A 129434-nucleotide genomic window follows, 5' to 3' on the forward strand; every position below is an offset into this window, starting at 1 on the left:
TGGTGACGAGGCTATTCAAAAAGCCGCTTATAACCGCTGCCATCGCATCCTTCCAAGAGTGCCGCAGCCTCTTCTCTCTCCCGGTGACCCTCACGTACCTGTCCACCTGCCTGGACAGCCAGCCGGCCTTGCTTCCGGTCTACAGTGCACCACTGACACTCACCTCCTGTTATTTTGGAGCAAGCCCCAGCATCATATTACTTACCTGCAAACATTTCAGGGTACATTTTTAAAGATGACTTTTTAAACACAGTGACATAGATTTGTTGCATTTAAATTTTTTCTTAATATTATCAAAAAGCAATTGAATGCCTAGATTTCCCTGCTTGGTGTAATTTTTTTTTTTTTTTGCGTTCTTACAGTTTTTGTTTATTTGATTCAAGATCCAGGAGAGTGGCACACTTTGAAGTTAATTGATGCTTTGTAAGTCTTTTTCAATTTGTAAATTTCTCTGACATTTCTCTTTTATTTCTGTCAATGTATTTCTTGGACAAACTAGGTCTTTTGTCTGGTAGCACTTCTCACGATCCAGACTGTGGTGTTAAGACACTAATATACACAGTTTCATTTTATTTTACAAGATTTGTAAATAGCATTTTCTTTATTGTATTTCTGTGTTTTCATTAGGTGAAGTTTCTTCATGCTATGTAAAATCTGTAGAACAGAGTATTTCAAGAAATCCAACTTCTATCCCTGCCCTGTCTACCCAGTTTTCTCCCTCCCCCAAAGCTAACCATTTTAAAAGGTTGTAGTTTATTCTTCTATTTTTTAAAAAAATTTGAGAAAATATATTGACCCTTGAACGACATGAGGGTTAGGAGCAACGACTGCCCAGCAGTGTGATGTGTAAGGTCCCTTCCTCCCCTCTGTTCAGCATCTGCTTATTCAACCAACCACAGGTCATGCAGTACAGTTCATACTTACTGAAAAAAAAAATCCACATGTAAGTGGACAGACAGCTCAAAGCCACGTTGTTCAAGGGTCAACACCCTTTCTTAGCTACACTGTAACCTAGTATACACACGCCTCTCCACCTCTTCCACATAAACATATACTCTAGAAATCACAGAGATGGTTTCATCCCTCTTTTCACAGTGGCCTATGACTTCGGTGTTTAGATGTACTGCAGTATATTCAACCAGTCATTTAATGATGGACACTCAGGTTTTTTGTAAAAAGAGGTAAGAACAAGAAGCATAGATTAGGGTTGGACAAGTAGAAAAATAGGAAGAAGGTGGACTGATACCCAAATACATCTATAATTACATGTGGTATAAATGGAAAAAATACTTCAAGTCAAAGACAAAGATTGTCAAACTGGGTTTTTGAAAAATTATTCTGTTTAAAAGAGATGAAGTTTAAGGACACAAAAAAGTAGAAAGTAAGAGTATGGAAAAAAGTTACACAGTGTAAACACTAATCAAAAGAAAGTTGGTGGCTTGATATTAATATCAAGAGATTTTAAGCCAGGAAGCATCACTAGAATTGAAGAGCAAAATTCATAATGACTGAAGGGTTAATCAACCAGAAAGATAAAAATTCTGACGTTGAAATTCACTTAATAATATAACTCAAAATACATAAAGCAACAACTGTCAAAACTGAGAAAAGAAAAGCTCAATCATAATGTGATGATATAACATATGTCTGTCAGTCACTGGTAAAATAAGCAGATAAAGACCAGGAATTATATTAGCAATTTAAAGAATATGATTTTCCTGCTCCAACAATTGCATGATTTGTTTTCCTTTAAATCCTGCTAAGCTGTTTGAATTTTTTAGTGCCATGGAAATATATTTCTTTTATAAAAACAAAAGGTGAACATAATTCATGTGAATTACTCTCGTATCAGAGGTAAAAATTATTAATGTTTAAAGTATCCTTTGGGTGAAATAAGGAGTTAAGGATTCCCCCCCACCTCTGAACTTTTCACTCCGTTCAGCTTTTTCAGACTTTACTTTCTAACCTAGCCTTCCCTGACACACATACATCTTTTATAGTCCCTTTTGCATTAGGGTTTCCCTGGTGGCTCAGACAGTAAAGAATCTGCCTGAACTGCAGGAGACCTTGGTTTGTTCCCTATCTCAGGAAGATTCCCTGGAGAAGGGAAAGGCAACCCACTCCAGCATTCTTGCCTGAAGAATTCCATGGACAGACGAGCCTGGTGGGCTACAGTCCACTGGGTTGCAAAAACTTGAACACAACTGAAGGAGTAACACTTTGCATTATTTTAATTAAAAACCTCTATTGAAAACTATAGTGAAGAATGTAACCAATGCCAGTGTTTACTCTGTCTTGTCCATTCTTAACCCTCCAGATTTGCCTGATTTCTAATTTTTTTGTTAAGAAATAAGGCATTAGAGAATTCCCTGGCAGTTCAGTGGTTAAGACACTACAATTCCACTGCAGGGGGCATGAATTCAATCCCTGGTTGGGGAGTGAAGATCCCACATGCCGTGCAGTGCAGCAAAAAAACAATAAATTAAATTAAAAAAAAAACATTAGAAGTAGGTTCTCTCAGGACTTCCCTGGTGGTCCTGTAGTTGAGACTTCACCTTTCAATGCACGGAGTATGGGTTTGATCTCTGGTTGGGGAGCTAAGATCCCACATACCTTGAAGTAGAAAAACCAAAACTTGAAACAGAAGCAATGTTGTAACAAAGTCAATAAAGACTTTTAAAATGGTCCAGATCAAAAATTCTTTAAAAAAAAAAAAAAAAAGGAATTCTGCTCTCCTTGCCCACTGATTTCTAGGCTGGCAGCCTGACTTCTCTTAAAATTGTAAATTGCGGGGGTACCAGTGAAGCCCAAGACAAGAAAACTTAAGGCAATGAGATTGCCCAGTTGTCACCAACCCTCCCGAGTCTGGCCCAAAAAGGGTCCTTTGAGCTAATAAGAAACCCATCTCAGTTCAGAACCAAAGGAGGATTTTTTTGCTCGGGTCAGAGGGTGGAGAGGACAAGATTTTCTGACATGCTGGTCAGGTGATGGTGGGGCTGCTTCATAGTGTCTCCAGGGTGGGGAGGGGGCAAGGTTCTCTGCTTACCACCCAGGTCTGCAGTGCCCAGCACAGCAACTCTGCACACAACCCACTGCCGCCATCTTGGATTGAGTGCTGTGTGCAGAGTCTCTGCACACAGCTCACTGCCACCATGTTGGATTGAGTGTCCAGGCGGGCTTCTGTTTACTGGCTGGAGCTGAGGTGCCAGGGCAGCCATGCCCCACGGGGAGCTCTGGGCCAAAGACATGGGTGTGAGGCCTCTGCGTGCAGCCCCCAGTGAGCTGGAGTGACCAGACTCAGTATAGAGGAAAAGCAAGGTAAGACTTTATTACCCAGATTCTATTTTTATTTCTCCAAAACTGTTTATGGGCTTTGCTGGTGACACAAAGCCTTGAAGGTGATTGAAGCATAAGCCTTGTCAGTGCAAATAGGTAATAAACAGTCTATAATAGGAATACAGAAGGGTTTTATTTGAGAGAGCTGAGAGCTGTGACCCAGGAGAAGGCCTCTGAGTGGCTCTGAGGACCTGCTCTGGAGAAGCAGGGTTTTCAGCACAGTTTTGTGTCTTGTCAGAACAACGGTCAAATCTGACAGGGGTACGTTCCATCAGGGTTTCCAAAAAAACAGTTAAGTATCTGGGACTTCTCAGCAGTCCAGTGATTATGACTCCGCACTTTCACCATGGAGGCCTGGGTTCAATCCCTGGTCAGGAAACTAAGACACCAGAAGCCAAGAGGGAAAAAAGAAAAAGTAAACAACAACTAAAACAGACCAGCACCTACTCAGAGGATCAGTATGGCCTTGGGAACCGGGGAGTCTGGTCATGGAAGGAGTCCCAGCATTGCCATCCAAGTAAGGGGAGGCATTTCATTCTTATTTTTAACATAGACATTCTTTGCTTCTGGTCAGTGCACCTTTTCTTTCTTTATTTTTATGATTTTTTAAATATTTATTTATTTGGCTGTGATGGGTCTTGGGCTTCCCCAAGTGACTCAGCAGTAAAGAATCCGCCTGCAATGCAGGAGACAAGTTTTGATCCCTGCGTCAAGAAGATCCTATATTCTTACCTAGAGAATCCTATGGACAGAGGGGCCTGGCAGGCTACAGTCCATGGGGTCCCAAAGAGTCGGACATGACTGAAGTGACTGAGCATGCACACCGAGTCTTGGTTGCAGCATGTGGGATCTTCTAATTTTGGAGTGTGGGATCTTCCCTTTAGTTTCGGCATGGGGAATCTTTGGCTATGGCATGTGAACTCTTAGTTGTGGCATGTGGGCTCTAGCTCCCTGACCAGGGATTGAAGCCATGCCCCCCTGCATTGGGAGAATGGAGTCTTAGCAACTGGACCACCAGGGAAGTCCTTGCACCCTTTAATGGTTAAAGCAGGTGTATGATGCAGGCTGTTTTAGCTAAAGTTCAAGTTGACTCATATATAACCAGACTGACTTCTCTGAACCTCAGTATGTAAAAGCTTTCCTCTCCTTCTCACCAAAGAAGAGTGGGATCAGGAATAGCTGTTCCTTTAAGGATGATGATGAACTTCTAAGCAGGATATTGGTTGCAGTTAAGATGAAAGGAATGGCCTGGGGCCATAGACAGTGGCTATTTGCCTCTGACTCACAGTGTTGGAAAGAATCATCTAGAGAACCTCCTTCTAGCAGCTGCAGGACAGGCAGCCTGTAAATCAGTGGAGTCGGGTCAGAAATGTGAAGCCAGTCCTTACAGCTGGGGAGCAGCTTCCCGTCCCCACACTGATGGGAGCAGGACTGAAGAAGGTGGGTGTCCACAGGTGACAGGCGTTCTCTGCAGTGTCACCTGGCTAATCCTGGTTCCCTCTCATCCTTCTTATCTGCCTGTACCATGACAGTCCCTTGCCCCCAGCACCAGCCCCACTAGCCCCACCACCACCCACACTCAGCAAGGATAGAATTAACTGTGCATTTGCAGTTCCTACAGATTTCAGTCCAACGTGCCAACCAGATACTTTACAAATACTAAAAAAAAAAACAAAAAACCTACACTGACACCTCTTTAAGTGAGCAGAGACCCTCCTCCCACCACCGCAGCCAGCTTGATTCCAGGGAGGGAGGCTGGTCGCTCCGAAGCACTCCAGGCTGTCTGCAGTCCCACTCCTCTGGACTTCTTTGCGTCCACCTCTCACTTGTGTGTCTTTCAGTCTTTTCAGTTCAGTCACTCAGTCGAGTCCAGCTCTTTGTGACCCCATGGACTGCAGCACGCCAGGCTTCCCTGTCCATCACCAACTCCCGGAGCTTACTCCAACTCACGTCCATTGAGTTGGTGATGCCATCCAACCATCTCATCCTCTGTCATCCCCTTCTCCTCCTGCCTTCAATCTTTCCCAGCGTTAGGATCTTTTCAAATAGGTCAGTTCTTTGCATCAGGTGGCCAAAATATTGGAGCTTCAGCTTCAGCATCAGTCTTTCCAATGAATATTCAGGACTAATTTCCTTTAGGATTGACTGGTTGGATCTCCTTGCAGTCCAAGGGGCTCTCAAGAGTCTTCTCCAACACCACAGTTCAAAAGCTTAGAAGTGTCATTTTTAAAGTTTCTTCTGCTTTTCTCCATGCTGTCGTGGTGGCGCTGGTCAGTTGCAACCTTGTACTTCAGACCAGAAGCTCTGCAAGAACCATTATTATGTGAAAAGGTGAGTCCTGCTAGCAGAGGACTGGAGAATGGGGCAGGCTGCCAACCATAGGGAAATGGCCGTTTTTACGGGTGTGCTGGCTTGAGTCTTTTGATCAGGAATTTGAAATAAGCAGTTGTTTGAATGTTGGCCTGTAGAAGGAGGCCCCCTGAGCTCATCTAAAATGTGGGTTTTATGTGAGATGATGGGTATTCACTAAACTTTCTGTGATAGTCATTTCATAACGTATGTTAGTCATATTATTTGGCAAAGTAAAGTGTTTGCATCTTTACAAACCTATGGACTGTAGGCCACCAGGCTCCTCTGTCCATGGGATTTCCCAGGCAAGAATACTGGAGTGGGTTGCCATTTCCTCCCCCAGGAGATCTTCCCAACCCAGGGAGCAAACTCAGGTCTCCTGCGTTACAGGCAAATTCTTTACTGTCTGAGCCACCAGGGAATTATTATACTATACACCTTAAATTTACACAGTACTGTCTGTCAACTATATTAATATAGCAATAAAACTTAAAGAAAGAAATGTGGATTTTGTGAGGCAGTTGTGGGCATTTCAGGGAAGTAAGTGTCCTGAGGAACCAGGTGACCAACTTGTTGCGGGGGGGCATGGTATCCATGTCTGGAGGTCTCCCAGAGGTAGAAGGGCCTGAGCATCTCAAGTTCTTTTGAGCTGATGTGGGAAGAGAATGGGCTTCTGACATGGATGTTCCAGAAGGAGCAGGTTTCTGGTAGTGGAGGAGCCAGCGGGTGCAGACTCAGCATGAAGGCTAAGGTGGGTGGCCAGAAGATACTGAAACAGCGTGTGTCTGGGTGGGAGTCAGTCATCCTGTGGACCCCGACCTCGCAGAGCAGGAAGCTGAGACTTGGGGTGGAGAGGGAGTTCATGAGCAAAAGTCTCCAGTAAATGAGGTGGGAGGAGGGAGGCCAGCAGCTTTGCAGGAAAGGAAAACACAGCAAGTGTGAAGCTGTCCCCTGGGTGCCCATGAGGTGTAAAGGAAAATAAAGCAAGTAATTGAAATCTGGTTAAGCCTCCTAACCATGCCATCCTATCCTCTGTATTTTTCTCCTGAGGACCAGAGAAATGGAGAGTCTGAGGAGTCACAGTGTACTTCTGACATACATTGAATGTAGATGTTCGCCATTTCTCACATATCAGAGACCTTAAGCTTGTAAGAAAATGGAGACAATGTTTAAAATGTAAATTTTTGTACTGTGAAAATGGTTATATCCTGGAGAATCACAGTGCAGTGGACAGACTTCACTGGCGGTCCAGTGGTTAAGAATCTGCCTTCCAGTGCAAGGGACACAGGTTCTACTCTTGATCGGAGAGCTAAGATCCCACGTGCCATGCAGCAACTAAACCCACTCACTGCAACTAAGACCAAAATTAAATAAAATAAATATTTTTAAAAATCCAAATGGTTTTCTAAAAAATGAAGTGAAATCACTGTTTCACCAGCTGCTTCTCATCTAAGAGAAAAGTTTACCTGTATGTCTGTAGGAATCTTTTTACCAAGGCATTCTGGAACACTGTCTCTGACAACTTTGAAAAAGTAAAAAAACATAAAAATCAGTGGTAATCAAAGGAGTGACTTTGCTAAAGTTTTTTACACTGAGTGGGTAAAGATCCCACAGCTCCAATGGCACTGCTGCTAAATTGTTAAAGACAGTGGGGTATACAGATAATTTTATTATTGATTTAGAAATTAACTTCACCTCATTTCCAGGGTTTGTGAGTTTTGTCACTGAACAGAATTTGTGTCTGCTCACTTGCCACATGGCAAAGCCAACTTACTGGCCCTGGACTGTGGTGAAGGGAAGGCCAGGGCTTATTTGCAGGGCATCAAATAAGAAGTACAGACAGCTCATCCTCAAAAGACCCAAACTCCCAGGCAGCTCTCTGGGAAGGGTTTTTAAAGACAACATGTAGGGTGAGGGCTGCAGGGTGCATGACTTTCTTCTGATTGGCTGGAGGTGAGGTAACCAGGTGGTATTTCAGGAATCTTAATTATCAACCTTCTGGTTCCAACCAGCCTGGGGTCTACCAGCTGTGGTCAGCATCCAACTTGGGGTGGTGGATGGTCTCAGTTCCTAGAGAAAACTCTAGGATATGTATCTGATTGCTATGTACATCCCTTGGGAAGAACTAGGCCTCTGTTTTACTATTGACCTATTGTCATTACTTTTCTTCAGTTCAGTTCAGTTCAGTCACTCAATCGTGTCCAACTCTTTGTGACCCCATGGACTGCGGCATGCCAGGCTTCCCTGTCCATCACCAATTCCCCGAGCTTGCTCAAACTCAAGTCCATCAAGTCGGTGATGCCATCCAACCTTCTCATCCTCTACCGTCCCCTTCTCCTCCTGCCTTCAATCTTTCCCAGCATCAGGGTCTCTTCCAATGAGTCAGTTCTCCCCATCAGGTGCCTAAAGTATTGGAGCTTCAGTTTCAGCATCAGTCCTTCCAGTGAATATTTGGGACTGATTTCCTTTAGGATTGACTGGTTTGATCTCCTTGCTGTCCAAGGGACTCTCAAGAGTCTTCTCCAGCAGCACAGTTCAGAAGCATTCATTCTTCCTCATCAGTTACTTTTCTTGCTTAACTGCTTTTCCTTTGTGTCTGCATTCCCTCACTTTCCTAATTAGTAACTGCTTGTGCCTATTCTTTGGAGCTCAGGGGAGGCCTGGGAGACTAAAGTCTTTTTCTATGAACAAGAAACAGGGGACACAGAGGGGTTTTGTACCCTTTAGGGCCCCAAAGGATCCTGCTCAGTCTCAGTATCACCCTTCCAGTGGGAGAGTCCAGCCTCAAACAGAGCAGCTTCCAGTGCTATAGGAATGGGCCCCGTGTCAGCAGCAGTGGTGTTGCTTTGGCTGGGCTGTTGGCCAGATGCAACCATACAAATTTAACTACAGTTTTAACTGTGATGTCGGAATGTAGTAAGAAATACACATTTGGGGCTTCATCGTAAGGTCCTGGCCAGAGCTCCCAACACCGCTATAATTTCCTAAGTGATAAAAGAAATAGCATCATTCGCTACAATGTTTGGGTTCTGTGAGTGATAAACATGAAAAAAGCATCCTTTGTTATTCATAACAACACCTGCGTTTATATGAATAGGGTGAATTTTGGAAAGCCCCTAAGAATGGGGGCTGGTTGCCAGGGAAACCAGCCATGTGATTAGATGGTTGGAATGTCAGCCCAAAGGGAACTTGAGCCCTGAGATGCTGGAAGGTGATGTGCCCAGAGTGGGTGTGGAAGCTCCGCACCTGTGGGGATGGGGGTGCTTTGCCCCATGCAACTTCTCCATTCCACTCTTCCTGGGTTGTATCCTTTATAATAAACTGGTGAACATAAGTGGATATTTCCCTGTGAGCCATTCCAGCAAACTATCAAATCCTATCATTGTAATGAATATGGGAAATACTTGTACTCATATTTTATTCAACATCAGAAAATCCACTCTGCAGAGACATCTTTTCAATGCAAAATGTGCAGAAGTATTTCAAGCAGAATACACATCTTATTCTGCACCACAGAGCTCAGATGGGCAGGGAACCCTTTGAATGTAAGGGATGAGGGAATGCTTTCATCCATAGCTCATCTCTCAAGCATCATCAGAAAATTCATACTGGAAGGAATACATGATTCCCAAGCACGTGCTAAGAATTACACGAATGCCTCAGTCCCAGCTTATCTCTTCCACTGACTCTGAAATGATACAGAGAGAGGCTACCTATGTACTGAATGTCTAGTGTCTAGAAAAAGGTCACCTCTTACTTCCCATCACAGTATTCAAACTTGGGAAAATCACTGAATATCGTGAATAGAGTAGGGTAACTTCTTCCATGATTACAAAATCCTTTTTGAACATTAGATTTATAGTGGAGAAAACCTTATGGGTTTCCCCGGTGGCTCAGATGGTAAAGAATCTGCCTGCAATGCGGGATACCTGGGTTTGATCCCTGGGTCAGAAAGATCCCCTGGAGAAGGGAATGGCACCCCACTCCAGTATTCTTGCCTGGAGAATCCCATGGACAGAGGAACCTGGTGGGCTACAGTCTATGGGGTTGCAAATGACTGAGCGACTAACACTTACTTACTTATGTATGTGTGAGCAAGTCTTCACTGAAAAGGTGGATTTTATTCTCCTCCTCACACTAGAGAGGGACTCATAAGTGTAATAACCATGAAAAGTCTTGAATCATAGTTCATCCCTTATTGTCAACTGAGGACTCCTATTACCAGAAGGGGGCACCCTCTAAATATCCCCAATGTGACATAGTTCTCAAACAGAGTAGATATCTTATTAAAGATCAGATCTGAAAAAATCTCACTAGAAAAAGATCTTACCACTGTAGAAACTGTGAGGAAATCTCTTCACCAAAATACACACCTTCCTGAATAGTAGGAAATTCATAGTAAATAAATACCTCCTTTTTTTTTCTTTTTGGCTGCTCAGCTTATGGGATCTTAGGTCTCTGACCAGGGACTGAATCTTTTGGTTCCTAATTAACGTACAAACACTGACAGATCATTCAGCCCACTTTGACCTTAGAAGATTTTCACTGGGAGAAATCTAATGAAGTAGGAGCAAAGCCTTCAGCCATGGGGCATACCTCACTGTGTTTCCTTCATTGCCTGGATACCATCATATTTAGATGATGGAAGGAAATTTTTAAGTGGTGTTGAATGTGAGAAATCCTAAGATTTCCCTCCCCTACAGTCTGTCCTCAGATCATCGTGAAGTTGAACACATCAGAGGAAAGGGGGGCTGTTTTGTAATGTATAGTCACAAAAATCCAGACTTTCATAAAAACAGAAATACATTTGCTAAAGCTAAAATTACAACATTTAGTTTAACAAATAAACTTAAAAATAACCTTTTAGTTCAAAAAAGTATATATCCATTAACCTATAGATGTGTTTCTAACGTTGTATTATCTTCCCAATCTAATTACTAAATCTGTTTATTCCAATGAATAAATAATAGTTTTTAATCTCATGGTAAATTTTAAAGTTTTGTTTGGCCCCAAAATATAGTAATCAATCTGTTCTTGTCTAGTTCTCTTCATTCACCAACATCGAGGTGGTTATCAATTTTTTTAATATTTATTTATTTGGCTGTACTGGATCTTAGTTGCAGGATCTTCAGCCTTCCTTGCAGCATACAAACTCTTAGTTTTGGCATGCGGGATCTAGTTCCCTAACCAGGGATCAGACCCAGTCCCCCTGCATTGGGAGCAGAGTCTTAGCCACTGGACCACCAGAGAAGTTCTTCAGTTTGTTGCTTTTTAACATCACCGGTTCTGATGATTGCTTTTATTTTTTTAGTTTCTCGTTCTTTTTTAAAATGGAAATCATCCCTTTCTCTATCACTCTGAGCATGCCACATACACTTATTTTGAAGTCTTTATCAATCTATTCCAAAGTATAAATTTGGAGTGAATTCACATTCTCATTTTTTATTTTCTTGGAAAGCTTTCATTTTATTCTTTCCCTGTTACTCTGGCCTCACACTTCTCTGCCTAGCATTCTACACTTATTTGTACCTGACCCTTAGCCCAGCTAAAGTCCTGTAAACAAGACTTCAGGCCTCCCCTGCCCCATGCTAGACTCACAGTCACACAGAACCAGGAAATGGGCCAACTGAAGGCTTGGCTGTGAGGCTCATCCGTGTGTTCCTGCCTCCCCAGTCTCACGGATTCGGAAATGCCACCTCCCCAGGTGGCAGTCAGCAGTAGTTGTTTATTTTTTCCAGCTTCCTTTCAGGACCTGTTCTGCCTCTCACTTCCAGCAGTGAGCCTTGTGTGGAACATCTTTAGTTCTCTTTATCCCATAGGATTCAAACTCCCAGTCAGTTCTCCTGACTTCCGGACCAGAGCACAGCACATCCCAGGCTGCAGTCTGCTCTGCTTTGCATTTCTGCAGAGTGTATTTATCTCTTTTCTGCTTGATCTTTTCAATCTTCAGCTATTCATCTTATCCTTGGGTTTATCTAGGAATATTGGGTTTTCTATTTCATTATTTTTTCTGTCACTGCTGTATGTTTGGAGCAGAGAAGGTACATCAAGCATGAATTCTTTCTCATCCCTGGCCATTCTTCTCTGCCCAACCAAGTCTTTATATCCAATGGCTACTAAGCAAGGGAAGTTTTATGTCTGTTGATCCAGTGGTGTATCTGGGTATGTGCTGACTACCATTTACCACATAATCAGGTGCCAGGTCTTTGATGAGACAGATGGGGAAAGTTTACCACAGGTTGATTAGTTCTGAATGACAGCAGATTATGAACCACTTCTCTCCTTCATGTCTAAACCACTAAGAGAGAGGTTGGATTACAAAACCTGAGAGATCTGTTCCAGATTTTAATGACCTCCAATCTGTTTTAAGTCATCACTTCAGAGGCTATACAGAGCACACAGGTTGTTTTTCAGAGTTGACTCAGTGAATTTGTAATTACTACCAAACTTGAGCATGAGCTTGTTAGCTGGTCTCATCCTAGGATGTATACCACAGAGCACATTAGGGCCTCACTACAGAATATCCAGGCCTGTGAAGGACTAGGGAAAAGCTGAATGTATCTAACCTCTAAAGCCGGACCACTTACAAGCAAGATGCCTCTTATTTAAGAAGGCCCTTTCGGGACTTCCCTGGGGGCCCAGTGGTTAAGACTTCACCTTCCAATGCTGGGGGTGCATTAGTGTTTGAAGGAGCACACATGCTTTTCCAGGCTAGCGCTTTACTCACGCTAGTTCACCAGTTCAGCCCTGGTTGGGGTGCTAATATCCCACATGTCTCATGGTCAAAACCCCAAAACACATAAAAAAAAAAGAAGCAATATTGTAATAAATTCAATAAAGACTTTGAAAAATTGCCCACATTAAGATCTTTAAAAAAAAAAAAAAAAGAAGGTCCTTTCCCCCAATTCAAGGCAGGCCCTTCACCCACCAGAGTGAGGGAGCGCCCACCCTCAACCCTGCTTCTGGAAGAAAACAGATGCAGCACAGGGCTCAAAAGCATGGGTTTTGGAATCTAAATGTGAGCCTCAGTCCCAGCTCACCGGCTGATTGACTATGAAATTGACAAGTTAACTTCCTCTGCCTTCATTTCCTTATCTGTCCAGAAAGAAATGAAAGTGTCAGTTGCTCAGTCAAGTCTGACTCTTTGTGACCCCATAGGCTGTAGCCCTCCAGGGTCCTCTGTCCATGGAATTATCCAGGCAAGAATACTGGAGTGGGCAGCCATTCCCTTCTCCAAGGGATCTTCCCAACCCAGGCATCAAACCTGAGTCTCCCACACTGTAGGCAGATTCTTTACTTTCTGAGCCACCAGAGAAGTCCCATGAGAAAGGACTAATAGTAGTCTTCCCTGATAGAACTCTTATGAGCACTAAGTGACCTGGTATGTGTAAACCACTAGCCTGGAAGAGCATGTATGTTCCTCCAAACATCAGAAAACCCAGAATCACCATATGATCCAGCAACCTGGGTACACATTCAAAAGTATTGAAAGCAGGGACTCGAATAGGCACTTGTACTTCCACATTCACAGCAGCATTATTCACTGTAGCCAAGAGGTAGAACCAACCCAGGTGTCTATCAATAGATGAATAAATAAACAAAATGTGGTCTATCCATAAAGTGCAATATTATTCAGTCTTAAACAGGCAGGAAATTCTGACACAGGCTGCAGCATGGATGAGCCTTTAGGATATTGTGCTCAGTGAAATAAGCCAGACACAAAAGCACAAATAGTGTACAATTTCACTTACGTGCTGTGTGCTTAGTCGCTCAGTTGTGTGTGACTCTTTGCAACCCCATGGACTGTAACCCATCAGGCTCCTCTGTCTGTGAGGATTCTCCAGGCAAGGATACTAGAGTGGGTTGCCACGATTTTCTCCAGGGAGTCTTCTCAACCCAGGGATTGAACCCAGGTCTCCTGCATTGCAGGTGAATTCTTTATCGTGTGAGCCACCAGGGAAGCCTAAGAATACTGGAGTGGGTAGCCTATCCCTTCTCTACCAGATCTTCCCAACCCAGGAATTGAACCGGAGTCTCCTGCTTTGCAGTCGGATTCTTTACCGGCTGAGCTACCTAGAATGTTTGACCTCTCTATCAAATTCATAGAGACAGGGAGTCGAAGGGCGGGTGCCAGGGCTGAGGGAATAGGGGACAGGGAGTTAGTGTTTAATGGGTAGACTTTCAGTTTGAGAAGATGGAGAAACTCTGGGCACACATGATATTGACAGTTGCACAAGACTGTGAACATACCGAACACCACGCAACTATACAATTAAAAGTGGTGAAGGTGGTAAATGTTATGTTCTGTGTATCTTGCTGCTGCTAAGTCACTTCAGTCGTGTCCGACTCTGTGTGACCCCATAGACGGAAGCCCACCAGGCTCCCCCGTCCCTGGGATTCTCCAGGCAAGAACACTGGAGTGGGTTGCCATTTCCTTCTCCAACGTGTGAAAGCAAGGAGAATCACATGACAGCATAACATTTGCTACAAAATGACTCTTTATTTCTTTGATTGCTTGTGCTGATCAAATCTTCTCCAGATCCTATGCTGGGACTGCTGCTCCCAAGAGGAATGAGACTCAGGCCCTGCCCTCAGAGCTTGTGGTCCAGCAGGGGTGAGGCATCTACACAGTGTATCCTGGGTGATAAAAGCCAGTCAGCGACTTGAGGGGCACCGGGGACAACTGGCCAGCTCTTCTTGAGAGACCAGTGAAAGTCAAAAAGCCTTTGTGGATAGCGTCGCGTGTGACCTGAATCCTGAAACTTGACAACATGGTCATCAAGCTCTGGGCTTTGGGCTGGGAGGTGGAGAGAAATCTGGGCACTGCGGGGCCTGGTGCACGGGTGGCCATGTGCTTGGTTCTCCTGGGCTCGAGGTGTCCGAGGAGGCAAGACCACGCCAGCAGACAAGGCTCAAGAATGAGGCAAAGACCAGACCACAGAGGGCTCTGTGCTCTGGAGAACCACCCCTCAGCAAAGCCAGACTTGTCACTTGGTTTTTCATTGTTATTTCTCCTGCATTGTAGATTCTATACCATCTGAGCCACCAGGGAAACCCTCCAGACTAAATAGCAACTGGTAAAAAGCTGAAAAGTCTAGTGTTTTCAAGCCTGCTCAGAGAGAATGATCTGCATGGGTTTGTGAGACATCAAACACTTATTCAGACCCAAATTGCTCATCCTCAGGAGTACTGAGCTATTTGCACACAAACCTCAGTCTAACATAAACTTATTACTTTGTGCAGCTCCAGGGGCAGAGAAAATGTTTCTCTCTTCCTTTTTCTCTGGCAGTGTTTCAAACTGAGCTTTATTGATTATGACTTGTATTCATTTCAAGTAGCTTTCAAATAAAAGACTTACATAACTAGCTTTACTTAATGTTCAAGAGGGTGCATGTTCCCAGTGAATCAAGAAACTAATATTTTTATGCTGGAAGCTACACACAAATCTAGACCTCCTTGTTTGGGACTACAACCCCAAGTTCTCCATGGGATATGAAGGAATCCCCATCAGCTACAGTCAGGAAATATTTCCTGTGAAGTCAGAGCAGTACTGTTGGGTTTCTAAGAGATAAAGCAGACTGTTGGCAGCCTAATGCTTTGCTGGATGGTAGTACTTCTGGTAGAAAACAAGCTGCTAGAAATCCTCCCTGCAGCCCACTTCCTGCAAACAAATACGTTCTAGGGGTCTGCCCAGTCCTAGTTCACCTAGCCCATTCAGAACAACTCACTAGGTGCTTACAAATTTGCCTCATGTTAGGAAAGGTATCAAACAAATTTTATTTCTCCCAGAGATCTTAGGGAATCGGCACCAAATAATTCAGAAAATCTGTTGCAAACAAGTCAGTGCCCTTTGGGTTTTGAATTGGCGTGAAAGCCGTAGAGCATCTCTTGTGCAGGCTACCCTGGTTATACACAAGGCACCTGCATGTTCTAACGTTGTTCCCATCATGCACTTGAGAGTCTGAGAGTTGGGGTCCATATCACTTTGTTCTCTCTGAAACTTCAAGTCAGCACCTCAGCTAATCTGTCAATCTCATGAGCAAAAACTAGCATCCACACCACGAGCTTCCCAAATGACAAGTGAAGAAAGTGACAGTGTTAGTCACTCAGTCATATCCAACTCTTTGGGACTTCAAGGATTGTAGCCTGCCTGGTTCCTCTGTCCATGGGATTCTCCAGGCAAGAGTACTGGAGTAGGTTGCCCACTCCATCAGGGGATCTTCCCGACCCAAGGATCAAACTCGTGTCTCCTGCATTACAGCAGATTCTTTACTGTCTGAGCCACCAGAGAATCTCCAAGTGACAAGTGAGAGGAGAGCAGGTAATTTTGCTGCCTTTCATCCCTGGTTGACAAACACTCTGACATTGCTCTTGGTGTCTGGAGAGTGATTCTCAACTAGGGGTGACTTTGTGCCCCAGGGACTGATGGCAATGTCTCGAGACATTTTGATGTCATGACTAGGAGTGGGTGGAGGGATGCTACTAAATATTCTACAATGCACAGGGAGCCTCCCTCCCACCCTCAAAGAAGTGTCCAGTTAAAATGTCAATATTGTCAAGATTAAAAACACTTGAGTGCCTCCCATTTGGTCCTCTCAGAAAGTCAAACTTTTCTGCCCACCAAAATCATTCTCCTCTTTGGTAGCAATGGGAGTTATAGCAAGGTACAAGACTGGACTACATTTCCCAGCCTCCTTTGCAATTCAGTGTGGTCATGTGATTGGTTCTTACCTATAGAACATCATCTGAAGTGCTATCCCTCCCCCTTCTGCTGGCAAGATGTAAATGACAGCCAAGCTATGCTGGAGCCTCAGTTTGGATCCTGGATCCCTGAATCACTATATGGGAGAGAGCCTTTGTCGCTAAAAGCACACACTGGAGTCTGTTATGTGAATGAGACGTTTCTGTTGTGTTTGAGCCAATAAGCATCTTTAGGTCTGTTTGTCGCAGCAGCTGAGCTCATCCTAGCTAAAAGCAGACATTCCCCTGAAAGTCCATTTTGGCCATAGGAGCCTTAGGGAGCAGAGACCTCTGAATGTGGTAGGAATCTTTGCCCTGGGGTTAGCGTGGGTACACCCCCCAATGGGGGAGGGGGGGCAGCATCTGTCAAAGCCCACTGCTGGGGCTCCTGCCTTGCTCAGCACAGCCTCAACTCCAAAATATGTGGGCATTTGATCCCAGCTCTCTGTGATTCAGCTCCATCATAACAGTTGGGGCACTTGAGTTGACAATGGCAGAACTTCAACTGGGACCAGCTTAGGCAACAGAAGGAAGAGGCGGCTCAGGTAACCAAACCTCAAGAAAAGCAGCAAGTGGACCTGCCCCTGGGACACCTGGAGCAGTGGGACTCACCTCCTCCACCTCCTGCCTCCACTGTTCTAGGGAGTTGGCTTGGTTTTGGATTTCTGCAGTCAAGCCTCTTCACACAGGATGGAAAAGGCTTATTCATCCTCGAACTCATACACACATTTTGAAAAACTCCAGGAGGGTCTTGGGTTGAACGTTCATGCTATGGCTGGAGCTGGGATGTGTTTGGGAAGCAGTGAGAAATGGGGCTGTCACCACATAAACAATCCCATACAAGCATTCTAGTCAGTGGAGATCCACTCACCTTCCCAGTGACCCATCTTTGTCCCCACCCCTGATGCTCAGCCAGGGATCAGGGTGCAGGCACGGGGAACATATCACAGAATTATTTTCCTCACAACTTCAGCCCCCACCCCTACCATTGCCAGTGACGGTTGTCTGAAATGCAACAGGAGACGATTAGAACAGTGCAAGATGTGATCGATCATAAAATATGATGGCACGTGAAGTCTGCTATGTGACTAAAGCTGGAAATTTTTCAGCAAGATAAACTGACTACCATCTGTCTCAAGCAATCCTCTCCTGTTTCTACTGGCTCATCCTAGTTTATTTCATTCATAGCATTTATCCTACTCTGGTTACTTGGTTTATCTGTTTACTTGTTTATTGTCCATCCCTCCTACTAGAATGCAAGCCTCTGGGGGCCGGGATCTTGTCTGTCTTGGTTCCTGCGGTGTCCTCACCCAGCCAGGTGCCAGACGTGACGTGTGCAAGACAGCATTGCTTCTGCCAAAGCTCGGGCGTGTGGGGCTTTGCTGAGGGCCATTCCACTTATCCTCTGTGTGTGATGACTGAACTGTCTGCAGGCACTTCTTGGAATCTGCTCCTGTTTGCATCATCCCTTGTAGAGAAGTTCCTTGAAGTCTGTTTTCAAGTGTAATTTCCCATGTTTTTGTAGTTCTGTTTTATTTCTTTCACTGGTCACCTAGAAGATGGAGATTTCTGGTACAAACAGAAGAGTCAAAATTAGAAAGTTGTGAATCCATATAACAGTGATTGCCCTTTGGAGATGGTGTTCAGAGTCTCATCTCCCAAGTTTTTTCCATTCATCCCATACATTTTTATTTCTTGGCAGGGGCTCAATTCACTCTCTTGAAATCAAACTTTCAAGTCCTTCCAGTGACCTGTTCTTCAGCATTTGTCACCACTGACTGCTCTTTCTGGAACTTTCTCCGTCCTTGACTTCCACAGCAGCCATCCAAGACCCTGTTTCTTCCTCCTTTGCTGTCTTCCTCTGATATCTTCTCTGAGTTCTCTTCAAAGTGTCCCCCCCTCCTCCAGTGTGTTAAAGGATGCAGTGCCCACTGGTCTGCTTGTCCTCGCCCTCATCCCCAGACTCACTTGGGTTCATTTACTGCTCAGTGTGGGGTTCTCGAACTCACGCTCTAGCTAGGTCTTGTGCTGTGCCAACATGCGTCTCGGACTCAGCATGTGCAGGACAGAAGTCATTTCCTCCCCCATGTTCTTGCTCCTCTAGCTGCTTCTCTTCCCCTCGGCATCTTCCTTCCCCTCTTCCAATTTGTGACCAACCCTGTCCATTCTGCGTCCTCAGCGTCCCTCTCTGGCCTGCCTCTCCTGGCCCTGTTGCATCCTGCATCCCTGTTTGCATCTGTGAGCCCAGCCTCCTCTCTTCACCCCCAGTTCTGCACCCACTGGCTCCCCCAACACGTTCTCCAGAATAATCACCCCACGCAGCTTAGCCCTGTCACAGTTCCCTCTCCGCCCTGAACTTTTTAACACTCCAATACCCTTAATGCAGGATTAAGCCCCATGTCCGGGTCACCTAAGGCCATTTGTGGCCAAACCCCTGCCACCCTTCCCAGCCTCTGCTCTATCCCGGGCACCCTGTATCCCAACTCTGTAGAACCGTTGGCAGGTGCCCCATGTGCCAAGCTACAGCTGCTTCCTCTCTACAGAATGCCTCCCCTTAGTCAGTTGCCTTTAATAACCAGTTTATGGGGACGCGTCCTGGGGGCCCTCTTCCCCCTTATGACTCACTGTCCCCACCCTGTGTTTATCGCCATCACAAGCCCTATTACACTTCACTGCATTTATCTGATTACAAGTCTGTCTTCCCTGATGGACTATAAATTTCATGACACATGGTAGGCTTTCAGTATGCATTCCATAGATGGCTATCACATGGTAGGCTTTCAATATGCATTCCATGGATGGATATCGCATGGTAGGCTTTCAGTATGCATTCCATGGATGGATCTCACACACATAAACTCCGCAAAAGGGCCGCTTTTGTTGTTTTGTCACGGCTGTATGCTCAGCCTGCTTTGTAGCAGATAGTCAACATATTTGTTGATTCTGTGAGTGAGTACAAATAAAAATACTCCAAGAGTATATAATAGGCACATATCCTAGAGGCTGACTTTCTGGGAGTCTATGAATCAATTTAGTTTTTCCTTCAAAGCTCAAGGAGACCTCAACCACTCCTCCTGTCTGTCCCTCGAGAGCCAGAAACCAACCGAGCAACTGTGGCTTCCTCCCGGGCCTCCAGATGACTCACAGGACGCCTTTTCTTGGGGAGGAGTGGGAGGAGATGATGGTTAACAAAAATAACCACAGACACAGGAGATCATCAAGCCTCTGTCTGTGGAGTGAACAATGGGGGGGGTGCACATCCAAGGTCTCTCCCAGGCAGGGCAAAGCAGGTGTCTGTCCTTCCAGCAGTAGTGAGATTCAAACATGTACATGGTCCAAGAGTCAGCCAGCCTTCCGGTAGAGAAAATAAAACTGCCACGACTCCCAAGGCACCCGGGCTGGTGTTACATGTGAGCATTCTTTGTAAATTGTGAACGAAACACACACTGGCAATTATTAAAGTTAAGTTGATTTTTCCCTCTTTGCATCTTTTTTATTTTTACAAAGGGTTTTATTTCATTTGATAATGACATCAACCAGGAGAAAAGAGCAATTTTTTAAAAACTTAAAAAATTTTTTTAATTTCTGTAAAACTTTTTATTTTGTACTGGAATATAGACGATTAACAATGTTGTGATAGTTTCAGATGCCCAGCAAAGGGACTCAGCCACAGATACCACATGTATCCACTCTCCCCCTAAACTCCCCTCTCATCCAGGCTGCCACGTAACATTGAGCAGAGTTCCTTGAGCTATGGTTATCCATTTTAAATATAGCAGACTATGAAGATGTCCATCCTGGGGAGGGAAGCAAGGAGGGCAGTTAGCGGTTTCTGTGAATACTGGGGGTCACCTGATGAAGCGCCCACCCAGGACTTGGTCCCCAGGGAGAAGCACATCAATGAATTAAGTGCAGTTTCCACAGATGGGGGAGGGGAAGGAAGCTGGTTCCAGAGGAGAAGAGTGCAGTGGGGGAGACTTTCACTAGGACTGGGGAAGGACAGCTCTTTGGTTATTCTTATTCTTATTAATGGTTAAAAACAACATCTTCTCAACAAAAACTTTTGTGTACAGTACAGCGATGTTACTACACATACATTGCTTTTCTTAACTGGAAGACAGTTGCTTTACAATGTTGTGCTGGTTTCTGCCACACATCAACATGAATCAGCCACAGGTAGGTATACATGTGTCCCCTTCCTCCTGAGCCTCCCTCCCACTCCCACTCCATCATATCCCTCTAGGTTGTCACAGAGCACTGAGTTGAGCTCCCTGTGTCACACAACAAATTCCCATTTGCCATTTTACACATAGCAATATGTATGTTTCCATGATATTCTCTCAATTCGTCCCATCCTCTCCTTCCAGCACTGTGTCCACAAGTCTGTTTTCTATGTCTGCATCTCCATTGCTACCCTGCACATGGGTTCATCAGTACCACATTTCTAGATTCCATATATATGTATTAATATACAATATTTCTCTTTCTCACCACTCTGTATAATGGACTGTAGGCTCATCCACCTCATTAGGACTGACTCAAATGTGTTCTTTTTTATGGCTGAGTAATATTCCATTGTATATATGTACCACAACTTCTGTATCCATTCATCTGTTGGTGGACACCTAGATTGCTTCCATGTCCTAGCTATTGTAAAAAGTGTGATAACAGACATTGGGGTACATATACATACATTGCTGTACAGCAAATCTCTAGCACATTTTATCTTGCAGGAGTGAAACTAATGCTGTCAAACAACAACTCCTCCCCTCCCCCTCCCCCAGCCCCCGGCAGCCACCGTCTACCTCCTGTTTCTATGACCCTGACCACTCCAGGTACCTCATATATCTAGAATCATATAGTACTTGTCTTTCTGTGGCAGGTTCATTTCGCTCACAGAATATCCTCAAGATTCATTTAACATTGAAGACATGACAGGATTTCTTTCATTTTTAAGGCTGAATAATATTCTACTGTATGTATAGATTACATTTACCTTATCAATTCAACCATTCATGGACATTCAGGATGTTTCCACCTCTTTGCTCTTGTGAATAATGATGCTATTAACAAGCGAGCACAAATATTTGAGATCTTATCTTCAAGACTTTTGGATAAATACCCTTCAATGAAATTGCTGGATCATATGGTAGTTCTTTTTTTTTTTTAATAAGTTTTGTTTATTTATTTATTTGTTTGTTTATTTTTGGCTGTGATGGGTCTCCATTGCTGTGTGGGCTTCTCTCTAATTGCTGTGAGGGGGAGCTACGCTATAGCTGTTGTGCATAGGCTTCTCATTGTGGTGACTTCTCTTGTTGCAGAGCATAGGTTCTAGGGCCCATGGGCTCAATAATTGTGGCACATGGGCTTAGTTGGTCTGTGGTATGTGGGATCTTCCCAGATCAGCAATTGAACCCATGTCTCCTATATTAGCAGTGGACTCTCTACCATTGAACCACCAGGGAAGCCCATGGTAGTTCTATTTTTAATTTTTCAAAAGCTTATCTCCTAGGGTGGGTTTTGTTGTCTTTTTTTAATTTTATTTTATTTTTTTGGACAAAATTCAATTACATTTTATTTTAAATCCCACAAATTCTAAAAGTAGAAAAAATGTTATTCAACAGTCATTACTTTCCACTAGACATTAAGTTAATGTCCATTTTTGTTTGTTGTCTTTTTTTTATGATGACCATGCTAACAGGTTGAGGTGGTATCCCATGGCTTTGGTTTGTATTTCTCTAATGATTAGTGGTGTTGAACATCTTTACATACACCTGTTGGTCATTTGTGTCTTTGGAGAAAACTCTATTCAAGGCTTCTGAAGGGACCACTCTTTTTTAGAAAGGAGTTTTGCAAGAGGTAGAAACCCATTGGTGTCCCAGTTACATGAAGTGCTCTAAATGGGGGACAGCTAGTGGTTGCCCAAAATGGGAAGGACCAGGTGACACTACCCTAGTGCTCAAACTTGAAGGAGTATAAGAGGTGGCTCTCTCCTTCATGGGGACCACACAGGCCACGTCAGTCAGAGCGGCAGCTGAGATGCTGTGGTCCTTACTGCATATTCTAGATGTATAAATCCCTAGATTCCAGAACAATCTTAAGGAAGGTATGGCCCTGAATTTTACTGTAACTGTCTGCTTTTGTTTAAATTGTAATAAAATTCACATAACATAAAATTTACCATCTTGGCCATTTTAAAAAATTATTTATTTGGCTGCATTGGGTCTCAGTTGCAGCACATGGGATCTTCCTTCTTCGTTGCATCATTGGGATCTTTACTTTGGGCATGGGAACACTTAGTTGCAACATAGGTGATCTAGTTCCCTGACCAGGGATCAAACTTGGGCCCCTTGAATTGGGAGCACAGAGTCTTAGCCATTGGACTACCAGAGAAGTCCCAAGATATTCTTTGATGCAATTAAAAACAACCAAAATTTAAAAAAGATACCCTTTAGGAGCGCATACTTCCCTGGTGGCTCAGATGGTAAAGAATCCGCCTGTAATGCAGGAGACCCTGGTTTGATCCCTAGGTCAGGAATATAGAATTCCCTGGAGAAGAGAATGGTTACTCACTCCAGTATTCTTGCCTGGAGAATTCCGTGGACAGAGGAATTCTAGCAGGCTACAGTCCATGGGGTCACAAAGAGTCAACCATGACCAAGTGACTAACACTTTATCGCTTTTATAAATGCAATGGTGGTGTTGGTGGTGGTTTAGTCGCTAAGTCGTGTCCAACTTTTGCGACCCCATGGACTTGCCGGGCTCCTCTGTCCATGGGATTCTCCAGGCAAGAATACTGGAGTGGGTTGCCATTTCCTTCTCCAATAAATGCAATACAACTACCTAAAGTACGTGGAAACAGAGAAAATAGGTAAAACATGAATGGGCATGTTTTGAGAAGTTAAAGAAGGACAAGGAGGACATGTGAACTCACTAGTCTCTCTAGCTTTGGATGTATTTGATTTCTCCATTATGTAGAGAAACATTAAAATAATAAAAAGAGAAAGGGGATCAGGCGATGGCATACAGGGATGAAAGGTCGCTTATTGCCATGGGTCTGGTTTGGCTTTGTTTTGTTTTGGATGGTGAGCTCGTGGGCGCTTGTTACATAACTAAATAACCAAATTAAAGCAAGCCATGCATGGAGAAATGGAGAAACAATTAGGGAAGTAGAAGGAAAGTGTGCAGTCATCCTTGTGCATGGTTCTCAGAGGCCCTGAGTGGATGGATTCCAGGACGTGTTCTCCTGCAGCTCTGTCTGCAAGGCAAGTGCTGGAACTTGTGGAGCCCTAGGTGCTCGTTCTCCTGATGCAGCCAGCCCTTCACCCTCCTAGGTCATTTCTCTCACTTGCCTTGCTGACAATCTGAGAGTGTTCTTGCCAGCAAAGGCCTGGGTCAGTTATCCTGGGACTTCGAGCTTCCTAATGAGAGCTGGTCCCATGCTGGGTATGTCACCGGTGGCTGCTTGCAATTGGGGATTGAAACACAGGGGTTCACATTCGCCCCCAGCAGACAGCAACATTCAGGGGCCCTGAAGACCTCAGCATGTGTGGGAACAGCTGCTGACAGACAAGTGGGCTGGCGGCATTCTGCACAGGGGAAGGGTCTTCCTTTAAGAGAAAAGTGGACTAAGAGATAGGGCCCCTACATTGTGCGTGCATCTGCCTTCCTTGTTCTCTCGGGGCCAGCTCTTCAGGGACACCCTCAACTCCTCTGAGCACAGGAGTGGTCTGGCCCCTTGGCAACCTTATCAAGACCTTAGGAGAGAAAAACTCCTGATTGCTTCCTCCCCACACCGAGCTCTTCTGGCTCTTCGCAAAGTGCAGTCCCTATGCAGAGCCACCTGGCAACATGGGATCCCTGGAAATTCATTACAAAGGCGTCTGGTCCCAGTTTCTTTACTGAGTCAGAAACTCTGAGGGTGGTACTTGGCGGTCTGTCCCTTGACAAACCCTCCTGGGGACTCTGATGCCTGCTCCAGTTTGAGAACCGCTGGAGGATGTACATTGTGTCCCATCCCTGGGTCCTGGCATCACCTCTGTCCCTGACAATATTCCACGGGTTTTTGCTTCCAGGATCTACAGTCGCCCGGTTTGCCCCCAAGGAACCCCAGCACCAGCAGATCTAATCCCTCACTTCCGGGCCCTGATTCTTGAGCTGCTGGAGCAAAACCTCATGGAAGCAGGATGCTGCACCAAGCTCCTGTCTTCCACCTGCAGAGGGCTCTGGTCATGCCTGTCCTGCCTGGGCTCCCTTCCAGCTGCCCAGAGAGCTCCCTTTCCTTCCCCCTAGTGGTGGTCCTACTGCCTCTCTCTCCACAAGCCCCTGCCCCGCCTTCCAGGCATTTTAGCAGGTAGTTACCTCCCCAGCTTTTCTTCCATCTGCAAACTATTTATGTCTTTCCTCCTCCTATCCCAAATCTGTGCCAGAGACTCCCTGAGGCCGGTCTGAGACTCATCCCTCCAGCGACATCCTAGGCCACCTCCCTCCACAGGGTGGCACTTGGCTTAGGTGTGCTTCCTCTCCTGTGCTCTTCCTGGCCAACTCCTCTCCTTACATTCAAGGACAAACAGCGCCAGCGTAACATTTTCAAATAAAAATTTTGAATTATATTGACCATCTATATTCTCTAAGGAGAAGAAGGCGATAGAGGATGAGATGGTTGGAAGGTACCACCGATTCAATGGACATGAACTTGGGGGAACTCCAGGAGATGGTGAGGGACAGGGAGGCCTGGCGCGCGGCAGTCCATGGGGTCACAAAGAGTTAGACTGAACAACATGTTCTCTAAGGCAATGCATACCTGGGTTTGAGTTCTAACTATCAAGGAAGCACAAGCCAAACTCTGGGTTTTTTTTAAAACATCAGTTTCTTCTGCTCTAAAAAGGACTATCAAAATATTTTTGCATGATTATTAGGAAAAGGCTTCAATATTATCAGTGTAAAATGAATTGCAGCAATAAGAGCTTGACATTGTGGATAAAAATATTTAGTATTTGATCCATGAATTAGATGTCTTTAGTTAAACATTTATATAATCTGAAAGATCTTAAATTTTAACTTCTAATCTTACAACAGAAGAAACTGAAGTGAATGTTCAAAGAAAAATCATGATGAGAATTTTGTAATTCCTGGTTTGATGGTGAGAAAAGTCCAATGCGTCTCAAGTTACCAAAATTAGATGCTTAAATAAAAGAGACAACCACAAGGACAGATTCCCAGGTTCCCTCTAAATAAATGCTCCATCTCACTCGGGACAAAATGCCACCAAGAAGGAACTGTCCCAAGTCAACCAGCCACCAGCCAACTCACAACCAAGTCTCTTGAAAGAAGGAGCTACATCAGCACTCCCAACTTTCTTACCTCTATTCGCTGCAGACTGATTTCCTGAAGGTCACCTGTAGCTTCCATGTTAACATGCCCCACTGGCATCTTAGTGCTCTGGTTCCTGAGCGCCCGCCATGCACTGGGGTCCACACAGTTTTCATTCAGAAAATTTATGCTGAGCTCCTCCACTGGCCACCAGTGGACAACCAGCCCTTGAGGAGATCCCAGGCCAGAACAGCAGCATCGGGCTCAGGTAGTCAGACTAGGAGAAATACAAGATGGACACCTGTCCAGCTGGTGGGAGGCAAGGGAAGAAGAGGAGCTGAGCAATGAAGGGAAGGGGGTGGTGCTCCAGGCAGAAAAGCACCTGCCAGAGTAGCTTTACGGCGGTGCGGCGGCAACGGCGGCGCGCGTCTTCCTCTTCTACCGCGGCGCGCGTCTTCCTCTTCTACCGCGGGGCTAGAGTCCCTGAGGGAGTCCAGCTGTGCTTAAGTCTGGCCGGCGCGACCTGTCTCTGCAATGCCCCCCAAGAAACAGGCTCAGGCCGGGGGCAGCAAAAAGGCGGAGCAGAAAAAGAAGGAGAAGATTATCGAAGACAAAACTTTTGGTCTGAAGAATAAGAAAGAAGCAAAGCAACAGAAGTTTATCAAGGCTGTCACTCATCAAGTTAAATTTGGTCAACAGAATCCACGTCAGGTAGCACAAAGTGAAGCTGAAAAGAAGTTGAAGAAAGATGACAAGAAGAAAGAATTGCAAGAGCTAAATGAGTTGTTCAAACCTGTAGTTGCTGCTCAAAAAATAAGTAAAGGTGCAGATCCCAAATCCGTAGTATGTGCATTCTTCAAGCAAGGACAGTGTACTAAAGGAGATAAGTGTAAGTTCTCTCATGACTTGACTCTGGAGAGAAAATGTGAAAAGCGAAGCGTTTACATTGATGCAAGAGATGAAGAACTTGAAAAAGATACTATGGATAATTGGGATGAGAAAAAACTGGAAGAAGTTGTGAACAAGAAGCACGGTGAGGCGGAAAAGAAAAAACCAAAACCTCAAATAGTGTGCAAGCATTTCCTTGAAGCTATTGAAAACAACAAATACGGCTGGTTTTGGGTATGTCCTGGAGGGGGTGATATTTGCATGTATCGTCATGCACTTCCTCCTGGATTTGTCTTGAAAAAAGATAAAAAGAAAGAAGAGAAAGAAGATGAAATTTCATTAGAAGATCTAATTGAAAGAGAGCGTTCTGCCCTAGGTCCAAATGTTACCAAAATCACTCTAGAATCTTTTCTTGCATGGAAGAAAAGAAAAAGACAAGAAAAGATTGATAAACTTGAGCAAGATATAGAAAGAAGGAAAGCAGACTTCAAAGCTGGGAAAGCATTAGTGATCAGTGGTCGTGAGGTGTTTGAATTTTGTGAACTGGTTGACGATGATGATGAGGAAGCGGATGATACCTGTTACACCCAGGGAACAGGTGGTGATGAGGTTGATGATTCAGTGAGCGTAAATGTCATAGATTTAAGCCTGTACATCCCAAGAGATGTAGATGAGATAGGTATTACTGTAGCCAGTCTTGAAAGATTCAGCACATATACTTCAGAAAAGGATGAAAACAAATTAAGTGAAGCTTCCGGAGGTAGGGCTGAAAACGGTGAGAGAAGTGATTTGGAAGAGGACACTGAAGGGGAAGGACAGGAAAATGGAGCCATCGATGCTGTTCCTGTTGATGAAAATCTGTTTACTGGGGAAGATTTGGATGAACTAGAAGAAGAATTAAACACACTTGATTTAGAAGAATGACACCAAACAAGTCAATGAAAATATTGAGCCAGCTCAGCAGGAGTTGAAATTGACTACATTAATTTTTTTCCACCTAAAACTCTTCAACAGGATGTTTGTTTCCCATGCTGATTCTGGAGGGCTTACTTCCTCCAAAAAAGGAATATTCTCCCTACATCTTGTTTTCTGACTTTGGCTACATCTCATAGTAAGTTCAGAGTAGTTCATGATAAATTAAAGATAAATGGTCATTGCAGAAAATGATTGATTGTTGTAATTGTCCACTCAAGTAGGAAGTGTAAACTGCTTTTCCAGCTTTTGATTTTCATTGGGCATGTGTTGTTACAAGGACAACATAAATTTAAATTACCCTTCATTTAATGCAATTTTTAATGAGTGATTCTATTTCCTTTGTATTTATATGTTTAAAAGACTGCCTAAGATATGAGCCTGTACTTCATCAGGGAAACTGCATATGCAGATTCAGTATTGTATATCTTTGGACAATTAGATGGACATTTAAAATGAAACTTCGTTAATCTGACAGGATCAACTGCAATGCCCTGTGTTAAACTGTTTGAAACTACTCCCTTTTCTTTTTTGCCAATAAAGTTGTAAATAAAAACAGTGATACAATAAATTCCAAATACAGAAAAAAAAAAGAAAAGCACCTGCCAACAAACAGTACAAACGAGATACACGGTCGTAGCCACAGGGTATTGCAGTCACATGGAGGATAGCCCGGGAGGCGTTTAGGGAAGGCTTCCTGAGGGAGGGCACACCTAAACCAAGTCTTAAGGGATACTCGTTATCTGTTAAGGAGGTGAAGGAAGATACTGCAGTGTGTGCAAAGGCACAGGGGATAGCATCTCGGGACGGGACTAAGTAACACAGGATGATGACAGCGTCGCATGTGGGGGCAGCAATGCATGTTGCGTAGTTTTTTGTCTTGTTTTAATTTTTTTAATTAAATTTAAACTGGGTCTCTGTTGCTGCATGAGGGCTTTCTGATTGCAACGAGTGAGGGCTACTCTTCATCTCGGTGCATGGGTTTCTCAGTGTGGTGAATTCTCTTGTTACAGCGTGGGTTCAGTAGCTGTGGTGCACCCGCTTAGTTGCTTTGCAGCATGTGGCATCTTCCCAGACCAGGATCGAACCCACGTCCTTCGCATTGGCAGGTGGATTCTTATCCACTGCACCACCTGGGAAGCTCCATGTTGAGTATTTTGGATGGAAAGGGATATAAGTCACTGAATCCTCTGTGTGTGAGTGTATGTGTGTGGTGTGTAACTGTTTCCCCTTTAGTTAGAAAGAAGTTAAAAAGAAGGCTGTTGTGATGTAATGACTGGGGTGAAAACGACAACAATGTGTGTCCAGCAAGGATCCATGTTTCAAGTCACATTCAGATTGGGCTTTCAGGTCAGACAGACCTGAGTGTGAATCCCTGCCTGACCCATCACTAACATGTCCCAGAGTCCATAGGCTCAGCTGTGAACTCAGGGCAGAAGTGAGACTGACCTCACAGCTGTTTAAAAGGATGAAAGCGCACCATACCAGACACAGTCCGAGATGGAGTCCACAGCGAACACGCACAAACGAGCGCCACCCTCTGGGCATCTTCACCAGGACTCGCCAGACACAGGTGCTCCGAGACCAGAGCGCACAGCGGCTCCTGGGTTTCTGGCTGCTCACGGAAGCAGAGCCCGCGGAGGGCAAGTTGGGGAGGAGGCCTGGAAGAGAGATGAGTGTGTGGAGTATGAAGCGCCCGTTGACGGAAGAGAGACTCCTTCTTCAGGAGTGAGGGCCTGCCTCACTCCTTCCCATCTCGCCCTGTGTGCCAAGAAGGCAGAACGCCCGGCCACCTTACACCCGGATCACTTCTCAGCGCTGTGTTTGTTCCCTCCAGGCTTGTTCACTGTTTCCGGTATAACCGGTAGATTGCCCAGCCGGGTGTCCTCCACCCTTGGTGATGTAAACCCACGACAGGTACAGCATCCCCGCAGGACTCGGAGGCCAGGGGAGCCGATGCAGATATGCTGATGTTCACACTACGCGTGCCTGAGTAGAAAGCCGTACATCTCTGATCCAGGAGTGTCACATCTTCCATCGGCATCCGAGAATCAGTGATAGGTTAACTTATCAGCTTGTGAATTGGAAAGCAAGACTTAGAGTCATCAGTGTGTGCATGTCCTGTGAACCCATGAGGATAAATAACATTGCCAAGGCAGAGGTCTGTGCCTTCACCCAGGTGGCAGCGACAAGGAAAGGACTCAGCTAACACAGGAAGCCCCCAGAGGGCGTCCCTGGAGGAGAGCAGTATCCCCATAGGCCAAGGGAGTGCAGTTTTCCTTGAAACAGAGTAGGGAAGGTGATCAAATGCTGCTTAAGAGTCAAGGAAGACTGAAAGTGGCCACTGAATTTAGCAACTGGGTCACTGGCAAGAGACAGTGTGTGAGGAATGAATGGACGTAAATACTAGGCATTTCCAAGAAACTTGGCTCAAAAGGAAAGAAGAGAGATGGGGCCTTGGTAACGGAGAGATGGGAGCAAATACAAGTTTCCTTTCTAAGCAGATGGAAGAGGGCTTCCTTGGTGGCTCAGTGGTAAAGAATCCACCTGCCAGTGCAGGAGACACGGTTCCATCCCTGAGCTGGGAAGATCCCACATACCGCGGAGCAACCAAGCCCATGCAGGAGCACGAGTACCACAACTAGAGAGTAGACCCCACTCTCAGGATCGCCTGGGTTGCCTTCCACCAAGATGGTATTTTCCCAGCCCCACACCCTCCGGCCAGTCAACATGCCAACTCCGGCTGCAGTGTGCCTCCAGGTGGGGGGAGATCACCATCCCTGGGAAGGGGCCAGGTCAGCAGGTTTCCCGGTGGCCACCTTGCCTGTGATCCTGCAGGTTTGAGATGCAAGGCACCGAAGTGTCTCCCAGCCGGGATCCTCTGGAGAGGCTGACATACAAAGGGTGGGGATGAATTTGGAAGATGTCACCCAGCCCTGCAAAGCCAGCCTTCAGGAAGACTGAGTGCTCTCTGCTAGCAGAGCTGGGCATTCGGGAGCCGGACGTCAAAAGGGAAGAGCAAGCCAGTGAGGGGTACACAGGGCCATCCTCCAGGGACTGGGGATTGACCCAGCAGTCACTCACAGAGTGGAAGAAGGAACATCCTCTGTGGGACACGTGTATCCTCTCGGAGTTTCTGACACTGCCACCCCCCCCCCCACAATCTTAACTCTCCCAATTCGCGGCACAGTGTTCTAATCCCACACGGAAGAGACCTGCCAGATGCTCAGGACACAGCAGACTCCAGCTCTCCTGCCCCACAGCCCACGCTATCCCAAAGTAGCACCCAGGCCCTGGGTCAGAGGCAAGAGACATGACTGCTGCTCTTCCTACAGCCCCAACCTGGGACCAGAGCAGTCACCCCAGCCCTCCGGTGGTCTGTGGTCCGACTGGGGAAGGTCCCCGGGTGCCTGGGCCTTCTCTCTGGCAGGGCTGCCCTGGGCGTTCCAAGCACCGTCTGAGCCAGGGGGTGATCTGATGCACTAAGGACAGGAGGATTGGTCTGGCCAGGTGGGGGGTGGGGTGGGAAGTAAATGGGGACAGTAGGGACATGCAGTCGGGCCTACTTGCAGGCATGCTCCTGCTGCTTTGCATGGGGTATACCCCCAGGACCCTTCTCCGGAGGTGTGCCAGCAAAAACAAGAAAAAACGACTCTTCTTTGCCCCTGGATGGTCCAGCTCGTTTGAGACTGGACTGATGCAGGCTACAGACTCTGCCTAACACAGCCTTGCACCTGGTTTCTGCACCACCACCGGCCCTCACTGGCCAAGTCTCAAAGGAGTGTCCATCAGAATCAGCCAAGAGGCTAAAAATGCAGATCGCCAGGCCCCACGGCGGAGATTCTCACTGAGCGGGTCTGGGGTGAGACCAGGAGTCGGCGTTCTCAACAAGCCCTCAGACGACTTGGGCGCGGATGCTCCGCGGCGCCCACTTTGAGAAACCCGACTCTGAGGCTGAGACCCCAGCCCCGCTCCGCCTCGATTCTCCAAACTTTCAGCATGTCGCCGGGCGCATGCCCCCACCCCGTTCCGTGGGTCTCATCCACGCGCGATCGTGTAGCATCTGGGGAACGTGGTGAGGACCGGGAGGGGGCGCAGGGCGGGCGAGCGGAGCCCAGGGGCGGGGAGGCGAGGAGGGGGCGCGCCGGGCCCGGCGGCGCGCGTTGGCGGGGCCGGGGGCGGGGCGGCCGGGCCGGGGCGGGGCCGGCGGGCGGCGAGCGCCGGGGGAGCGCGCCCGGGGAGCGCGGAGGAGGAGCGCGGCCGGCGCCCCCGCCCGCCCTCCCGCCCGCGCGCAACAGTTCCCCCAAAGTTGCGCCCGGGAGGCGCGCGCCGGGGCGGCGAGGGGCGGGCGGGCGGCGGCGGGGACGCGGAGAGCGCGGCGGCGGCGGCGGCGGCGGCGGCATGGGCACCCGGCAGACCAAGGGCAGCCTGGCGGAGCGAGCCGGCCCCGGCGCGGCGCCCGGCCCGCGGCGCGAGCGGCCCGACTTCTGGGCGTCGCTGCTGCTGCGCGCCGGGGACAAGGCGGGGCGCGCGGGCGCGGGCGCGGGGCTGCCCCCCTACCACCGGCGCGTCGGCATGGTCCAGGAGCTGCTGCGGATGGTGCGCCAGGGCCGGCGGGAGGAGGCGGGGACGCTGCTGCAGCACCTGCGCCAGGTGAGCGCCGGGAGGGGCCGCGGGGGCGCCCCGCCCCTGCCGAGGAGGCCCCGGGGCGCCAGGGGCACCGCCCGGGCCCCTCCTCGCGGGGACCGGGCCCGGTCTAGCCGCAGGTGCCTCGGCGCTGCCCCTGAATTTGAGGCCTCAGGGCAGGGCGGAGGAAGGCGGCCCGGAGAGGCCCGGGCGAGGGGGACCTGTTGGAATAATGTCCCCGCTTCTGTCCTCCGCAGGCAGAGGAGGAGGCTGGCGCGGGCGGTGGGCGGGAGGGGACGCCTGTCTGCGCCAAGGTGCTTCTCTTTCCCCCTACCCACTGGCAGTCTCGCCCATCAAGGGTCCTCAAGGAATGCGCAGTTGTCAGCTTCCCCAGGGGGAGTCCAAGGGCACAGCTCTGGGACTGGTGAGATTCCGGCCCCTGGGAGGCACCCTGGATGAGAGGGGGTTCAGGTGGGAGACAGGTCTTCTTTCCCCTGACTAACTTTGACCGGCGGGCGCTCAGCCTGGAGCCGAGCGGTGGGGCGGGGGAGCTGGCCCGGTTCCCGTGGGACCGGCTGGCCGCAGGGCCTTCCAAGGCTGCCTGCGCCCTGTCCTCAGCCTGATCCCCCTGGTTAGGGACTGCCCTGGCACCTCTGGCGGGTCCCCTCTGCTTTGGGTCTCTCCGGGGCCGTTGCTGTCCACTTCTCTTGGGCTTGTTTTCCTTCTTTACTTTTTCATCCTTTCCGTGGATTCTGTCCAGTGGGAGAGAGACAGGAAGGTGCCCCTCCTGCATCCCTAGGGGTTGTCTTGGCCGAGCTTTGCAGGGGAGCTGAGTCCAAGTCCGATATTCTGGCTCAGGGGTGGAGTCCAGTGGGGATGGGGAAGGGGCTCTGAGGTGACCTGTCTGAAGTTCTCCCATCACTGCTGAAAGAGCCTGTCAGACAGCCTTCCTGGGGAGAGCTTCAGAAATCAGTCAGACCCTCATCCCTCCTGGAGTCTGTAGCACCCCCGTAGCCCCCTATGTATCTGGTGTGTGGTCACCCTAGAGTGTGTGTTCCCAAGGTGTGTGTGCACAGGGAGAGGGAGGTAGAGGCCTGGGGGCTTGGGAAGCCTGGGGTTTCTGCTGACCCCTCCGCTTTCCCAAACAGCATCCAGAAGGCTACCTGAGACGTCACTGTTTCCCCAGGTGCCATCTCTGAACTGAATCTTCAGAGAAAGATGACATTCCACACTTAGTAACTTTTTAGTTGTGTGTGTTTCTTTGTCTTTCAAGAACTGAAAGCCAGGGTATGGCCTCTGTGGTAACTGTTTTGCTTTCTATCAGAATAATGGGTTTTCCAGACCATCATATCCATTTGCAACCAGACGGTGAGATGCTTTCTCTGATCGTATGCTATCTCCCGGCACTGGGGTGGTTGCTGCAGAGTGTACAGGACCGTGGAGGGGCTGACGTTGGGGGTCGAGGCAAGCCCTCCTGGGGCTGAAAAAGCAGAGTGCAGCCCGTGTTCTCGAGGGCCAGTTAGGGCCAGTCGTTTGGGTGGGGCCTGCAGGACGAGTGTGATTCCACATCCTGGAGTACCCGAGCTTTCCCCTGGTTTTTGGAAAGTAGACACATCCCTGTGTCCCCCACAGGCTTCCCTGGTGGCTCAGACAGTAAAGAATCCGCCTGCAATGCGGGAGACCTGGGTTCCATCCCTGGGTCGGAAAGATCCCCTGGAGAAGGGAATGGCTACCCACTCCAATATTCTTGCCTGGAGAATTCCATGGACGGAGGCCTCAGTCCATGGAGTCACAGAGACAGACACGACTGAGCGACTAATACCGTCTGTGTCACCCACAGCGCCCCTGAGACAGGGAACATTTCCTGACAGATGGTGTCTCGTTGGTGTCCTGACACTCTTCTGTCCTGATACAGTGGCATGGCTGATGGGGGTCGGAGGAGGTCAGCCAGGCTTCCCCTTTGCTGCAAAAACAGCAGAATAACTTGCCCTCCTGCTCCAGGCATATCCTGGGCTTTCGTGACCTCTGGTTGAGGCCTGTGGGCTCTGCAGAGCCGGCAGCGGGCCTGCCTAAGGTGCAGATCAGGGCCCTCCAGGGAGTGGCTGGGAGCCCTGGGCAGCACCAGTGTCCAAATGTCCATGGGTAACAAGAGGTAGTTTTCTAGGACCCTGAGGCTGTTTGGAGGGATGAGGAGCTGCATCTGTGCTGTGCACAGAAGTGGCTCTTTCCCCCAAATCTTGTTTTCCTTTCCAGTTTCCTCCTCTAGGCCGGGGGTGGTGATGTTCAGAAAGCAAATGAGCAGTCACTGAGAGACAGGAAACACCCAGGGCTCCCTAGGGTCGGACCAGCAGGGGCGCATCAGTAACAGGAGGTGGAGGTGGGTGTGCAGAGCTCAGGGCTCGGTCGTGCTGGGACACTGTTCCTGCCCCACAGAGCACAAGGGTGGGCATTGGTGAACAGGTGAACAGGCAGAGGGAGCGGGAGCCCAGACGGTCACGGCCACGGTCATCCTCACCTTCTCCTGTGTTTGTCCATGTGTGTGGCTGCCCAGACCCCCTTGGGAGGGGGCTGGAGGTTGTCCTGGTCTCTGTGGGCTGTGAGCTCTTTGTGGCCCTGAACGATCTCTCCATACTCTTCTCAGAACAATGTGCCAACATTCACAGTCCTGCAAGAATGTTGGAGGGTTCACAGACCCCAGGTTCAGAATACACCCCCGTCTGGGACCTCCCCTTCCCCGGACCTGTGTGACTTGCTCCAGGCTCAGGATGTGGAAACAGGGGCCTGCGGACCACGTGTGACAGTCGCAGTGGGGTGAAGGATTGTGGCTGCCAGTGCCTCTGCTTCTGAATCTAGGAGTCTCTCTGGTCTTAGATTTGGGGGAGTTTCCTGACTGGAGACTCTCCAGCCTGTCCCTGTGTGTCCCTTGCCCGAGCAGTATGGGGAGGCCTCCTTGGTATTTAGGATGCTGAGCTGTGCAGTGGGGAGGGAAGCAGGCTCCCAGGAAGCTGCCTGCTGAGGAAAGGAGCCAAGGGGAGTCCCCTTCCCTTGAGGAGCTGTGCCATCTCGAGAAGAGCCTGGGGCCAAGGGTCACCTCGGGCAGCTTGCGTTCCGGTCCTCAGTCTGCTCCCACTTGGGACCCAGCCGATAACCTGTGAGTTGTGTTCCTCGTTTCCCTGAGGGTATCTGAGGTACTGAGCAGAGCAGATGCTACAAACTGAGAATGCGTCGGCTCTGCAAACCTAAACTCGTTCTCACGGCAACAACGACAAGGAACAAGAGAATCTGCTTGGGGTCTGGCCGCCCTGCCGGCAGGGTCTCGGTCCCCATTCTCAGGCTGGGCGCAGGAGGTTTTAGCTTCCATCTGCCTGACTAGGGCTCAGTCCTGGCCAGAACTCACTGAAAGTTCAGAAGCAGTGTGGGGCAGTGCTCAGGGAGTGCGGGGTGAAAGAAGCAACTGTGGATGAAAGAGGCTGCTCCGCTCCCCTCCCCCAGACCTCCCCCTTCTCCAGGTGTCGCTTCCTAAATCTTCGGCTCACACTTGCAGTCTTCAGGGTGCCCTGGGAAGAAAGACCCATTAGTCGTGGAGAGAGGGCGAGTGCAAGCCCATGTAGGAGGCGGGGGTCATCTCTTGGCTACAGGGGCCGCTCTGAGTCCCAGGTCCCAGACTCGGTCATCTCCCAGCCTCATGGAGCACCAGTGTAGGGGCTCAGTTCCCCCAGCACACACCAGGCTGGAGTGGCCCATCTCCCAGCTTTTCCGTAAAGAGGATCTCATTGGGTTGGTTTATACAGCGCAGGCTTGTTGGGCAGGGCGGTTCTAGGGTCAGCCTGATGGTGTGGCTCAGGTCACGTGACCAGGGTGACTGGGCGGGCCCACGCTTCACCTGGGAACACAAGCCACCCCTGCAGTGCAGAAAAGAGCCCCCAGGAACCTAGGGCGCTGGCTGCCCCAGGGGTCTGGATAAGTCTCCCTGGGGACCCAGAGGCTCGGCAGAAAGATGAGCAAGAGGTTGCCTTTTTCATCTGACAACCCCCAGAACAAGCAGGGAGTTCCCCACCCTTAGCCTTGATCTTGTTCTTCTCCACCTGGGATGCACATCTGCATTTCCATAGAATGCTCCTTACATTTCCAAGGCCATCCTTCTGGGCCATGTCAGCCCATGGACTCTGAGATTCAGCTGCCGATTAGGCTGTGTGGATTTAATCGTCCGTATGTACATCATTTTTCCCGTTGTCCATTTTTTTAGACTAAGTACCACACTTTCTGAGAGTGGACACCCCGACCACCACCTCTGTCTCTGGCAGGCAGTTGAGACCCGCAGGTTGTGGCGGGCTGCAGTAAGTTGTGCGCCAGGGACACACTGTCTTGGTGTGTTCCCAGCAAGCCCTTGGGTCTGGGCTGCGCACCCCGGGGCTTATTTGCCAGGCCCACGGGTGCGGTCGAGAGATCTGGCGAGTTTGCTTTCGTTTGGTTGGATTCCCAGGAACCCTGTCCACAGGGCTTGGCTGTTCCTGGCAGCCCGCCAGGCAGTGGTGTTCTTGGAGAGAGGAGTGGCATGGTGCCCAGCCTCCATGGGCACCGCGGGGACCCCATGGCAGGTGCCGTCTGGGGCCTCCGCTGAGGTGGCAGCAGGGAGCGGAGCCTGGCGGGAGGGCCCGGCCTCCACACTCCTTGTGCTGAATCATGTTGATTCCATCCGCAGAGAGAAAACTTCCTCCCTCTCTAAGCCCTGCTGCTCTCTGGCCAGGCTGGGCATTTCCAGTGATGCCGAGGCAGGGGGAGCCTCAGGCCAGGGCCTGCTCTGCTGGTTTCCAAGGCCAGGGATGCAGACATCTCTGTGTGGCCAGGAGTGACGCCAGGGCCTGAGGCTGAGCCAGCTGTCCTGACTGCAGGTCTGGTGGGGAGAGAACTCCTTCGGGCTCCCACTGCACCCCCCAACCCTCCCCACCTCCTGCAGGCAGAAGCTACCTGCAAGAGAGTTGTCCAGTTGACTCAGGTCTTGGTCTGGCTTCTCCATCAGGATGCTCGAGGGGTGGGGTCCACATCCGAGGAGATCCCCTCCCCAAAGTGGGGGTCTCAGCCTGCCGTCCGCCTCCCTCCCCTGGCCTGCCAGGTGTGTCCTATCCATTCTCATTAGGAGAAACAGGTTGGGGTGGGGGCAGTGGTCAAAAATGGCAGGCTCCATCGCTGCCCCTGGAAGAGGTGGCTGTCCTAATGAGCACAGTGACCTTGGCCGGCCAGGCAGGGGTGGGGGCTGGCCTTCACAGTGCCTGGCTCTCCTCCCCACCCCACTCGCTGGCCCAAGCGGCGCCCACGTGGCTCTCTGGGAGCATTTCCCAGCCTTCTTCTTTTTTTTTTTTTCAACTTTTATTAGCTCAGACTCCTGGCTGCTGCAGCCATATGGAGTTCTGCCGACGGCTGCTGTTCAGGCGATGTGGCATTTCGATGTTTCTAACTTCATCTTCACCAGTAGAGACAAGGAGTCAGGCAGGAGTGGAGAAGGGCAGTGTTCACCTGCAGGATGGCCTCACGTCGGGCCTGAGGGTCGTGCCCCCAGCCACGGCTGCCCCCGCCCACTCTGTCCTCTGCGTCCCAGCTTTTCTCAGCCTCTCCCGCTCCCCCTCCCACTGTCTCCTCTCTGTGTCTCTCCCTTTCCCTGGGTGAGAAGCAGACTTTGCATCTCTGTTGTTCAGCTCATCTTGGTCAGCTTCCCAGGGCTGCCCCCACCCCCTAGCCTTCATGGCAGGAAGGCAGCCAGGGACCGTGAGAACAGGAAGGAGTGGGGGTCATTTCGTTGTCTAGTCTGGTAGGGGCCAGCGCCTTGAGTGGGGGAAGCTCTAGGGACATCCCTCCTGCCTGTGCCCTGCTTCCCAGTCCATAAAGCATTTTCTCCTGTTTATTTAGCTCTTTAAATAGTCCTATGAGATCGACAGGATCTCACTTAAAGTAAGAAATGGTAGGTTTTCTTTTTACAAAAAAACAGTGCATCATCATTGTTTTGAACAATGCTGCTTTTGAACTGTGGGGCTGGAGAAGACTCTTGAGAGTCCCTTGGACTGCAAGGAGATCCAACCAGTCAATCCTATAGGACATCAACCCTGAATATTCATTGGAAGGACTGATGCTGAAGCTGAAACTCCAATACTTTGGCCACCTGATGTGAAGAGCCAACCCTTTGGAAAAGACCCTGATGCTGGGGAAGATTGAAGACAGGAAGAAAAGGGGACGACAGAGGATGAGATGGTTGGATGGCATCATCGACTCAATGGACATGAATTAGAGCGAACTCTGGGAGTTGGTGAAGGACAGAGAAGCCTGGAGTGCTGCAGTCCATGGGGTCACAAAGTCGGACACAACTGAACAACTGAACAAGACACAACAATTGTTCAAAAATGAGAAAATACAGATGAGCCAAAATAAGACCTCGAAGAGATTCATCTGTTGTACAGTCTGGTGTCCGCCCTTCCAGGCACTGCTCTAGGTCCCGGGAGGCAGGAGAAACAGGAGTAAAATTGTTCCCCCACCTCATGGACAGATTATGAGGATCAGGAAGCCAGCATGTGCTCAGTGGGGCCTCGAGAAAGGGCTCCAAGTTGTGGCGGCCTTCTCAGGGGACCGGGGGCCCTTGGCCCTGGTCCCAGCACAGACCCTTTCCCTTCTCTGGCCTCAGTTTGCCCACCAGCAGAGTGAGAGGCTATGTGGCTGAGGCAACCACTGAGGTTCCCGACCACCTCACAGCTTCTCCCAGGCTCCTGTAGCAATCAGGATGGACCTGTTCATTCACACGTGAGCCAGAGTCCCTGTCATGCTCTGATGTCACTCCCTTGTCCCCAGTTTGTGCAAGAGTTAGGACTGATCCCCATACACGGGCACAAACCTCTCCTCCCTCAGGGCTCCCAATGGACCAGCTCCGAGGTGGGGCTCTGTCTCACCCGCCCTGACAGCCCCTCCCAGTAGCCCTCGTACGCAGGCCTGAGCCTCTCCTGCCTACACCCGCTTCTCATGCCCTTGGCCCCCATCTGTCCCCCAGCACGTTCTCCAAGTGACACTTTTATTTGTTCATATTTGACTACCCTGGGTCTTTGTTGCTGCATGGACTTTTCTCTCGTTATGGAGAATGGGGACTACTCTCTAGTTGCAGAGCTTGGGCTTCTCATTGCAGTGGCTACTTTTGTTGCAGAGCACGGGCTCTAGGGCATGTGGGCTTCAGTAGTTGCAGCTCCCGGGCTCTAGAGCACAGGCTCAGGAGTTGTGGTGCACGGGCTTAGCTGCTCTGTGACATGTGGGATCTTCCCAAATCAGGGATCAAACCCACATCTCCTGCATTGGCAGGTGGATTCTTTACCACTGAGCCACCAGGGAAGACCTAACTGGTACTTTTTTCAGTGGCTTATTTGTTAAAATAAGATGTTGAGATGGTGGTGGCCAAGATGAATTAATACTGGAGGAAGAGGAGAGCAGAACCCAGCCTGAAGAGAGAGTGGTCCCTGAACGGGACATGTTTCATGAGCTCGCTGCCCCACCATGGAGCGTGGCCACACCCCTGCTCCTGGCAGCCAAGGACTGGAGGTGTGAAGGCCATTCAGTGAGGAGTGCAGAGGGCCCAAGGATGCCTCATCCCCTCAGTTGCCTCCAGGGAGATGTAAGGCCACTCCAGGCCCACACAGTGCCTTTGTGAGAAGTAGGAGACCCCTGTCTGGTTGGCTGAGACACAGTCAAAGCTCGGCAAGTTCAACCCCACCCAGACACCCTTGTGCAGTGCACACCCTGTACTGCTGTACTTAGCTGCCTTGGTGAAGGCATGCAGAAGTTCAGTCTTTATCAGCTGAAGCCAGGCAGGAGGCTCAGCCCTTCTCCCACGTGGCCCCTCGGGCACAGTCTTCCCATGTCACCTGAAGCAGGCAGCAGTGCAATGCCAGCCAGAATGGGATGATTTCTGCCTCTGAGCCAGACGATTGTCCCCTTCCTCCTCAGTTGGGAAGCTGAAGCAATTGGGCACCTTCTTCCAGCCCAACACTCCCACCTCTCCCAGCGGTGTTGAACAGAGTCAAAGACACCTTCAGTGAGTCTGGAGTCAGGCCCATAGAACTTAGGAGTGCAGGGACCTTCAAAACACCTTCCTTGCTAAGCTCCCATCATCTCCAATCCCCACCCATGTTCTGGGGACCCAGGAATTCCCCTCCAGCTTCCCAGAGTGTTTATATCCCTGTCTCTGTGGAAAAGGAAATGGCAACCTACTCCAGTATTCTTGTCTGGAGAATCCCCTGGACAGAGGAGCCTGGAGGGCTCATAAAGAGTCAGACACAACTGAAGTGACTTAGCATGCACACATTCTGGATGCTCCCCGTTTGCTGTAATTAACCTCTATCCACCTCTCCAGATAAAAGAACTCCTTTCAGTTGAGTTTTCCTGGAATGAGCCTGTCTTCTGGACTTCCTGTCATTCTCAGTTGCAGACCTCATCCCCATTTTCTCCTGGAGTTGTGGAGTTTTGGGGTAAACACTCGCACGGGGTTTCCAAGCAGCTGCCAGCCTAGGGACCATCGGGAGGGGAAGGTTCTCGGGGATGGAAACAGACACAGAAGGTTCCAAGTTACCCGTTGTGAGAATTCTCAACGTCTCCAGAAATCGCCTGCTGGCTGAGAATCGGACCGGTCAGGCACGGGGAGCTTGATAAAGGTATTTGTGCTGTGACGTGTCTCAGTGGGAGGATGGTCCATGAGCTAGGGCTCAGACATGAGGGCACTCTGAGGGGCTCTGGGAGGTGGGGGAAGGCCTGGAATAGGAGAGGGGATAGTGGGGTGGAATTAGAGAAACAGCTTCTGGAAAACTGGTGACAGCTGGCCAGGAAACCCAGAGGAGCAGGGGCAGCTGGCTGGGGACATGAGAACAGGTGTGTCACACGCGGGCCCTGCTCTGGAGGGAGTTTGGCCACTGAGGAGAACCTGTGGGCAGAACCCAGGGACACTGGGATGGGAGAGAACCTGAAGCCCTGGCAGGAAGCGCTGGGCCTTCCTGGGCCTGTTGCTTGGGCCCTTTCACTCCGCCCACCTCCACCTGCACCGCCTCCCTCCCAGAGTCTCCATGACTCCCGGAGACGGACAGAGCCCCTCCCTCCCCAGGGACGCTGCCCTCGCCCTGCAGTCTCTGGGGCTCACCGATACCTCTGGTGCTGCTGGTTGTGGCCCCAGGTTCTTCCACATGCAGGGCAGTGAGGCCCCAAGGAGGAGTGGGGTGGGGAAGAGCCCGCCAGCCAGAGCTCCTTCCCTGGTCCACCCTGTTCTCCCCACTGCCCAGAGAAAAGGCCTTGGGGAAATGGGCAGGGCTCACCCTCAGCCAGGAGCCTGGAGGGCCTTTTCCTCCTCTCCCTGCCCTTCCCCCCAAGCCCCGCACCTGTGTGTGAGCTGGATTCAGGCTGGACTTCCCGTCCCGTGTGACTCGTCTCTGCTCACCCGGGTTCTTGGAGGCTGTGCCCGAGGCCTCGCCTCTGACCTAGAGATTAAAAGTGGTAAAGATCCTTTGGGTTCCCTGGTTGCCTAGTGGTTAGGATTTGGGGCCTTCACTGTGAAGACCTGGGTTCAACCCCTGGTTGGGGAACTGTCTCACATGCCAAAAGAAAAAAAGAAAAAAAAAGTAAAGTGGTAAAGACTCTCAGTGTGCGGGGATGGTTGATTTTATGTGCCTTCTTGGTGAGGTCATGCTACCCAGTTTCTGGTGAAATGTGAGTCTAGATGTTACTGCAAAGGTATTTTTTAGATGATTTTAGCATTAAATCGGGCTTTCCTGGTGGCTCAGATGGCAGAGAATCTGCCTGCAGTTTAGGAGACCCAGGTTGGATCCCTGGGTCAGGAAGATCCCCTGGAGAAGGGAATGGCTCCCCACTCCAGTATTCTTGTCTGGAGAATCCTGTGCACAGAGGCACCTGGTGGGCTACAGTCCGTGGGGTCACAAAGAGTCAGACACAACTGAGTGACTAACACACACACAGCAGCAGCATTAAATCAGTCAACCTTGAGTAAAGCAGGTGACCTTCCACAGTGTGGGTGGGCCTTGTCCAAGCAGTTGAAGACCTTGAGGGGAAAGACTGGGGCAGGGGTGCTGGTTTTAGACTGGGGGAGGTGGCAGCAGCAGTTCTTCCTGGGGTCACAGCCTGCCATCCAGGTTTCAGATTTGCCGGACCGCACGGTCACTATTCCTTACACCCGCCTCCCTCCCCTCCCTCTCACCCACTCACACCCTATCACTTCTGTTTTCTGGACAACCTTGACTTACATTTGCTCTCCAAGGGCTGGCAGCTGTGCGAGGTGGAGTAAGAAATTCAAGGACCCACCTGACCCCTGTCTCTGCCACTCGCTCACAACCCTCAGGTCCTTGACCTCTCACCCTGAGAAACAGGCTGTTCCCATGAGGTCTGTCCTGCTTGGAAAACAGGTTGTCGGGGAGCCAGACAGAAGGAGCCTGGAAGTCACCCCCCCACCTCTTTGTCACCTACATTTCCCTCCACAATGGACCAAACCTTTCATTTAAAATGGACAACATGAACCACAAAAGAGACAAATGGGCTTAAGTGTGCTTCAGAAGGCTTCAGCAACAGATTGTTTCCTAAGTAGAGATCTGGAGGATGCAGGATGGATGACAGAGTGCTGAGAATCCGTGGAGTGTAGGAGACGGTAGACTCAGGGACCCGCTGGCCCCAGTCTTCCTGTAGAATCCCAGACCCACTAGATGTGGGGCTGGTTGGGACTGGAAAGGAAGATTGGGGAGTATAATAGTGGGAATGCCATCAACCTTTCAGAGTCATAAAGCACAGTAGCTGAAGGGTCCGATGAGGGGAATGCAGTGCTATTTGCTGAATTTCTTCTTTGGGTTCCAAACCCTGGTGATCCAGGCCTCTTCTGCTGGTCTCTCCCACTTTCTGGGAAGAAAGAGCTGGTGACAAGCTCACTTGTAGGTGGGGTTGCTGTCGTGCAGCAGGACAGGAGGGTGCCCAGGGCCACACTGACCTAGGGGCTAACTCAAGCCTGAGCCTGGGGGCTCCTATCGTGCCCCAGCAGAGCCTGGGTGGACCCATGACCACAGAGAGCAGAGCAGACCCCCTCAGGCCTACTGGGCCTCCAGCTGATTTTATGATTTTTCTGAAGAGAAAGCATCCTTTTGTTATTTATTTGTTGCTACTGCTGCTTCTTGGATTTTAATTGAATTACACTTGTCAGCGGTCAGACATGTGTTGCCAGAGGCCTGCTTTGTGCAAAGGGTGTCTATTTTAAAGACTTCAAAGTTAAAACACAAACAGCACGCAGCCATGAAGTCGCCCTGCTGCATCCTGGCGGGGAGAGCAGACCCGCAGGCACTTGTCACGGTTGAGGAAGGGCGCCTGCCCACCTTCAGACCCCGCAGGGCCAGTGGTCATGGGAGCGCAGGAATCACCAGCCACCCCTGGGGGATGAGAACAGGCTCTGCGATGGGACCAGAGCCCGTCCTTGCCCCTCAGCCAGGTGGGCCAGCAGGCAGGGGGCAGTGGTGACTGAGGCCTGCGGGGGGCCTCCCACCCATGCCTGCGGGTATCTCCTGGGCTCCACTCCTCCCCTGCACCTGGCAGGAGTGGCCTCGCCAGCAAGCAGGCCAACACTGGTGCGTTTCCTTCAAGGAGAGGCCAGGGCAGAGGTTGCTTTTATGACTTTTGCTTTGCTGTTTGGTGTTTCCAGAGTCTTGAGTGTGTAGGCGTGGGCGTGGGCACTCAATGCCTCTTTCCCCAGGGACACAAGGACACAAGGATAGCTGTCTGCCAACGGACTTCGGCCTCGTTGTGTCCCTGCGAGGTTTACAGTGTCCTTGGGGCCTTTTTGTGCAGACACCACACGCTCCACACACACACACACACATTAATATATACACACATAAAACTGCACACACATACACAAACACCCCATTTACATATACACACCCATCCATACACACATACACATGTACATATACACTTGCCCTACACACATATATGTATACACACATATATACACACACACACACACAGTGCTCATGGGTGCTTGATTTTCTCAGTTACGATTCAATTGAACTGAAAAACGTAAAAGTCTACCATTTCCCTAACTTTTTAAGTTTAACCTAGAAATGCTATTATTCTGTTTATGAACTAGTAGATTTCAACGGTCACATTTAAGGGTAGGAGACTTATAACTTCGTTAACTAAATTTATTTAGATATCTTAGTGATCTTACAAATTTAATACGTCCAGTTTTCCTAAGTTTGTAAATAGCCATCTTAAAAAGCAGGACTTTCCCAAGCTCCTAAGCGGTTCTTAAAATGTAACATATTAAGCTTATAAATAGGGTAGATACGAAGTTCTGTTGGTAAGAGCAAAGGAAAACTGTCACAGACCCGGCCAAATCCCCCCTCGGCGGGCTGCTTAAAATCATAAGCCCAAGCTCAGTTACTCACTCAGCCCTTTCAAATTGGAACTGCAGGTCTCATTTGTTAGGTTCTCTGACTTACCTGATTCTCTGTGTGTGGGCGCTAAGTCCCTTCGGTTGTGTCTCTGCGATCCCATGGACTGTAGCCCACCAGGCTCCTCTGTCCATGGGGTTCTCCAGGCAAGAATACTGGAGTGGGTTGCCGTGCCCTCCCTGGGGGGATCTTCCCAACCCAGGGATCGAACCCGAGTCTCAAATCTCCTGCTTTGGCAGGCAGTTTCTTTGGGAAGCCCACTTGATCCTTTAAAAGGGTACAAATGTGTGAGATGCCGGATTTACACGTTTCTGAGTGTATCTGAGCTGCTTCACTCCCGTATGTCCTGGTTGATTCAACCCCGGCTGCGTTAAGGACACTGTCAAGGGAGCAGGGGAGCCACAGGCCAAGTGCCACCTCCAGGGGTGGTCTCCAGGGTCCTCCAGTTTCCTCTTTCTGCAGTCCTCCGCCTCCACCTCCCACCCCCACACTCTTCCTCCTCCAACTGCCCCATCAGGGTGGCTTCCTCTCTGGATTGTGTTCTGTCTGTTGTTGCTCCTCTCATGGTCCTTCCCAGAGCTTTCCTCCCTCAAGGCCCCACCTCTTCAGCTTCCTCCTGGATGTCCTCCTGGATGGCGCACACTGCACGCCCTTGGCTCCAGGATCTTGCATCCAAGGCCACGCTAACAACGACTCCCAGGGAGCCAGAAGGGAGAGAGAGTCCTTAGAGAGTCCTTTCCTTCTGGTACAGAAATCCTGCCACCACTGAGCTAAGAGATCTCTCTGCTTCTTACATACCTCCAGGGCCTATGAACTCACCACTTGCTTTTTTTTTAATTGTTGAGAAGCATCGATGACATAAAACTTTCTTTAACCAATGTAGAGGTGTACAGTTCAGTGACATTAAGCACATCCACATTGTCGTGCAACCATCCACCTCCAGAACTCTTCGTTTTCCCAAACTACAACTCTGTCCACATTAAACATCAACTCCCCACCGCCTCCCCCAGCCCCTGGAAGCCTCCATCCTACTTCCTGTTTCTATGGATTCAGCTCTTCTAGGGACCTCATATGAGTGGAATAATACAGTCTGAGCCCTTCTGTGATTGGCTTATTTCATTTAGCATAATGTCCTCAAGGTTCATTCTGTTGGAGCATGTGTCAGAATTTTTTTTCCTAATAACTTTATTTAATTATTTTTGGCTATGCTGGGTCTTTGTTGCTGCACGTGGGCTTATCTGTAGTCGCGAAGAGCAGGGACTACTCTATAGTTGCAGTGCTTTGGCTTCTTATTGCAGCTGCTTCTCTTGTTGCAGAGCACGGGCTCTGTAGTTACGGCTCCCGGGCTCTGGAGCACAGACTCAATAGCTGTGGGGCTCTGGCTTAGTTGCTCCACAGCATGTGGAATCTTCCCAGACCAGGGATCAAACCCAAGTCTCCCACACTGGTGGGCAGGTTCTTTACCACGGAGGCACCAGGGATGCCCATTGATTTCTTTTACGACTTGTTTTTAAATATTCTTTCTCATATTGGGCTTGGAGCCATCTCAGGGAGCATCTCTGACCAGCCCAGTCTCGCCTCTGGGAGCAGACAGCAAGGGAGAGTGTGTCGGGGTACACTCATCCAGAGAGGACCCAGGACTGGTGAAAACAGCAAGGGCGTTTCTGCCGGTGATGCTCCTGGGTGCCCGCAGCTGTGCTCCTGGCTGAGGTCAGCAGCGGTCAGAGGAGAAAAGGGCTCCAGCCCACTCGGCCTGACCTTTTCTTTTCACCCCGGTGCATCATTGAGAAACACGTCACTTCCATTCCCATCCGTTGTTTCCCAGGACCGCTCATTTGATGACTTGTTATTGTCTAGTTGCATCTGACTCTTTGCAACCCCTTGGACTGTAGCCCGCCAGGCTCCTCTGTCCATGGGATTATCGCCGGATGAATACTGGAGTAGGTTGCCATTTCCTACTCCAGGGTATCTTGCTGACCCAGGGATCAAACCCATGTCTTCCTGAATTGGCATGTGGGTTCTTTACCACTGAGCCATCAAGGGAAACCCTTTGGTGACTTAGAACAACAGAAATTTGTTCTCTCACAGTTCTGGAGACCAGAAATCTCAAGGCAAGCCCAGTCTCCCTTGAGGCTGATGGTTGTGACTGCATCACGTCAGTCTCTGCCTCCATCTTCCTGTCCCCTTCTCCTCTGTATCTGTCTCTTATCAGATACCTATTGTTGGGGTCAGGGCCCACCTGGATAAGCCAGGATGATCTCATCTTGAGAACCTTAAGGTAATCAATCTGCAAAGACCCTTTTTCCAAATGAGACATCACTCCCACATTCCAGGGACTAAAAGTGTGGACTTGTCTTTCAGGGGCTACCATTTATCCAGTGCATCCGGTTAGGTTTCTCGCATTCTGTGTGTGCTTGGCCCCAGGCGTCTCCTCCATCCCCATTGGCATTTTAAGACTCTGCCCACCTTCCCTTTGTATTGTTCTCGTGGCAAGAATACTGGAGTGGTTTGCCACTCCTCCTCCGGTACTTTGGCCACTGCTGTGAAGAGCCGACTCATTGGAAAAGACCCTGATGCAGGGAAAGATTGAGGACAGGAGGAGAAGGGGGCGACAGAGGACGGTTGGATGGCATCACCAACCCTATGGACATGAATTGAGCAAACTCCGGGAGATAGTGAAGGACAGGGAAGCCTGGCGTGCTGCAGTCCACGGGGTCACAAAGAGTCAGACATGACTGAGCGACTGGACAACAACAGCCACCTTCCTTGGAGGCCGTTGTCTTCATTCAGCGAGCAGCTGCCTGGTGTCTGCGCGGGGTCCCTGCCCGTGGAGATCCTCTAGCTTCTTCCCCTGCTGGGGACCCGACAGTTCCAGTCCCTCCCCTGGGAATCCTCAAGGCGTCCAGAATGTCAGAGGGGAGGGGACATGGAGCCGGCCACCCAGGCGAGGCCAGTACTCAGTCTGTGTCCTCCCCCAGAGGAGCGACCTCTGCTGATGCACTGGACCCAGGAGGAGACCGGCAGCCTGCCGGCTCCCTGCTTGCCCTCTGGACTGATTACTCTCCTCAGGAGGACCCTATTTGCTCACAGCCTTATTACCCACCCCGAGCACGGCGGCCGCAGCGCCAGCTGTCCACCTTTGCTGGTTAATATGCGGACCCGGTGGCCCACTCCCTCTCCAGACTGTGTTATTGCGGAAGCCGCAGCTTCATGCCTGGAAGAGAGAGACAGAGGCAAGCTCGCTTCCTGCAGGGCCTCCCTCCTGGGAACGGGCTTGAAACCTGGAACTTAAAAGGGAAGGGGGTGGTTGTGGTTTAAAATAGCGTGTGCGTGGCAGCCTCCTGTGTGGCTTCCCCCAGCTTTCCCCTAAAATACCTGAGGAGACACGCCAAAAAAAGATGAAAATTCCTGAAAACAGAGACAGGTGGGCAGCCTGGGAGGATCTCCCTCTTGCTCTGTTGAGACAGACGGAGCCACCCGGCTCCCCCAGGAAGCCGAGGCCTCCCGGGGGGAAAGGGAGCCCTTCTCCCCAATCTGAGGAAGTCAGGCAGCCACCCTTCCCCTTGAGAGTGACGGTTTGGGGGTCAACACAGCACTGCTGGAGTCCTCCCCTGCCTGCACCCTCCCCATGCTTCTCTGTGTTTATTCAGAGAAAGCAGCCCTCAGGCGCCACTTCCACCAGGCAGGCAGAAGAGGGAAACCCGAGAGCCGTGGCCACTGAAAGTCCACTGTAGCCCCTGGGCTCAGCCAGGGTCAGGGAGGTCCTGGGATAATGACCACATAGTGGCTTTCCGCGGACCTCATTTTTGAAGTATGGGAGACCCAGTCCATGGTGATGGGCAAAGACACCCCTCCCCAAGGTCAGAGTTGCATTAGCTCAGTGTCCCGAATGTGGCCTCCCGCCAAGCTGGCCTTACAAACCAAAACCTGAGAGGTGGACTCGGCTCTTCCCCCAGGAAGGCAGCGGTGGGACAGGGTCAGAAGTTCGGCTTGCGGGTGTGGTTCTCACCACAACAAACAGTTACCCCACACAGGTTGGGTGTCCTACAGTTCAACTCAGTTCGGACACTCGCCCAGCGAGAGTGTCCAACCCACAGGACAGCCCCCACTGCAGACTCTAGTCACAGGTCCAGGTGGTCAGCTGTGCTGCTGACCACCCAGCTCTCGGCTGTTGGTTCCCACGACCCTCTCCTCAGGTCAGATGAATTCGCTTCAGTGGTTCACAGAGCTCAGGAAAACATTCTACTCACTAGTTTAACATACTGGGGTGTAACTCAGGAGCCGCTCGATGGGAGAGAGGCACAGACCCAGGTGTGGGGAGGGACAGGACCTTCCATACCCGCCCTGGTGTCCATTCTCCACATCTCCCATGCTCACAGACCCAGAAACTCTCTGGACCCTGCACTGTGGAGATTTTCCAGAGGCTTCATCTCATCAGCATGACTGATGACCTCGCTGGCCACTGGTGACTGACTCTCTTCATCCCCTGTACCCTCCCTGGAGGTCAGGGGCTGGACTGAAATTCCCAACCTCTAATGACAAGAGCTTCCCTCGTGGCTCAGATGGTAAAAGCATCTGCTTGCAATGCGGGAGACCCGGGTTCAATCCCTGGGTCTGGAAGATCCCCTGGAGTAGGAAATGACAACCCACTCCAGTACTCTTGCCTGGAACATTCCATGGATGGAGAAGCCTTGTAGGCTACAGTCCATGGGGTTGCAAAGAGTCGGACTCAACTGAGTGACTTCACTTTCATTAACGACAAGGTTGGTTCCCCTGGCTACCAGCCCCATTCCCAGATGACCAAGCAACTTTCCAAAAGTCACCTCACTAACAAAAAACATTTAAAAATGTCATCTCATAATAAAAGGCACCTTTGTCTCTCTCATCATTTAGGAAATTCTGAGGGTTTAGGAGCTCTGTGCCAGAAAGTCCAAGTATGTATGTATTGTAAATCACAGCATCACACTAGACTTGATAGGTGGGGGGAATCTCACTAGATCGCCCCTCCTCCAAGGATGAACAAGTGGGGAAAAAATCCTGTGCATCAGGGAAACGTGTGGAGGCTGGACCCTGACTCCGTAATGATCTATGGCAGGTTCCGGAGGAAATAAACTTTGTGAGAAAAGCACAGAATGTCATGAAAAGAAGCCAAGCTGAGATGGAAAGAAAACAAGGGAGATTAATGAGGAAAATAAGAATTGCAAGGATTCAGAATGCTAGCCAGCACACAGTCCCAACTAGGAGCAGTGGGAATGGGGTTGACGCTGCAGGACAAGAGGTCAGTGACTGAGGCAAACCTGGGCACTCCATGGGAATGCACTGTGGGTAGAACACAGGAAGAGAGAAAGTCAAGAGACACTCAGAGCGTGGCTTTCCTGATGAGACAGGCTCTGAAAAGTCCATGTTTGTAGATGGAAAGACCCCGACATGGAAGGAAAATTTAAAGAAAATACCTACAGCTAGAAATACCCACGGTGGGAAAAATTATAATAACCAGGTGGGACAGGCAGGAAAAATAATTGCCACATAAACATGCCCCCTTCTATTCCCTCCTTTCCCAGGAAGGTGTCTGTGTTTGCCCCCCTGCATCTTAGGACCTTTTTTAAAAAGTTGTTGTCATTGCTGTTTAGTCACCCAGTCTTGCCCGACTCTTTGCAACCCCATGAACTTAGCCCACCAGGTTCCTCAGTCCATGGGATTTCCCAGGCAAGAATACTGGAGTGGGTTGCCATTTCCTTCTTCAGAGGATCTTCCTGACCCAGGGATCAAACCAGTCTCCTGCGCTGGCAGGCAGATTCTTTACCGCTGAGCCACCAGGGAAGCCCATTAAAAAAGAAAAAAGAACTGTTGCAAAATGCACATCACATAAAATTTACCATCTTAACCATTTTTATGCTTCAGTATCATTAAGCTCATTCACATCGTTGTACAACCATCACACTATTGTTTCCAGAACTCTTCATCTTGCAAACTGAAACTCAGTCCCCTGAAACAGCAACTCCCCCGAAGCCCCTGGCCCCCACCATTCTACTCTGCGTCTGTGAATATGACTGCTTCATATGTGTGGAACCATCCTTTTGTGACTGATTTCTTTTAGCATAAAGTTCTCAAGGATCAGCCACGGTGTAGCGTATGTCATATTTTTTCCTTTGTATGTCTGAATAACATTCCATCGCAGACATATCCCACATTTTTATGCATGTACCTATGGAAGTTGATGGATGCTTGGGTTGTTTTCACCCTTTGACCATGGTGAATCGTACTGTCTCCTAGGGTACCCCCTGCTTCCATCCCTGCAGTTCTACAAGTGTTTTTGGTATTAAGAGCCCTCTTTATACTTTCTCTTTTTTAAATTGAGCTTTAGCTGACATATAACAATTTTAAGGCACATACTGGCGTGATCTGATACTTTTCATACTGCAATATGGTTCCCATTGTAGCATTAGCCAACACCCCTGTTTTTGTCAAATAACATTTCTTCTAGTGTTGGTAACAGTTAAGGTCTTATCTCTTAGCAAGCTTGATGTTTCTAACACTTCTATTGTCTTTCATGGCTGACCTGTGTGCATTTCTTTAACAGTGTTCATTTCAGTTCAGTTCAGTTCAGTCACTCAGTCGTGTCTGACTCTCCACGACCCCGTGAATCACAGCACGTCAGGCCTCCCTGTCCATCACCAACTCCCGGAGTTCACTCAAACTCATGCCCACAGAGTCGGTGATGCCATCTAGCCATCTCATTCTCGGTCGTCCCCTTCTCCTCCTGCCCCCAACCTTTCCTAGCATATTTATCGTCTTGTTGCAAGTACGAACCTTAGACACCATCTCCCATTCCCCCACCCCCAGCCCCAATGCACTGTGTTTTTCAGAGTTCAGTTCTTTTTAGATTCCACATTTAAGTGCAATCATACAGTGTTTGTCTTTGCCTTTGCCTTATCTCATTGAGCATGATGTTCTCAAGGTCCATCCACATTGTTGCAAATGGCAGGATTTCCTTCTTTCTTGTGGATGAATAGTATTCCATTGTATATATAGACCACATCTGCTGTATCCAGTCATCCATTGATGGGCATTTAGGTTGTTTCTGACTTGGCTGTTGTGAGTAACTCCTCGGTGAACATAGGCATGCAGACATCTCCTTGGTAGTATGTTTTCATCTCCTTCAGACATACACCCAGAAGTGTGATTGCTGGGTTGTATGGTAGTTCTGTTTTTAATGTTTTTTTGGGCTCCAAAATCACTGCAGATGCTGATTGCAGCCATGAAATTAAAAGACGCTTTCTCCTTGGAAGGAAAGTTATGACCAACCTTGATAGTATATTAAAAAGCAGAGACATTACTTTGCCAACCAAGGTCCGTCTAGTCAAGGCAATGGTTTTTCCCGTGGTCATGTATGGATGTGAGAGTTGGACTGTGAAGAAGGCTGATCGCCGAAGAATCGATGCTTTTGAACTGTGGTGTTGGAGAAGACTCTTGAGAGTCCCTTGGACTGCAAGGAGATCCAACCAGTTCATTCTAAAGGAGATCAGTCCTGGGTGTTCATTGGAAGGACTGATGCTAAAGCTGAAACTCCAATACTTTGGCCACCTCATGCGAAGAGTTGACTCACTGGAAAAGACTCTGATGCTGGGAAAGATTGGGGGCGGGAGGAGAAGGGGATGACAGAGAGTGAGATGGCTGGATGGCATCACCGGCTCGATGGACATGAGTTTGAGTGAACTCCAGGAGTTGGTGATGGACAGGGAGGCCTGGTGTGCTGTGATTCATGGGGTTGCAAAGAGTCGGACATGACTGAGCAACTGAACTGAACTGATTTATTTATTTCTGGCCACACCATGTGGCTTACAGGATCTTAGTTCCCTGACCAGCAATTGAACCTGAGCCCACAGCAGTGAAAGCACTGAGTCCTAACCAGTGGACTCCCGGGAATTCTCTACTTTTAATTTCTTGAGGAATCTTTACACTTTTAAAATTATGGAGGGCCTCAAAGAGGTTTTTTGTGTATGGGTCATATCTAATAAAGTCTGTCTACCTAAAAGAAATCAAAACAAACATTTTAAATATTTATTCACTCATTTAAAATTAATGAGCTCGGGACTTCCCTGGTGGTCCAGTGGTTAGGACTTCTCTTCCAGTGCAGGGGCTGTGGGTTCCACCTCCTCTGGTCGGGGCGCTGGGATCCCACGTGCCTCATGGCCAGGAAACCAAAACCCAAAACAGATGAAATATTGTAATAAATTCAATAAAGACTTTAAAAATGGTCCACATTAAAAAAAAAATCTTAAAAATAAAAGACTTTGATGTTTCTAAGCCCAGAATAAATTCTTTTTTAAAAAATAAAGTTATAAGCTTGCATGTGAAAGAAGTAAATTTTTGTAAAAATATATTTTCCAAAAGAAAAAATACAGTGAAGAGAGCCACATTGTTTCATAGTTTTGTGACTCTCTTTCGTGTGTGGCTGGCTTGGAAGACAGCTGAATCCTCATACCTGCTACTCTGTGTTTGGTCTCTTGCAGTAGATTGTTTTGGTTGAAGTCGACAGAGAAAATCATGCTGATTTGGAAAAGAGGACCTCACAGAACCCCTGAAAGGGTCTTAAGGGTCGCCCCTCATGCTTTGAGAAACACTGTGTGAATCTCTGCTCGCTGTTTGGAAGGCCATACCCCTCACCTTTCCCGCTGGAGTGAGTCCCCAAACCTGGTTCTTCAAGCTCAGGTGGGGCCCCAGTTCTTCGAGATGGCACATGCTGGCCATTGACCCGCTTGGTCCCAGGCCAGGGACACTCCGTGCCAAGCTGCCCACAGTGGTGACTCCGGGGTACCTGCTGATGTGCCCAGGTTTCCTGATGAGGAACCTTACATGCCCAGGTCCTAGAGATGGCACCACTTAGATCCATAATGAGGAAGCCAGGATTCTCCTCACTGCCTGGTATTTGCAAGGCAGACCAGCCCCTCCCAGGCGAAAGCTATGCCCAGGGCAGCCTGGAGGAGCCGCATGTGGATGTGATTTTTCCACCCCCCATCCCCCCACCCCCACATGCAGCCAGAGCAGAGCGTCAAGGTTCCTGGTGGGCAGGGTCAGTAGGACTGTCAGTGCAGTCATGACACGTTAGTCTCCAGTACACTGGCTTGGTGGGGGACATGGAGAGGACACCAGGGATGCCAGAAGTGGCCCAAGGTCCTCGGGATGTGTGAGGTGCTCTGAAGTAGCATAAGCACCCCACGGACCTAGGTGGGGTTGAAAGTGTAGTGTTAGTCTCTCAGTCATGTTGGACTCTTTGCGACCCATGGACTGTGTAGCCCACCAGGCTCCTCTGTCCATGGAGTTCTGCAGGCAAGAATATTGGAGTCGGTGGCTATTTCCTCCTCCAGGAAGTGGGGTCAAAGTAAAGAAATAAAGCAATAAAAGTGCAGCAGCCTCTCTCCGGCCCCGTCTGGTTTTTCCCTGTTGCAGCCTCTCATAACCCAGCGCCCTGGGACCTCGGGAGCCCCACCCCAGCTGGAATTTACAGGGCGGGGTGGCCGTGACTCACTTACCCAGAGCGCGTGATCGGGGCCACGTCTGCCTTCCTGGGGAGACCCCCTCCCCACCCCCTTCCTTCCTTCCACCCTCGGCCCCCTCCCCAGCGACAGTTTCATGGCTGCAGATAAGAACTGCCCGGAGAGATGGAGCCACGGTCAGCAGGCTGGGAGGGGTATCCAGACTGACAGCGAGGATGGGGACGTGGCCCTGGGCGCGGGGGGGCCTCTGGGAAAGGACAACTTACATTCTCCCACACCTGCCCCGGCGTCCTGGGTTAGCAGGTCGGGTTTTCTTGGTCCTTCCAGGATGGGATGACTTCTACTGGCCTGGAGAGGATGGGGGTGGGAAGATAGGGCAAGGCTGGTAGGAACCCAAGAAACCTAAGCAGCCATCCGGTCCAGGTTTTTCAGACTTTGGCAATAGAACTGCATTAAAAAAAAAAAAAAAAAAACTGAAGGACAGCGAGCAGAGCAGCTCTTTTGAGAGCTGGGCCCAAAGACTTGTTGACCCTTGGCCTCCCTCTTGTCTTATCAGCCCCGAGACCTTGGAACACGGTTTGGTAACTGCTGGCATGGTCCATCTACCCATTTCACAGATGGGGACATAGACCCCAAGAGGGAAGAGGTCTCTCATCCACATATGGACAGTCTGAATTCCAATTCCGACCTTCCCAGCCTCGCCTGCCACACAGAGTGAAAACTTGCTCAGTTGTGTCTCTTTGCAACCCCAGGAACTGAAACCCACCTCCATGGGCTGCCCCTGGTGTGCTGGGTGGGGCTCCAGGGCAGAGCAGGGGTGCATCGCTGATCTCTGGCCATCCTCCCCTCTTGCAGGACCTGGGCATGGAGTCGACCTCGCTGGACGATGTCCTGTACCGCTACGCCAGCTTCAGGAACCTGGTGGACCCCATCACACACGACCTCATCATCAGCCTGGCCCGCTACATCCACTGCCCCAAGCCGGTAGGGCAGCCATGGTCTGAGCCAGCCAGGTCTGGGGTGTGAGGCAAGCGCCTTCCTGGGCAGAACAGCCCGGAGCCCGGGGTGGGGGGCTGGTCAATGCTGCCCAGGCCCCTCATGCAGGCACCTGAGGCCCAGGATCCATGGTAAAGGCTACACACCTGCACCCTCAGTACTGGCTTTGTTCAGCCCACCAGGTCCATCAAATCTGGATTCATTGCCAATGTTTAAAAGTATTTCACACAATCCCCATATTGGCTGCCCTTGGAAAATGGGGAAACTCCGCATTTCTAAGGCCTGGAGATGAGTAGCCGCCCCTGTTGTCTGGGGCCAGGGCTGCTGTGTACAGTTGCATAGTTTGCATCCTGCACAAAGACACAGAGGGGGTGGGGCGGGAGGATACAGCTCAGTCCAAGCCCTCTCTCTGCCCACCAGCCATGGGCACAGGGGCAGGACTGTGTCCACCGAGAGGTGAGCTCTGTCTAGTTTGCACGAAGGTGCTGTGTGAGGGTAGCCACGGCCCTGCCTGCTGTTCAGTTCACCACACTCCCCACTACATCCACTGGTCTTCCTCTCTGGACCGAGTGTCATTTTACACCCACCCGCTTCACTCAGGTCCACTTCCTGCCTGGCTCCACAGCTCTCCAGGTTCCGTGGGCGCGGCCCAGCCCCTCGGGGTGGGAGATCCATTCCCCTTCCCGCTGGCTCCACAGTCCAGGCCGGGACCCGGGCAGGGAGGGGACGGCCACAGCAGGGCAGCTGCCCACTTGGGCTTTCCTCTCTGTTTTGGTTTCTTCTCTCCCATCCCTCAATTTCCAGCAGTTTCTAAAAGACATGCTTCCTTGTAGCAGGAGGAAGGAGCAGGAAGCCAGGGCAGGGCAGAGGAGTCCTGGGGTGGCCTCCACTTTAGAGTGGAACCAAGATCAGAGCAAGAGTTGGTTCCCAGGTCCACCCTGCACCTGGCCTGGGCGCCCAGGGGCTGAAACTTGCTTCGGGGCGGCACCCCCATCCGGAGGTCTGTCTAGGGCCTTCTCTCTGGCTTCCAGAGTGTCTGGTGCCAAGACTCCTAGGTGGAGGGCTAGATGAGGAGGGCTGGGGGTCCACTGGGGCAGATGTGGGGTGGGTTGGTAGAGGGCGGCCTCCGCAAAGCCAGCAGGTGCTGGTTGTCCAGGCAGGGGCACAGCAGAGAAGGGTCAGGCACAAAGTCGGGAAGAGTGGACCCTGGGCGATTTGGATGGGGCACCCATGTTGTCCACCGGTCAGCACGTCCCAGCAGTCCTAGTTCTCTAATGTGTCGGGGCCATGTCCAAGGCCCTCCTCCTCAGGCTGCTGGAAGAGCCTCCAGCTGGACTCTGGGCTCTGCTCCTGCCTCCGTGCCCTCTCTGCAGAGGTAAAGCGCGTCACCAGGTACCTCCTGAAAAGCCTTCTGTGTGGTGCTCTGGTTTAAGGAACTCGCGGACCCCTCCTCTTGCCCCACCCGAATCTCCCCTCCCATCGTTCCCACTCCGCTCCAGCCCCCATGCTCCTCTCTCCCTGCGGCATCCAGATTCTCTCCAATTCGGGACTCTGCTGCCTCCTGCCCCAGCTCTCCTCTCCTCCTTTCAGACTCAGCATAAGCATTGCCTCTCAGAGGCCTTCTTGGCCCAGCCTCCCTTCAGTAGGTCTCTGATCAGCCTCTACCTCACGCCCCGTTTATTTTCTCATTCCGCTCACTGGCTTCTGAAATTATCTTGGCCTCAATTATTTGTTGGCTTAGTGTCTGCTCTGCCCACTAGAATATAAACTTCGGAGGGGCAAGAGAGGACGTCCGCCTGTTCACAGTCATCCTGCTCCTGGCACAAGCAGGTGACACATTCCACTGTGCATTAGAGGATGAGACAGTTGGATGGCATCATCGACTCAATGGCCATGAGTTTGAGCAAGCTCCAGGAGATGGTGAAGGACTGGGAAGCCTGGCGTGCTGCAGTCCATGGGGTCGCAAAGAGGGATTTGACTTAGCGACTTAGCAACAATAAGGAACTATTTCCAGGGTTATGGGCAGGAAGAAGGGAATGGACCATGGACCGGGGCCACTGAGATACCGGAGACCAGCAGCAGGAAGTCGTTACCGAGGAAGGGCCGTGGGCAGAGCTGTATTGCCAGAGCCGGGAGGAGAACGCCTCTCCCAAAACCGCCCTCTATCTTCCTTTTTTTCTTTCTTTGTTTCTTTTTTTATACTTTATTGTGTTTTCTGTTGCTGCATAACAAATCACCCTAAAACGTGGTGGCTTAAAACAATGGACTTACATCGTTTTACCATCTCTACAGGCGGGGGATTCAGGAACAGCGGCAGCTCAGGGTCTAGCTGAGGGCTTGGGACACTGGCCAAGGCTGCAAGTATCTGGAGGCTGGAAGGGGACTGACAGGATGGCGCACCCCCCATGGCTAATGGCAGGAGGCCTCAGCTTTCTGCCTGCAGCCCGTCCACTGCTTGAGCTCCCTCATATCAGGGCAGCTGGCTTATCCCAGAGTGGGTGATACCCGAGAGCAAGGGAGAACCACAGTGTCTTCTGAGCCAGTCTCAGACGTCACATGCCGTCACTGCTGTAGTGGATTGCCCAGTCAGCCCTGATGCGGGTGGAAGGAGGCTGTACATGCCCAGGAGTCCGGCATCTGTGGGGCCATCTTGGAGGCTGACTGAAGCAGGGCAGGAACAAGAAGAGTTAATCCCAGGCCTTTTTCTCCTGCCCTCTGACCTCCCTCCCATTAGCTGATCACACTGGCAGTCAGCAGCAAGAGGGCCAGTGATTCGGTCTGTCCGTAAGAGCTCAGCATGTCCAGCACAGAGAACAGAGAGTGGATGGGGGGAGGAGTAGACTGAAAGCCCAGCACAGTCTCGGGGTCTGGAGCAGTGTCCAGCACACGGTAGGCAGGGCAGCCGTGTTTGATGAATGAATGAGGAAGCCTTGGGTACAGAGTGGTGGAGGGCTCTGCTTGTTTTGCCCTGGAGTTGGGGGTGAAGACAGTAGATGGCATCGGAAGGGGCCTGACCCTGCCTGGAGGGGCCTGCAGGTCTGCTGTGGGCCTCTCCCTAGACGGGTCAGTGAACCCCTCAAGCAGGGTCTTCTCTGGGGCCTCCGGCCAGCAGCACTGGGCAGGTGCCCAGTCACCCCAACTTGTGCCACACCCCTCTCCTTCCTTCCTTTTCCACGGGTGGGAGGAAAGGCTAGAGAGCAGATTCCGCAACCTGCCTTGGCACCTCTGCTGTGGGTTAAGACTCTGTTGCAAGTAACAGAAACCCATGCGGGCTGCCTCAAGCCAGGAAGAGGGCTTCTCCTTCCCATACTGAGGGGGCTCGTGGGGCCCAGCGGCAGCTAAGCTGGACAGAGGCCCTGGCACCCCAACTAGCGCAGACACCTGCCCCCACCTCTGCTCCTGCCCCCCTCCCCACCCCCTCTCCCCATGTCTCAGGGCTGCCCGGGGCTCCCGAGTTCGGCCCCCCAGGAGTCTTGTCTAAAGTCAGGATTCCAGGACCCCTTTCTGGACCGTCAGCGGTGGCTTGGGAGTGGGGTCTGGTCCCACAGAGGGGCTGCTGAGCCTCATGGCTTTCAGAGTAAGAGGAGATGGGCCAGCATCCTCCTTCTTCCTCGCCTTCCCGCTTCCTTCCTCCTCCACCGCCGGGCCAGTCCTGCTTAGCTGTTCCTGCAGGCAGAGGCCTGAAGTGGGAAAACTTAAGTGAGCTTGCTTGGGGCTTTCCTAGTTGCAAAGGATAGAAGCACCTTGGACTCACTTTGGAGAAAGATCCATCACTTGAGGGCAGAGCAGAGCCCAGCCTCAGAGCGACTGCGGGGTTTGCGTCCTGATGTCAGCCTTCACGTCGCCTGGCCTGCCGTCCCCTCGGCTTCTTGTTTCCACCTTTGTCAAGCGGGATTACAGGGGCGCCCATCTCATGCGATGACTGTGATTACAGGATTGGGACGTAGGCGAAGCCAGAGGCAGTGCCCAGTGTCTAGCAGATAATATAAGTCACTGAATCTTAGTCCAGACAAGCGGAGGCGCTCTCACCCCGGACTACTCCGGCTCACGTTTGGCCTCAGGCCCCGTGCAAATTGACCACGTCTCCGGTCCCTGTTTGGTAAACAAGAGCACAGGCACAGCTTGGCGGCCTCGCCCTGTGCGCGGCTGCCCTCTGGTGGCGATGCCGGCGCACTGCGGCGGCTCCTTTGCCGCCTCTTTGTTTCTTTGCTGACAAAGGTCTGTCTAGTCAAAGCTACGGTTTTTCCAGTAGTCATGTATGGATGTGAGAGTTGCGCTATAAAGAAAGCTGAGCGCCAAAGAATTGATGCTTTTGAACTGTGGTGTCGGAGAAGACTCTTGAGAGTCCCTTCTACTGGAAGGAGATCAAACCAGTCAATCCTAAAGGAAATCAGTACTGAATATTCATTGGAAGGACTGATGCTGAAGCTGAAACTCCAATACTTTGGTCACATGTTGCGAAGAACTGATTTGTTGGAAAAGACCCTGATGTTAGGAAAGATTGAGGGCAGGAGGAGAAGGGGACGACAGGATGAGATGGTTGGATGGCATCACCGATTCAATGGACATGAGTTTGAGCAAGCTCCGGGAGTTGGTGATGGTCAGGGCAGCCTGGCATGCTGCAGTTCATGGGATTGCAAAAAGTCAGACAAGACTGAGGGACAGAACTGAACTTTCTGTTTCTTCCTTCTGGTCAAGAAGTTTGAGGGACAGTCTGTGGCTCCCAATTTGGAACCCCTGAGAAGTGGTCAGAGGTTAAGGTTAGGGCTAGGAGCTCGTTTCTCAGTTTTGGAATAGCCTGGGTGGTCCCGGGGTGATAGTGGGCAGACTACTACATCCCACCCCACTGGTCCACCTGGCAGCACAGGGGAATCTCGGCTGAGGTTGGGGGGAGGTGTTAAAAGTCCCAGTGCCCACCCATCGCTGGCAGCTGTGTTCCCTAAAGCTCTGGGTGATCCTGGTGTGCGAGGGTCCTAGGGACAGGGAACTTCCCTGGTGATCCAGTGGCTAAGACTCCGTGCTCCCAATGCAGGGGGCCTAGGTTTGATCCTGATCAAGGAACTAGATCCCGCATGCCACAACTAAAGATCCCACATGCTGCATCAAAAGTCGAAAATCCCATATGCTGTAGCTAAGACCCAGAGAAGCCAAACAAATAAATAATTGTGAAAGGATCCCACATGCAGACCCTTGGCTTAGATGTGCCACCCTTCCTTCTCCCTTTGGCCTAGAAGTTGTCCTTCACCCCGGCCAGCACCATGAACACCATCCCTGAGCCTGTGCTGGCCAGCACCTCCTCACTGGAGTCTCCAGTGGGGTGTTTGAGCCCACCAGCCCCCTTGTCCTTGGTGTCCAGGGCTCTGCTTACTCCTGCTTCTCTAGCTGAGCCTTCTCCATAATTTCATGTCCCCTGGGCCCTCCCTCTGCCCCTTTGCTATTTGACTGAGCCCCCTGTCTGCCTGCTCTGCTCATTCCTTGGCCAGGGGTTTAATCAGATGCTGGTGATTGTGTCCAGGCCAGACCTGTCCTCACCCCCAGCCCATAAATCCAATCACATCCCCCATTTGGAGGCCTCATAGGCCCCTCCCAACTCCATATGGCCCCGTGTGAGCTGGGTGCTTCTCCATCCTGCTTAACCCTTTACAGACGAGGATCAGAGGCACAGAGAGGTCAAGTGATGTGCCCAAGGTCACACAGGAGGTGACAATGCAAGGATTTGAATCCACACAGTTTGGATCAAGTCTATACTCTTAACTACTCAATACGGTAGATCCCATGTTATCCTCAGGGAATATGTTCCAAGACCTTCATGTGTGCGTGCTAAGTCGCTTCAGTTGTGTCCAACTCTGCAACCCTATGGACTGTAGCCCACCAGGGTCCTCTGTCCTGGGATTCCCTAGGCAAGAATACTGGAGAGGGTTACCATGCCCTCCTCCAGGGGCTCTTCCCAACCCATGGCTCCAACCTGAGTCTCTTACAATCTCTCACATTGCAGGCAGATTCTTTTCCACTGGTGCCACCTGGAAGCACTCCAAGACCTTCAGGGGATGCCTGCAACAGATGGTACCAAACTGTATAAAACTGTACTAACGATAATATATACAGTGTGGGTTACACCACACAAAGGAATGATTTATGTCCCCAGCAGGACGGAACGGGGCAACATGAGAGTTCATCACGTTCCTCAGGACGGTGCAGTTTTAAACTTATGAGTTATTTCAGGAATTTTTCACTTAATATTTTCAGACCAAGGTTGACCACTATTAACGAAAACCTTGGAAAGCCAAACATCAGATGAGGGGGAAGAGCTGTGTGCTGCCTCTTGCTAGCAGAGTAATGATGACAGTGGTAATAATCAAGCTGGTCTTCACCGAGCACCCACTTCAGGTGCCCCAATGGGCACTGGCCACTGTAATGTTTGACCCACCTGATCGCCTTGCCATCTGCAAGTGGGTTTGCATCCACACCTGGCACTTCGTGGCCTTGGTCCTTGGCCCTGGACCATCTGGTGAGCGCACAGGCTGTGGGCTACTGTCTCTCAGGCTGGAGACTCTCTGTTGAACTGACTTCCCTTGGACAGAGCAGGAGTCTCTAAAATCTGCCCTTTGCATCCTCTGATCTAGCGTATTTGTTTGCTGGGGCTACCGTGACAAAAATACCACTTAAACAGCCCAGATGTGTTTCCTCACAGACCTGGAGGCTGGAAGTCCAAGATCAGGACATTAACAGGGTTGGTCTCTTCTGAAGCTGCCCCCCTTGGCATGCGGACGGCCGTCTTCTCCTTGTGTGCTCACATGGTCTCTCCTCTGGACACAGCTGTGTTCTGGTCTCTTCTCATGAGGACACCGGTCATAGAGGATTAGGGCCCATCTCGATGAACTCATTTTATCTTAATTACTCTTTCAAGGCCCTGTCTCTGAATACAGCCACGTTCTGAGGTGCTGGGGATTAGGACTTCAGTTTAAGAATTTGGGGGGACACAGTTCAGGCCATAACACCCAGGGTCTCGAGCTCAAATGCTGGTGGGCCAGACAGGAAATGAAGGGGGATGAACTGGGTTGGGGAAGACTTGGCCCTGCATTCCTTTATTTTCCCAGCACTGATGTGGGCAGAAGAGACGTGGTAAAGGGTGTCACTGTCTTCTGTGCCGTGTGAAATACAAGGGCAATACCAACCCTTGCTCCCAGCATCCAGAGCAAGTGTCCAGCACCTGGGAGGGGCCCAGCGGGCATTTGTGAGGATAGCCAGTGAGCAGGAAAGCCCTGGGCATCAGGAAGCGGCAGGGACCGTGGTGACCCTGGCTAAGGGGTCACCTGTCACATCACCTGAAATCAGGCTCTTATAGAAATCTCAGGTTTATTCTGGAGAAGGCAGTGGCAACCCACTCCAGTACTCTTGCCTGGAAAATCCCATGGACGGAGGAGCCTGATAGGCTGCCATCTATGGGGTCGCACAGAGTCGGACACGACTGAAGCGACTTAACAGCAGCAGCAGCAACTGCAGGTTTATTCACGACAGAAACTAATTCACAGAAACTGAAACCAGTGTGCAGATGAGTCTGCAACCTCTGCCCTCTGCTCCGGGCAGCCACCCGGGGCCAGTGCAGCAGGTCTCCATACTGAGCTCAGCCCGGGGTGGGGTGGCCGTGCTAGTCCCGTAGAGGCGGGAGGCGGGGGGAGAGGCCTGGCTCCCCATCTGCTCCAGCGACTCAGGGACCTGTGGTTGGTCTGCAGGAGGGCGATGCACTGGGCGCCATGGAGAAGCTGTGCCGGCAGCTGACGTACCACCTCAGCCCCCACTCCCAGTGGAGGCGCCACCGCGGGCTGGTGAAGAGGAAGCCCCAGGCCTGGTGAGTCCCGCCCCCACCTAGCCTCCTCCTACAAGGGCAGCTCCCAGTCAGCTGTGCCGGGCTTGGCCTGGGGGGTGCAGCACCCCCTCCCATGGCAGTGAGAAGAGAACACAAGCTGCTTGCTGGAGAAGAAGAATTGATGGGGGTCAGGGGGCATTCCAGGTGGGCTTGAGCCCTGAGAGGCACTGGCATCCAGGCCCTGATCTATGCAATGGGGGCTGAATGTGGGCACTCCTCCCACCCATCACCAGCCCTCCTGATGTCTCCCAGGGTCCCAGACCCCAGCCACGTCCCTGGCTCATGCAGCTGTGAGGCCCCTCAGAGGTTGTGTGGCTGCCTGCACCCTGAGGGCAGAGGGGACACTGGGACACAGAACCAGGGCCAGGACAGCGTCACAGGAGGAAGCGGAGGGGAACATACTCTGGATGAATCAAGGGGCAGAATGGCTGGGGTCCTGGTAGTATGGCAGGCTCCTCTCCAACTCCTGCAGAGGGGATGGGAGGGGAAGCACAAAGAGCTCTGGTCCCCCTTCTCTTCCGTACACGGCCCCCCCTCTCAAGCCAGGGGAAGACTCCTCAGGGCTCCGCCCAGGGGGAGGACATAGACACAGGGGGCTCCAGCTGGGCCAAGGTGAGGCCAAGTGTGGGGAGAGTGCAGGACAGGACCCGTGGAACTCAGGCCAGGAGATTTGTGAGCTGGTTGCAGAAGAAGCTGGGCTGTGAGCTGTGCTGGGACCCAGGGCCTTCTGTCTCCCTAGGGCTTGGGCATGCTCCGTCCACTCTCCATTCAGAAGCAAGCCTCACTCCCGCTGGGGGCTCCCCGTCCTGCTGACTCACACCCACTGAACCCCCAGTGCAGGTCTGTTTCCCCCAGGCTGGCCTTCCTGCTGGCTCACAGACATGCTGAGTTTCAACAGCCTCGGGGCCTTTTCACTTGTGGTCCCTCTGCTGGAACTCCTAGCGAGTTCTTACCTCGGCCTGGTTCTTTCTCCAATGAGGCCAACAGGAAGTCCAAGCTGCAATCTGGGGCCCCTCCACCTCCCTGTCCTTCCCAGCCTTGGGTTTACCTGGGTACCTGGAGACCAGGAGATCTGGGTCCGGAGCAAGAAGAGCAAGAGGCAGGGCAGAAGAGCAAGGGGTGGCAGAGGTGGGGAGTGGAAGCGGGTAGAGAGCAGTCCCCACCAGGCTCCGGGCCCCTGCACCCACCCCCAACCCCTGCCTGCTGTCCTGAGGGCTCTTGCTAAGGATCCTCCTTCTGGCCAGAAGGTGGTCTTGAAGAAGGGACATCCGAGATCTTATTTTGCTCTAGGGTGGAGTAGGGAACTCACCCATTCACCACCTCCTCTAAAGGGCACTGTCCTGAATGCATTCCTAATTCACATGACAACCTGTGATACCTAGTTGGCTCCATTTTTCAGCTAAATAACTGAGGCACAGAGGTTAAGGATCTAAAGGTCACATGAGTAGGAAGAAAGGAATCCAGGGCAGACCCAGACATTTGGCTGCTGAAATGTACCCTTAGCCACTGGGGCCTCCCTTGGGGTCCCCCAGCCTCTGCCTGCTGGGCTGCCAGGTTGAGAGGTGGGGCAGTGCAAGGGGCCTGGGGTCCCTGGCCTCTTGAAGTCACAAGGATAAGTGGAGGCTGGCTCCTGGAGGTGACCCACCTCAGCCTCCTGAGAAAAGCCTGCCGCTCTCGCTCGAACCCTGCTGTCCCATCTCCCCTTCAGCCTCAAGGCAGTCCTGGCTGGGAGCCCTCCGGACAACACTGTGGACCTGTCGGGCATCCCGCTGACCTCCCGTGACCTGGAGCGGGTGACCAGCTACCTGCAGCGCTGCGGGGAGCAAGTGGACAGTGTGGAGCTGGGCTTCACGGGCCTCACAGATGATATGGTTCTGCAGCTGCTGCCGGCGCTCAGCACACTGCCCCGGATGACCACACTGGCCCTCAATGGCAACCGGCTGACGCGGGCCCTGCTGCGCGACCTCACTGACGCTCTCAGAGACCCCAGGAAGTTCCCCAGTGTCACGTGGATCGACCTGGGCAACAACGTGGACATCTTCTCACTGCCCCAGCCCTTCCTGCTTAGCCTACGCAAGCGCTCCCCCAAGCAAGGCCACCTGCCCACCATCCTGGAGCTGGGCGAGGGCCCGGGTGGTGGGCACGAGACCCAGGATGAGGCCCTGGGCCCAGAGGATCCCGGAGGGGGCCCCGAAACCCCCACCAGAGACCAGGAGGGCAGGGAAACTGTAGGTGCAACCCAGACGTGACAGGGGAGTGTGGGCCAAAGTCATTCCCTCTGGGATAGAATGGCTGAGACACGCTGGGGCTCCTGGGGGGCGCTCCACAGTGGGCCTGGGCAGCACCTCCCCCGACCCCCATGGGAAGCCGGATGGAACCATCTGGGAAAGGAGCACTGTAACTCCTCTTAGGTCCTTTCCATCTCCCCTGTCCACCCACATCTGCCTCTGGCTCCTGAGAAGTCATCCCTGACTTGAAAGGAATCTACCTTTAGCCTCCCTAGACCTGTGGTTGCAGCAGGTTGGGGGTGCTGGAAGCCTGAGCTACTGTGAATCCGGAGAGCTCTCCCCAGGAGTGTAGCCCTCCATCTAACCCAGGACTTTCCAATCCTGAATTACAGATATTCAGGCCAGCAAACCCCAGCCGGATGCTGACTGTACCCCAGGTCAAGGGCTGGGGGAGGGGACTGGCTCCTAGAGACCCCAGGAATCCCCTCCCCATCTACAAGGTCCATCTTTCAGCCTGTGATATGATCCCAGGGCCTCCCCCAGGGGACCAGCTATTCCCCAAACCCACCAGTATTTACGGCAGCCTGCCTAGCAAGCCTGGGGCAGACCAGCGCATGCACAAAATATGACCCACTCAGAAAACAAACCCCATCCTCTATGCGGATTACCAGACCTTCCCACGGGTGATTGTTGCTATGGTACAGGCCACAGTGAGCCTTGCTTCCTTTTAAAAGGACCATTTCTCATGAAACTCCTTTCCATGGGGTCCCCAATATTTGAGCACATTCCCAAAACCCCAGGACCACAAAGATGAGGTGCCTATGAGCAACCACAGCTGGGAGGAGGGGAAAAAAGCAAGTTTCCACCCCACCTTCCCTACACCCAAGGCCTACCCATTCAGGCCCAATCAAAAAGCCCAGCTGATGGCTGAATTGGAGTACCCATGATGTTGGTGAACCAGGGCCCCTCAGGTAAACAGTGGGTTAGGGAAGCTTTCTAATCTGATGCCTTTACAGACTGTGGCTTCAAATGCTTACTGTCTGGGTGGGAATGGGGGTGGGGCTTCAGGAGAGAGGAAGCTCATGCCAGTGGACAGAGCCCAGAGGAACAGGACTGTGTACAGATGCCTTAAATGCTTTGGGATTTTTGCCCTAAGTTTAAGGGAACACCTTAAACTGTCTATAAGCGAAGGTTACAAGGAATTAATTGGACCACTAATATCGACAGGACTTACAGACCTAACAATATTTGTCAGCAGTGATCAGACTTGACTTTTTCTTCAAAAATACACATTTCTAAGAACTTAATACCAAAGAGCATCCTTTTATTACATCTATGGTTAACTGCATGAAGATACAAATTTCAGCAAGTTTCTCTCACCCAGTATAACAAATGCACGCATTATTTAAAAGTACAAAAAAGTTACTTTTGCTTAAGGTACAATATTAGGAAACTATGAATTTAATGACTTCATTGTCCTAGAAAAAGGCTTCCAAATCCATTTTTCTTGGCTCTTTCACATAAGAATGTCCCCTTTGATACTCAGCACGAAACAAAACGTTGAAGCCTACATTTCCTGAGTCCAAGTTGATGGCTGCCACTGGTCCTTCCAACTTCTGCCTGCAAGGAAACTAAGTATCAGTGAATCTTACTTTATCCTCCCCGAACAGTCATTCACAGCATAAAGATATCCTCAGAAAACCGTAGGTTCACCACTACACAATCTGCCGGTAATTCCAGCTTCTTTTGGGTGATTTCATCACTGATATCCTTTTCTGCAAAACCATTTTAACAAAACTACCTGCCCATCCATTCCACCATGCAGACGGTCATTGTTGAGATCAGGTCTTACCTTGTCTTGGGCTGGGGTGCTCCTGCCATTGCTGCCGGCTCTAAAACTCTGCTGGTCACCACTTCAGAGCTTAGACCCTGGAGGGATGAATAAGGCACCTGTGGACAGACAGCTAAGGGCAACTGGAAGCAGTTCCCACTGTGCTGACAGCCACTACTATACAAATGCACATCCATCCCCTCAACAGTCCTTAGGGACTGAGTCTTAACTGCCATCTTTAGATGTTTCTTTAGATGTTTCAACTTCCATTCAGTCACATTATTTTAAACATTACATAGCTAAGGCTTTCGATTTTCAGAGCATCTCAGAGCAGAAAGTTTGCTCAGGACTCTACAGACATGACATAAAAAGGAACTCCTGGGCTCACTCTGCAATCTAGTCCACACAGGAACCAAAATCATTCTCAGATACTCTGTCGATAAAGGTCAAGTACTAGGTCAGCCAGACGAAACTGCCAACATATGGTCCAATAGCAGCTTCATGATTCAACACCTCGGCCTCCTCAACTATAGTCCAAAGTTTACTCACCTTGGTCCAGGCTCCCATACTCGGTGGCTAGTGATCACGCGCTGGCAATGCCTCACTAGCTGACAACCTGGGTGAATATAGAAATTACGGGTCACAGTCCAGACCACCCAACTCCTGGGCACCAGCAACTGGTGAGGATGCCTTGACTGCAGTCAGTCGGAAAACTTTATCGTCAGTTATCGCTTCTGACGGCACTTCCTATTAGTGATCTCATCAGAGCAGCCAGGCACCTCACCACTTCTAGTACCGCCCCAGGGACCTGGGCTTTGACTAAACCTGCCTGAAGGCATCTGTTTCTGAACACAGACGCGGTTTAGACAAAACTCGTTTCAGGCTAGGGGCCGCAACCTAACCGTCCCAAACACGCCAAGAGGTTTTTGCAGTTCAGTTCAGTCGCTCAGTCGTGTCCGACTCTTTGCGACCCCATGAATCACAGCACGCCAGGCCTCCCTGTCCATCACCAGCTCCCGGAGTTCACTCAAACTCATGTCCACCGAGTTGGTGATGCCGTGCATAATTATATAAAATGAAAGTGACAACGGCAAGTCATCAGACAATATCCGAGCATTTAAGGGTGGAAGAACCTTAGACACAGCTAAGTTAACGTTATTAAGTCCACAGAGACTGGTTCTTACCTCGAGGAAGGCTGCTGCTCTTCTGCAAAACCGAGTGGGCCGCCATCTGAAACAAGGATCAGGACGTGCATTTAGGGCAGACTCTGGCAGCTACGGGCACCTAAATCGTCAGGTGTCAGCGACCGCATCAGATAAGCGTAAAGTCGTCAGTTATCGCTTCTGACGGCACTTCCTACGGGATCATCAGGACAGCCGAGCAAGCCTCCCTCGCGACCCCCCTACGACCCTCGGGTGCAGGCAGCTCCGCTTACCCAGTCCTCTTGGGGTCACTCACTCCCGGCCGCGAGCCCGGGGGGAGGGGTTCCCAGACCGCAGAGGCCCTGCCGGACAAAGATGCAGGCGCTCCTCTAGCCTCGGTCCCTAGATACGAGCACAGGGCCAATGCGCCCCGCCTGGCCGCAGCCGCCCGCGGCGCTCCAGTTACGCTTCCCGGAAACATCGGTCCAGAAACCAGACAAGTTCTGGCGCCCTCGTGGCCCGCAGACAGGGGCCAAGCGATCACCCAAACCAGCTCGCGACACCGGCAGTGGAAAGGCTAGAGAGCCTGTGTCCCAGCCCTTTAAGGAGTCGGAACATTCCACTCCTCAGAGATGGGAGAGGAACCCTGGCAAAGACTCACGGGAACTTCCGGTCCGTTTAACGGCACAGACGCTGCCGCGCCGGCCGGACTCCCCTTCCTTTGGAGCTCATGGTCTCTTCCGAAGCCAAAGAATTCTGGGTCACAGGCATGCGGCTAGCCCCAGAGCGCTTGCGCGGAGCCAGAGCTCGCTGTGGTTGGGGAGTGTTCCGCCTCGCCGCCCCTGGGTGGTCGGGAGTAGAGATTTGGCCATGGCGAGCTTCCGGTTGCTTCTCTGGAAGGTGGAGAGGCGGAGGCTACAGACCGTAGTTGTTCGCGTTACATGCGATCACTCCCTCGAAACCCTACAGAGGCTGGCGCGCGCCGGGCGTGCACACACTGTGACCGCTCCTCGTCCTGGAGGCCGGGGCCGTCTGCCCTCCCCGCACCAGCCCTTCCAGCCGCTGCGCCCCGACCGCCCCCCTCACTCCCCTTCCTCCGCCCCCCACCCCTTCGGGACTCTTCCAACCGCGCCAGCGTCTCACCAGCGGTGAAGCCTTCCTCCCTCCCACAGCGTGGGAACAGGCTCGGGTCTGGCCACTTAACATTCAGCCCGTCCACGCACGTCCTGTGAACAAACACACAGGACCCCAAGGGAAAATGCCGGAAACGTGGTGATGACCCATCAGTTACTGAGCGGGTCTTAGAAATAGGCGTGGAGTTTTAATGTAGGGAGGGGGTCTTCTAGAGGGATCCATTCCTAGGGGTCAGACACCCACGAGGTCCAGCGTCTTGCGCGAAGGATTTAGTGTAAATGCCAAGGAGACCAGGAGGCGTTCGTAAATGCTTGGGGATGCCGGCTAGGGACCCCGAGAGCGCCCGGAGCCTCGCAAGCCTTCAGAGGCCGGGGTAACCTTGCTTTCGTGTCCCAGGGAGGTCCCTCCGGCTTGCAGGGGTGGGAACTGCTCAAGAGGAATCGGTAATCCACAGCCTGAATGAAGTTCAGTCCAGGAGCGGGCTGAGAGACGTCCTGCAGGTGACTTTAGCGGGTGTCTGAAGGCTGGGGTAGAGGTGGCCCTACTGGCCAGTGTCCACCACCTCTATTCTGCGGTGACAACAGGCACAGCGCCTCGGCCAGCTCCTGCACCCCAAAGAGGGCAGCTAGGGGGCTGCAGGTGAGGGTCCCTGTGCCCAGGAGACGGAGGGAGCAGCCCGGCTCCAGAGACAGGTAAACTCGCAGAGAAATGGCAGATGCCAACCAGCCCAAGGGCCCAGTACCTTTACTCAGCTAACGTTTCCAGGAGAGTTAGTCACAAGAAAATATTTATTCATTTTTGCCGCCAAAGACCCCTGGAGCCCCCGACCCAGCAGGTGGGACTGGAAAGATATGCATCAGTGGGACTCCAGGGGCTGCAGGGGCACATGGTCTTCCTCTACTGCACTGTCCTGGCTGGACTGGGAGGCCAAAGCTGGGCTCTTCATGGCGCCTGTAAAGGGATGAAGACCACGGTGGCCTGGTCCTCAGGGTGTGTACCCTAGGAGGCAGGCGCCAGGAAACAGGAGGAGGCCACAGCTATGGCACCACTCCTGCCTGTAGACAGCAGGTGAGGAGTCCCCAGCAGTGCCTCCTCCCACCACATGCCCGTCAGGGGCCTCCTTCCAGGAGTTGAGAGTGCCTGCAGGTGACAGGCTTTTGTGGTAGAAACTGGAACATCTAAGATGATGTGCTGAAAAGCCAGAGGGTGGCGAGAGTCAGGTGCTCAGAGAAGAGAGGAGACCCCACCCAACCCGGGGAGAAGATGGGAAAGGTGGACGCCCAGAGAATGGAAGGGCACTTGGGACAGAGCCAAGGAGAGAAAGGAACAGGGAGCACTGCTGAGAGACTGCCGTCACATGGAGGGAGGTGCAGGGAGGGGGCTGGACAACAGTTTTGGGCCTTGACCCGGGGAGGAGGAGTGTGGCTTTCCAGGCAGTGGGAGGTGTTGTGTGCTGGGGGCTGTGTGTGGTTTTTGTCTGCATCAGAGGGACTGGAGTGGGATGAGCCTGGAGCCGAAAGCCTTGTCTAGGGTCTGGGTGCAGATGTGGGGGGATGGGGCAGGGCAGAGGGTCCCAAGGACACGCAGCACCAGGGGGCAGGGGGTGGTAGAGACCCACAAGTCCTCACACCTGGGCGAGGAGGGGCGGGCTGATAAATGTGGTCCTGGCAGGGCAGCCCCAAGGCTGTTCCTGATGGTGATGTCCAGTTAGAGCTCACAGCAGGGAGTGGGGTGTGGAATGACAAGGGGATTATCAGAGTCTTGAAGGGAGGGGACAGCAGGACTCGGAGGGAGGGAAACACACAGACAAGTGGGCAGGAAGTTATCAGTGAGGGCCATGTGATCAAAGACCCAGGAGCCCTGGAGGCCAGAGGAGACTCCACACAGAGGGTTCTCGGGTGATGGGGAGGCTGTTGTGGGGAGGGGGCCAGGGCACAGCAGGTGGAGTCTGGAAAGAGCACGAGAAAGGAGAGAAGGGCAGCCAGGAGTCTTGAGGTGGGAGCTACAGAGGATTCTAGAAGGGGCCTGCCCTGCAGAGAGCCAGTCCTCAGAATAGGCCTCTGGTGGGGAAAGGGGTCATTCTTGGAAGGGGGCCAGCACCACCCTAAAATGAAGGGGCCTTTCTATGGAGGGCCCTTGAACAGGTCTGGGCCATGAGGCAAAGGCAGAGGAAGTGGCTTCTCAGGTGTGGGGGTGGCCTGTCAGGGTGGAGCCATTGGGCACTGGGGGCTCCCTAACTTGTTCCCCTGCTGGGTCCCCCCAGAACCCATTGAATGAGCGGAGGGTGCAGCAGACGGACAGACAGAAACTTGGACAGGAAGAGGCAGGAGGGGAGGGTGTACCAGGAGCTAGTTGCCCAAGTGATGGTGAGGAGGTGGGGGAGAGACTGGGGGAGGCACCACTTTGTGGGACAAAGGCCCTCCACAGATGGAGCCTGGAGTCCAGACTCCGTGCTGTGGGCCAGGCAGACACTGACACCCCACAGCCACTCACCAGGGCCGCCCCGTCCCGAGGGCTCCTCGCACACCGTGGGCAGTGTCTGCTCCCACGCAGCCCAGTTCACTTCCTCCACCCTGCAGGAGACAGAGCAGCTGTGAGGCTCCAGGAGGCCGGGGGTGCAGGAGAGCGGCTGCCCCAGAGGAGAGCAAGGAGGATGAGTCTCTGCAGTGCTCTGGACCATCCACCAGCTCTGAACCTGTGCTCCCAGCTCTTAGACTGTTGCCCCTGCCAGGGGCCCACAGGGAGGAACAGGCCTCTGTACCCTCTATCTATTCACAGTGACCTGGATTGTCCCCAGCATCGAGAGAGGAGTTTAGAGGAGCTGGGTGTTTGTGGACCCAGGCTCTGGAGTCTTCACAGCTACTCCATGTCCTAAGACCCACCCCTTGCTTGGCTATGCCCTCAGAAAAGTGTGTTTCTGGCCATGCACTTGTCACCAGGCTCCCTCTCTGTGGGGAGAGTCTGCTCTCCGGGGAAGGGTTGCAGCCTCGGGGTCAGGATGGGGGTGGAGGGTGGAAGGGCAATGCGAACCAGTCACAGCAGGTTTAGCATGCTCTGACCCCAGGATGCCTCTGGCTTTTGACCTGACTGTACCCCATTTCAGGCCTGAAGAAGTTAGTCAGGGACCATCGGGGAGGGACCTTCAGTGTCAGTTAGTGGACAGGAAAATGAAACTGATGGGTAGAGCGGCAGGCCTGGAGATCTGGGTCTAACGAGATCCAGCAGCACTGGCCTCGCCTGCCCTGGCCAGAGTTCCCGGGCACGCAGACCCTGCCTTTCCCTCCAGACCTGACTTTCCTTCCTAGCTGCTCCCCTATTAGTTTTCAGCAGGGCCCCCAGGCTGTCTGTTCCCCACCCAACCCCCCCTACCCCATCCCCCCCACCTCCCGCTCACCTGAAGCACCAGCGCTCATCTGGGCTACCGTCTGGCCTGGAGCCAACTGTCAGTCTCACCCCCGCCCGCTCTTTCTTCCTCCTGCACCACCAGTAGCCCTTCTCCATCTCTAGGACAGAGATGGCTTTCTGGGAACAAATGATTCATCAGACAGCGTGGCCAGCACTTCACAGCGTAACTTAACATCTGCGAAGTGCGTGGATCTGAATCCAGCCCCACAGTTCCATTGCCTGTGTGTCAAGCCCTGCATCCCCTGAATGTGTTCCCACTTAGAGACTGAGGATGACGTGTCCTGGGGTGGTTGCTGGGGAGCCTGCAGGTGATGCATGCCCTTCAATGACTTGCAGTCACATAACTGCAGCTTCTAGAACTCCAGCAGGTGCAGAACTTCACAGTGCCTGCCCCTGGCACTCAAGCCAGTTGTGGGCAGCATGGAACTTTGCAGGTGAGGCTCAGAGAAGATAAGTGGCTTGCCCAAGGTCAGCAGTGAATTGGTCACACAGTTCAGCACCCCCTCACCCACAAGGCTCTCCCCACACCACCCGTCCAGACCCACCCTGACCCTCCCAGCTCTCATCACCTCCCAGCTACCCCAGCCTCTGCCCTCTCCCTCAGCTCCTCCAGGCCAGGCCAACCCAGGACCCTGCATCCCACATGTGTCGCCCACCAAGCTAACCCCACTGAACATTCAATGAGCACAGAAGTAGGCTGCACAAGGGCGGAGTCTTCATCTTGTTCTCTGCTATATGCTTGGAGCCTAGAACCATGTCTAGTCCTGCACTGGGCACTTGGGAAACACTTCGTACTAACGATGATGGCAGCTAACACACAGCACCTAGTATGTGCGAGGCACCTCCCAAGACCTGATCCGTCCTCAGGTCAGCCCTGTGCAGGAAGGAAGGAATGGACAAGGGAGATCCCACTTGGGGGCTCAGGACTCAGGAGGCGATGGGGACCCTCCCCAGGCACCTGCAGCTTCCAGATGCTCCAGCTGTCGGTGGCGACGCTGTTGACGGTCTCGCTCATGAGCGCGATGAGCATGTTGAGCAGCAAGACGTAGGTGAGCAGCACGTAGGCCAGGAGCAGCAGCAGTACCACACCGCGAAAGCGCAGCTGGTCCTGGAAGGCCAGCTCGCCCATGCCAATGGTGAACTTGAACAGCTCCAGGGAGGCGTCCAGGATGCCCTGGTATGGGGCCTCCTTGTCTTCCTTCCCTGCCACCTCTGTGGCGTTGGAACCCGCAGGGGCCCCGGTGTCCTGGGCCTCCCGACTCAGGCTCACTAGTGCTGCGGGGAGGGGAGAAAGGCAGGGGGTGTTCGGCCCAGGGGAGACCAGCAGGCAGCCTCGAGGGTGGGCAAGGGCTGGGTGGGGGAGCGAGCGCCTTTACCAACAGCGAAGCCGAAAAGGAAGACTAAGTAGACCAGCAGGAAGCGGAGCAGGTCCCGAAGGATGACCTAGAACACATGCCCCAGAGTTGGTGGGGGGCCAGGTCACTAGGTGTGACTCCAGACCCTGCCTCAGTCCTGCACGCACGCACACGCACAATGTGTGCATACACAGGCCCTGTGGAGCCACACTGAGAAGGGGGGTCTTTAAAAAAATCTATATCAGATCACATCATTTTCCTGCTCAAAACCCTCCAGGGCCAAAAAATTGAACCACAGGCTCCAGCGGGTCCACGTCTCAATGTGCACCCATGAGAAGGAATGGAAAACAAGGACTCGAACAGATAACCCGGGCACCCGTGTTCGCAGCAGTGTTGTTCAAACAGCCAGAGGTGGCAACAATCCAACTGTTCACAGACGGATGAACAGGTAAACAAAATGTGGCAATTACATACAGTGCAGTATTATTCAGTCTTAAACAGAAAGGAAATTCTAATGGGTGGCAGCAGAGATGAACCTTGAGGACACTATGCCCAGGGAAATAAGCCAGACACAAAAGGACAAATACTGTATGATTGGCACTTACATGATGAGGCACTCAGAATAGTGAAATTCATAGAGATAGCAAGTGAAAGTGTGGTTACCAGGGGCAAGGAGGAGGCGAGTAATGGGGAGTTAGGGTTTCGTGGGACAGAATTTCAACTGGGGAAGGTGGACAAGTCCTGGAGATGATGGAGATGGTTGTACAACGCTGTGAATGTACTTAATGTCACTGAGCTTCCCGGGTGGCTCAATGGGAAAGAACCTGCCTGCCAATGCAGGAGACGTGAGAGATGCGGGTTCCATCCCTTGGTGGGGAAGATCCCCTGGAGGAGAACATAGCAACCCACTCCAGTATTCTTGCCTGGAGAATCCCATGGACAGAGGAGCCTGGAGGGCCATAGTCCATAGGGTTGCAAACAGTTGGACATAACTGAAATTCTCCAGAGGCCTTCCCATGGCCAGCAAAACCACTCCCTTCCCCCCACTTCCTCCCATACCCTCCCAGCCTCTGTCTGTCCCTAGCCATCCAAGCTCGCTCTGGCTTCTGGCCTCGGTCCCTTTGCCTAGATTGCTACTTCCTGGAGTCTGTCGTGGCTGGATCATTCTCTCAGATCTTAACTTACACGCCACCTCTTTAAAGAGACCCGCAGAGCATCCGGTCTACAGCACCCAGTCCCTCACACCCCCTTACATGTTTCCTTCAGAGAATTTAGTGTAACACACCATTCTCATTTGTTTTCTTATGCCGTTTCCTCTGCTAGAATGTCAGCTTCAGGAGAGCGAAATCTATTCTGTTTGTGAACAAAATATTCTGTTCCTGACACTTAGAACAGGGCCTGACCCACACCTAGCATCCGCTTCCTAAATGTTTGTTGAATGACTGAATGAATGCAGGCACCTCCACGTGCCCAGATGACCCAGACCCAGGCACACCGGTGAGCTTCTGTGCTTGGTCCCTGCTACTTCAGCGCGCAAGGAGGTGCATGCTCCTGTGTGGACACTTGCCAGCACACACGTGTGCACATGTGCTTACCCGTGTGGAGGGCAGACCCTGAGAGCAGGCACAGGTATGTGCGCTCTGATGCTGACACTCAGCGAGCATCTAGGGGCACAGGGCACGGGCAGACTTGTTCACGTTCCCCTCTGCCTGGCCTAGCTGCGGGGGGCGGGGGGGGTCGGCGCCTGCCTGCTGAGCCCAAAAGGAGTCCCCCTGGGGTGTAGTGTCCAGCTCTGCCCAGTCTGGCTGCACGAGGCTGCCCCTGCCTCTCACCTTCTGGATCATGACGCTGTAGATGCCCGTGTGCTGCAAGCCACGCGTGTAGTAGAGCAGGTTCAGCCAGCCCAGCACCAGCGCGCACACGAGCAGCGGCAGGTATGCCTTGACGGCCAAGAAGCACAGCACCTGGGACAGCACGGTGAGCAGTGCCTGGACCAGGCTGCAGGGGGCAGGGTCGGTCAGCTTGCGGGCCTCCCCTGGCCGGTGCAGACCCCCACTGCCTCTGACCCCCTGCCACGGTCTCAGAAATGAGATGTCCTCCCTGTGTCCAGAATGGACCTGAGCATCCTGACCTCCATCTCGGGTGAGGTCCTTGAGGGCCCCAGTTCCCACCACTGTAAAATGAGGGTGGCGGTAACAGCGCCTGACTCGGTGGGTGTCGGTGAGGATTCAGTGAGACACAGCAGGTAAAGATTGCTCCACTGAGGCAGAGCAAGCACTCGGTCGACGTGACTATCTCAATGATGAGCTGGACCCAACAGCAGCCCAGCTCCTGGGTCCGGCCTGCGTGCTGGTCCCAGCCCCTGGAGCTCCCTGGTCCCCAAAGCCAGCGTGGTGCCCCCTCCCAGGCCAAGATGGGGGAGGAGGGGTGAGGCCTCACGTACAAGAGGATTTCGAAGTAGCTGTCCATGAAGGAGATCCAGATGAACAGACGGCGCCTCCAGAAGTACCACAGCTGCAGGGGGGCGGGAGGCCGGGAGGACAGGCTGTGACACGTGCGGGGCCACAACACAGCCCCGCTGCCCTCAGGGCTGGATCACCACTCCCATGCTCCCTGCCCGCCAGCCTGTCACAATCCGACCAAAACCACCTCGGGGGCTCAGGCTGCAGCTTTGACTTTTGGGGTGCTTATGAATCCGGCTGGTAGCTGAGAAAGCTCCAGACCCTGTTTCCAAACTGTCAGACACCCAGACAATGCTAGGGACCCCCTGGCTCTCTGTGGATCCATCTGGAGGGCTCACGCTCCATATGATGAAGGGGGCTCCTTTCCCTCCCCCTGGCTGCCCAGGGACCATCCGGTGCTCCAGCCACCCTGGCCTCCCAGACATGGCCCAGTCTGTCTCCTGCAAGCTGGCAGCATCTTCCCCTGAAGATGTCTTGCTGAGGATGCTGGGCTGAATCCCCCTACCCTACCCTTCTGTGCTCCTCAAGTGAGGAACGACCCAGCCAAGGGACTGTGGGCTGGGGGGCGTCTAGCTCCATTTGCAGGGGAGCAGAGCTGGCACTGCCAGGGGATCACAGGAGTCATTTGCCGCCCTGAGGGCACCCCAGCAAGCACAGCAGGGTTAGGGCGTTCAGCCCAGAAGGCAAGGCCGCTCTGACGCTGGTCAGCACGGGACCAGGTATGGGGCTCAGTCTCCTGAAAATTCAGGGACTTGGTTAACCCGTACCCAGGCTCCTCAGAGCAGGATTCTGGATTTGGAGCAGGGTGGTCGGAGGAGCCCTCACCTGGCCCATGAGGAGGTAGACCCCCCCAAGCAGGAGCAGCACGTGGCCCAGCAGCAGCATGGTGTTCCCAGCCGTCACTTCCAGTGGGAGGAAGTCCTGCTGGAAGAGAAGCTCGGCTCAGCCTGGGGTCCCCTCCCAGCAGCCCCCCACTGACAGATAGGCTGGGGGCCCATTCTGAGTGTGAGCAGTGGGGAGGCCCTCAGAGTGGCAGAGCAAGCATGGGCTCTGGAGCCAGACTGTCTAGTTTCAGGTCCCATCTCCACCACTCACAGCCTGTATGACCCTGGAGAAGCTCCTTAATCTCTCTGTGCCTCCCTTCCCTCAATTGTAAACCAGCGATGATGAGAGTTATCATCTCAGAGACTTGTGAAATTAATTCAATATGTTAACACATGTCAGTCATGTGGAACACTTTCTCACATAGGGTGCATACTCACTAAGTCCTAACTATTATTGTTGTTGTTGCCACCATGCTGTTACTTCCATACTGTGACCAGCTGGGTTAGCGCGTGGCTGCAGCACCCAGCGGTCAGCATCCGCAGGGCGGGTGATAATCCTTGCCCCGTCTTCTGCCAGGGTTGTTTCCAGCAAGCCTCCCCAGGACATGCCCCTCCCTGCCTTGCCTTCTCCAGGGCAGGCTGGTGGTAGGTGACAGCGGTGAAGATGGACACGTAGGTCAAGTAACACAGGAAGTTGAAGAGGAACCTGGGGGTGAGCAGATTCCACTTCGCCTGCAGCAGTTTGTTCAGCGGCTCCAAGACTATCATCCGGTGCCGGAGCTGGGACAGGCAGGTGAGAGTCAGAGGCGCGTTTGGTTCAGCAAGTACAGCTGGGGGCACCAGGGGAGGGGGAGAGGACAGAGAGCCCCGAATGACCCCTCCCCACCCTCACAGCTACAGAGTGACCAGTCCTGAGCAGGTACTTGGCAACTGAGAGGACACCCTGGTGTGATCCCCAGGTCGGGTGGCACCGGTGTGTGGAGTGAGCGTGTGCCCAGGGGCTGGGTGGGGACATGAGGCCACACCCCCATATCCCAGTTTCAGTAGACCTTGCAGGAAGCTCTGCCAGGCCCCCTAGGCACACCCCCGCCCTGCGGGCTCACCGGGCTTCGGCAGTGAAAGGCGATGATCTCCAGCACTGAGTTCTCCTCCCAGCTGTCCACAGAGGCCAGGTCATACAGTGACACCCGCACGGGCCCGTAGGACCACTCTGTGAACTTTCGGGAAAGGGACTGGCATGGCCCCGGGAGCTCCCGCTGCAGGATGTGTCTGAAAATCTACAGGGCCAGGCACATGAGCTTGAGCTTGACCCACATGGCCACCACCCCCACTGACGGGAAGCCTCGGACTCAGTGTCCTGCAGAGCAGACACACACATGTGCCCTGCACCCACATGTACTTGCGCATATGAACTCTTACACACGTCCACATACTAAGCCCCATGTAGGCACTCCCACCTACCCACCTATGCCAGGGCCTGCCGGCAAACTTGGCTCTTCCTTCCCCATTCTTGCCTCAAGGCCTCTTTCCTGGACACTCTTACGGCCAAGGGACCCCCACTTCAGGGGTCCTTAATGCCCCATGACATCATAGGCTGCCAGCTACACACGTGTGCATGACTGTGAGCAGAGTCTAGAACTCTCAGCAAGCTAGAAAGTGTCCCTGACCTGAACAAGTTCGGAGCAGTGTGGTTTTACAAACGAGGAGTGGGGCAGGGAGGCTTCCTGTGTTGGGGAGTGGCTTCCACAGGTCACACAGCCATGCCTCTAGACACAAAGGGAGGTCCCCACACCACAGGGGCCTTGGAGGGCAGGAAGAAAACGTAAAACTTCCACTTATGTTCAATTTGGTCTTAAACTTTAAAGACACCTATGTTCTAAGCATGGGGCCCTGTGTCAACTGTGTGGGCTGTACACCCATGAAGCTCCCCCTGATAATAAGGATCAGACAAGAAAGTTTTTTGAGAAAAAAAAGTAAAGCTAGATTATGTTTATTCTTTTTTTTAACCACACAGCTTGTGGGATCTTAGTTCCCAGACGAAGGATCGAACCTAAGCCCTTGGCAATCAAAGTACAGAGTCCTAGTCCACTGGACGGCTGGGGAATTTCCTCATGGTTACTCTTTGTAAGAGTAACTTATAACTCCCAGATAAATCAACTTTAGGCATTAAAATTGAAACCGCAAAAGAAAAATCTGGAAGAAGATATGTCTATGGAATACACACACATATATGCATGTACACACACAAAGTTTCAAAACCTTGTAGGAGAAGGAAATGGCAACCCACTCCAGTATTCTTGCCTGGAGAATCCCAGGGACAGAGGAGCCTAGTGGGCTGCCATCTATGGGGTCGCACAGAGTCGGACACGACAGAAGCAACTTAGCAGCAGCAGCAGCAGCAGGAGTTAAGCAATAGCAAAAATCAAGAAAAAGATAATTATACTCAGCTACATAAAAATGTAAAAATTCTGTGTAGCAAAAAATGCCATAACATTTTTTTAATGTTGAACTGGGAATCTGCAACTATGACAAATTGTAAACAAAATACTGTTATGTTCATGATCAATAATACTTATGGGGCTTCCCTGGTGGTCAAGGGGTTAAGAATCTGCCTTGCGATGCAAGGGACACGGGTTCAATCCCTGGTCCGGGAAATCCCATATGTCGCTAAGCCCCATGTGCCACAACTAATGAGCCCCGGAGGCTGCGAGCCCCAACCACTGAGCCCACATGCCACAACAGAAGCCTGCGTACCCTTGAGCGTGCACTGCTCAACAGGAGAAGCCACCACAATGTGAAGCTCTTGCATTTCAATTAGAGAGTAGCCCCCACTTTCCACAACTAGAGAAAGCCAGTGGGCAGCAACAAAGACCCAGCACAGCCAAAACTAAAAAAAAATAAATAAATACATAAACAATTGTTTTAAAAAGAACACAACAATCAATAGGAAAAAAACCTAACAGCAAAGAATATGAGACAGCTCTCTGCTAATCAAAAACCCAAATGACTTTAAAAAGAATCCCTGGGAGTTCCCTAGTGGTCCAGTGGTGAGGACTCAGGCTTGCACTGCCATGGCCCAGGTTCAATCCCTTGTCGGGGAACTAAGATCTGGGAAGCTGCACAGTGCAGCCAAAAATATACAATCCCTGCTTTATAATGTAATATATTCGTTCTGCAGCTCCTGGATAATTTATCGATAATAAACACACACGTCGGAGAGGTGCATGAGGAAACTGCTCTGAGCTAGACACCACCCCAGGCTATTTCTGCAAACTTCCTGGCTGAGTCCTGCTTCCTGGAAAGGGTGGCCCAGCCGCTCACCTCGATTTTGCCCTCCTTGGCGGCCAGCTTCAGGGGCGTGAGGCCCTGCAGGTTGGGCATGTCCTCCAGCCGCACGGTGGGGCAGAGGCGGGCCCCCTCCTGGAGGAGCCCGTCGTACATGTGGGTCACCAGCACGCTGTTCTCCGGAGAGTTGTCTGCGATCATCACCAAGGCATGAAGCACCGTGTTGCCCAGCGAGTCGGCGGCCTGCAGGCTGGCGGGCTGGTGCATGTTCTTCAGGAGGTAGGTCACCACATCCCACTGCTGGGTGCACGCCGCCAGGGAGAGGGGCAGCTCGCCTGGGGGCCAAGGAGACAGCTTGGACCTCGGGTCTCTCAGCTTCCACCTGCTGGCTCGGCACGCTCCCTGGACCGCCTTGAGGTGGGTCAAGCAGCCAGAGGAGAAGATGCAGTATTATATTCAGGGTCGCCGGCCCAGCCAGGCCAGGCAGTGAGTGTGGAAGGTCCTGGGCCCACCCAGGCCAGGCAGTGAGCAGAGAAGGTTCCAGGCGCAGCTAGGCCAGGCAGTGAGCAGAGAAGGTCCTGGGCCCTGCCTAGGGCAGCTGCTCCTTCTCTCAGGAGCTGGTTGAGGTACTTCTGTCCAGCTCCAAGGGAGAGGACCTGGAGCTCTTTACCATCTAAGGGATCAGAGTGTGGGCTTGCCCACCAGACTTCCCACCCCTTGCCTCTGTCTCCTTTCTTTGCCGGGGCCCAGACCCATTGCCGCTGGGCACAGATGTCCCTTCCTCCAGGTCCTGTCTGGTCAAGTCTCGTCACACACCAGTGCTAGCCGCCCGCTCCCCCGGCCCTGGTCTGAGCTCGTGTGCAGTGAGTGAGCTTCCTTGGCCAGATAAGGGTAAAACATCTCTTAGACAAGTTGCCTTTGCAGGTGGCCGAGCGATTAGAAGCATGAGGGGTCAGACAGGTCTGGGTTTCAGGGTCTCATTAACCCTGTTACTGTGGGCGAGGCCTTATCCCCTCTGCAGTCCAGTTTATCCAAAAAGGCAGCTCACCAAAGTAGAAGCAGGTCTCTTGGCTCCTCTTCTGAAAGAACTGGCCGCAGGCCCGGGCATGCACATCGGCCCCATTCTCCACCAGGAGCTTCACGCAGAGCAGGCTCCGCTTCTCGATGGCGATGTGGAGGGCGCTGTGGCCTCGGTAGTACTCATCCGTGCACTGGGCATTGACCAGAGGCTGGGGATTGCCCGAGTCCCGGTCAATCTGCAGCAGCGGCTCGATGCAGGCGTTGGCCCCGTCCCGAAGGTTCAGCAAAGCCTTCATCAGACAGGTCTTCCCTGTGGAGCCCTCTGCGGGAGAAGGGGACGGGGCACTGTGGTGTTCAGGCCGCCCACCCGCCCATACAGGGAGCACCCCAGCCATGCTGCAGGGTGACAAGGCTCAAGCCAGAGGTGTTAGAATACCAACAGGTATGGCTGCAATTTTCTTTATGTTTTAGTTGGAGAAAAGCTGCTTTGCAATGTTGATTTGGTTTCTGCCATACAACAACTCCAGTCAGTCATAATAATATACATAAATCCCCTCCCTCTGGAACCTCCCTTCCACTCTCACATCCCATTTCTCTCAGTCATCACAAAGCACCGAGCTCAGCTCCCTGTGCTGTACAGCAGCTTCCCACTAGCTGTCTGTTTTACACATGGTCGTGGATACATGTCAGTGATATTTTCTCAATTTGTTCCACCCTCTCCTTCCCCTGCTGTGTCCACAAGTCCATTCTCTATGTCTCCATCTCCACATTAGGTTCATTAGTACAACTTTTTTAGATTCCATATATATGCATTAATATACGATATTTGTTTTTCTCTTTCTGACTTACTTCACTCTGTACAACAGACTCTAGGTTCATCCACCTCACTCCAGCTGACTCAAATTTGTTCCTTTTTATGGCTGAGTAATATTCTGGTATGCTACAATTTCTGCCCTATAAATTAAGTTTCTAAGACGTGGGGGCAATGTTGTCTACACAAGAACGTTTGGAGCAGTGTTTGTTAAGTGGCTTTACCACTTAAAAACTCTGTCTCTTCTGGGCAAGTCATTTGGCCTCTCTTAACCTCAATTTTCCTCACTGTAAAATGGGACCATCCCAGGGTTCTTGTAAGGATCACATGGAATTATATACAAAATTCTTAGGACACAGAGATGTTGAGGCCTACAATTACAAATGATCTAAATGGCCACCAGTAGGGGGTTAGTTGGAGAAGGCAATGGCAAGCCACTCCAGTACTATTGCCTAGAAAATCCCATGGATGGAGGAGCCTGGTAGGCTTCAGTCCGTGGGGTCGCTAAGGGTCGGACGTGACTGAGCGACTTCACTTTCACTTTTCACTTTCACACATGGGAGAAGGAAATGGCAACCCACTCCGGTGTTCTTGCCTGGAGAATCCCAGGGACGGGGGAGCCTGGTGGGCTTCCATCTATGGGGTCACACAGAGTCGGACACGACTGAAGTGACTTAGCAGCAGCAGCAGGGGGTTAGTTAACTAAACTGTGGTCAATGTGCAGGATGGGAAACTCCGCCGGTTGCTACGGTGACTGAGTTAGAGGCCTGTGCACCGAGCTGGAGTGTGCTATAAGATGTAGTGAGAGGGGAGAAAGCACATTACAGATCAGCACACATGGCACAGCCCCACTTCTACAAATATACACCTCCTGGATTTAAACAGCTTGAAAAGATGTATTCCATATCATTATCAGGAGCCAGCATGATGGACTGTTTTTACCCTCAGCTTCATACATTTCTTTACTATTTCAACCTTCTAGAATGCACAAATGTTCTTTTCTTCATCAGCCCAAACATTACAGGTACTTATATTTGGGGCAAAGAACACTCTGAGATGGATGAAGTGTGTGGTATGTGTGTCAGATCTCGGTGATGCTGTTACTGAAAAAGAGGCAGGGAAAGGCTGCACCGAGGAAAGCCTGGGAATATCCGTTTGCAACTGACATGGCTGAGGGTGGCCGAGGCAGGCCCAGGTCGGGAGCTGGTGGGGTAGGTGGACAGGGGAGTGGGCTCTGTCGGCAGGAGAGCCGCTAGGAGCACTGCCCCTCCTTGCCTCTCAGCTCCTGACCATGGTTGAGACCCACCCAGGGAGCCCAGTCTCAGCCCAGCTCATGAGTCCCTGGCTCGAGCGGTAGCCTACCTTTGTACTCTGAGTCTGTGAGGTACTTGCTGGTCCGGCGCAGGTACTCTGGTAGCCCCGCCAGATCCTCGGGGGCCCCCCGGGCCACGGCGTTGAAGAGCCGGTCACGGCCGAAGCGGTTTGGGTCTGGCTGGCTGTGGGAATGTGGTTTGTGACTGATATTGCAAGAGAGCTCTGGGCCCCCAGAAGAAGGGAAGCTCTTCCCCCATCCCAGGGAGCCCATGGGAGCCTCTTGAGGGCCTCTACCCTCCCTGTAGCTGAGTGGTAAAGAATTCACTTGCAATGCAGGAGACACAGGTTCAATCCCTGGGTCAGGAAGATGCCCTGGAGAGGGGCATGGCAACCCAGTCCAGTATTCTTGCCTGGAAAATCCCATGGACAGAGGAGCCTGGAGGGCTACAGTCCATGGGGTCACAAAGAGTCAGATATGATTGAGTGACTCAGCATGCAGCATGCACTCTCCCAGGCTGACCAATGAGACCCCCGGTGCTCAGACCCTGGAGGAGGGGGCTGTCTGGGGCACTGGTTGATGCGCCCCCTGACTTCAGGCACCTGGGAGATCTGCTGTCACTTTCTAGATGCCCTGAGGGTCTCACAACAGGCTCACTGTCCATTTCAGCATAGGAACTCATCATGGCCCTTGAACTGGGGTCTGGGCCAGCACAGGGCTACTGGAGGTGCCCACAGACTTGGGGGCTGTCTGCACCTCTGGCCCCCACCAAGGAATCAAGAAAAGCTCCTTGTCTTCTCAGACCATCTATGGACTAACAACAGAGCAGCTGCCCCCCTGACCATTACTTCTGTCCTGGGTGAGCAATCTCTATCAGACAAACAAGGAGATAAAGTAACCTTCACAAAGTCACATGGTGCAGAATTCATGGTGCCAGGGGTGGGGTGGGGAGGCGGCGAAGGCTCAACCAACTCCAGACCCCGACTCCAGAGAAACTCCAGTCTGGACAGACAGAGGTTCCTCAGAGAGACGGGTCCCAGAGTGGAAATCAGATGCTCACAGAATTTTACTGAGAAGCCACACTCCCAGGAAAATCCCCAGAAGGGGCCTGTAACTGTTCTGAGTCTAGCCCCGCCTAGACCTGTCCCTACTCACAGAGGCCAGCTCACCTCTGGGCTCCTGGCACCATGACCAGCAAGAAGGGACAAACAAAGGGGGACTATCTGATGTTTTGGGGACCCTCAGGTCTACCGTGGAGTGGATCAACCAAGAAAGGGTTGGGGGCTCTGATGAGTGGGGGGTGCTGGGATCAGTTGTATTTTAAGCTGTGCTCGCGTGACTAATGCACCATCATTCACCCAGCAGACCACGTGGACGCAGCATGACCAAGAGAGCTCTGCGGCTGACTGGGGAGCCCAGGGCAGTCTGGCTAGGGGAAGTGGCTATTTGGACAGGCACTTCCTGTCACAGGGAGGCATCAGAGTCCTGGGACAGGGAAGCCCACGGGGCACAAAGGGCACCGAGGGGCTGGTTCTGCCTTGGGCTGGGGGCCCAATCCCAGAAGCTTCGCGAGCATCCTCTCCTACCCTGGTGTGAATGTGACCTTTGTCCTGCAGCACAGACAGCACAGGGGGCTCTGGGCTAGGAGGCCAAGGTGGGCGGCCGAGTCCCAGGGGTGAGTGAGGCGGGAGGGAGGGACGGAGGGGCTTCCCTGGCAGAGTGCTGTCTGGCCCATGCAGATATGTCAGACCTCACCCTGGGAGCATGCCAGGTGCACCCCTCCCCCATACCCACAGGTCTCCCCTCCAGAGTGGTTCCCAGGATCTGAATTAGTGGACATCACAGGAAAGTCAAAGTGAAGGTGATTCCAAGAATAAGCCCACTGTCCTTAATCCCCAGAGTCCACATCCCCAGGGCAACAAGTCCAGCCTCGGAGGAGCCTGGGAGCACGCAGGACATTCCTGGATGTCCTTGACTCTCCTGGACTGGAGTGTGGATCCTGTACCAACCCCTGCAGGGACTGTGACAAACAAGGGACATGCCAAGCTCAGTTGATAATTGGAGCTGAAAGAATATGTCCCTACGAAGAGGAATGCAACCCCAGAAGACAGAAGGGCAAGAATGGGGAAGGTTCTGGAAGCAGCAACCTCAGCGAGCAGAGCAGAGTTCAGCCTGTCAGCCCAGGAGCCTTCAGAGCCAGACAGAGGACCCTGCAGGCTGTGGGGAAGGGGCGCTGGTGTTGGGCCAGGCCACCCAGTCTGCTTCTGCTGGAAGTGAGGCCCCAGGCTCCATCCACACTTGCTGCCTCACCTGGCACCTGCCGCCTTTCGGAAGTTGAGGTTCACTTTGATCTGTGGGGAGGAGTTCCGGTCCTCACCCTGGAACCGGGACTCCATGGGGGGTGGTTCGGAGCCCCCGTTGCCCTTTCCTTTGTCTCCCTGGGCACCATCTTCATGGCCTCCATCTGAGGTTTCGAGCCTGAAAGCAGGAGGGCTGGAGGGTGTGGTCATCCTCAGGGAAGATGGCTGCCCCTTCTGACTGGAACCTCTGTGGGGGTGGGGGCAGACAGAGATGTCAGAGGAACCTCCTTCTCCCAGTAGGAGCAGGACTAGAAGAGCTGGCTGGAGCCTGGGACCAGAAAGGTTCATTAACAGAAGCTGGGTACAAGCAGACTTTCCCTGCTGGCTCAGCAGTAAGAACCCGCCTGCAGTGTCGAGAAGCAGGTTCAATCTCGGTATCGGGAAGATCCCCTGGAGGAGGAAATGGCAACCCACTCCAGTATTCTTGCCTGGGAAATCCCATGGACAGAGGAGCCTGGAGGGCTACAGTCTTTGGGGTGAGCACATACAAGTAGACCAGCCCCCAGGGCAGGGACTCAGCCCAACAGGAGCAGGGAGAGGAGCCAGAGGAGGGAGGACCGGGAGGGAGGCCCTGTCAGAGAAACAGGGACCATCACTGTCCCGGAATCTCCCTCTGGGACTTCCTGATCTTTGAGAGGCGACAGCCCTTGGTCCCAAAACGTTTGTGTTAATAGCACAACCCTTTCTCGACACAACCTCCTGCCCAGCAGCCAATATTCACATCAGATGAAAATGCAGTTTCGGGTGGGGGCAGGTCACTCCACCTCCCACACAGAGTAGGGGCACTCTGGGGAAGTCCTCAGAAAACCACGGGCCTATCAAAGTCTTTATTTTGCTGCCAGGACGACCAGGGCTCAGAAGGGGGAAGTGACTCTCCCAAGGTCCCAAGCTGTGGGCAGCGCCTAGCCCCACCATGCTGTTCCTCTTCAGTTCTCAGAATCCTTTAGGGCCTGTCTGTATTTTCAGCCTTAGTGTCTCTTAGGGGGTTCAGAGCCAGAGGGAGACCCCTCGCTGGCGCCCAAGCTGCCCTGTGCCAGCAGCCCCACCAGGCCCCAGGCAGGGCGGGGAGTTCAGCTCCAAGCACCACCTCACCCTCAAGGGGAGCGCTGAAACCACAGCCGCCATCACATGGTAGGGTGGGGCCGCAGTGTAGGGTGGGGGAAGCCCCTGGGCCCCCCATTGGGTGAGCAGAGAGAAGGAAAAGGTGGGGAGAGTGGAGAGAACCTGTGGGGAGAGTGGAGAGAACGTGTGGGGAGAGAACGTGTGGGGAGAGGGCGCAGGGAGCAGAGCTTGGGGACTTGGGGACGGGAGGCGGAGGGCAGGAGTGGCAGGGTGGACAGTGGCCGGGCCTGGACCATCTTCCTTGCAGCTTCAGCCCCCGGAGTGGCGGGGGGCAACGTGGGGGGCATCCTCCCACAGAAGCAGGGGAGGCGGGGGCCTGTCCAGTCCTCACAACGCAGTGTTGAACCAGCATCTTTCTGCGCACACCGGGGGCGTCTTATCCATGCCATTCGCCATTTAACCTGGCTAAGGTCCCCACCCTCGCATCGTTCTGCCTCCCGGCCCACGGCTCCCAAACCTCCGGAGCAACAGCTGTCCTGCCCAACAGCCCCTGCCCTGCCCATCGCCGCCCCCCACCCCCAGCCTGGACCCCCGCCCCACCATCTTCCCAGGGAGGAAGGACCTGGGTGGTCAGGTGAAGGAGGGAGCCGGAGCCCCGCGGAGACCCTGGCTCAGGGCTGGGCTAGCAAGAAGCTCATTTGGGCTTCCTAGCCGCCACCCCCCAGGCTTGGGGGTCCGGGCCCCTGGGACTCCCGCATCATTCCGGACTCACCAGCTCGGCGGAGGCAGCGCGACGCGCGTCCGGCTTGGGGCTGCGGAGGAAGTGCAGCCGGGAGGGGCGCGGGCCGGCCGGGAGCCCCGAAAGCCGGCTGGGTCCCCGCGCGTGCCGCCCGTTCAGCCCGCCTGGCTGTAGCCGGATCAGCGCTCTCGCGGCACGACCCGCTGCCCGGGACACTGACCAAACGGACCCAGGGCCACACCCTCTCTGGGGAGACACGCCCCGCCTCCCGCCCCGCCCCACCCCCACTGCCTGCCATTGAGGCCCCCAGATGCCGGGGGTGGGGCAGTCAGAAGCCACCCTTGGGTGCGGGGTCCTACTCGGGGGAGAGGGGAGCTGGCGGGTCCTTGGGTCAGGGAGGGACTCGGCCCCTACACTGACCCCCACTCCTCCTCTTCCCCACCACTGGTCCCGTAGCGGCCATGTGGCTCACACAGGGCAGTGAGAGCTGATGTGGACGCCCCCGGAGAGGAGAGACTCAGCCTAGCACCTACCCCTGGAATGCACCCCACCACTCCGACCTCCCGACCTCCTGGGACCTTTCCCCAGGCCCCCAGACCCCCAGTCTGAGGGTACCAGCCTTCCCTCCCTGAGCTAAAGGCGCTTCCAGCACCAGCCAGCAGGGGCGGCTGTGCTTCTGAAATTAGACAACTCCCTTCCAAACCAGCCCTGGTCCAGACTGGCGACACAGCCACCATCCAAGTAAGTAGCCAGCCCTAGGTCATCTCCCTCTCCCTTACTTCTAAAATCCACCCCATCAGGAACCCCACACCCCTAAACCTCCCACCTTGTCTTTATCTCTGCCTGGTCCAAACCACTGTCCTTCCTGCCAGGGAGACCACAGCCACCTTCAGGCTGGCCTACCTGCTTCACTCCTGCCTGGCACCCCTCCATAATCCATTCTCCTTACAGCAATGAGAGTGGTATTTCAAAAATGAAAAACGGATCACCTCACTCCCTGGCTTAAACAACCCCCCATACCAAACACGTGCAGCTGGATACCCTTCTCACCCCATCTCTTATTGCAATCCTGCCGTTCACATGACATTCCAGTGTATACACCTGTGCTGTCGAATGTAAGGTCACTAGCCACAGTGGCTATTTAAATATGTCAACTATAGCAAAATTAAGCATTCAGTTCTACAGTTAGACATTTCAAATGCTCATAGTCATGTGTGGTTAGTGGCTACTATAGAGGACAGCACAGATACAGAACTTTTCCATCGTAGCAGAGAATTCTATTGGACAGTCCTGCTCTAGACATTCCGAACACATTTCAGTCTCTCCAGTATACCGGTATACCATGCTCTCTTCTGTTGCCTCCAAGTCTTCGCATAAGCTGTTGCAACTGTCAGGAACACACACACACACACACACACACACTGCCTTGCTTTAGCCAATTCCTACCTCTCTGTTTAAACATCATTTCCTTGGGTTGCCTTTCCTAGACCCTGGATTGGTTTGGGGGTCCCCTCTCTGTGTTCCATTAAGTGTTAGTTGCTTGGTTGTGTCTGACTCTTTGCGACACCATGGTCTGTAGCCAACCAGGCTCCTCTGACAATGGGATTCTCCAGGCAAGAATACTGGAGTGAGTTGCTATTTCCTTCTCCACAGGGGATCTTCCCAATCCAGGAATTGAACTCAGGTCTCCCACATTGTGGGCAGATTCTTCACTGTCTGAGCCACAGGGAAGCCCCTGTGTTCCATGATACTTTGTATTTCTCTGATAGTAACTCATTGTCCCATTATGGTTAACATTTAATTGTCTGGCCTCATCTTTAATAATAACAGAGTCTCCTGAGCAGTTACTATATGCCAGATACTGCTCGGTGCTTTGCATGTAATTCTCAGAGCAACCTTATTTCACAGATTAGGAACTGAGGCTGGGCAAGACTGGATACACTGTCCAAGGCCACAAAGCTGGGAGATGACAGAGCAAGTATTCAAATCTGGAGCCATGCCTTTATACACCAAGCTCTCCAAGAGGTGCGATCTTACTTATTTTTCTGTATCCTCAGCATCTAGCACAGTGCCCAACCCCAGGTGGTGCTCAAGAAACCTTTGAATTTTGATTGTAATGCAGAGAACATTACTGTGCTGTTGGGGAAAAGTAAAGAGTAAGTGGAGACCCTCAAGTCCTTCAGTGACAGTTGGGTAGACAACCCTAACTGCAAATCAAGTGTCCTCATATTATCAGTCATCAGGAAAATGCAAATCAAAACCCACAATGAGATACCACTTGACACCACTAGGATAGCTATAATTAAAATGACAGATTATACACTACCTTTAAATCAACTAGAATACAATAAAATTTTTTAAAGGACAGACAATGATATGTATTGGTGAGGACATGGAGAAGTTGGACCTCTCATACACTGCTGGCAAATTTTACAATGGTGCTGCCGCTTTGTAAAACAGTCTGCTTGTTCCTCAAAAAAATTAAACATAGAATTACCATATGACCCAGCAATTCCACTCATAGGTATATACTCAAAAGAAATGGGAACTGTCTAGAATAGGGGACTCTGTGGAGATAGAAAGTAGATTGGTGGTTGCCTATGGAGATAGAAAGTAGACCCCTGCAGATTTGGGGAATAATGGGGAACTGAAGGGTACAGGGCTTGTTTTTTTTTTTTTTTTTGGCTGTGCCTATGTGTAATTTTTGAGGATCTTAGTTCCCCAACCAGGAATTGAATCTGGGCCACAGCAGTGAAAGCACTGAATCTTAAATACGAGACCACCAGGGAACTCCCAGTACAGGGCTTCTTTGGGGGCAGAGGGTGATGAAAGGGTTCTAAATTTGATTGTGATGATGGTTGTAGACATGCCAAAGACAACTGAATTGCACACTTTATGCTGGCAAACTATATGTGAATTTTATTTTTTAAAAAAAGAGGTCCTCTAAGCAGAGTGCCTGTGTTTTTAGTCAGAAATGAATCAAACAGAAAAACAGCTTTCTCAGCCCCAATGCCACTGAACTCATATTTGAAGAAGCTTCATCCAGTCCACTTTCCATGGGAGGAAAATCTCCCCCAAGCAGTCTTTATGTTTAGCCTTTCCATATGTTTCAATTCCGTGTGTTACACTTAGTAACTTTTTATAAAGACATGTTTTTTCACTTGAATTTATTTTCAGAATCAGTTTTAAGGAAGACAAGTGATTCAAAGCAAGTTCAGCAGAGATATTCTTTGGAGAGGGTGGGAAGGCAACTGTCTTTTCGATGTGTGTCATTTGAACTATTTGAGTTTTTTCACCACTGACTTAAAAAAGAAAAAAAGGGCATCTCTTGCAGAGCTGAAAATGGAAAAAAAAAAAAGACACAAACCCAGCTCAACTGTGCAAGAAGTGTCTAAAGCCTGTGCGTAATTAACATAAATTCCAAAGAGAGGTGGGAAAGAGAAGTGCAGAGTGGGAAGGCGAGAGCTGCTCTGGCCTTAGAGAGAAGGAAGGGTGGAACTTGGGGGACGTGCATGCACAAACCAGAGCCTGCTCCTTTGCTTCTCCCAAGACTTGGTCCAGAGCCTGGGCTGGGCCGGTGTCCTGGCTAGATGGAGCCTCTCTCAGCAGCTGTGTCTGAGACTGACAGAGAAGTAGAAATAAGCCAGTTTAGGAGGCTGAACCGGCTTCCTGGAACATGGGAGGAGACTGGAGTTGAGCAGGCTGGTACTGGAAAAGAAAAATACTAACTGAGGTAGTGCTAGAAGGACAAGAGTGCCTCCTGCAGGAGGGAAGTCCTGCGAAGTCCTGCGGGTGTGGGTGCAGCCTGCCTGGCTTGGGAGATCCTTGCTCTCAGCGGAAGCAAGCTGCCCTTTCTCACGCTTTCTCTGCGCCCCACCCCCACCCCGGGACCACAGCTCAGCCCGGCCCAGATGTGGGGCCTCTCTCCCAGGACCCAGAATAGCCACAGCCAGGCCCCGGGCCAAATCTGGGAGCCCAAGTTCACAGTCTCTGGGGAATTTTCCGGACCTTGGGCTGGGGCTGGGCCCGTTCTCAACAACCCCCAGCTACTGGCTTATGGATGTCCGATTTTACTACTGCAAAGACAAGAAGGGAAGGATATTCTGCCGTCTGGGAGACAGGAGAGAAAGGGGAGTGGAGAGGAGGAGTCGAGATAAAGATGGGGCAGAGAGATGAAACGCTGGTCAAAGGGCCTACAAAGTCAAGACCAGTGAGAGAGACACAGCCTGAGACCAGAGATCCAGACAGTCTGGCCAGAACCAGCGACAGCGATGGGAGAAAGACCAGACACAGGCAGAGTCAGCCTGTGCCAAGGAAGCATCAGATAGCCTGACTGAGGCAAAGGATGACCCAGGGTGCGTCCAAGGTCGAGCCGAGAAACACGCGATAGAGCACGGAGGGGTGAAGGCGAATCAGGAGACCAAGCAGGGAGACTCAAAGGGCCTGTCTTTACTCCTCAGCCAGGCCCACACTCCACGACTCCTCCCCTCCGCGCCTCAGCCACGCCCACACTCCACGACTCCTCCCCTCCGCGCCTCAGCCACGCCCACATGGTGCGAAGGCTCGGCTCCGCGCCTCAAGGCCCCGCTCACACATAGCCAGTTTCCCGAAGGAGTTCCCCCCGCCCCCCCGTTAGCGTCACTTCCGGCGCCCGCCCAGGTGAGGCCCCGCCCTTTTCCCCACGCGCCGCAGGACGCAACTGTCTGCGGTTCCCTGGGGCTCCCAGGGAAGGAAGCGGTAGGAGCGCGACAGTGCCTCCCAGCCGACGCCCCACTCACCTCCTCAGTCACAGCACAGCGAGGGAGTCGGGGCGTCCAGGCTGGGGCTTCTGCCTCTCTCCAGGGGAGCGGGTGTGCCCCCGCGGTGTGGTGCACCCAGGGCTGGGGAGGCACCTGCCTCGCACTCTCTGGACGCGGGTAAGGTTGGAAACGCACTCTCGAGCCGGGCCTTCCCAGCATTTTCTTTTTCACTCCTGACCACCTTGGGAGGTAAATCTGTGGTCTCCATTCAGAGAAGGGATCCAAACATGAACTGGCTTGCTCTGGATCACAGCATAGTTCGCAAGTGACGGCGGTGGGATTTGAACATAGGCAGTCTCGCCAACTTTTGCCTTCCCATCTCTTTTTTTCACAAAGTCACAAAGATTTATTGTATAACTTACACCCTTAAAATTTTTAATGTGCTTGGTAATTTTTAAGAATGTACACATTTTTAAAGCTAACAGTTCTAGAATTTTGACAAAAGTATATAAGCATATGACCATCACAGTGGTCAAGATACAGAACGTTGTCATCACCCCAAAATGTGCTCTGGTGCTCCTTTGCCAGCCCCTCCTTCACCGCCATACTCTGATAACCAAGGATGATTTTCGTTCTCGCAGCTTTGGTTTCCAGAGTGTCACGTGAATGGAATCGCGAACTGTGTCATCCTGGCTTCTTCTAAGGTCCCACATCACATGTCTTGCTCTTGCTGCAGTTCCCCTTGGCAGTGTCTGACCCCCCTCCCAGGCCCCTAGACTTTGAGGAGAGTTTGTCCTCACTGCCTGGGGCTGCTACAAGCCTGGAAAAGGAAGGATGTTGTGAAGGTGTCTTAGTCCATTCAGGCTGCTACCGCAGACAAGGTAGCTTATAAACAATCGAAGTTTATTCCTTTTAGTTCTGGAAACTGGGAGTTCAAGTCAAGTCCCCGGCATGGTCACACTGGGGAGGCCCTCCTCCTGGATGGAGCCAGTGCCTCTTCCTGGTGTCCTCATCTTAACCCACGGGGTCTCCTTTATAGGGGCACTGATATCATTCATGAGGGCTCCATCCTCCTGAACTAAGCACTTACCAAAGCCCCGCCTCCTAATACTGTCATATTGGACATTAAAATTTTGACCTGGGCTGGGGTGGGGAGGGGGCACACAAATATTCAGACCATAGCAGAGGGAATGACCAGGTGACTTAGCAACCAGGGACAGGAGTTCAGAACAAGACTTAGAACATTTCATAAATACCACTCACATTTAGACTTTATTGGGTAAGTCATGGAGAGTGACTTAGATTTGAATGTGAGACCCTCCCTCAGACCCTCATAGTGCCCTGGGGGCTGCCTCTTTGCTAAGAAAGCATCTCAGAGGAGAAAGGTTGTTGGCCAGAAAGGTTGGGTGTCCAGGCCAGCATGGCTTGCAAGCAGCCCTTAGGTCCAGAAAGCTGGAGAGAGAACAGGAAAGCTTATGCATCAGAGTTTGCTTTGGTTCCCTGCATTGTCTCCTTTGGTCACAGATCTACTTTTTTTCTTTGTGTTTTAGAGAACTCTGCCTTTCATGAGAGAGACTTTCCTTGAATGTCTTGCACCAAAAAGCCAGCTGTGTGGATGGGGCTTCACTGAGCACCCCCAGGTTTAGCAGACAGGTGTACACTTCACTGCCGCCCTCCCCAGCTCAGCAGGGTCTTCCTTATACTTATGTCCTTGGGGCACTAGGAGGTCTCAGCTTCTCTACTGAGTTACATGTGGTCATCCACCATCCAGGGCCAAACACTGCTGGCCATGCCCTGCCTGGTTTCCCCTCCCACTCTCTTTGTCCGTGTTGACATACTTTCTAAAAATTAATTTATTTTTGCCTGCACTGGAGCTTCCTTGATGTGTGTGCATTTTCTCTAGTTGCACTGGGTGGGCTTCTCATTACGGCGACTTCTCTGAGTCCTGGGTCTAGGGCTTACAGACTCAGTAGTTGTGGTGCATGGGCTTAGTTGTCCCAAAGCCTACGGAACCTTCTGCGTTGGCAGGCAGATTCTTAACCACTGGACCATCTGGGGAGTCCTGCACATTTTTTTTTTTAAATCTTCTATGATCACTTTAGAAGGATTTCGAAAGAAACCATTTTAATAATGGAAGACCAGCCACGACTGTGATGTATTATGTCTATTTTCAAGACAATCTGGAGTCATACCCATGTTATCCCCCAAAAATGAAGACGTTGAAATTGAGGAAATGTGCAGACCACCTTTTGGAGGCGTTTATGATATAAGGAAGCAGGGAGTGACCAGTACCTGGAAGGAGACGTGGAGTCAAGGTAGGAGGGATTAACTGTTTAAAGATCAGCTATCCATGTAGTGACAGATTCCGTTTATATGCTAATGAATGATCCAACAATGTTCAATGCAGGGGGAGGGTACCTGCACCAACAGAGACCTCGAGAAAGTCAGAGGGTGGCCCCAGTGAAGGGACTTACCTGTTCATGTAGCGAGAAAAGAAGCAAAGTGGGTCCAAGTGCGGACAGGTTTCAGGTCAAGGGTGGGAAGGTCCAACAGCCTGTGTTTTCTCTAAGAAACATAAGTCAAGGCCACCAACTGGGAATGCGGGTGTGAGAAGTTTGAAGAAATAGAGCTTATCACCTCTTAGAGAAATGGAGGAGGACTTGAGTTTTGTTAACATTAATTTAAAATGAAACCAGTCAACCTGAGTGTGTGGTACACTCCCCTTGGAAGGTGGGTGCAGACAGGGGGAAGACAGGTGCAGGAGTCTTCCAGGCTTGGGGTTTTAGTAGGTGACTAGGGAGGAGGAAGAGGTGTGTTTCCAAGGGTGGGGTTATATAGAGGAATCAGACCCTCTCCTACCTCCCCACCATCCAGACATCAGGGATGCGCAGCAGCTCCTAGGACCCTGGATACCCCAAGGCTCAAGGGGTTCCCGGCCTCTCTTAAAAATAAGCCAGAAACCACATGACAGCTGGTGCATAAAACTGCCTGAGCCTGAGAAACAGGGAAAATGTCAGAGAAGGAAAAAGATGAAAGACACTCTCCAAAGGCTGAAATAGGGGGCATTGCTTGTGTGCTAAAGTCGTGTCCAACTCTGCGACCCCACGGACTGTAACCCACCAGGCTCCTCTGTCCATGGGATTCTCTAGGCAGGAAACTGGAGTGGGTAGGCATGCCCTCTTCCAGGGGGATCTTCCTGACCCAGGGATCAAACCCACATCTCTTATGTCTCCTGCATTGACAGGCAGGTTCTTTACCACCTGCTCCACCTGGGAAGCATGAAGGAACCTCATGCTGACCCTGCCAAATTAAGGGGCTCTCCTGCCAGGGGCTGGAATGGGGCTGAGTTCATGTCTGTACCTCAAAGTTGCAGATGTGCAACTTATCTACCCGGCTGTGAACTCACACGTGCCACAGTTTAATTCTGACTTTGTCATTTTTTAATTAATTTTAATTGGAGGCTAATTACTTTACAATATTGTAGTGGTTTTTGCCTTACATTGACATGAATCAGCCATGGGTGTACATGTGTCCCCCATCCTGAACTCCCCTCCCACCTCCCTCCTGACTTTATTATTTTTTAAATTATTTATGTATCTTTGGCTGCACTGGGTCTTCATTGCTGCGTACAGGGCTTTCTCTAGTTGCAGCGAGCAGGGGCTGCTCTCTGGTTGTGGTGCACGGGCTTCTCATTGCACTGACTTCTCCTGTTGCAGAGCGGGGGCTGTAGGTGTGAGGGCTTCAGTAGCTGTGGTGCACGAGCTTAGTTACCCCAAGGCATGTGCAATCTCCCTGGACCAGGGACTGAACCTGTGTCCCCTGCGTTGGCAGGTGGATTCTTCTGTTTTTCTTTTGGCAGGTGAATTCTTAACCACTGGACTACCAGGGAAGTCCTAATTCTGACTTTGAGGGTTGGTTTTATGGAAATATTTCTTCTTTTTCTTTGCTCTTAGCTATATATATAATTTTCACCACGTGGCTTGTGGGATTTCAGTTCTCGTTAGAGTTTTCATCTTTTTTGGATATATGCCCAGGAGTGGGATTGCTGAATTAAATAGTAACTCCATTTTAGTTTTTTTCCCTTTGTACTGTTCTGCAGAGCAGCTACACCAATTATATTCCTACCAACAGTGTACAAGTGTTCCCCTTTCTCCACATCCTTTCCATCATTTGTTATTTGTAGACTCTTTGATGACGCCTATTTCGACCAGTATGAGGTGATAGCTCATGGTAGTTTTGATTTGTATTTCACTAATAATTAGCAACATTATTAATCAGCACATTTTTCATGTTCTTCTTGGCCATCTGTATGTTTTCTTTGGAGAAATGTCTATTTAGGTCTTCTGCCCATTTTTTGATTGGGTTGTTTGTTTCTTGTTATTGAGCTATACAACTTGTTTATATTCGGAAATTAAACCCTTGTTGATCATATCATTTGCAAATATTTTCTCCTCCTCCATAGGTTGTCTTTTCTTTTTGTTGATGGTTTCCTTTGCTGTGCAAAAGTAAATTTGGTTAGGTCCCATTTGTTTATTTTTGCTTTTATTTCCTTTGCTTTTCCTCTCCTCCATTTTTATCACCTTCTACCAAGGACTCCTATTGTCTGTATGTTACTACTTCTACTTTTATCCTCTGTATCTTTTAGCCTCTCTTTTTTATTTTTATTTTTTTTAGCTTCTCTTTTATATTATCTGTTCCTTCTTTCTTTTTTACTTTTGGGGAATTTCTGTCATTCTAGTTCATTAACTCATTCTTCAGCTAATAGTCCATTCAAGACATACCCTGAAAGTACATATAACACATGTGCAGGCTCTTTAGGGTGACCCTGGAACACAAAAGGTAAGGGACAGAAGGTGGAGATGCAAACTTTGTGTGGGACATGTCCCACAATATTTGAATATTGTTCTTTAGTCCAACTATTATATATTTAACCTAGTATGTCTTATTGGTTCTTTTTGATGTTTTTGTGTTTTTGTTTTGCAGTTCCAATTTCTTCCTTGTATCTTTTAACATGTTCATTAGTCTAATTTAAAAATCCTTATTCTGAAGATAATTCAGTGTGTAACTTCTCTCCTGAAAATGTTGATGCTCTTAACCCGTGAGATCTAACACTGTCTCCAAGTCAGTGTCTCCAAGCTGGTGTCACTGAAGTCAGAAGTGAAGTATTGAGAGCAGAGAAGCCTGCCGTACTACATCCTCTGGGGTGTATTCTGTTCTGTCCATGCGCTGCTGCTGCTGCTAAGTCTCTTCAGTCATGTCTGACTCTGTGTGACCCCATAGATGGCAGCCCACCAGGCTCTTCCGTCCCTGCGATTCTCCAGGCAAGAACACTGGAGTGGGTTACCATTTCCTTCTCCAATGCATGAAAGTGAAAGTGAAGTCGCTCAGTCATGTCTGACTCTTAGCGACCCCATGGACTGTAGCCTACTGGTCTCCTCCATCCATGGGATTTTCCAGGCAAGAGTACTGGAGTGGGGTGCTATTGCCTTCTCCGGCTCTGTCCATAGACCCTGACAATTTCAGTGCGTGGGGAGCAGATAAGCCCAGAGGGAGGCACCAGAGAAGCAGCCAGCCACTCCTCACCCCACAGAACAAGCCCTCCAGGCCTGACTTCACACTTTGCTCTCCAGAGGGAAGCAGCATTAGAGGGACTCTGCCTTGCAACGTCATCCCCCAGGTCTGGGTGTTTGGAGCAGGAGATGATTAGACAACTGGCAAAATCAGTGGGTCCTGACCTATTTTTTTCTGTATCTCCCAAACACAGGAGATCTGGGCTGCCCTGGTTTGACTCCAAAGGCCTGGAGCAGAGATCAGAGTCCCTGCAGGTGTGGGGCAGGTACTGTGGGTCCTAAGGCAGTGGTAGGGGAGTACAGAACCCACTCCTCCATTTCCTTGTCCCCAGCACCCTGGAGTGGAGAAGGAAATGGCAACCCATTCCAGTGTTCTTGCTTGGAGAATCCCAGGGACGGGGGAGCCTGGTGGGCTGCCATCTACGGGGTCGCACAGAGTCAGACACGACTGAAGCGACTTAGCAGCAGCAGCAGCAGCAGCACCCTGGAGACTCTCACACCCTCCCCTATCTTGGAGAGGAGCCCACAGGGTGCCCGACTGTGACCTGGCTTGGTATTTATCACCATGTCTGTTTACCCGTCTCTTCTGCTCCATGACAAAACATGCTTGTCTGGGCAGCCTCAGCACTTTGCTTAGAGTAAGAAGGACCAATCCCCCACTTTTTTTCCTTCCTTTTTTTTTGTTTTAAATTGAAGTATAGTTGATTGACAGTGTTGTGCCAATCTCTGCTATACAGTAGAGTGCCTCAGTTATATATATATATATATACTTTTTCATGTTCTTTTCCATTATGGTTTATCCAAGGAGATTGGATATAGTTCCCTGGGCTATACAGTAAGACCTTGTTGTTTATCTATTCTATATATAATAGTTTGCATCTGCAAATCCCAAACTCCCAGTCCATCCTTCTCCCTTCCTGCAAGAAGGACCAGTTTTTTCTACAGACCATGAGGCTTTAGAGTAAGGCTCAGAATAATATTCTCATCCTCAGGAGATGTTGGGCCCAGATTCACACATAGCTGTTTGGCCCACCTTCCCAGATGAAAGGGGTTATATTTGCTGATTTCTGGGCAAACCCAAAGCATGTCCCATAGAAGGTTCTGCCTCTTACCTTCTGTGTTCCAGGGTCACCCTGGAGAGCCTGCACATGTGTTATATGTACTTTGAGTGTATATCTTTAGGCATGGGCCCCTTATTTCACTATAAATTTTCACATGTGTGCATACTAAGTTGCTTCAGTTGTGTCCAACTGTGTGACACTACGGACTGTAGCCCTCTAGACTCCTCTGTCTATGGGATTCTCCAGGCAAGAATACTGGAGTGGGTTTCCATGTCCTCCTCCAGGGGATCATCCCAACCCAGGGATCGAACCTAGGTCTCTGATAGTCTCCTGCATTGGCAGGTAGGTTTTTTACAACTAGCGCTACCTGGAAAGCCCATAAAATTTCATATAAGAAGACCCGTCTTAAGACACCCCCTCACTGAGCCCAGTGGTCAGAGCTTGGAGGCATGCTGCACAGCGCTGGCCTGAAATAGCAGTGGTGAGGGCAGAGCTGGAAGTGAGACAAGTGACTTATTTTTGGTGGGTGACGTGAGTCTGTGGGGGGGCAGCCCTTTAGAGGAAATCATTAGCACTTTACTGGAATCGGGCAGTCTCCACCTGCCTTCTTGTGGTTTTAGAGAAGAGAAGGGGGAGGCGGCAGAGGTATCAGCAGTGAGGGGAGGGCCCGGAGGAGCGGAGGATGAGAGTGCGGACTCCTCCAGCCCCGGCTGCCCCCCCAGCCCCCGCTGCCCCCCCTCAGCCCCCGCTGCCCCCTCCTCAGCCCGCCGCTGCCCCTCCCCAACACCACCTGTCTTCTGGCCTCTGGAGTTCTTTCTCTTTCTGAGCTCCCTGCTCAGGCCCTTGGGTGACTCAGGGCCTTCTTCCTTCCAGAGGTCCTGGCTAGCATGGGGGCAGGAGCCATACATTCCCGTCAACTTCGCCAGCTGCTTCCAGGAAAAGCTTGGGAGAGGAGCAGAATTATCTAACAGGCCGTAAGAGCATCTGAGTTAAAGTATTGGCTGCAAAAAGACAGCGGGCTGCTTCTAAAGATTATGCTCAGGCCTGATGCTCAGAAAGACAGCTTTCACAGGAGTGGAAGGGCCAGGGCGCCGTTTCTCAGAAGCCAGGGCCAAGGAGGAGGGTTGGAACTGCCAGCTAACCTGCCGAGGGGTTTGAGGGCCTGGTGTGTGCAAAGGCTGAGGCTTCTGGTTGGTGGGCGGGGGGTATTCTCCCTGAGAAGTGAGATTTTCTGTGGAAGAGCCCTCAAAACCCTCTTCCCCTGCAAACACTGAAGCATCGTCTTCTGGACACAATGGTCAGTAGTTTCCACTCTGCCTCAGGGTGAGCAGAGCATGTCTGAAGACTGGAGGTTGCAACACGGGCAGGCTCAGCAGACCCTCCATCCCTGTTCCCACTCCAGAACCTGCTGTGGGCACTACGAACTTGCTGGTGCTTGAGGGGCAGGGTGCATGCCCAGCACCTCCATTCCTTCAGCATGTGATCTGTGCCTCCCAAACACTGGCCTTGAGGGGTGGCGGGAAGGCTGCCAGTTTTCAGCTTTGCTCCCTCTCTTCTTTGATCTGGAAATTCTAAAGAAAAAGATTGCCAGATTCTTTTTCAAATTCCAAACTTTGGTTTTTATCAAGATACCATAAACAAAAGGTGAAACAACACTCTGAAAGACACTATTTATTGCAATTATAAAGAAAAATGATTACGTTTTAGAATATATAAGGCAACATTACCAATTAGCAATACGAATAGGCAATGATGTGAACATGTGAAGTGAAGTCGCTCAGTTGTGTCCGACTCTTTGCGACCCCATGGACTGTAGCCTACCAGGTTCCGCGGTCCATGGGACTTTCCAGGCAAGAATACTGGAGTGGGTTGCCATTTCCTTCTCCAGTGAACATGTAATTCACAGTACAAATTAATGTCAAAAAATGCAAAAAGTGTTTAACCTCACAAGTTAAATTGACATGTCAGGGATGTGCAAATTGAAACAAAGTGTCATTTTTTGCCCTTCAAATTATTCAAAATTGAAGTGATTAATAATATATATTAATGAGGGTATGGAGGTCTAGGTACTCTTATGCAAAACTGGTGGGAATTCAGATTTGTATAGTTTTCTTCTTTATTGTGGTAAAAAAATATAAGGTAAAATTTACCATTTTAACCCTCTTTAACTGCTAAAGATTCAGCAGCATTAAGTACGTTCACATTGTTGTGCAACCATCACCATTACATCTCCAGAGCTTTTTCATCATTCATATGAAACTCTGTCCACATTAAACACTAACTTCCCATCCTCCTCCCTCAGGCCATGGCACCCACTGTCCTACTTTCTGTCTCTATGAATTTGATTACTTTGAGGACCTCATATAATGGAATCATACAGTATTTGTCCTTTTTGTCTGGTTTATTTCATTTGGCATGATGACTCCAAGATTCATCCACATCACTTGTGTCAGAATTTCCTTCTTTTTCAAGGCTGAATAATATTTTGTTGCATATGGTACAGTATTTTTGAAGGGTGACTTTGTAGTAATCACAAATTTCAATGCCATATTCTTTGATATCATTCCACTTCTAGTTATATCCTGAAGAAATATTTGCACATCTGAGATGAGACATTTACAAAGATGTCCATTGCAGCATTGTTTTATTTATTTTTTGGCTGCCCTGTGCAACATGGCCTTCCCCGGTGGCTCAGTGGTAAAGAACCCCCTGCCAAAGCAGGAGACATGGGTTCAACCCCTGGGTTGGGAAGATCCCCTGGAGAAGGAAATGGCAACCCACTCCAGTATTCTTGCGTGGGAAATCCCATGGACAGAGGAGCCTGGCAGGTTTCAGTCCGTGTGGTCACAAAAGAATTGGACATGACTTAGTGAATAAACACCAACAACGAGGCATATGGGATCTCAGCTCCCTGACCAGGGATGGAATCTATGCCCCTTGCAGTGGAAGCATGGAGTCCTAACCACCGGCACTCTTTTCCTTGCTGTTTCTGCTATACTGGCCTTCATACTGCTTTTGAACTTAAGCTTTCTTCTCTTCCAAGACCTTTGCACACTATGTTCCCTTTGCCTGGATTGCCCTTCCCCCAGTTATTGTGAGGCAACTCCCTCATTTCCCCCAGACTTTGCTCAAATGTCATATTATTTGCGGGGCTTTCCCTGATCACCCCGTGCCCTTTATTCTGCTTTGTTTTTTCACTATAGCACTTTCCATTACCTAAGAAATGATGTACTTATCTATTTTTCGGTCTCCTCTCCTCTTTAAGTTTTTAAGGACAGACTTGGTCAGTTTTGATCATTGCTGCATTTCCAGTGCTGTAAACAGTGAAAGTGTTAGTTGCTCAGTTGTGTCTGACTCTTTGTGGCCCCATGGACGCACGAGGCTCCTCTGTCCATGGAATTCTCCAGGCAAGAATACTGGAGTGGGTAGCCATTCCCTTCTCCAGGAGATCATCTCAATTCAGGGACAGAACATGGGCTTCCTGCATTGCAGGCAGATTCTTTACCATCCGAGTCACCAGGGAAACAGTGTAGATATTTGTTGAATTAATAGATGAGTGGAGAAATAATCTTTCAGTGGTTTCCTCTGGGGAGTGGAAAAGGTAAGAGATTTTTCACTTTTTACTGGATATTCCTGTGTATCATTAGATGTATTTTTATCGTTTGTATCACCATCTTAAAAAATCAGAAAAAAATTTTAAAACCACATCCAAAATTTACTATTTTCTCTGTTAACAGTTGCTTGAAGACAAGCTATAGTAGGTACCACCTGACTAAGAACAACTTATGGAAGAAATATCTAACCTGGAAAAGTTTTATCCATCGTCTTGTGTTTGAAAAATATTTTCAATTTATATTTTTCTCTTCTGTATTTGTGTTGCTCTATTTTTTTAAATTATTTTGACTGCACTGTCTTGATTGTGGCATGCAAGATCTTTCGTTGCGGCATGTGAAATCTTTAGCTGTGGCATGTGGGATCTAGTTTCCTGACCAAGGATCAAACGTGGGTCCCTTGCATTGGGAGCGTGGACTGTTAGCCACTGGACCACCAGGGATGTCTCTGTGTTGCTTTATTTTAGCAGTAGAATTTCCAGGCCCCATTTGTGGCAGTCTCTGAGGTCACAGCAGCAGGTTTCTGCCCTGCAGAGGCTGGGAACAAAGCACAATCTGGGCAAGGAGATGTGGATGTGAGGAGTCATGGCTCAAGCAAGGCTTCTCAAAGTGTGAGCGATGGTAACTGATTGATAAGGAAATTGAAAAAAAGAAAAAGTGAAATTGGACATTGGAACACACTGGATTGAACCACACTAAGCTGGTTCCTTTAAGGCAGAACTTCTTGGAGCCTTCAAGATGGCCTCCAAGGGGAAGAGAGCAAGACAGCCAGCTTCCTGAGCTCCTGTGACCACAGCATCCTTTTCAGAGGTTGTAACGTTTAGAGGACAAAGCTTGCAGAACACTGACATATGTTTCTGCCGGTAAAGATGTTCCTTAAGACGAGTCCTGCCTGGTGGTATAGGGTCCAAAGAATAGGTGCTAGAATAAGCTACAGGGGTTGGCAGAGACCTATCGGCTGGAGAGCGAAACTTACCACTCAACTTCTGATGACCACAAAAAGGTGGGGGCGGGGGAAGAGGATGGTAATAGGATCAAGAAGGTGCAAAGGAAAAATCTCAACTTATTTCAGCAGTTAATATCGTTACACCAAGTGCAAGATCCTTTCCCAGAAATCCACATTTGTCTAAAGCTTCTATTTAAAAAAAAAAATATTTATTCAGCTACATCAGGTCTTAGTTGCAGCATGTGGACTCTAGTTCCCTGACCAGGGATCAAAACCTGGTCCCCCACATTGGGACCTCAGAACCACCAGGGAAGTCCCTAAAGCTTCCATTTGGAGCTGGCTGGGCCTGATCGAAAGGACGCCATGCCTTTGCCCCTTTGGATTGAGAGATGAACGGCGTGAATCTAAAATGCAGCCTGTTGAGGTTGGGGGAAGTCTCGTGAGATTTAGTTTCCATAAAGAATGAGACACTTGTGCGAAGTCTAGTGTGTGGCCCAACTTCAGGGAACAGACTGCTGGCCCCGCTTCCCAGTTGATAGCACGGGTTGAAGACCACACAGAAGTTTCCTTGCTCAGACCTCTGGTTGTGTGCAGTGTTTGCCAAGATGCATGAATACTTTGAGGGATCCCCAAGGACAGGAGGAAATCCCATGAGAGAGTTAGAGCAACAGCTGAAAACTTTTTTCCTCAGGGGATTCACAGGAGTGCAGACCTCAAAGCCTGTCAAGTCAGGTAGTGATTTGGGGTAAAAGGACATTGTTGTCCTATTGCCCAAATCAGCACTAGTCTTCACTACAGCTATTCTGGTGACATGCTTTTAAGTGTAGAACTTCTGATCTTCAAAACTCAGGTTTAGTTGCAAAAGGCCTATTTAAATATTCAAGCAAGATTTGTTCAGCAAGCACTAGTTTGGGGACATCCTGAAAGGTTAGGGGAAGGAACTGAATAAAACTTAATGAATTATCTGAGCTTTGTCAGAGTTGACACTTGGATGCCAGTCCCTGCCTTGCCTGTAACAAGAACTAGGGACTTGGGCAAGTCAAACAGTGGACTGGGAAGGATATAATCTTCCAACCTGACAGCAAATCTAATGTGTTCCCTTAAGGAAAGTTTTTAAAAGTCTTAATGTTTCATTAATAGTTTTTTCCCTTTTTGGCTCAAGTTTTTACCACCACTCCTCAAGTTGAAGCATTAACGTCTGAAGTGCTTATTTCCAGTCTCTAACTTACTCAAGAAAGTTCAGTATTCCAATTTAATGTATGTTCAAAATTAAGTGGGTTTCTATGACAAAAGTTCGGAGAAGGAAACGGCAAGCCACTCCAGTACTCTTGCCTAGAAAATCGCATGGACAGAGGAGCCTCGTGGGCTGCTACTAGTTGGACACGACTGAGCGACTTCACTTTCACACACTGGAGAAGGAAATGGCAACCCACTCCAGTGTTCTTGCCTGGAGAACCCCAGGAATGGCGGAGCCTGGTCGGCTGCCGTCTATGGGGTCGCACAGTCGGACACGACTGGAGCGACTTAGCAGCAGCAGCAGGACAAAAGTTGAAACAGCTTTTGCTGTTTAAACAGTCCCTAAAGTTATACACCAAGCTCTTCTCAGGTACACCTGGAGTGAGGCTTGGCTGTCTACATTTGTATACTGCACCTCAAGGTGAATCTTACCCTCATGCTACGCTTGTGGTTACACTAGTTTTAGTACCAGAAATGATTTTCTTAGCGTAGCATAAAGCTGAGAACCAGGACTTCCAACTCTTCCCCTTTACTTCCACGCCCAGCCCCTCCCCTTTCTACTTCAAGTTGAGAACCACCACTGAAGATAATCATGAAGCGGGGGAATGGAAGATAAAGGAGGGCTTGTGCCCCCAAATATTCTTCCACCACTTTCAATTAGCACTGGAATACTTCCTAATGCTTAACCATGTTAGGCCCTCACTCATATCCAGCTCTGCGATCCCACGGAGCCTGCTAGGCTCCACTATCCATGAAATTTTCCGGGCAAGAATACCAGAATGGGTTGCCATTTCCTTTGCCAGGGGATCTTCCCGACCCATTGATCGAACCTGCATCTCTTGGTTCTCCTGCAGGGTGATTCTTTTACCACTGCACCACCTGGGATGGGAGCACAAAAACTGCTGTGTAGGGCTTCCCCAAGATTCTTGCCACCACAATCTCCTTCACTGGAGCAATCTTACCCCTACGAGGAGGCAAAGCTGTTAAGTCATTAGGAACCAATTACGTTAGTAACCACCTTACCTAAATCTTTCTCCTTACCCTTGCTGACCAAGGCTCCATTTGGTTCTTGGCTCAGTTCACTTAAAATTATGGTTCTATTTCATTATCTAAGGTTAAACAGTTGTTAAGTGTAAAGCATCAGAGGAAGAAAGGACAATAGTCAACCCGTAATTACAAGATTTCAGAATACAACTGAACAGCCTCAAAATTTCATTTCTCTGTAATGTCTTGATTTTGTTACCCACTATTTGAGGAGGCAGGAAAGTGCTTTCCCTAAATATGCCTCCATACTCTTTACGATTTGAAATGGTTTTAATTACACTAGAATCCTATTAATGACCTTGAACAAAGTTCTATACCTTGGCACACAGAATGTTTGCCAATAACTTACAATTTGGTCACAAACCACCGCAGCCTTTTTCGAATACCATTTTAACCTGTTAAGAATACCCACCATTACCGTGTAATTTCAGAACAGACACCAAAAGTGCTACCATGCAACAAAACTTTTATTAACATTTTGAACAGGTTCAGCTATTACTGAAACTGGTAACTTCTAAACTTAAACTGGGGTAAATGGCTAGTGCAGAACGATGCCATCATTGGGCATTATGAATAGAAGACTGAAGAATTAACAGCCACCCCTCAGACGAAGGACCAGGTGCAGGGTCGACTCTTTCTGGATGTTGTAATCAGAAAGGGTGCGGCCATCTTCCAGCTGCTTGCCGGCAAAGATGAGCCTCTGCTGGTCAGGGGGAATGCCTTCCTTATCCTGGATCTTGGCCTTCACGTTCTCGATGGTGTCACTGGGCTCCACCTCCAGAGTGATGGTCTTGCCGGTCAGGGTCTTCACGAAGATCTGCATACCACCCCTCAGACGGAGGACCAGGTGCAGGGTCGACTCTTTCTGGATGTTGTAATCAGAAAGAGTGCGGCCATCTTCCAGCTGCTTGCCGGCAAAGATGAGCCTCTGCTGGTCAGGGGGAATGCCTTCCTTATCCTGGATCTTGGCCTTCACGTTCTCGATGGTGTCACTGGGCTCCACCTCCAGGGTGATGGTCTTGCCGGTCAGGGTCTTCACGAAGATCTGCATACCACCCCTCAGACGGAGGACCAGGTGCAGGGTTGACTCTTTCTGGATGTTGTAATCAGAAAGGGTGCGGCCATCTTCCAGCTGCTTGCCGGCAAAGATGAGCCTCTGCTGGTCAGGGGGAATGCCTTCCTTATCCTGGATCTTGGCCTTCACGTTCTCGATGGTGTCACTGGGCTCCACCTCCAGGGTGATGGTCTTGCCGGTCAGGGTCTTCACGAAGATCTGCATACCACCCCTCAGACGGAGGACCAGGTGCAGGGTTGACTCTTTCTGGATGTTGTAATCAGAAAGGGTGCGGCCATCTTCCAGCTGCTTGCCGGCAAAGATGAGCCTCTGCTGGTCAGGGGGAATGCCTTCCTTATCCTGGATCTTGGCCTTCACGTTCTCGATGGTGTCACTGGGCTCCACCTCCAGAGTGATGGTCTTGCCGGTCAGGGTCTTCACGAAGATCTGCATACCACCCCTCAGACGGAGGACCAGGTGCAGGGTCGACTCTTTCTGGATGTTGTAATCAGAAAGGGTGCGGCCATCTTCCAGCTGCTTGCCGGCAAAGATGAGCCTCTGCTGGTCAGGGGGAATGCCTTCCTTATCCTGGATCTTGGCCTTCACGTTCTCGATGGTGTCACTGGGCTCCACCTCCAGGGTGATGGTCTTGCCGGTCAGGGTTTTCACAAAGATTTGCATCTTGACCTATAAAGTTTAAAAGGAAATCGTTACTGTGTCCCTTTCAGAATCTTTTACCGCTTCCATACTTGATTCTTTAAAACGAACAGATTATATTTCAAAACGCCTTAACTACGTCAAGATCTCTTACAAATCTCCCCTGATTTTTTTACTAGACAACGTATCACTCACTGAAGGCAAAATTCCTTAGTCAAGATATCTCCCTAACAGCCTGAAGACTCGAAAATATTTTGAGATTATCAACCAGAACTGTTCAGGTACTTCGTTAAGATGCCGCCCAATTCCCCCCACACCTCCCCAAACCTAATAACCGTGTCAGCATTTAGATAAAAAACTTGTTTAAACACAACTGGGGACCTACACGTCCTCCACGGCAGGATTCGAATTAAAAACGTTTCCAGAAGCCCGCGCTGACTACCTCCTTTCCACCTTTCCCCCCCCTGAAGCAGACGCGATGGAATCTCCACCGGTTAAGTGTCCGTTGACCTCTGCCGGCGGGCGGGCGAGCGCGCCAACCGCCCCCGCTCCCGACACGTAAACAAGTCCCGTTCTTCCGGAAAAGCCAGGGCCGCGTCACCTCGCTTCCCCTCCCCCACCCCACCCGACCCGACCCCGCCTCGCCTCGCGGACTCCAAGCCCCCTGCGGCTCGCCCTCACGGAAGCCCCCCTTCTCCGCTCCTCCCGACGCGGTACAGTACCTGTGAGTGAATGCGAAGCCGCCGCAAATTCAATCACGCCGAGTCACCTGGAACACGACACAGGAACCCAACAATGCCAGTCGCGTCTAAGCGCTTCGGCTCGGCGGGGCCGAAATTTATACAACGTCTGTTGCGTCACTTATCACTCTTACGTAGGCGTAGTGTCCCTGCGCGGCTGAAAGTAGTTCACTCGGCCCCACCTCTCGCGACGCAGTTATGTCCTTCGATTGAACTCTAAATTCCTCAGAACCGGAAAATAAGATCCTAACAAATGAGCTCTCCTATCCTCCAGAAGATCCTTCTTCTCCTTTAGGAAAAGGTAGGAAAATTATCGGGCGGATGAATTCGAGTTAAGGGGCTCTTCCTCGAAAGCTCTGGAAACTTCCTTGCAGGGCCGGCGCTGATTGGTGAGGGGTGTGAGGCGAGGCCGGCTCTGATTGGTGGGGAAGGTAGCGACTCGGCTGTTGCTGGGCTCCCGCTGGGGTGATTCGGCGACGACGTTGCTTAGTAACTGAGAGCGCGTGCGCAGCAGAGGCGCGCCATCGCGGCAGAAGCGTACTTCCGGCTGGGGGTGGAGGAAGGCTCCTTCCCTCTCGCCTCTTAGGCCAGGAGCTCTAAGATGAGTTGTCGGGTTTTAAGTCAGAATATAGCGGGTTCCGCGGTGATTTTCCCGAGAAAGTGGTGGTCTGGAGGTGCCCAGGAAGTGGGCGGCGGAGCCTGCAGTTTTTCTGGTGTGTGCCCTGAGGCACAAGCTCCTCTCACATTGGCCGGTTTTATTTTTGTTGTCTGGAGTACAGGTGCAGAACTTTAGTCACGTTATACAGTTAGGGTGCTTTGGTTGTGCTTTGAGGAGACGAGATCTAGACTCGAAGGACTCCGTGCTGGGCCCGAGTACTCCCCCAATCCCCCCAGCCCCACCGACCGAGGAGGACCCCTCCCCCGCCGCGGAGGCAGTCCTCTGACGAGGAGGTTCCTCCCGACCTCCCTCCACGCGGGGCACTCCTCCCCGCAACGTCTCCCACGCAGAGGCCTCCCCCCACTCCCCATTCCTCGCCGCGAACCCCCACCCCGCGCAGTGGAGGCCTTCTCCCCCCTTCCTCACTGTGGAGCCCCCACACTGCCCACTGCTCCACTGCACAGCCCCCCTCCGCCCAATCCCCGCTCCAGGTGGCCGTGCTTAGAAGTGCCTCCGCACATCCCTTTCCCTCACTGCTGTTTGTCCAGACCCTGAGTGGAAGATGATGTGGATCGGGGAGCCGAAAACCCACATGGAGAGACAGTTCACGCACGAGAGAATTCGCGACACGAGCGTTTTTAGTGTCCCATCAGTGTGTTGGTTGTGCCAGCGACAGTACGGGTGGTTTAACCAGCTAGGACCCCGCCGCGGGTGTGGCCGCTGGTCAGCAGTGAGATAATCGGGGGAACGTGAGTAAAGCAGACGTGTTTGGGTCTGCAGCCACGCAGCCCGGCGGCTGAGTCATGCTGGTGGGGGTGTAAATAAACATGCCAGTGGCTGTCGCGTAGCAAGCAATCTGGCAAAGTTAGGAGGTGGTCTGGAGATGTGCATCTTACTATAAAGTGGGTAGTTATCACTTAGGAAAGGTCGTGAGTCTAAATGACAGTCCTTCAACGCTTAACAGTAAGAGGAGGTACAATGTGACGAGCATTTGAGTTAACGCCCAGACAGCGATAAATTTATTATGACTTGCTAAAATCTATTTACATGAATGATAGGAGATAGAAATAAACAGTTTCTTGAAGATAATTTGGTAGATGATAAAACGTTCATGGTACAAAGTATGGATTTTCGTTTTTGTTAGCCTGACAGTCAGTATTCTGAGCTTGTTTCACTAACTGACAGCTCCTCTTGAGTCATCCCTGTGAATTGGTGGAATGATCTAGAATGGAGATCTCATGGTTTGATATGGTGACAGGGCAGGGAATTCTAGCAGTTGCCAGAAGTTAGTCATACAGCTTCCTGGTTTAATGTTTGAACAAAGGGCATTTGGTAACCTCAGCACAGAAAAATGTTTTCAGAAAAGAGGTGTATGTCTGCCATGTTTAATAAACAAGATGAGTTTTCTATGGTGTATTGCTTAATGAAACTTTTAATAATAGCGTCATTTCTGGTGATTGTAAAAGGTGGTCAATAAACACATTAAAGAATAGACCAACAAAAATCCCTGAAATCACAAATTTGGAAATTTAGCACAGTACTTGGCATTGTGCTTAATAAATGTTTGTTCAGTGAACGGTAGTTTCCCTTTCGTTCAACTGGGGGAAAAAAACTGTTGACAGCCTTAGACACTTAAAACACAAAGCAGAAAGACAGTACTTATTTAATAACCATGTGCAAATGGTTTTGCCTAGGCAGTTCCTTTGAAAGAAAGAATTTGATTCTAAGATTCAAAGTGATTTTTTACTTAGCCAGAGGTCTTTTAAGAAAAATCTGTTGAGAAAACTGTTTCCAGTTACAAACTCACAATTGTTTTCTTGACATCATCAGCTGACATTTAAAATACAGAGTTATTCTGTGGTTTGTTATTTCCTTGTTTGGCAGTTTATTGCAACAGAATTATGAGACTAATTCTGATTTCTTACCAGCAAGTTAGAAACTTTGATGTTGAGTGCCCAAATGAACACAGAGCAAAATTCTAAATTGTCTTTATATTGGCCCTCAAAATTTTAAAAATTTGTCCATTTAAAATTAGCTATTCAAGGTATTTCTCTGGTGGTCCAGCGGCTAAGACTTCATGCTCCCCATGCTGGGGGCCGGGGTTCGATCCCTGGTCATGAAGTAGATTCCACATACCTCAATAAAGACTGAAGATCTGGAGTGATGCAACTGAGACCCAGAGCAGCCAAATAAATAAATAATAATTTTAAAAGAATAGCTATTCAAAAAGATTTTCACTGTGAAAGATTATATACATATATGAGAGTTGGAGATAATATAACAAACACCATATAACCACCACCCAGCTTTGTTAAATCTTAACAAAATAGCAAAAGCTATTTTGCTTAAGCTTTTAAAAATATTTTATTGAAAAAATCATAGGGTATAAAATTTACTGTCTTAAGAACTATGCACTTCTTACAAAACATTTTTAAAAATATTATCTTTGGCTGTGCTAGGTCTTCCCTTGATGGCGTGGACTTTCTCTAGTTGTGGCGAGCAGGGCCTACTCTAGTTGCAGTGTGTAGGTGTCTCATTTTGGTGGCTTCTCTTGTTGTGGAGCAAAGGCTCTAGGCACTTGGGCTTCAGTGGTTTCAGCCCACAGACCAACTATACACTTACAAATGTACAGTTTAGTAGTGTTAACTGTGTTCACATTATTGTATAACATTTCTAGAATTTTTCATCTTGCCAAGCTGAAACTCTATACCCATTACATAACAATTCCCTGTTTCTCCTTCCCCTAACCATCATTCTACTTTGTATGATTTTGGACTGTCTTAGGTAAGTTATGTAAGTGGAATCATACAGTATTTGTGTGTGTCACAAAATTTCCTTTTTTAGGCTGAACAGTATTCCATTGTATGTATGCAGCACATTTTGTCTATCCACGTATCTATCTATGCATGTGTGGATTGCTTCCACCTCTTGGCTTTTGTGAATAATGAACATGGTTGTGCAGGTTGTGCAAATATCTCTTTAAGATCTTGCTTTCACTTCCTTTGAATATGCACTTACAAGTGAGATTGCTGGATCTTAAGGTAATTCTATTTTTAATTTTTTTGAACTGTTTTTCACAGAAACTCCACCATTTTACATGCTTCCCCAGTGTACAATTTTGTTTGTATCACATCCTCACAAACGTGTTATTTAAAAAAAATTTATTGTCCTCATGGGTGTATGATGACACCTCATTGTGGCTTTGATTTGTATTTCCTTAATTACAGATTCGCAAGAACTCACAAAAATATAGAGAAGTCTCAATGTACCCTTTGCCCATTTTCCCCCGATGACAGCAGCTTACACAGTTGTAGTATGATGTCAAAACCAGGAAATTAACATTGGTGCAACACACAGACCTTATTCAGACTTCAGCAGTTTTACATGCACTTTAGTATGTGTGAAGTTGTATGCAGTTTTATCACGTGGGTAGTAGATTCATGTCACCCCCACCACGATCAAGGTACAGAGCTGTTTTCATCACTACAAGGATAACCTCTTGATTACCTCCTTATGGTCCGTCACAGCTTCTCTTACCCTTACCTGCAAGCCCAGGGAGTCATTAATCCATTCTGCATCTTTATAATTTTGTCATTTTAAGAATGTTGCATAAATGGAATCGTACAGTATGTAACCTTTTGACATTTTTCATGTAAAATTCATCTGAATTGTTGAATATATGAAGAGTTCATCCGTTTTTACTGCAGAATATCTTTCTGTGGTATATGTGTCCCACAGTTGGTTTATTCATTCACCTACAGATGGGCTTTTGGGATGTTTTCAGTTTTTGGCTATTACAAATGTTAAGTAACAAAAACTCTACTGAATAAATATAAGGATCAAAGGACTCTATTCAACAATTTGTGAATCAGGAAACGTCCCATCTAGCAATAGAAAGAGCTCTGTTGAGCTGGAGAAAAGAAAAGATTTTTAAAGGCAGAGAGGAAGCAGAAAAAAGGCAAGAATTAGCAAAGAATACCTTGTTTTTAGGCGAGGCTGCCTTCCTCGCCTAAAGGGAAGGGCAGAGGTATTCACGGATCACAGGGGTGGATCCTAGTGCTGACTAGGACATTCCAGGTTGTCTGGTTAAAGGTCAGTTTCCTGGGGAAGCTTGTAACTGCAGTTGGATTAGGAATGAAGTCTTAGATTGTTGCCCTGGGGCCTGACAGAAGTGACTCCATTTGGGGCATTTTGTCTCCTTTTTAACACAAGCTTCTCTGATCATTCATCTGTATTTTCATGTAAGCAGATGTTTTTCTTTCCCTGGGATAAATGCCCAGTAGTGTAATTGCTGGGTTATCAAATATGTGTATGGTTGCTGCTACTGCTGCTAAGTCACTTCAGTCGTGTCCGACTCTGTGTGACCCCATAGATGGAAGCCCACCAGGCTCCCCCGTCCCTGGGATTCTCCAGGCAAGAACACTGGAGTGGGTTGCCATTTCCTTCTCCAATGTGTGAAAGTGAAAAGTGAAAGTGAAGTCGCTCAGTCATGTCTGACTCGTAGCTACCCCATGGACTGCAGCCTATCAGGCTCCTCCATCCATGGGATTTTCTAGGCAAGAGTACTGGAGTGGCTTAGGTCTTTAAGAAACTGCCATTTCCAGAGGGGTTGTATTATTTACTCTCCCACCCCCATTGTCTGGGAGATGCAGCTTCTTTGCATCCTCACAGCATTTGGTATTGTCACTTTTTTTTAAAGTTTTAGCTATGTAATTCTTGTGCAGTGTTTAGATGTTGAATTTTCATTTCCCTAATGATTAATGATGTTGCATGTATTTTCATGTGCTTTGCCATTGGATTTTGTTTTTGCTGAAATACCTGTTCGTCTCTTTCGCCCATTTTGTAATTGGATTGTTTACCTTTTTTACTGTTGAGTTTTGAAAGTTCACTATATATTCTACATACAAATTCTTAGAAAATACAGGTATTTTCTTCCATTCTATAAGCTGTCTTTTCACTTTCTTGGTGGTGTCTTTTGAAGTACAAAAGTTTGTTATTTTGAGATGTCTTAACACCCTATCTCATGCTTCCCTGATCTCTTCCACAGTCACCTCCATTTCAGCTAAGCAGCAAACTTCGACATCATCTAAAACGATTGCACTCTGCTTTCTTAAACCCCAGTACTTAACTCTCAGAGCCCAACCTCTTGCCCATCTACCTATCTTGTACTTTGTTACGTCTGCTCTGTAAACCTTCTAAGACCTGCCGTTCCCCAGTTCCCTGTTTTCTCCTCTTCACAGCGTCTTTCATAGAGCAAAACTTAAAATTTTTGACCAAGTCCAATTTATTGGTTCTTTTCTTTAATGGATTGTGCTTTTGTTGTCATATCTAAGAGTTCTTTACTTAGCCCTAGAACCCAAAGATTTTGTGTTTTCCCTACATGTAAATCTATGATTCGTTTTGAGGCTTAATTCGAGGTTCATTCTTTCACTTTTGGATGTCAAATTCCTCCATTTTCACCATGGAAACACTATCTTTCCTCCATTGAATTACTTTTTCACCTTTGTCAAAACTCAGTTGGCTGGACCTGTATGGATCTGTGTTAATATTTTGTTGTTGTTTTTTTTAAAGTATTCCCTCTCCAGTATCAATACTTTCTTTCTCTTCTTGGAGGTAACACAGTGCTGAATTTGATGTTTATCAACCCCAGGGACCTTTTAAAACTAATAACATACATTAATGTTTCCATAAATACTACATGTTACTATAGATTGAATGTGACCCCCCGAAATTCATGTGCTGAAACCTAATCCTAGTGTGATGATATTTGGAGGTGAGGCCTTTGGGGATGATTAGGCCACAAGAGCAGAGCTCTTAAAAATGGGCCTAGTATCCTTATGAAAGCTCCCAGAGAGCCCCCTTGCCCCATGTGAGGACATAGGAAGTGGCCCCTCACCAGGTACTATATCTGCCAGCACCTTAATGTTGACTTCCGAGCTTCCAGAACTGTGGGAAAAAAAATACGTTTCTATTGTTTATAAGGTACTCAGTCTGTGATGTTCTGTTATAGCAGCCTGAACAGACTAAAACACCTGTTTTTAGACTTTATGTAAATGATATCATACTCTAGTTACCATTCTACAACTTCCCTAATATTGTTTTTCGTGGCTTAGCTGTGTTGTTAAAGCTAGTTCAATTGCTTTAGCTGCTGTGTAGTATTCTCCTATGTGAAGATATCACAGTTTAACATCAAGATATTCCTAGTTTTCACTGTTACAAAGATGCTAAAATAATTTTAAATTTTTATTTTATGTTTATTTGTTTTTATAAAAAATATTTATTTGATTTTGGCTGCATCAGTTCCTAGTTACAGCGTTCCAGATCTTCGTAGTGGCTCATGGACTTAATTGTCCTGCAGTGTGTGGGATTTTAGTTCTGAGACCAGGACTCTAACCCGTGTCCCTGGCATTAGAAGGCAGATTCTTAACCATGGGATTGCCAGGGCAGTCCCTTGAAGTTTAACATTGAGCCAAGATAAAGACTAGGTTTGTTGGTTTCTTTGCTCATTCAACAGACATGTCCAGCAGCTTCTGGGTATGGAAGGCTTTGGGGTTGCTGACTTGGGTAGGACACGGGCCCCCACCCAAGGGGGTCATGGTTTTAGTGCCAATAAAGGGGGTTATTGTGATCCTGAGAGTATTTATCCTAATGAGTTGTTGGAAGATTCAATGAGTTAATTCATGTAAAGGGTTGAGAAGAAAGCCCAGTTTATAGGGGGTGCTTGATCAATGCTAGCTACTGTTGTCAATCTTGAAAGGCAAAAATGGCTTAGTGGTTAAAGCACAGACTGGATTGGGTTGAAATTTTGACTCTATCATTTACTCATTGTGACTGTCAGTGAGTTGTTCAACTTCTCTGGGCCTCAGTGTCTTCATGTATATAGGGCAGAGATAGTAATAATACCTAGCTTACAGGTTTTTTAAAAATTTGTTTTTTATTATTTGGCATCATTGCATCATGCAGGAACTTTCTGTGTGACACCAGAGCTTAGTTGCTCTGCAGCATGTGGGATCTTAGTTCCCTGACCAGGAATCGAACTCAGGTCCCCTGTATTGCAAGGTGGATCCCTAACCACTGGGCCACGAGGGAGGTCCCCCTTACAGGGTTTTTGAGGGTTGAATGAACCTGCCTTGCAAGGTTAGCTTCTACAGGTAGAATGCTTAGAACAGTTTTTGGTTCTAACAGAAAGCACTCAGTAAATGTTAGCTGCACAAACAAGGAGAAGTACATAGACTTCTGTGGGGGCATAGAAGAAGAAGGAGCCGTCTAGCAGCCTGGAGGAGGGTAGCAGAGCAACCCAAAAGTTACCACAAAGGACCACAAAGGAATTACTTAGAAGCCCAATCTCAGGGAGGAGTCAGGATTGTCCAGAGAGAGGGGAGCAGGTCAAAATGAGAAGGCATAGTATGATAAAGAACGGGTGGGTACCTATTTGTGTCTGGGATTTAGGGGGACTGCAGGTGGAAAATAAGCCTGGAGAAGGAGGCAGAGCTCAACACTCCAGCAGCTTCACTACCTCCAGCAGTCCTGCTGTCCCAGGCATTTCCCACTTCTGGACCTTGGCACTTGATGTTTCCTTTGCCTAGAACTCTTCTGTGGCTCCTGCTGTCTCCTACTTTATGCAATGTAAACATCACATCTTCATAAAGGCCTTCTCTAACACCCATTCCTGCTCCCGGTACTCAACTGCAGCACCTTGGTTATTTCTTTCGAAATGACTTCATGTTTACATAATCCATAATTGTATTGCTTACATGGTTGTTTATCTCTTTGTTTCTTGCACTGGAATATAAATTCTATGAGGTACAGACCAGGTCCCTCTGGTTTATCACCATACCTCCGCTCTTAGCCAGCTAGCATGCAGCCTAGTATATGGTCAGCACTCAGTAAATATTTGTTGAAAGAATGAATGACTAATGAAGGACCTGGCTTGCTATGCTGAGGACTTTAGATTCTTCTTGCAGGTGTTCTGCATGGGAAGGACATGTTCAGATTCCTACTGTAGAATGATAACTAGGTGACATCATAGCAGGTGCATAGAAACGGGATGAGATCAGAGACCAGCACTCCAGACATGGTGGCCGTTGGCGAAGTAGGAAATGATGAGCATCTATGAATAGACCAAGTCAACAAAGCTCAGCATCTCTAAGCAAGCAGCAGGAAAAAACTAGTCAAATCAAACCAAAGCAGAGCACTGTTACTTATTGTTCAGTCGTGTCTTACTGTTTGCAACCCCGTGGACTGCAGCGTGCCAGGCTCATCTGTCCTTCACCATCTCCTGGAGCTTGCTCAAATTCATGTCCATTGAGTCGGTGATGCCATCCAACCATCTCATCCTCATTCCCTTCTTTTCCTGCCTTCAGTCTTTTCCAGTCTCAGGGTCTTTTCTAATGAGTCAACTCTTCACATCAGGTGGTCAATATCTGAGCTTCAGCTTCGACATCAAAGTATCCTTCCAAAGGATATTCAGGACTGATTTCCTTTAAGATTGACTGGTTTGATCTCCTTGCAGTCCAAGGGACTCTCAAGAGACTTCTCCAATACCACAGTTCAAAAGCATCAATTTTTTGGTGCTCAGCCTTCTTTATGGTCCAACTCTCACAATCCATACATGACTACTGGAAAAATCGTAGCTTTGACTAGACAGACCTTTGTTGGCAAAGTAATGTCTCTGCTTTTTAATATGCTGTCTAGGTTGGTTGTATCTTTTCTTCCAAGGAGCAAGTGTCTTAATTTCATGGCTGCAGTCACCATCTGGAGTGATTTTGGAGTCCAAGAAAATAAAATCTCTCACTGTTTCCGTTGTTTCCCATCTATTTCCCATGAAGTGATGGGACCAGATGCCATGATCTTCATTTTCTGAATGTTGAGTTTCAAGCCAACGTTTTCACTCTCCTCTTTCACTTTCATCAAGAGGCTGTTTAGTTCCTCTTTGCTTTCTACCACAAGGGTAGTGTCATCTGCATGTCTGAGGTTATTGATATTTCTCCCAGCAATCTTGATTCCAGCTTGTGCTTCATCCAGCCCAGCACTTCACAAGATGTACTTTGCATAAAAGTTAAACAAGCAGGGTGACAAGTATTGTTACTTGATCCTTATTTCAGATCAGTTCCTAGATGACTGACCTTAATGTTTATAGTGTAACAAAATAAAAGATAAATGGATGGGGAGCTTATAACAAAGGAGAAGAAAAGGAAAATGAGGAGTGAGATGAGTATAGAAAATGCTGGCTTTGATGTCAGGTCTGTTTGCTAGAAATGGGCCACAGATTGTTTTGGTAGTTATTTTCCCCAACCAGTGTGGAAAGAGAGAGACACAATCAATTACACAGATGATAAGTCCTTGTGATAAATTGTAGTACAGCCATGCAATGGGGTACTACTCAGAATTCAAAATAAGTATTTATATAAACAACATGGATGAATCTCAAAAAAATTATGTTGACTGAAAGCAGCCAGACAAAAAAGGGTACAGGGTACAGACTGTGTGATTCCATTCCATATACAATTCTCTGGCTCGTATTCCCTGGCCAGGTATTAGAGAAGATGGTTTCTCTGATGTCTCATCTACATTCTGGCCTCCAGGCCCCAGGCTGAGCACAGTGTAGTCTCGAACAGGCATGTCCACTGATGGGGAATCCAGCAGCTCACTCACTGCTGGTTACTCCTCTGCTTCCTGTTGCTCCTGAGTCAGACCCAGAGTCCTCGCTGTGGCCTTCAGGCCCAGTGAGGTCAGAGGGAGCCTCCTGCTCAGTGCCGCCCCCACTGCACGGCCTCAGTCACTCTCGTCCTCCCCCGACAGCCTTCCCAGATGCATCTCGCCCTTGCTGCTCTTGGGGCTTGTGTTCGTCCTCCTGCTTGGATTGCTCTTCCTTTTTATCCTATCATTCAGGTTTCAACCCAAGAGTCTGCTCCTCAGAGAGCCCTTCTCTGACCATACTGTCCTACCCACTGGAATACTTTGTTCTTGCCTCAGCACACTTATCGATGCCTGAACTTGCTCTGCTCACTCATTTTTCCCCTCCCATACGTTGGAAGCCCAGGAGGTCAGAGACTGTGTTATCATGGTGTCCAGACTGATGCCTGGCACACAGTAGGTGCTCAGTGGGCATCTGCAGGCTGTAACACTCACTTCTACACCAAGTGGGTCAATGTCCAGGCTCACTGGAAGGCACTGTGGTACAGGAGACCGTGGGCTCCAGTGCACAACGTTGTCCCTCAGACCCCAGTGGACATGAGGGACCAGTGAACTGTTCGTTCATGTCTAAATGAAAAAATATTTTTGTGTGTTCCTCAATTAGGTAAAGACCTCTTAATTATGATACCACAAATGTAATTGTAAAATAAAATATTGATAAATTGGATTTAATTACATTCTATCTGCCCAGGGACTTCCCTGGTAGTCCAGTGGCTAGGACTCTGCACTCCCAGTGTAGTGGACCCAGGTTCAATCCTTGGTTAGGGAACTAGATCCCATAAGCCACAACTAAGACCCAGTGAAGCCAAATAAATATTTTTAAAAATAAAATCTATCTCTCCAAACCCTCATATAGGAATATGATGATAACATACTTGCAAATCAGACTCTAAAATCATTAGATGGTTAAATACTATTCTCCCTGGAAGTCTTTGGGGAATGTGGCCATTTTTTTAAAAATTGATAAGCACTAGGCAAATATTTATAAAACTTTGGGTAGCTATACCAACTCAGAGAGCTTGCCTGGGTTTTTTCCAAAACTGCCTGATCATTTGTCTGATCTTGCTGCTTTCATTCATTCAGCAAATTTACTGAGTGCTTACTTACAGTCCTGGTGTGCTGCAGTCCACAGGGTCACAGAGTCAGACACGACTTAGCAACGGAACAACAACTATGTTCCAGGCATAGGTCAAAACCCTGAGAACATGATAATAAACAAGACAGATGGAGTTCCTGGTTCAGGGAGCTCAATTTCTCGTAGGGAGGCAGACAACAAAACAAAACGATCTTTAACGTGTTTGGTAGTGATGAGGGCTATGGAATAAAGCCAAGGTTAGAGAGAGATGCTGCTCTATTAGGTAGCACAATGGCCTCTCTGTAAAGGTGGGCATTTGAGCAAACACCTGCTTAAGGTGAAAGAGCCTGTCACATAAGTAAGGCGCAGAGTGGAGAGTGGATTCTGGAAAAAACACAGCTGGAGAATGCTTGCTGAGGTCCAGGGATGCAAAGGAAGCTGTGACTGGAGTTCAGAGTGAGAGTGAGTGGTGAGAGGCCAGCAGGGGGTTGGGGAAGGTCTTGTGTGGACTGGTTTGTAGGCGATGGTGAAGAGTTTGGATTTTACCCTAATTTTGATGGGACGTCCCCTCATCTGTCTTGCTCACTACTACATCCCCAGGGCCACGGACAGGACCTAGCACATAGATGGTAGAGTTGTTTGTTTTTCCCAAATCCACCTGTAGATTTAAGCATCTCCGATCAAAATTATAACAGGATTTTATCGGGGACTTGAGCAGCAAAGCTAAAATTTTTATGGTGACTTCCCCGGCAGTTTGTGGTTAAGACTCCTCCCTTCCACTGCAGGGGTGTGGGTTTGATCCCTGGCTGGGGAATACAGCATGCCTTTGGCATGGCCAAATAAAAGAAATTTTTTATATGGATGTGCAAAGGTCTGAGAACAGTCAAGACACTCCTGAAGAACCAAGATATCAAGCCTTTATTACATTTTAAAGTTATAAGAAGACAATGTGATCAGCTCAGGATCAGTGAAACAGACTAGAAGCTCAGAGAAAGAGCCATGCATATAAAAAAGCCTAATATACATTCGGTAAAGAAGGGACTATTGGAAAAAATGAAAATATATCCCTGTTCAGTACCACACCCAAAACTAAATTATGGGTGGATTTAGGCCTTAACTGTGAAAGGCAAGACTTTATATTTTTTACAAGGAGATCTAGGCAAATATCTTCATGACCAAGGAAAAGAGCTTTGGTAGGTCTTTTATAAATTCAACTACATTAAAACTGGGCACTTGGATTACGGCTAGTGAGACTGAGAAACTCAGTTTTATTTATTTATTTTCAAATAAAGAACATTTATTTGTTTTTCACCAAGACTTTATCTTGAGGATGTAACTAAACTGCGCCACCACTCCCCACCCCAATTTGAAGGAGGGATTAGTACAGTGGATGTTATAAAGCAAGTATGAACAGTTTGAGGGACTGGAACCAATGTTAACCGACAAAAACCAACTTTCATCTAAATCATCATAAAAATGTTTAAGTAATAAAAAAGGCGGGGAGGGGGCAAAGGCAGTTTCAGATTGAACAAGATCATCACATTTTATCTAATACATTCAATTCTGGCTAGGGTATACCAAAATGGAAACAGGATAAATATAATACAAAACTTCCACTACAACACACTGCATACAGCTGTGTTCCAAGCCCACCCCCATCCCCCTAGGGCTTCCAAACTCAACTGTTTCCCAGCCTGTTTGGGCCTGACGACGAAGGAGCACGTAGATCTTCTCTTTAATCCAGTGTTTGTTATAAGGCTGGTATGTCTGGGTATCAGCTCGGTAAACAACGCAGCTGAGGTCTGCCAGGTCATCAATAAAATCAAACAACTGACTGGTATCATATATGATAGAGGGGCTGTTGGGATTCATTTTCTTCAGATGTTCTTCATACATTTTAACACTTTCCATATACTCATTCACAGATTCATAGTGTAAGTTCTGCCTTCTTGGCTCTTGGTAGGCTGTACCAGTAAGATGGTGTGAGACATCGTGCCAAAGTCTCCCGCTGCAGCCCAGAAACTCGGTTTTAAATTGTATTTAATTTTTAAAAAATTATTTATTTATTTTAATTGGAGGTTAATTACTTTACATTATTGTATTGGTTTTGCCATACATTGACATGAATTTGCCCCAGTTGTACATGTGTTCCTCATCTTGAACCCACCTCCCTCCCCATCCCATCCCTCTGGTTCATCCCAGTACACCAGCCCTGAGCATCCTGTAACATCATGCATTGAACCTGGACTGGCGATTCATTTCACATATGATAATATACATGTTTCAATGCCATTCTCCCAAATCATCCCACCCTCGCCCTCTGTTCTATACATCTGTGTCTCTTCTGCTGTCTCATATATAGGGTTATCGTTATCATCTTTCTAAATTCCATATATATGTAAATTGAATTTAATTTTAATTGTTGTCACATATGACTAGTGGCTACCATATTGATAGCACAGATCTAGAGTATATGACACTCCAGTACTCTTGCCTGGAAAATCCCATGGATAAAGGAGCCTGGTAGGCTGCAGTCCATGGGGTCACTAAGAGTCAGACACAACTGAGCGACTTCACTTTCACTTTTCCCTTTCATGCACTGGAGAAGGAAATGGCAACCCACTCCAGTGTTCTTGCCTGGAGAGTCCCAGGGACGGGGGAGCCTGGTGGGCTTCCGTCTGTGGGCTCACACACAGTCGGACACAACTGAAGTGACTTAGCAGCAGCAGCAGCAGAGTATATGAAGAATATAGAAGAACTAGGATGGAATAAACATAAAAAGCTGGGGTTTCCCAGATGGCGCTAGTGGTAAAGAACCTGCCTGCCAGTGCAGGTAGATGTAAGAGACACAGGTTCGATCCCTGGGTCAGAAAGATCCCCTGGAAGAGAGCATGGCAACCCACTCCAGTATTCTGTGGACAGAGGAACCTGGCGGGCTGCTGTCCATGGGGTTTTGAAGAGTTGGACAGGACTGCAGTGACTGAGCATGTATGCAAACATAAAAAGTTGCTCAAGGAAATCAGGAATAAACAAATTAAAACCATGATGAGATACCACTTCATAACCTCCAGATGTGCAGGGATTAAAAAGTCAGACAATATACACTGTGGTGAGAGTTTACATTGTTACAACCCCTTTGGAAAACAAAATTGAGCAAGAATATTTCCTGGATCCAGCAATATCACTTCAGTTATTATAGAAGAAAAATTATCCTCAGTCTGGCCTGTGGGTTTACATAATTCACAAACAGGTAGCATTCCTAATAACATATTTGAGCAATTTTATGATAGATTATAACCAAAATACCAAAATAAGATCTCTTCTGAGATACTAGATACCCATACTTTATTATTTTTTAATTTTATTTTTTTTCCTTTCAGTTTTATTGAGACATAATTAACATACAGTACTGTAGATACCCATACTTTAATTCTAGTCTTAAGATTTTTTTTTTCTGGCTGCACCTTATGGCACATGGGATCTCAGTTCTCTGATCAGGGGTTGAACCTGTGCCCCCTGCATTGGCAGCCGGAAGTCTTAACCACTGCACCACCAGAGAAGTCCCCAAGAGTCTAAAGATCTTTTTATTTATTTATTGAGTCTAAAGATCTTTAATTAGATGTTTCTATTATACACAGTCTGGGAGCCTGGTAGGCTGCAGTCCGTGGGGTCGCTGAGGGTCGGACACGACTGAGCGACTTCACTTTCACTTTTCACTTTCACACATTGGAGAAGGAAATGGCAACCCACTCCAGTGTTCTTGCCTGGAGAGTCCCAGGGATGGGGGAGCCTGGTGGGCTTCCGTCTATGGGGTCGCACAGAGTCGGACACGACTGAAGTGACTTAGCAGCAGCAGCAGCAGCAACAGAGATTACTGTTGTGATGTGATTTTTAAGAAGTTTGTCTTTTAGGAGGATGTTGGGAATGTTAGAAAAATGGACAAAAGTTCCATTCGTTAATCTAGTTGGACATTCTTTTTATTAATGTAATTTGACCTGTACATATATATTTTGTAGTTACTGTAACAATGAGGAGTGGTGGCTCGCAGGCACTGGGACCACTGCCATGAGGAAGCTCTTTCCCTGGCGCTCTGGGGCGGGACTGCCAGCAGGTGGGGGTGCAGGTGCCAGCATGGGGCCCTTGTCCTCGGAGCAGGGTCCTCTGGTGCCAGGCCCTGGGACTGCTGCTGCTTAGCCTGTTTACCTGAAAACAGGATTTGTGGAGGGTATTTATGGGCAGCAAGGTATGCCCACCATACCTCTGGGCAGTGGAGGGCTGCCCGTCCCCTACCCGATGCGGGACGCCCTGACTAGGGACTGTGGGGCCCTCAGGGGTGTCTGGGCAGGGGCCTTTGGTACTGTGTGAAACCCAGTCAGTTAAGAAAGGAGCAGCTTCTTCCTTGGAAAAAAGAACATACAAAACAAAAAAGCTTAAGGAGCTAAAAAAAGAATCACTCTTGCCGCTGTGAGGGAGTAGGAGGGGAGGCAGGAGGCTTGAATGCAGGGAGCTCATTTGGGAGGCTGTGCATTAGCGGGGGCTCCAGTGAGTGCAGTGGGTGTGGGAGGAAGTTTCAGGCAACCAAGGTCATTGCCCTTCTCTCTGGCATGAGCCCTCCCACCTGCTAGCTGTGTGAACACGAGTTATCTACACCCTCAATTTCCACATCAGGAGAATGTGGACACTCACTGTGCCTGCCTGTCCTGAGGACCATCAGACACAGTATGTGAAGCATCTGTTGGCACTGTGCCTGGTGCTTACGAAGGTCTCAGGACCACCGACCACGTAGAATTGCCCAGAAAGGTTTTTTTTCTTTAATCTCAGGAGCAGTCAATCAGCTTGCCAGGTCCTATGCCTGCCAGCTTGTGTCTGCCCGGAATGGAGACTTCATGTTCTGATCGGCACAGAAGTTAGCTGTGGCCCCGCAAATCCTCAGAAAACAGAAGTTACCGTTGGCATGTCTGTAGGAGGGAGGAGAAATTGATATAAATAGCAGCAGGGACAGCAACAAGCCTGTCCCAGGACCAGAGTTTTGGGTGCTCCTTCTGTGGTTGAGAGGGACAGTGAGGCTGGTCCACCCCAACCTCTGCTAGGTGCTTTCTCCACCTGCAGGTAGTTGGAAAGCTTGCAGGTAGCCTCAAAGCCTGCCTGCGGGTACAGAATGATGCCTCTAAGAGTGGGCACTGACCCCCTGAGGCTGCGCCTGCCTGGTCTGTGTGTCACAGGGACTCCTGCCCTCTGGTGGCGGGTGTGGATTCTGCACATTCCAAGGAGCTGAATCAGCCTAGGCTGTACAGTCCATGGGGCTTCCCAGGTGGTGTTAGTGGTAACAAACCCGCCTGCCAATGCAAGAGACTTAAGAGACGCTCGGCCAGTTCAATCCCTGGGTTGAGGAGATCCCCTGGAGAAGGGCATGGTAACCCACTCTAGTATTCTTGCCTAGAGAATCCCATAGACAGAGGAGCCTTGTGGGCTACAGTCCATAGTGTTGCCCAGAGTCGGACACGACTGAAGCGACTTAGCAAGCAAGCAAGCAATACAGTCCATGGGGTGACAAGTGTTGGCCATGACTTATCAACTAAACAACAAAAACAATCTTCAGTCTCAAGCACAAACTGTATCAGAAAAGCATGCTTACCTTTGGAGGGCAGTGTTATTTACTCTCTTCAGTTCAGTTCAGTCGTTCAGTCGTGTCTGACTCTTTGCGACCCCATGAATCACAGCACGCCAGGCCTCCCTGTCCATCACCAACTCCCGGAGTTCACTCAAACTCATGTCTATAGAGTCGGTGATGCCATCCAGCCATCTCATTCTCTGTCGTCCCCTTCTCTTCCCGCCCCCAATCCTTCCCAGCATCAGAGTCTTTTCCAGTGATTCTGGCCAAAATCATGGGAACTAATGCTTTAGAAAAAAGCAAGTCAAATACACTGTACTATTTTCAGATTCCCTTTTCCTAAAATCCTGTGCAGATTTACCAAGGGTTTTCATGTTTTTCTTTTAAAGTTGAGTGTTCCCTGTCATCTTTCAGCCAGCACATTATACTCTGGGTCTATCTCTCCACATCCTGAGTCACCAGAGACCTCGTTCTGTTGATTTTAGGGGCTGGACTAGAACCAAAAGATGCCCACTTAAATTTTATTTATTTATTATTTATTTGGCTGCGCCAGGTCTTAACTGCGTGTGGCACTTGGGATCTTCCATCTTAGTTGTGACACATGGAATCTAGTTCCCTGACCAGAGATCGAACTCAGGTCCACTGCATTAGGAGCTTTGTGTCTTAGCCACTTGGCCACCAGGGAAGTCATGTGTATATATAATGGCTAAAAGTAGCCATTATCTTCCAGTTCTGGAGGTCAGAGGTCCAATGCAGATCTTACTGGATAAAATCAAGGTGTCAGTCAGGCTGTGTTCCTTTTTATTTTGGCCGCAGCACATGGCATTTAGGATCTTAGTTTCCCGGCCAGGGGTCTAACCTATGCCCCTTGCATTGGGAGTACAGAGTCTTAATCACTGCACCACCAGGAAAGTTCCTACATTCCTTTAAAGAAATTTGTTTAATTGAAGTATATAGTTGATTTACAATGTTGTGTTAGTTTCTGCTGTACAGTGAAATGATTCGGTTATGTATATATCCTTTTTTATATTCTTTTCCATTATGGTTTATCACAAGATACTGGATACTGTTCCCTGTGCTGTACAATAGGACCTTGTTGTTTATCCATCCTGTATGTAATAGTTTACCTCTGCTAGTCCCAAACTCCCAGTCCTTACCTTCCCCCTCCCCTTCTTGGCAACCACAAGTCTGTTCTCTGTGTCTGTGAGTCTGTTTCCGTTTTGTAGATATATTTTAGATTTTACATATAAGTGATATCATATGGTATTTGTCTTTCTCTTTCTGACTTACTTCACATAGTATGATAATCTCTAGCTGCATATATTTTAAATATATATGTCTGGCCTAGAACTCATATCCAGACGTAAAGAAGTCTTATATATCAAACAAGCCAATTCAGTGCCTGTCAGCAGGCACTTAGAGAGATGTCCAAGTGGTCAGTAAGCACATGAAAAGGTTTTTCACCATCACTGCTTGTCAAAGACATGCAAAAAAAAAAAAAAAGAAACACCCACCAGAAAGGCTTAATTTGAAAAGACTGACAATACCAAATGTTGTGAGGGTATAGCATATCTGTGACTCTCATACACGGGTGGAGTATAAAATGGTATGGCCTTTGGAAAGCTCTTCAGTAGTTCTTGTAAGAGCATACTGCTAATCTATGACCAGCAGTTTCACTCCTAAGTATATGCCGAAATGTGTTCACAAATAGACTTGTACACAAACGTAAATAACAGCTTTATTCATAATAGCCCCCAAGCTGGAAACAACCCAAATATTCACCAACAGAAGAATAAACTGTGATGTATTCATGTCAGATATTACACAATAGCAAATAAAATCATGATACACAAAATAACATGGGTGATTTTCAAAAACATTATAGTGAGTGAAAGATGTCAGACATGCTGTTTTTAAAGGTTCTGCTGCTGCTGCTGCTGCTAAGTTGCTTCAGTCGTGTCCGACTCTGTGCGACCCCATAGACGGCAGCCCACCAGGTTCCTCCGCCCATGGGATTTTCCAGGCAAGAGTACTGGAGTGGGTTGCCATTGCCTTCTCCATTTATTTATTTATTTTTGCCTTCTCCATTTAAAGGTTCAAGAACAGGTAAAACTAACCTCTGGTGATAGAAGTCAAAATACTGGTCCCCTCTGTTCTTTCACCTGAGAGAAACTCTCTAAACTGCTGGAAATGCTCTATATTTGAGTTGGTGGTGGTTACATAAGCTGTGTATTTAAGACACGTGCATTTTGCCAGCAAAGGAAACCATAAACAAAGTGAAAAGACAACCTGTGGTAAAGGAGAAGATACTTGAAAATAGTGCACCCAGCAAGGGTTTAATTTCCAAAATAAACAAACAGCTCATATAACTCAATAACAAAGAACCAAAATATCCAATCAAAATATAGGCAGGAAACCTAAATAGAAGACATACAAATGGCAAACAGGCACATGAAAAGTTGCTCAGTATCGCTAACTATTAGAGAAACACCAGTCAGAATGGCTATCATTAAAAAGTACAAAAAATGCTGGGGAGGGTGGAAAAAATGGAACCCTCCCACACATTTAAATGATAATGTAAATCGATACAGCCACTGTGGAGAACGGTACTAAAAAAAATGAAAAGTAGAATTGCCATATGATCCAGCAGTCCCACTCTGGGCATTTATCTGGACAAAACTATAATTCAGAAAGATACATTCATCTCTATATTTAGAGCAGCACTATTTACAACAGCCAAGGCATGGAAACAACCTAATTGTCCATGACAGATGAATGGATAAAGAAGATGGGGTACATATACACAATGGAATATTACTCAGCCATAGAAAAGAAATGAAATAATTCCATTTGCAGCAACATGGATGGACCTAGAGATTATCATACTAAGTGAATTGAGTCAGAAAGAGAAATACCATATGATACTACTTATATGTGGAATCTAACATGACACAAATGAACTTGTTTACTAAACAGAAACAGACTTACAGACATAGAGAACAGACTTGTGGTTGCCAAGGGGGAGGGGAGTGAGGAGTGTTGGATTGGGAGTTTGGTGTTGCTGCTGCTGCTGCTGCTAAGTCACTTCAGTCGTGTCCGACTGTGTAACCCCATAGACGGCAGCTCACCAGGCGCCCCTGTCCCTGGGATTCTCCAGGCAAGAACCCTGGAGTGGGTTGCCATTTCCTTCTCCAATGCATGAAAGTGAAACATGAAAGTGAAGTCGCTCAGTCGTATCTGACTCTTAGCGACCCCATGGACCGCAGCCCACCAGGCTCCTCCATCCATGGGATTTTCCAGCCAAGAGTACTGGAGTGGGGTGCCATTGCCTTCTCCGGAGTTTGGTGTTAGCAGATGTAAAATATATAGAATGGATAAACAACAAGGTCCTATCAAACAGGGAATATCAATATCTTATAACAGAAAAGAATATAAAAAAGAATATGTATATGTATAAATGAATCACTTTGCTGTACACCAGAAACTGACATTGTAAATTAACTATATTTTCAAAAAAAATTGAATCCCTCCCAAAAAAGTCACAAAAACTGCACTTTAGCAAAGTGTCAATTATTTCATCTTCCTTTTTTCCAATATCTACTGTAAAATTTTAAAGAAAACTTGTTAAAAAGTTAAATCAGATTTATTTGGAATTTGCCCAGAGTGAAGGAGTCATAAACTGGCCCAAAGGTGGCAGCCTAGGAAAGAGTTAATACAGATGAAGT

At 49.9% G+C, this 129434-nt stretch overlaps 3 protein-coding genes, 1 long non-coding RNA gene, 3 other non-coding genes and 1 pseudogene across 9 annotated transcripts; 3 read left to right on the forward strand and 5 right to left on the reverse strand.

Annotated features, from left to right (window-relative positions):
• Positions 1-26183: 26183 nt before the first annotated feature.
• On the forward strand, positions 26184-28174 carry LOC129544178 (zinc finger CCCH domain-containing protein 15 pseudogene; annotated as a pseudogene).
• Positions 28175-31851: 3677 nt separating this feature from the next.
• On the forward strand, positions 31852-66451 carry LRRC75A (leucine rich repeat containing 75A). Its single transcript, XM_055407358.2, has 4 exons — positions 31852-32250; positions 55034-55162; positions 62908-63023; positions 64750-66451. The coding sequence occupies exons 1-4, from the start codon at positions 31999-32001 to the stop codon at positions 65288-65290; spliced, it is 1038 nt and encodes a 345-aa protein (XP_055263333.2). The 5' UTR covers positions 31852-31998; the 3' UTR covers positions 65291-66451.
• A 509-nt stretch (positions 66452-66960) lies between these two features.
• LOC129544846 (small nucleolar RNA SNORD65) lies at positions 66961-67034 on the reverse strand. Its single transcript, XR_008683590.1, has one exon. It is a non-coding gene; the product is annotated as a small nucleolar RNA SNORD65 (small nucleolar RNA).
• A 765-nt stretch (positions 67035-67799) lies between these two features.
• On the reverse strand, positions 67800-67870 carry LOC129544828 (small nucleolar RNA SNORD49). Its single transcript, XR_008683572.1, has one exon. It is a non-coding gene; the product is annotated as a small nucleolar RNA SNORD49 (small nucleolar RNA).
• Positions 67871-68409: 539 nt separating this feature from the next.
• LOC129544829 (small nucleolar RNA SNORD49) lies at positions 68410-68475 on the reverse strand. The gene has a single exon (XR_008683573.1). It is a non-coding gene; the product is annotated as a small nucleolar RNA SNORD49 (small nucleolar RNA).
• A 1671-nt stretch (positions 68476-70146) lies between these two features.
• Positions 70147-88249, reverse strand: TRPV2 (transient receptor potential cation channel subfamily V member 2). 2 transcript variants are annotated; one of them, XM_055407357.2, is made up of 15 exons: positions 88045-88249; positions 86161-86397; positions 83901-84034; positions 81756-82049; positions 80744-81042; positions 78526-78699; positions 78047-78202; positions 77424-77519; positions 76580-76650; positions 75969-76134; positions 74158-74224; positions 73740-74056; positions 72771-72898; positions 71870-71949; positions 70147-70327 (listed from the first exon to the last, which is right to left on the reverse strand). In XM_055407357.2, exons 2-15 carry the CDS (start codon positions 86358-86360, stop codon positions 70233-70235), a joined length of 2277 nt encoding a protein of 758 aa, XP_055263332.2. In that variant the 5' UTR covers positions 86361-86397; positions 88045-88249; the 3' UTR covers positions 70147-70232. The 2 variants fall into 2 exon arrangements, with proteins under 2 accessions (XP_055263332.2, XP_055263331.2); XM_055407356.2 differs by having other exon boundaries at positions 77424-77522.
• Positions 87209-103566, forward strand: LOC148774707 (uncharacterized). 2 transcript variants are annotated; one of them, XR_016035511.1, is made up of 5 exons: positions 87209-87341; positions 88468-88752; positions 89920-90036; positions 94853-95065; positions 103119-103566. It is a non-coding gene; the product is annotated as an uncharacterized LOC148774707 (long non-coding RNA). The 2 variants fall into 2 exon arrangements; XR_016035512.1 differs by having other exon boundaries at positions 94926-95065.
• Positions 103567-106667: 3101 nt separating this feature from the next.
• Positions 106668-107870, reverse strand: UBB (ubiquitin B). The gene has a single exon (XM_055407377.2). It carries the CDS (start codon positions 107723-107725, stop codon positions 106808-106810), a length of 918 nt encoding a protein of 305 aa, XP_055263352.2. The 5' UTR covers positions 107726-107870; the 3' UTR covers positions 106668-106807.
• Positions 107871-129434: the final 21564 nt, after the last annotated feature.

This window comes from Moschus berezovskii, chromosome 20 (genome assembly GCF_049115385.1).
Source record: "Moschus berezovskii isolate FMDL1 chromosome 20, NW_MosBer_1.0, whole genome shotgun sequence".
Classification (NCBI taxonomy): domain Eukaryota; kingdom Metazoa; phylum Chordata; class Mammalia; order Artiodactyla; family Moschidae; genus Moschus; species Moschus berezovskii.

Bases quoted from the DNA above. Each gene is read 5' to 3' on its own strand.
- LRRC75A (XM_055407358.2), top strand. From the start codon at position 31,999: ATGGGCACCCGGCAGACCAAGGGCAGCCTGGCGGAGCGAGCCGGCCCC. The intron at 32,251-55,033 runs GTGAGCGCCGGG...CCCCTCTTGCAG, and splicing joins TGCTGCAGCACCTGCGCCAG to GACCTGGGCATGGAGTCGAC. The intron at 63,024-64,749 runs GTGAGTCCCGCC...TCTCCCCTTCAG, and splicing joins AAGAGGAAGCCCCAGGCCTG to CCTCAAGGCAGTCCTGGCTG.
- TRPV2 (XM_055407356.2), bottom strand. From the start codon at position 86,360: ATGACCACACCCTCCAGCCCTCCTGCTTTCAGGCTCGAAACCTCAGAT. The intron at 81,043-81,755 runs GTGAGCTGCCTT...CTTGGCCCCCAG, and splicing joins AGAGACCTGCTTCTACTTTG to GCGAGCTGCCCCTCTCCCTG. The intron at 78,203-78,525 runs GTGAGCCCGCAG...TGCCTGTCCCAG, and splicing joins CCTTTCACTGCCGAAGCCCG to CTCCGGCACCGGATGATAGT.
- UBB (XM_055407377.2), bottom strand. From the start codon at position 107,725: ATGCAGATCTTCGTGAAGACCCTGACCGGCAAGACCATCACTCTGGAG.